We start from the raw sequence: 144,179 nt of genomic DNA on the forward strand, positions 1-144,179 counted from the left end.
ATTCATCAGGACATTTGGCTGCATCGTCTATGTCCAGAACATGATGCCTCACCTCAAGAAGCTAGAGGACAGAGGCCGCAAGATGATCTTCATCAGCTATGAGCGCGGAAGAAAGGCATATCACGCCTATGACCCGTCGTGAAAAGCGTCCATGTGACACGAGACGTCGTGTTCGACGAACAAGCCCAGTGGGACTGGGGCACGGGCGATGATAGTAGCAAAGCTGGTGGGAAGGACGATGTCTTCACAGTGGAGTATTCCATCGTGAACCAGGCACCTTTAATGGTCGAGAACACAGTGGAGACGCCTGGACTAGGTGCCTAAAGATGAGCTCACTCCACCACCATCGCCACATGTTGATGGAGGAGCGATAACAGGTGGATCGCCTAGGGCGTAGGTAGTGGAGTTTGCCTCACCGCCAGGTGAAAACAACGACCACAACAAGGATGCCCCGCTTCGGTTCCAAAGGATTGACAACATCGTTGAACCGGAATCGTCGATTGGGTTCACGCCATGAACGCTGGTTGCAGAGGAGCTGCATGTGGTGAGCTCTGATGAACCCACTTCATTTGCTTTGGCAGAAGGGCAACCTGAGCTGGAGGAAGGCGATGGTGGAAGATATGGAGTCCATCGAGGACAACCAGACCAGGTCGTTGGCGGACCTCCCACCTAGATGTGGGGGGATCGGTTTGAAGTGGGTCTTCAAGGTGAGGAAGGATGAGCATGGGGCGGTAGCCAAGCACAAGGCACGCCTCGTGGTGAAGGGATTTGCACAGCGGCATGGCATCGAATATGATGAATTGTTCACTCCGGTGGCGCGCCTGGATTCGGTGCGCCTGCTCATCGCCCTTGTGACGCATAACGGGTGGGAGGTGCACCACATGGACGTCAAGTAGGCGTTTCTAAATGGTGACCTCCAAGAGGAAGTGTACATGGAGCAGCTGGCAGGTTTTGTCATTGCCAGGAAGGAGCACAAGGTGCTAAAGCTGCACAAGGACTGTACAGACTACACCAAGCATCATGAGCCTAGAACGCGAAGCTAGACGACACGTTAGTGTCACTCGGTTTTAGGAGGAGTCCCTTGGAGCACGCCATCTATGTCAGGCAAAACGGTGGGGCACAGCTGTGGTCGGTGTGTACATCGATGATCTAGTGATTACCGGCGCGAGCTGTGACGACATCAAGCTATTCAAGAAGGAGATATGATGGCAGTCGCGTTCAAGATGAGCGATCTCAGCTTCCTTTACACTACTACCTTGGCATTGAAGTGAAGCAAGGCATGAGTGGAATCTCACTCGGCCAAGCAGCCTACGCCATCAAGCCCTAGAGAAAAGCGGCATGGCTGGGTGCAATCCTAGTCTGATGCCCATGGAGGCGCGCTTGAAACTAAGCAAGCAGAGCACCGAGATGATGGTTGATGTCACTGCTACAGAAGCATTGTCGGGAGCTTGGAGGTATCTGATAAACACTCACCTCGATCTTGCATTCGTTGTTGTGTATGTTAGCTGGTTCTTGGAGGAGCCACGGGAGGATCATCTTGCAACAGTAAGCGAATTATTTGCTATGTGGCGGGAACCAATAGCCGATGACTTTGGTTTGGGATCAGGCACAACTAACAAGATTCAGCAGTGCTGATCTAAATTGGATTTAGTGAAGCAGATTTAGTTGGGGATGTCGCTGCTAGGAAAAGCACAACTGGAGTGGTATTTTTCTTGGCCAATAGTCCAATCACCTGGCAGTCCATGGAGCAGAAGGTGGTGGCTCAGTTCACCTGCGAGGCAGAGTATATAGCTGCTGCGAATGCTGTCTGGCAAGCACTGTAGCTAGCTTGGGTGTTATCTGAAGTGCAGGGAGGGACTCCGAGTGCACCAATGCTGAAGGTAGACAACAAGTTTGCTATTGCTCCGATCAAGAATCCGGTACTCCATGGATAGAGCAAGAACATCAAAGTGAAGTATCATTTTGTTTGGGAATCTGTAGACAATGGCTTGATCAATGTGGATGTCGATAGAAGGGAAGAGCAGCTCGGTGACATCCTGATGAAGGCTCTCGGCAGAGTCAAATTTCATGAGCTTCATGCCAAGATCGGCTTGCTTAACGTAAATACTCCATCCAAAAAAAAAGTGATGTTTTAGGATTTTTAAAATAAATTAGTGGAGAAGAGAAATGCCCCTAATACCCATAGTTTGTTACACATGATTCTCTTAAAAGAAGGAATATCGTGTGGTTTAGTTCCCTAATTAAGATGCGCTGGTCGAAAAATAAAACTAGACGCATGCCTGTGGATAAGGAGATGGCCTGATCTATTGCGCATGGGACAGATTTTTCTGTGGAGCAATAACGTGTCTAAAACTTATAATATTATTATTTTTTTTGGATACATTTCAAATCACAGAACATCGTTTTTTCTTGGGACGGATGGAGTAGTAGTGAGCAAAACAAGTCTTAGGAGGAGATTGTCCGATTGCAATCCTTGTGTGCTAGATTAGTCTTAGCATATTTAGATAGTAGCTAATTAGGCACATGATCACTGCGTGATTGTGCACGGTATCAGCCTGATTGAAGGGCATGATTTATTTCCTTTTAGTCGCTTACATAAGCATAGCAACAGGATCTGTCTACCATGTAGCCGGGTGTTTCCCAAGGATCTGACACCTGAGTGTCAGATCTCTTGAGATCACTCGATTCTACCCAACCAAGAACACTCGATTTCTATAAGCACGCGATCCACATCTAAGAGACCAAATATAAAAGATCAAATAAATACAAAAATCAAAATAAAGAAATAAAAAAATGAGATTAACAAAACAAATCAACAGATTATGGGCGCGTTTAGTTCAGCAAAGTTTGCACCTGCAAACTTTGCATAGTGCACGATTCTCTACTGTAGCATTTCGTTTGTATTTGTGAATTATTGTCCAAACATTGACTAATTAGGCTCAAAAGATTCGTCTCGTAAAGTTAAAGCAAACTGTACAATTAATTTTTGATTTCGTCTACATTTAGTACTCCATGCATATACCGCAAGTTTGATGTGACAGAGAATCTTCTTTTTGCATAGTGCACTTTTGGAGAACTAAACAAGGGCTATTTCTACGAAAGCCAAATTGGAAGAGTTTCAAAGAAAAAGCAAATAAAACATACAAATTTAAAATAAATATGCCAAACAAATTAACAGATTATTTCTATGAAAGCTAAATTAGAAAATTTCAAAAAGAACCAAATAAAACATATAGAAAATTAAAAAAAGCAAAAAAATGATCAGATAACTACTCGAGTAATTCTAACCATTCTAATTTACGAGTAGTCAATTTACACTAAATGAACACATAACTTATATCTAAACAAAAATTGTAAAATATGGTATAATGAGATGTAATCCGCTCTTACTCGAGGAATCTGCTTGCATGCATGGGCGTCCACATGCACCTTCCCCTGCGCATGCATGGTCCCCGCTCGCATGCATGAGATTGAGCTCTCGGGGGGACCGGCGCCTACTGCTCCTTTGCTCTCGCGTGGGACCCGTCCTACCAAAACCAACGGAGTTGATAGATCGGACAAGGCTGTCTCCAACACAAGGCTAGTCATTAAAATAGGTCTTCAATATAATACATATAGTTTCTAATAAAGTAGGCCTATTTTTGATGTTAGGAGAGGTATAACATAAATCTGAGTATCTTCTCTCTTAGAGACTCATTTGCAGAAATAATTTTCTGTTGGATCTGGTTGTTGAAGAAGACTACCTAAACATGGAATAGATCTTATATTACGGGTAACAATTGTTGAAGACAGTCTAACAATCGCATGTCTACAAAATCGGGTGAAGGAAGCTCTTAAATCACTCGAGCGATATATAGATTTACTGTAGCCACAGATACCGAAAGCGCTGCTAAGTTGATAGCACCAATACGAGATCGTGTTCACTATATTTTGCGTGAGTTTTATCGGCCGTAACCTTACCGACGACATGATGATCGTTGCATCTCCGGCGAGTTCCAACAAGAGCTGCAGCGGCAGGTGCATGGGTTTCTGGAGCCAGCTTACCAACGAGGCCCGTAGCCGCTCGCCGCGCTCCTTGACATTGCACGACGAACAGTGTACTAGAACTGGACAGACCGTGCTGCCGTCACAGGCCTGACGACCATGGCCACTGTCGCTATCGACCAATCGGTCAACCGGGCGCATCTCTCAAATCTCAATACCGCCCCCACATGGTTTGAGGTTGAGAGTGGTCCCCCGTTTGATAAGAAATTACAGCATCAAAGTTTGAACATAAGATAAAGTTGTATTCATTTCATGGTACATATCGGAGGGAGTATTCTTTAACTTTTGTATATCAATTTCAACGATGTCTTCGTCTTCTAGACTTAGCTGATTTCTGCTCTGATTTTCTTCTTCTCTCATAATGTTAGACGAAGTCAAACTTGTGTCTTCATCTAATCTTGCTTTCTTCTTTTCACCAGCGAAGACGAGATCTTTTCAACGAAGACGAAATCTTTCTAACGAAGTCAAATTTCCACCTTCGCTTTACTTGTTTTCCCTACAAGTAAACTTTGTTATAAAAATCACAATTTCAACTCCAAAGTTTCAAGGCTGGGTTTTTCTGGCGAAATTAAATCCCCCAACAGCAGCCCCTCGCAGGCGAAGGCCTACTCCCAAGGTCTGAATCTCGCGAAGTTTGGATTTAAAACGAAGACAAAAAAAATACCGTCCCGAACTTTGGAGTTGACCGTTTCTAGCCGTTATACTGTGAACAGTTGTTTTTTTGAATTGCAACAGTTGTATTTGACCGTTGGAAGCTGAACCGTCAGGTTTGACCCGAAGCCGCCTATATATACTTCGGTCCCTCCCTCTGTTTTTGCTACTTTATCGAAGATGGGAAGGTGCTGCTCAAATTTTCGTTGAAGCGAAGTCAAAAAAATTTAGCGGAGCCAAACTCTTTTCCGAAGACTATTTCTTTCCAGGGGTGAAAGTTTTTGTTGACTAAAGGTTAGTTTTAAATTTGTTTGTTTCTGTTTTCTTTCTTTCTTCGGTTGTTGTTGTTATTAATATTTATTTTGATGAGAAGTTTCTTATTTTCTATATGTCTGATCAAGAGAAGAATGCTTCTGCAAACTCTCTAGTTGGATTTAATCAATCTGACTTGGGTGAAGATTTATCGGATGTTTCTGCGTCTGAGTCCGAGTTGGTTGGTGATGACACAAAGTCTTTGAAGTTTGGCCAAACTTTGATGGATGATAAAGAGTTGGATTGGATGGTGACTAATCGGATGGTGGAGAGATCATCTGTTCGTTTACCTGGAAACGAAGTAGTTCCTCATCCAAAACCTTATGAATGTGTGGTTTTTCGGGATCAATTTGCAGCTGGACTTCGTATGCCGTGTCAAGATTTTCTTGAAGAACTTCTGAAGGCATATAACATAGAAATGCATCATTTGACTCCTAACGAAATAGCAAAGATTGCTCTTTGGGCACTGAAGTCTCAAGATGTAAACTTGGATGTCAGGGTTTTTTGTGCTCTTCATGAGATGCATACTCAGTTTAGGAGTAAGAATATGGATGGGAAGACTATTATCAAGTACTTTGATTGTTGCAGTTTTAAACCTACTCGAGGCGCTAAGCAAATTTCTCCACCTTACAAGAATAAATGGGTTGAAAATTAGTATCGGTTCTGATTTTACCATACAGTTCCAATGGTTGAAGAAAGGGATGAGTCAAGGAAGATTGTGAAGCGCTATCCATTGGCTGCGAAGATGGGGATGAATGTTTTTTATTACATGCCTAAATTTCTCGGTACAAAGAATTCAAAGATTTGTGAGAAACCTTACAAGTTAACTGCTAATCTGCAAAGTGCTCGTGATCTTTGCGAAGAGTATATTGCAGCTCGAGTTTGGCCTCTCAAGAAGGGTTGGAGTTTTGTTCGTTTTCATAAGAAAGTTGTGAGGAGGAAGGATTATATTTATCCTGACAAAGAAGCTTTTCGCCCGAAGAAGTATATAAGAGATGAAGATTTTGCTTCTGCTGTTAAAGTTAAGGCAGTTGAGATTCTGAGCAAATTTTTGAAGGAGCAAGATTTGATGGACAAAATTTTTGGAAAAGATTATAAGTGTTTGAATAGAATATTTGAAATTGCCCAAATCAAATATGATGAAAGACCTCCACCAGCTTATACTCGTGTAGCGAAGCCGGGTGTAGAAAATGTTACAAAGAAGAAAAGTGTAACACCCTAAAATTTGTCTCTTTTGTAAATAGGATTAAAATGATTTAGTTCTGTATTTTTGTGCTCATAAAATATAGGAAAATAAAATTTTTCATTAAATTAAAATTCATCATAAGGTTTAGCAACATGTTTGTGCGTACATGCCCTTGCATTTGATGTATTTGGTTGAGTGGTTTTGATTGAAAATTTAAAATAGTTAAATAGCTTTTGCAAATGAAATTAAAAATGGCTTTGAAGTAAAAGAAAAGAAAATTAGAATATAAAAGAATTTAAAAAGGTTGTAAAATTTATTTCCGAGAACTTTCCAAAATTTCTTATTTTTTTATTATTTGAATTGAAAAGGTGTATTCGAATTCCATTTGGTTTACATTTGAATTTGGTTTTTAAACAAATTAGAAAAAGATTTGGAAAAAGAAAAGAAGAAAACTCCCTTCCCCCTCTCTTTAGGCCCGGCTTCACCCTTTCTCACTCAGGTCTTTCCCAAGCCGGCCCAGTTCCGATTTCTTCCCGCGGCCCGCCCTTCTCCTCCTGCTTGGGCCTGCGCCCCGCGTTCCTTTGCTTCGGCGTGGCCCAGCACTCCTTCTGTTTTTCCACTGGCCCATCTTCGCCGCCAGCCCAGCACCAGCTTGTTCCCTCCTGCGCCCGCTCCGTGCTGGCCCAGTTCGCTGAAGGCCCAGCCGCTCCGCTCTCCTCTCTTCCCTCCCCGCTGACAACCCCGGGCCCGCCTGTCAGCTTCGTCCTTCTTCCTCACGCCGTATCCCGCCTGGACTCGCCGCCGCCGTCGCCCGGGAGTCCGTGCTTGCCCCGCCTGGCTCGGTTGCGTGCTTCCCAAGCCATGCCAGCACCATAAATAGCGAGCCCATGCCCGCCGCCCCCCTATCCCACACCAATGCTGCAGCCGAGCGCCCACAGCCGCGCCGCCACCTAGCGCCACCGCCTACCGTCGACTCACCAAGCCGCGCGCCGCCAGGGACCCGCAATCTTCCACGGGAAGCAGCTAGGTTAGCTCACCTCAATATCCTCTTTCACCCCATGTTGTTCCCATTGAAAACCGTGAACCATAGGCCTTGAATCACGCACGCCGCCGGCCATGGCTTCCACCGCGCCAGGCACTGTAGCTGGCCAGCTCTCTCTTCCTCCCGCTTCCAATCAATTTTAGCCGTCCGTTTTTCAGATCTATGGCCCAGATTAGAAGATATCCTTTCCCTGGTATTTTTATTAAAGAGCCCCTCGGTGTCTTCCAATTAGAACCCGCCGTCCCTAGCGCCTTTCTAGGTTCTGTTTTCTTCTTTTGAAAGTGTATTTTGGTTCGGTTAGTTTGAAAATACGTTTTCAGCTATTTACAATTTTGCCACTATTTTCTTTAGGCCATAACTTCTCTGTTTTAACTCTGATTTGACCCGTTCAACTTGCGTTAGGTTCGTAATTTCATAATGTACATGTTTAAACCACTTTTAGATATGTTTTAAACTTTTGAAATACGAGGTTAGATTTAATCTATTATTTTATTAAAGGAAATCTTGTTTATTCCATATCTTGTGCATTTTAACTACGTTTTGACACATTCAAGTTGTGTTAGATTCATAGCGACGAGATCTACGCGTTAGTAACAGTGGTTACTATGTCACTATTTCTAAAATTTCATGGTTTAAATCATATCTTGATTAATAATTATGCAACTAGGTTTTATAAATAAAACATGATCTGTTTTACTTTAGTTTTATAATTCAAATCTAAATTTGACTTAATTCAATTTATAGTATTTATAAAATATCTTATCTATATTTAAAATGAATGAAGCCTATAGTTTTCTTTTTCACGTATAAAGTAAATCTATCGGTAGATGTATCTTTTTAACCGTAGTTCCGATTAGCGTGTCTCTCACGTCTATGTGTTCGTAGCAAGACGTAGATTTGTTTTACCAACTTTTCATCTTGATTTTATGATTGGTGTATTGTTCTGATTTAGATCTATTGTTTGCTTCATGTATAATTGCATGGATGCTTGTGTGGTGTTTTATAATTACGTCTAGTCGGTAAGATATACGTGGTGATCAAGAAGAAGAAGAAGAGCGTTGAAGATTAAAGCTTACCGAAGGATCGGTGTTTTAAGGCAAGTATAGCATAGGATTTTTTTTTGTTGTCCTATACACCTTTAATCATTTAATTCATACTGCATGTGTCTACCTTGACTGCCACTAAGGATTTCCTAGTACTTTGTACCTTGTGCCTTGATACCTATGGGGTATTGCATTGGGTAGTATGATGCTAGTGCTCAACTACAACCAAGATCTTGTAACTTGACTAATGTAATATGCAATAAACACTAAAAGATGTTTTTTAGCAATATGGAACCAGGGGGCTAGAGCATTGGGTTGTTTTATGGTGCTCTAGATTTCTCTCCCTAAGGACTTATCTATAAGTGATCATTCAAGACTTACAGTACAGCTGTGAGGGCTATATGACTTTGGCTTTAGCTCAGTATAAGGACCTTTTCTAGCTTGTTAGTGGTTACCTTTATGGCGTAAGAGGGGTGTGTTCTAGGTTGGAGATAGTGCGGCCTCTATCCGTCAGTGTATAGGTTGTGCGTCATTGTGCCTGATGGAAGGGGAGCTCTACATTCGTAGGCACAGAAACCTAGTGGCCCTAACTTGTTAGACGAACCTTTGAAAGGCTTCATAGTGAACCCTGCCGACCTTCCTTGGAAGTGGGTCAAGAGATTAGCTACCTCAGGCAAAAGGGTAAATCATGACTCACAGTAAAAGTGTACAACCTCTGTAGAGTGTAAAACTGGTATATCAGCCGTGCTCACGGTCACGAGTGGCCTTAGAACATTTATAGAATAGATGACGAACACTAATGATATGGATGATGAAGATGCTCACTAATGATTACTGTTTATGCTATTCATTATTCATGTTTACCTAATCATGTGTTTATGGGCTTGTGATAAACTTGTTGCCACCCAATTGCTAAAATCATGACTCATTGAAAGCTAATCGCAGATAAGCCAGTGTCAGCCTTTTGAGCCTCATGAACCCCATGTTATATTTGTTGAGTACGACATGTACTTACGCTTGCTTTACTTTTTAAATCTTTGGATGAAAATTCTGGATGGGTACCAGATTGCTAGAGTTTGGAGAAATTAGGCTTGTGATCAACCAGTCAGTTGTCCCTTTGGATTTGGAGTCTTTGCCTGAAGATCGGAGTTGTCTTTCCGCTGTCTATACTCTGAGGTTATAATCTTTATACTAATACGCTATGTATTTAAGCATTGTCTTTTGATATTACCCTTATTTGTAACTATATGTGAGATTTGACTTCCTGGGCTCACATATGGTGTGTATCTGGTTTTGTTCTTAAAACCGGATGCTACAAAAAGAGATGTTGGACAACTTGCTAAGAGGACTAGCAAGAAAAAGAAGGTTTCAGCTTCTTTTGATTCAGAAAAGGTTGCAGGAGATGAAGTTGATTTGGGTTTTGATGTTGACAGTCAAGAGGTTCTTAGTCAATAGGCTCGTGATGATGAGGTGATAATGATTAGTTTAGTTTTTAATTCTAGTGGCTTGACTCTGCCAATGTTGACTTCGCTTGGTGACTATTTCTAGAATTTGGGGGCCAATTTGCATTCTAGTGAAGATGTTGGTGAGGCTAGTTTGTCTTCGCCTCTGAAAAATGTTGGCGAAGACATTTTGCCTTCTTCCCCGGCTGTTCCTACTTCTTCTCCTGTTGTTAATACTGGCGGTGCTGCTGACGCAACTGCTACTATTGATGAGCAAATGGAAGAAGGTGAGATTGAAACTTTAGCTTTGCAAAAGACTGCTGAGCCATCTTCTCAAAGATTTATTGCTGAAACTCCTCGAGTTACTGTAGGAGATGTTGGTGCTACTCTCCATGTTGCCTCTCCCCAAGTTGTGATACAAGATACTGATTTGGGAGGTGGGCCTATGGAGACTGATGCTTCGAAACCTAAGGTTCACAAGGGTAAGGGTACTACTACCGTTACCCTTGATTTTGATGATTCTAATGATGATGTCTTTGACGAAGAGGTTGAAAATACCCATGCTTCTCGTCTTACCGAGTCCACAATGATGTGAATACTGGTGAGAAAGTTGCATGTCAACTTGAGATGGGTGTTTCTACGGGTAAGTTTACTTGTAATTTTGTGTTGTTTAATTTTGAATTTTATGTTTCTATTCTTATTTTTGACTTTGCTTCTTTTTGTTGTAGAGAAATTTTTTCCTAATCCTTCATCTCAAAAGGGAACAACCGTTGATATTGGAAAAATGAAGGATGTTGCTCAGGAACCTGCTACTCCTGTCGAAGCCCTGGAAACAATTCCTGGTGGGGTTGATCTTGAGACGTATAAGAGGTGCATGGAGTACTACCAAGCTCAAGGTGTGAACTTAGATACTTTTAAATTTGTTTGGATTGGCTTGGACAGACTTCGTATTATGCCAAAGAAGTCGGAGCTAAAGCTATCAAAGTATATTGATGATGCCTTCGCTGTTCCTGACGCTGAACCTCAACTTGCTTGGAAATCTTCCCTTGAGTTGACAGATGCAAGTGTTACCATGATTTACAAGGTACATGTGTTTTTGTTTGACTTCGTATGTTAATTTGGCTTCGTGACTTGTCACTTTATGGCGCTGTGTTTTTGTAGAGTGCTCTTTTGCAAAGGAGTTTGCGTAAGTCTCTTGAAGAAGTTAAGAATGCGGCACTTCGTGAAAAAGGTTTAAAGGAAGAAATTGAATCTTTGAAATCTCAGCTTGTTGCCAAGGAGAAAGAAAGAGTAGAAATAGTTGAAGCTCTCTATAATATGGAGTCAAGGTGTATCTCTGTTGGGGCCAAGCTTGAGACAAAGACTAAAGATCTTGACAATTTGAAGAAAGATTTTGATAAAATTGTGAAGGAGAAAAGTTATCTAGAGAAGAAACCTGTTGAAAAAGATCAAAATTTTCATGACAAGTGTAATCATCTATGGGAACTTTACAAGAATTGATATGACAAGTTTGGTGCGAAGCCATAAGATCCTTGCTGGGAGCTTGGTGAATTTGATCCATTCTTTGCTTGGTTGTGCCGCCAATATGAGGATTTGTCGATTGTTATTCAGACTAGTGCTGGTTTGAGTTGTGTGTACGCAACTCGTACACTTTTCCATTTGATGAAGAGACAAAAGATCCTTTGTATGAGAAAATGTTGGATAAGGATTACAAGTTTCCTTCTGTGGAATCGTTGAATCAAGTTTCTTCTCTGACTCAAATACTTTGCAAGAAATACTTTAATCAATATTGGAATTTGGGTGGCGGAGAGAACGATTTTATGAAAGCGAAGAAGAACATGGAAAGGTTAAATTGAAGTTTCTTCTTTTTGTTTGCTTTTCTTTCTCTTTGTTTTGTACTCTAATATTTTGTTTTCTTTTTTGCAGCAGCTTGAGAAGGAAATTGCTGCTGATGAAAAAGAGCAGAGAGAGCAGGAGAAATGTGAAGAGGAGAATGCTAGAGATGATGATGTTGGTGACCATCCATTTTAGTTGTCTTCGTGTTTAGATTTTAGATTTTTAGTTGAGGGGTGAGGTTTTGAAAGACCTTTGACAGTTGTAAATATTGAACTTAGCAGGATAAAGTTGGTGTTATGCCATTGTTAATGTGTAAGGTCAACTTTGTTGTTGAACCTTTGCTATGGTTGGAGTATGCAACCAATGAGGTGAACCCCACATTTGATATGTTTGTTGAACGTAAGCTAACGTAAGCGTTAAGTTATGATGCTATGTTTTTGGTTATTGTGATTCATTTTGCTAATGATATGTGCTATTTTTAGATTTTGACTCTAGAAATTTTGTTGAAAACAAGGGATCTTGTTTGCCGTGAATTGTTGACTTCAGCAAATTTTCTCAGGTAGTTTGTTGGCTTTTAATTTCCTCCTTATGATATTTGGATGGGATGAGAAATATTTTGACACTTGTATTTTTCCAGTCATCCTGTTCAATTGCTTCGCCGAGCTATGTTTCTGAGGATTTCCTGCGATCTAAAGTTGATCATATGTTGGATCGAGTTGTTGAAGACTTGATTAGTGAAGCTGTCACTACTGTAGCTTTTGAAAGTGACTAATTGTGGCTTTTGTTGTATGGGGTTTGTGATATGTAATAAATGATTCTGTGTAATGAATTTAGATTTTTGTTTTTTACACGGTTGTTTGAAGTTCCACGAAGGCAATTTGTAGTCTTCAATTGGAAGTTGTAATTTCACCTTAAGTGAATTTGAATAACGTTGTCTGCTTTATTTTTGCAAAGGCAACACGTAGACTTCGCTTATAAGTCATAATTCACCATAGTGAATTTGAAAAACGTTGTCCCCTCACTTTTTTGCGAAGGCAACTTGTAGACTTCGCTTAGAAGTCATAATTCACCTTAGTGAATTTGAAAAAACATCGTCACCTCACTTTTTTGTGAAGGCAACGCGTAGACTTTGCTTAGAAGTCATAATTCACCTTAGTGAATTTAAAAAACGCCATCCCCTTACTTTTTTGTGAAGGCAACACGTAGACTTCGCTTAGAAGTCATAATTCATCTTAGTGAATTTGAAAAAACGCATTCTGAAGGGTAAATGAAGTGTTACATTTGTAGATAGGTTAGCATCATTTTTTGCTTGTTCGAGAAATGATGCTACATATTTTAGTTTTGTTTTTAGCCATATTTGAGTATTTTTGGGTATACTCTTCGGCTTTTGTTTTGTTTTGTTGTACTTGAGATTTTTTAGGGGAATAGTTTCTCATTTATATTTGATGAAAATTTACAATAGAGACTACCTCGTTAAAAAACCACTCACCCTGTGAAAGGCTTCCCCTGAGTGGAAAAAGAGTGCTGCTCGTTTACATTTGAATTGAAACTTTTAGAATGTACAAAACAACTATGCTACTTGTAGAAACTTGTAATGAGAAAATGAAAGTCTAAGGGTAGTATCTTCGCAGTGCTTCAATGTTTCAGGTGTGGTCAATCTCCTTCCCATTCATATCAGCCAAATGGAATGATCCCAACTTATTTGTTCTTGTGATGAGATAAGAACCTTCCTATTTTTGCTAAAACTTTCCGACTGTATCTTCGTTTCTTTTTCTTTTCGGGACAAAGTCTTCTGGTATGAGCTGCCTTGGCTTTACTTTCTTGTTATACCAATTCTTTATTTCTTTCCGGTATTTCTAGAGATTTTGAATTGCTTTCATCCTTTCTTCTTCGAGCAGGTCTTTGCTTGTAGTTTGCTCTTCTTCTTCCATAATTTGTACATTGGTTCTTGGACCTTCAAACTTTATTTCTTCAGGTGTCATTGCTTCTTCTCCATATAATAGCTTGAATGGTGTGAAGTTTGTTGATCTTGAAATGGCTGTATTGTGTGCCCAAATGACTTTAGGTAATTCATCAACCTATTTTCCCTTGGGAAGCCCCACTAGGCATTTTGAAATGCTAGTGCAAATAATTCCATTTGCTCTTTTGACTACACCATTTAATTGTGGGTGTCTGGCTGAGGGAAAACATAATTGGATTCCCATATTCTGACAATAATTTCTAAAATCTTTACTGTCGAATTGAGTTCTATTGTCTACTGTAATGTGTCTTGGAACTCCAAAACGGCATATGATGTTCTGCCATAGAATTTTTTTTTATTGTGAATGAAGACATATTTGTTACTGGCTTAGCTTCGATCCACTTTGTGAAATATTCTACTGCCACAATTGCATATTGGAAATTTCCTTGAGCTAGAGGCAATTTGCCTATTATGTTAATTCCCCATCTTGCAAGTGGCCAAGTTGGTTCTATTGTTTGTAAGTTTGTTGTTGTAGCTCTTATCTTGCTGGCAGACATTTGACAATTGTGACAAGATTTAACTATTTCTTTGTTGTCACTTTGTGCTGAAGGCCAATAAAATCTTTGTCGGAATGCTTTCCCTGCCATGGCTCTTGTCCCTGGATGTGTGCCATAAATCCTCTCATGTATTTCTGATAGCAATTCTTTTCCTTCTTCTGCTGATATGCATTTGAGAAGTGGTTCGCAAATTCCTTGCTTCGTTAACTTCGTCTTCTGATTCATAATGTGCACGAAGGTATGCCATGATTGGTGCTCTTCAGACTTCGCTTTGTATTATATGGGCTTCTCTTGGGACTTCTTGTTTTGCCTTGATAGATGCATGAGTTAGTACTTGGAAGAAAACATCTTGAGGCAAACTTGTATTTTGAGCTGCAACTTTTGCTATTTCGTCACCATCTGAGTTATTTGTTCTTGAGATATTTTTTACTGTGAAGCCTTAAAAGTATTTCTCTTGTTCTCTTCAAAATTGCAAGTATTTTGCTAGCTCTGGATCTATTGTCTTGTAATCTTTTTCGATGTGTCCAGGCACAACTTATGAATCGCCGACCTTCTTCAACCGGCGCCAACAACCTTGACTTCCAGCCCACGGCGAGGCAACAGCTGTTCGACGTACGGCGACCGTCGTGGTGTAGGCTGTCTGTATCCGCGGCTGCTTAGCGTGCTGACGGTCGATTTATTTCCATGGAGAGATCGGCCCTGCTGCTGGCGGTGATGGACGTACTGTTCGTCAACGCCATGTTCGGCGTGGCCATGCTCCACTGCAAGTTCGATCCGCGGCTGACGCTATTTTACGTCTCCTTGCTGCCGCTCTACGCTGCCCTCTACTTGCGGCGCCGGCTCCGTGGGTCTGGGCGCGACCAGCACGCAGTGCTTCGTCGCCGGCTCGGGTACGCGGCCGCCGGACTCGCTGCGTTCCTGTCGGCGCTCTTCTTCTACAGCTTGGCCTCACCTTGCATTCCGCTGCCCCTGGCCATTGGTGGCTGGCTCCTGCTCGTGTGGCTGCAGCTTCCTGCCTGTACCGCGTCATGGACTGGTCAATGCCGGGAGGCGGCCTCAAGTTTGACTACCTTAAATCAAATCATGCTAGCGACTTGCACTCGAACATTTGCATGCCGGCGTAGTTAGAGGCCTGGTTGTCGTCGTTTCGATCTGGGTTTGGATATTTGGCGGTAATCTGTTTAGTCAAACATTATTGTGAATTTGTGATAGATTCTGAAATATGCTACCTCCATCCTGAATAAATTAATTTCCTTAAGTCAATCTTCTTTATGTTTGACCAAATATATAGAAATGAGTACAAATATTTCTAACACCAATTAAGCACATTGTGCAAATACAGTTTATTGTGTATGTAATGATACTAATTTAGTTTTATAAATCTCGGCGTATTTTTTTATAAATTCGGTCAAACTTTTAAAAAAATATGACTTCAGAGTTAAGACAACTCTGCATAGGTGGACTTGCCACAAAGAACTCTGTTGGCTTTTAATTGAGCTTGACCCACTTTTAATTTAATTAAATCAAATAAATCCTACACAATATGAACTACAAAGTAACTACCAACTAGCAGTAAAATGGTAGGTGAGTTAATACAAAGAACAATTATACTGATCCTTTTGTGTTCTCAAACTTAAGTTTTGCAAAAGATGTGCTCTAAGCATCACCAACACATGGCAACACCACAACTATATTGATCCCATATTACAAAATAGGGTTAATTGGATTCAAGCCATTACAAATTCTGTGTTTCTGAGAAATATCATTACTATTCGTCTATTTAGAAACATGTCATTATAATTCGTGGTCTACTTGAACCGTGCCATTTTATACGCACAGGACGATGTTGGGCCCACATGTAGGTCACCGTATTTTAGTATCGCCCAAAGTAACCCTTTCTTCACCCTCTCTTATCTGCTGATGGTGGGCCCAAACCATCAGATCCATCTTCTTCCTCTATGTTCTCTCCCTGCACACTCTGCCCATGCCGCCGCCAGCCGCACTCGCCCCTCCCGCGGTGTCCACCCGCAGTCTCACCGCCAACTGCGCTCGTCTCTCCCGCCGGCGGCCCACCACCATGGGGATGAGCGGGGCACCACTGCCGAGCAGGGCCTCGTCACGCACCTCGCCGGTCACACTGTCGTGTATAGCGTACTCGTCAGCGCATCTCGCCGTCTCCTTTATACTGAGTCGAGACCCTACAAGAAGCTAGCCAAAACATAACTCGATCCATCTGGGCACTATAATATATCTCTACTAATGCCTAGAAGACAAGCAATGAGCAACGAGCAAAAAGCTGCCACTCAGTGGCGGCGACCACGTCCAGCAATACCATCGCATGGAACTTGAACGCAACCACGAGCGCCTCCACGGCCTCAAGCAGGGGCACAAAAACCTCGCCCCAAGTGGCAGCGAGCTTCTTCCGCAGCGGGTAGCACATCCCCCTTGCGGTGGACCCGAGGAAGCACGGCACGCTGTCCCAGGCGGCGGCAGGCACGGGCGAGTGGAGAGGCGAGGAAGAGGGCAGCGTGAGCGGTGGACGCGCCCGCATCCACGTAGCAGAGGAAGCGTGCCAGGACCTTAGAGTCGCGGAGGCACGTGAACACGCCTGGGCAGTGGAGGTGGTGCGGGCTGGCACTGCCCACGAACTACTGGTGTGGGGCCACGGGGCCTAATGGGAACGGGGATCCCGATCTTCCATCAGGTATAGGTAACTATCGTTGTAGCGGAGAATGACACACCGATCCGACTTCAGATCGAAAGATCGAACCCTGCAATCTTAGCACCACAACTCCTCTGGTTATCAACTGAGACTCAGATCCAGTTGACCTCACCAAGAAGGCTAATCCCTGCCTACGCAACGAAGAACACAAGCAAGAACAAGAAAGAAAGCAACTAAATTGCAGATGAATGATTAATCTCATGAAGTTGGGGTCTCACAAACCGATGAACGGCGAAACTGTTCTTGACAGATTAATCTAAGCAAAACACAAACCCTAATGATGGTGGTAGCGTATGATTATAAAGGTCTTAGGGTTGTCGCCTACCCTGGATGCGCCCCCTAATGGGCCCAAACACGATACACGGTCCAACGGACCAAAATACGGTGTTGCAGCACCCTGGCAGATTCTGGACGCTGATTTGTTTTGACGATTCTCGTTGATTCTAAAGCGCTTTTGATATGAGACCACTTTGATTGGCTTCCTTATCAAATTAGCTTTCTAACCATATGTGGATCATCGAAAACGGAGTCCAGATGCGTCCTGGGTGACTAGTTTAAGGCAAACTGGTCCTGTAGGCCGAGGCAGACTCGAACTTGAGTTGCTTTGGGCCTCCACCTCGGGGACTCGAACCGAATTAGCCTCGGACCTCCGTCTTGACTTGAACACCCTTGCTGGCCTCCTACCCCTCCATACATGCGCCAAACATGGTCATATGCATGGGTGTCATGTCCTGATCATCCTCCCCTTCTTGATGAAAAGTCGGCCTCGACGTCGATTGTGCTTAAAACTGATCCTGCATGAAAGGATCAAGATGCCCAAGAGGGGGGTGAATTGGGGTAATTCTAAATTTCTTTGCAATAATTAAGCCCTACAGTTAGCCCAATTAACCCCATATGCCTAGAAAGTGTTTCTATTGATCTAATGCACAAAAGTTTAGCAACCTATGTTCCAATCCTACTCTAGCATGGCAATTCTAAGAATGTAAATGACAAGAATTGAATTGCTCAAAGTAAAGAGAGAATGAGGAATACGGCGATGTTTTGCCAAGGTATCGGAGAGTCGCCACTCCCCACTAGTCCTCGTTGGAGCACCCGTGCAAGGGTGTAGTTCCCCCTTGATCTGCGCAAGGATCAAGTGCTCTCTATGGGTTGATTCTTTGACACTCTGTCACGGTGAATCACCCGCAACTGCTCACAACTTGAGTTGGGTCATCCACAAGCTCCGTCGGATGATCACCAAGCTCCTAATCACCACTAAGCCATCTAGGTGATGGCGATCACCAAGAGTAACAAGCACGAACCCTCACTTGACCACGACAAGCCTAATGAGAAGGGTGCATGCACACTTTGCTACCCTTGCTTTCACTAATAAGGGCTCTCTTTGGGATTCTCAAATCTCAATCACCTCACTAGGACCTTGCACTTCTTGGCACTCTTAAAGGTGTTTCTCAGCTATTGGAATGAGCAAATGTACCCCCACACACGAATGGAGGAAGTATTTATAACACCAGCTAAAAAAATGAACCGTTATGTGCCTCTGCGGGGTGACCAGACGCTCCGGTCAGTTCACCCCGAACTCCAGTGTTTAAGTGGTGATCGGACGTGTCCGGTCACTTCACCTCCCAGCGTCTGGTCGCACCAGATGACTTCACCTTGATCAAATGATCTGACTGGACTCTGTGCCAGTGTCCGGTCAGCATTTGACCCTCCATTCACTTCCAACTCGTAATCATATGTAAATGAAGTTTGCTCCAATGGATCTAAGGGCTTTTTAGGAGCTACCTAGTGCTATATTTAGCAAGTGTGCACCACACCTAACTCACTAGACTCACCTAGGTCAAGCTACCCATCCATAGCCCCCTTAATAGTATGGCCAAAGGAAAAACAAAGTCCTAAACTACTCTAAGTGTCTCTCCAACTCCAATCGACACTTAGAACTAGTCCATCCTTAACCTTGTCGTCCATCCTTTGAAAACTGAAATGATTTCCATCGTAGGAGCATGACAACCATGATTGCCCAATCGATCTCCATTACCATGACCTAACTTAATTGCCTCTACAAAACTCACGTTAGTCATAGTAATCACGTATTATCATTAATCACCGAAACCCAACTAGGGGCCTAGATGCTTTCACTGCACAACGCAAAGGAAAACGGGGTTGCGAAGACAAAGGGAACTGAAATAATTATGAGAAAGAACATGACCATGTTTCCAAGTTTCTAGCATGTCATCTTGCATAAAAATTTCAGCAAGTATGTAGACTCCATGATCTGAATGCACACGATGTATGTCAACACTATCCTGCAAAAGATTAAAACTAACCAAAGACAATGCAAGAATAGATGGTCTAGCAGACATAGGTAGCAACCAACAATGCTCCCCTTCTTGGAAGTGAACTTGTTTCTTTGAGGAACATGAGAAAATGTTTGTATTATTATGGCTGCCCTCTAAATGATCATAATCTTGTACAACAAAAGGAAAATTCATATTACTACTAATGTATACTCGATGTATCATATATTGTCCCTTGTTGTTATATTTGTCAATAACATGATATGTGTGTTTAGAAAACCAAGGCAAATCAGCATATTTAAAAAGGCTCTCCTCCAAACAATCTAGGTTACACAAAACATCAAATTCAATGTAACCCAAAGTATGTAAAGAAGACAACGGTTTGAGCTCATCAGTTTTAGTAGCAATATGAATAACATGTGTATTTTTAGCACAAGTGACTGGTTCAAAAACATGTAAAACTGAAGCATCATCAACCAATTCATGTTTATCACAAGGAACATCAAGCAAAATATCATCATCAAAAATTTCAACAAAGTCACATTTTGTTGCAAGCATAACATCACCCTTCAATTTAATCCCTTTGGTCCTAGAAATAGATGTAGACTTATCCTTTTTAGGTGGGAGAATAGAATTAGTAACTTACTGATTTTTAGATTGAACATCATTCAAACTAGCAGCGCGTTCTCTATCAGCTTATACAATTTGAGCAGGGGTCAAAGGTACCAAAGTAATTTTCTTTCCTTAATGCACAAAGGTGTATTTATTACTTCTACCATGGTGTGTAGCATCATTATCATGTTCCCAAGGATGACCCAATAAGAGTGAAACAAGCTTGCATAGGTACCACATCACAATCAACAGAATCAGCATAAGAACCAATGGAAAATGATACTCTGCAGGTTTGTGTTACCTTTGCTTTACTAGAATTATTTAGCCACTGAATATGGTATGGACGTGGGTGCGGGCGTGTGGTCAAGCCAAGCTTCTTGACCAATTCAGAACTCACTAAATTATTGTAGCTACCTCCATCAATAATGACACATGCTCAACGGTTGCTAATGACGAGGAAAATCTGGAACAAGTTATAGCGTTGTAGCTTCTTGGGTTGCTGTACTTGTGAGCTAAGCACCCGCTGTACAATGATGCTCCTATAGGACATCGTGGCCTCATCACCAAGGACTTCGCCGTCCTCCTCATCTGTATCTTTATCTTCTTCATCTTCAATGTCAGAGGTGCTGATGTAACCATCTGTTGTAGCAATGTAGGCCCACTAACTTGGGCAGTCCTTCTACACATGGCCAATGCCATGGCAGTGGTGGCACTGAATGCCCGAAGTGCGTCCCGTCGATGCAATGGACGAGGTACTCTTGGCAGGCACCTGCAATGAATTTTTACCTGAATCTGAAGGTCATGTGGGAGGTGCCTTAGGTGTAGCGGTAACTCCAGAGGTTGCTGGTCGCTCGCTCGCTGGTGGAGGTGCCCAAAAAGTGGTTGGCTTGGTTAGCCCCGAAGATGGTGCCAACCGTGGCGTGTATGTGGTGTTGACCTTGCTCTTGCTCTGCTGTTCATGTCCCTGCAATTCCTTTTCTACAAGTAGACCAAACTAAAATAGCTGGTTGACAGTGTTAAATTCTTTATAATCAACAATGTCCTGAATCCCACGCCTCAAACCCGAATAAAAACAACAAATAGAATCTTCGTTCCCCTCCACAACACTACAATGCATCAATCCCTTTTGGAGCTCACCATAGTAATCCTGTACAGATTTCTCTCCATGTTCTAAACGCATCAATTTCTTACGCAAGTCTCTATGATAAGGAGGAACAAAACAACCACGCATAGCTATCTTAAGTTCTTCCCACATACCAGGTAAAGCATCCTATGCAGCTAGCCCATTCCACCAAATAATGGCAAAGTCCTTAAATTCACTAGTAGCTTGTCGAACTCTATGATGCTCAGGCATAAGGTGGGCACTAAACTTTTGTTCTACCATCATCTCCCAATCAAGATATCCCTCAGCATCATAATGACCCAAAAAAGATGGTATTGTAAACTTAATCTTAGCATAAGGATCATCGGGCACACGGTGATTATTACCTTGATGGTGGTGGACACCACCCATACCTATCATGTTGCGGCGATGACGTCGTCGTAATCTTGCTTGGCGGAAGGCTGCTCGATCCATGTTTCCAGAGGCATCATGCATCGTGTCTTCTAGCAAGAGACCATCGGTGTTGCTGCCAGAGGCATCGTTGTTGACCGCCACCAAGGTTTCCAACTCAGTAACCTTGTCGGTTAGCGTGGAAATTCGTTTGTCCAACCTCTCCATGCTGTTGTCAATGTTGAGTTCAATGAGTGCGTCAGTGACGGCCTTCCTGATGGCCTCATTCATTCTTTTTTGGGCATTATCTACAGCGGCTTGCAGTTGCTCTTGGCTGACACACTCATTGAAATCTTTGGGGCTGTTATCTCCAGTCTAATCACCTCCTGCCATTATAAACATAAAAATAGGAACAAACGGTGAAAGTTATCCCTACCAAATGACTACGTGATTGCAGTGGTGTCACTTTTCACAGCAAGTGGAAGCATCTTACCAAGCTCTTACAAAGTTCTTACCAACATAAGTAGTGGGCGGTACAAACAACGGCTGGTTCGTGATACCTGTGAGGCAGTGGTACCGAGATTGCAAGGCCCTTTTTCTGTACTGATCTAAAGAGTTTGTAGAGCTTGGAAGGCACACAAAGAATAATATATATATTTGGCACACAAGTCAGTAGCAGAAAGTAATGCTGAATTATAGTCCAAAGTACTTGTTCTCGTTGCTGGTCTAAAATGTTCCAAGTACCAGGTGTGTGACAAACAAGTATGGTGGATAGCAAGGTGACAGGTGTGTGGAAAACAAGTATGGTGGATAGCAAGGTGACAGGTGTGTGGAAAACAAGTATGGTGGATGGCAACAGCAACACAAACAAGGAACCAGACAGCACATGCTAACATATCTCACTTTGGCCTTCTCTATGTGCTCCTCTAGATATTGTTCCTCTTTTGTCCCTCTCTTTTTTCTATTTTTTTGGGGCTGTCGTTGTCTTTTTTGGGAAATTTCGGGGAAAAATATTTTTTTGATATTTTCCTTCACTTAGGAGCACAAAAGAAGTAACCATAGAAAATATGAGCTTAAACAAGTGAAAGAAAAAAATAAATTACATAATCCGTCAGTACTCCAAGAGACAAATTTTTTAAGCCTAATTAATCCGTCATTAGCACGTGTTTACTATAGCAGCACATTACCAAATCATGGGCTAATTAGGCTTAAAAGATTCGTCTCGTAAATTAGTCGCAAACTATTTAATTAGTTTCATAATTAGTCTATATTTAATACTTCATGCATGTGTCCAAATATTCGATGGGACGGTGACTAAAATTTAGGAAGGGCAACCAAACACCACCTTGGTATCTGGAACCAAACACCCCAAAGTAGTGCAGCACCGCAGGCGATGCACGTCTGCATCTGAGTTAGTAGCAGGCGATGCAAAGTACTAGCCGAGTTGCAGCAGCAGCTAGCACGATGCAAAGGTAGGCCATGTTTGGCTTACCCCATATTCGGCTTGTTCGGCTTCTTTTTCAGCCGGAACAGTGTTTTTCTTTCACAACAATTTAGCCAGAACAGTGTTTTCAGCCAGTTTCAGCCAAAATTTTGTGAGCCGAACGGGGCCATAGAGTGAACCCGCAACGAATATCTCAGAACCAAAGACGCGTGGGTTGGATTAATGGATTCACAGACCACAACCAAATTATTCTTCCAAGGTCACACGGGTTGCGGCAAGCCTACAAATAAAGTGTCGATCGATGAGACGATGCCCAATCAATCCCATCCCGATAGGCGACAGTCTGACCGTATGCCCTTTGGTTTTAGGGAATATCTTGCACTCCTCCTGTTTTTGAATTTTAAGATGATTTCAGGCAATATTCTTATACCATCAACTAGTACAAATAAATTGTTACTCGTGTGATTTGTAATTTGTCTTTGTGTCATAACATATTAGATTTTTGTCGGGGACCAATACTAGGGTATCCGAAGAGGAGGAGCTAATGATCATCAATATTGATTCATCCGAGCAGTCAAGAGCGTGACTACAGCTCCAACCGACCCCAGGCATGCAGGCTCCGACTCGCCCGACCTCTGGGGGCGGGCTCCACCTCGCCCGACCCTGAGGCCGTGGGCTCCGCCTCGCCCAACCCCGAGGCCGTGGGCTCCGTCTTGCCCGACGGGGACCCATGCCACCGCCAACCACTCTAGGTCCAAGCATATGGGTCTAGGTCAAAACTCTAACACCCAGAAAGAGACCGGCACGCCCCAATGTAACCCGTTGCCATGACGGGCCATACCTGAGGATTAACATCAAGAACAGCATCGGGGCATACCAGTGTTGTTCTGTCTAATCCCCGTATGACCGCTGACAGGCGCGTCAGCATCACCACGACGTTCGCTACGACAGAATGGAACACCATGACTAGCAGACAATGCCTACGCATGGTGCCGGTGGTGGATAGGGCCATGACGTGGAGCTATCCCTGTTGACATCTATAGTGCCAGCGGAACCCGTATGAAGGATAAGAAGGACCTAGCGATCCTGAAGGACTTTCTCTCTCGTTCTTCTCTTTTCCTCTGCCATAACCCGTGCTTTCCCTTGGCTTATAAAAGGGAAAGCAGGGCGCCCCATGAAGGGGATCTGATTCAAGACGAACACATCGAAACCTGAACCTATCAGAACATGACATAAGCACACGGCTAAGCAGCGACCGAGCTCTCAGCACATGTTCACTCCTTTCACTAGAGACTTAGGACCTATCCCTCTCTCGCCTGTTTGTAACCCCTACTACAAATTTTCGGTACTGGTAACATGAGCAGCAGCGACAAACTGGACGTTGGGACTTTCTGTCCAAACTAGTATAAACCTCGTGTCCTCTAAGCACACCATCTGATCTAGACGCGCAATACTAAAAATTTACTCGTCGATGGTAACTCAAAACACTGACAATTGGCGCACCAAATAGGGGCCTTTTACGTGTCTCGACATCCACATCAAGCCTCGGATGGCTAGTCACAACGTCAATTGGGTCCCAGGCATGCATGTGCGCTTCGGGAACCTGGAATTCATCATCACGATGGAGGGAGGGTTCATGCTGGCTCCCGCCGCTGTCCAACCTCTCCACTTCATTAGCCTTGATACGATCGCCGAGGCGCTTGAGAAGCTACAGATGCATGCACCGGAGGCTCATGTCCCCAGGAGTGACCACCTCACAAGAGAGTCAAAGTCACCCTTCAGCTCTGACTCCATCAGGGAAGCCATCACCCCTCTCGTGAATGTTTCATGGCAAGTACCCCCGAGGGACACGTCGGAAGTATCCACGAGGAAGAGGCTACCCCAACGAATGACCTCAATGATGAGGCCGAGAGGAATGCAGGGGCCCTGCCTCGCCTGTGGGTAAAGCAGCCAAAGGCCCAGCACCAAGAGCTCAAGGAAGCACAACTCCAGCTCGAGCAGGAACACGCGAAGCTCGAGCGTGAGATCAGGCGCCAGGGAGACAGTGGGCGCGCGCGTGCCCTAGCCCACAATGTGAACTAGAGGATCATAGAGGATGATGAAGCCCACCCACACTTCACCCAGGAGAGCTAGAACATCATTGTTGCTGTAGCCTTGCTCTAGGGGCTTCTGGGGCCTATGATGCCCGAGGATCGTCGGGCCCATCATGAGATTCGCACGCTACTCGAGCGTGCGGCGACGTAGTAGGCCGAGAGCTCGGTGTCTCAATGATGCAAGGTTGATGCTAGCCAGTGCACGCCCTTAGAGTGACCCGACAAGGATGCATCAGTCCACCAAGCGCCACAAGGCTGGCTACACAATGCGGTCCCGGTGCATGAGCGTCTCAGCCGCCACCGTGACACACGTGACACCCTCGATGGCCATAGGCGTGCCCATGGCGATACGAGGAAGGGGGCTAGCCATGGCTACCACCTTCATTATGGTAGATGCTATGACAATGGGCGAGGACCGAAGCCTGAGCCCCGACATGCCAGGACCTTAGGCCTTCGACCAACACATCCTCAATGTCACCTTCCCACCACGGTACTGACCGCTGACCAACATCCCAAAATACTCTAGGGAAACAAACCCTAGACTGTGGCTCAAGGATTATCAGCTTGCTTACCAAGCCGGTGGAGCGGATAATGATGATTTCATTATCCTTAACCTTCCATTGTTCATGGCCGATTCGGTGCAAACGTGGTTGGGACACCTTCCGCCCAACAGAATCCTAACTTGGGTGGACCTAAAAGAGATCTTCGTGGGAAACTTCCTAGGCACATACGCGCATCCTGGGAACCCATGGGATCTCAAAAACTACCAACAGAAGGCCGGGAAAACCCTTCGTGGGTACATCTGGCGCTTCTCCCGATAGTGCAACGAGCTGCCCAATGTCGCCGACCCTGATGTCATAGGAGCTTTCCTATCTGGGACCATCTATGAGTCCCTGGTCCATAAGCTAGGACATAAGGGCCCGTGATCCACCAAGGAGCTCCTCGACATCGCCACTAGCCACGCCTCGGGCGAGGAGGTGGTCGGAGTGATCTTCGACTGCCTCAAGGGCAAGGCGAAGCAGGATGAGGATGCCGATGAAGGCGCCTCCAACTGTCCCAACAAGAAGATGAATAAGCAGCGATGCGAGGGCTCGCTCATGGCCACTGCCAACCGCAAAGGGGGTCAGAAGCCCATAGAGGGACCCTGAACCACTTCGAGAAGCTGCTCGAGGGGCCATGCCCGAACCATGCCTTCCCCGTCAAGCATCTATATAAGGACTGTGGCCTCATGAAGCGGTTATTGTTTAGAGGTTCCAACAAGGGGGAGCATAGGAGGGACGCCAAGTTGGCCGCAGACGACGCCGAGGGGAAGGATGATGGCTTTCCGATGCTGGATGGCTGCCTCATGATTTTTAGAGGGTCGGCATCCTATGACTCCAAGCGTCACTAGAAGCTTGCGTGCTGTGAGGTCTATATGGCCGAGCCAGTCGTGCCTTCCTTCCTCCGATGGTTGGAGTCCACTATAACCTTTGATCAGACCGACCACTCGAAAAGCATCCTGTAGCCAGGATGATATTTGCTCATGGTCAACCCGATCATCAACATGAAGTGGCTCACCAAGGTACTGATGGATGGAGGTCATGACCTCAACATCATGTACGTCGAGATGCTCGACGCCATGGGCATCGACCGATTGCGCATCCAACCGGCCAGAGCGCCTTTCCATGGCATCGTGCCTAGAAAGCAGGTCATGCCACTTGGGCAGATCGATCTATCTGTCACCTTTGAAGATCCGACCAATTACAGGATAGAGACCATTACCTTCGAGGTGGTCAGGTTCCACGGAACCTACCATGCCATCTTGGGACGTCCATGCTATGCAAAGTTCATGGACGTCCCCAACTACACCTATCTGAAGCTAAAGATACCAGGACTGTGTAGGCTCATCACCATCGGCACCTCCTTCTAGCGAGCCTACGAGTGCGAGGTCGAGTGCTGTGAACACACCACGGCAATCATCGCCTCCAAGGAGCATACGACCATCAGGAAGGAGGTCACCAAAGAAGCACCTGACCCCAAGCGGTCGGCTGGGTCTTTTGAGTCTGTAGAGGGCGCCAAGGAGGTCATCATAGACCTCAGTGGCTCCAAGGGCAAAGTGGTGTGCATTGGCACCACACTTTCCTCTAAATAGGAAAGCACACTCATCGACTTCCTCTATGCCAACAGAGACATCTTTGTGTGGAAACCCTCAGACATGCCAGGCATTCCGAGAGAAGCCATTGAGCATGCCTTGAAGATTAGGCCAGGCTCCAAACCAGTGAAGCAACGCCTATGTCGCTTTGATGAGGGGAAGCGTAGGGCCATCAGCGAGGAGATTGCAATGCTTTTGGTGGCCGGGTTCATCAAGAAAGTATACCACCCCGAGTGGTTAACCAATCCCATTCTTGTATGAAAGAAAAGTGGGAAATGGAGAATGTGTGTTGACTACATGGGTCTCAACAAAGCACGTCAAAAGGATCTGTTTCCTTTGCCATGCATAGACCAAGTAGTCGACTCGACCTCAGGGTGCGAAACCCTTTGCTTCCTTGATTCGTACTCCAGGTACCATCAGATCACAATGAAAGAGTCCGACCAACTTGTGACATCTTTTATCACCCCATTTGGATCATTCTGTTATGTCACAATGTCGTTCGGTCTAAAAAACGTGGGGGCTATGTACCAACGTTGTATGCTCAAGTGTTTCGGGGACCTCATTGGGTGAACCATTGAGGCCTACATGGATGACATCGTGGTCAAGTTGAAATGGGATGACTAGGTCATAGCCGACCTAGAGCAGACCTTCATGAAACGTCGAGCAAATGGCATTAAGTTCAATCTCGAGAAGTGCATTTTTGAGATCCCAAGGGGTATGCTGCTGGGCTTTGTCATCTCCGAGTGTGGCATCGAAGCCAACCCGAAGAAGATCTCAGCCATCACGGGAATGGGCCCGATTCAGAACATTAATGGGGTACAACGAGTTACAGGGTGCCTCACCATGCTCAGCTGCTTTATCTCATGCCTCGGTGAACGAGGTCTCCCCTTCTATCGGCTTCTAAAGAAGACCGTCCTTTCGAGTGGACGCCCGAGGCCTAGGAGGCACTCGACGTAGTCAAGCAGCTTCTGACAAAGGCCCCATTCCTGGTCCCTCTGTCCGATGGAGAATCGCTTCTACTCTACATTGCGGCCACCACACAACTAGTCAGGACTGCCCTGGTGATAGAGCGAGAAGAAGGACAAGCCCTCAAAGTGCATCATCCCATGTACTTCATTACTGAGGTCTTGTCTGATTCCAAGACCTGCTACCCCCAAATCCAAAAGCTCCTATACGCCATCCTTGTTCCTAAGAGGAAGTTGTGTCACTACTTTGAGTCACATCTGGTGACGGTCGTGACGTCCTTCCCTCTTGGTGAGGTCGTCCAAAATCAGGATGCCATGGGAAGAATCGTGAAGTGGGCACTCTAGCTGATGGGTCAAGCCATTTCATATGCCCCTCGGACGGCCAATGAGCCCCAAGTGTTGGCTAATTTCATTGTTGAGTGGACCAAGGTCAAAATGCTGCCAGCAGTCATCGACCAAGAGTACTGGACGATGTACATCGATGGATCGCTGATGAAGAAAGGCGTCGGCGAAGGGCTGGTCTTCATTTCGCCCCTCGGGTACACATGAGGTACATGGTTCGCATCCATTTCCCCTCCTCCAATAATGTGGCTGAGTATGAGGCACTCATCAACGGCCTACGCATCGCCGTCGAACTGGGTATCCAACAGCTCGATGTCCGGGGTGACTCCTAGCTGGTCATCAACCAAGTCATGAAGGAATCAAGCTGCCACAACACCAAGATGGTTGCATATTGCTGAGAAGTCTGCCAGTAAGAGGACAAGTTCGACGGTCTCAAGCTCAATCACATCCCAAGGCGTCTCAATGAGGCAGCCGATGCGCTGGTGAAGACGACGTCTAACCGAGGGCTAGTGCTGATAGGCATCTTCGCCAGCGATCAGTACAAGCCCTCAGTCTGCTATGATGAGCTAGAACAAGTTAGTGATGGGCCGCCTGCCCTGGGATCGGGGGCTAACCAGCCATCAGCTCCATTCGACCCCGAAGTCACCCTCTGGCTGACTACAGGGCGCCTTACCTCGAATACCACCTCCGCGAGGCGCTGCCAATAGACAAGACGAAGGCTTGATGGCACACACGTCATGCCAAGTCTTTTGTCCTTATCAAGGGTGAGCTCTACAAGCGAAGCCACATCGGGATCCTACAGCACTACATCCCCATCGAACAAGGGAAGTAGTTGCTGAGCGACATCCATGGTGGGGTCTACGGTCACCATGCTGCACCTAGAACCCTGGTCGGAAACACATTTTGACAAGGCTTCTACTTGCTGACTATGGTAGCCGACGCTGAACATATTATGCGCGCCTGCGAAGGGTGTCAATACTATGCTCGATAGACCCACCTGCCGACTCAAGCACTCCAAACGATCCCCATCACATGGCCGTTTGTGGTCTGGGAGCTCGATCTGGTCGGACCTCTTAAGAGGGCGCCTGAGGGCTATACGCACTTGCTTGTCACTGTAGACAAGTTTACAAAGTGGGTAGAGGCTCGATCGATCTCCGCGATCAAGTCCGAGCAAGCCGTGCTATTCTTCCTTGACAGCGTCCATCGTTTTGGAGTGCCAAACTCCATCATCACGGACAACGGCACACAGTTCACCAAAAAGAAGTTCCTTTGATTCTATGATGAATACCACATCTACGTTAATTGGGCCATCGTTGCGCACCCCCGCACGAATGTGCAGGTCGAGCATGCAAATGGCATGGTCCTGCAAGGTCTCAAACATAGGATCTTCAACCAGTTGAACAAGTTTGGTGGACGATGGGTTGCAGAGCTTCCCACGGTGCTCTGGAGCTTGAGAATGACCCCTAGTCAGGCCACTAGCTACACACCATTCTTCATGGTCTATGGTTTCGAGGCTATCCTCCCAACCGACCTCGGTTATGGAGCACCAAGGGTCAGGGTGTACGACGAATAGGGAGCCAAGGCATCCCTCAAGGATGGCATGGACTAGCTAGATGAAGTGCACGATGTCGCCCTCCTCCGCTTGGCCAAGTACTAGCAAGCGTTGCGCCGGTACCACCGCCGTCGAGTGTGGGGTCGGGCCTTCAACGTCGGGGACCTAGTGCTCCGCCTTGTTTAGAGCAACAAGAACTGCCACAAGGTCTCTCCACTATGGGAGGGACCATACGTCATCGCGGAGGTGCTCCGACCAGGCATCTACAAGCTCAAGACCATTGATGGCAAAGTCTTCGTCAATGCCTGGAACATCGAATAGCTACGCTGCTTTTACCCTTAATATACGCATATTTTCTCTTATTAGTTTTGCTATCAACTCTCCAATCTTTGAGTGACGCCCGACCCCAGTAATGGTGGGGTTTGGGCCTCACTCGGGGGCTAATAAGAGCATATCCATCTGGTAGACATTCTCTATGCCCGACCCTTTCTCACGTCGAGACCTAGAAGCAAGGGTTGCGAGAACGAATGTTGAGTAAAACTAGTCAGACTATAAGAAACCTATGCCCCAGCAGCAATAATGTTTTTGCTCTCCAGTGTGATCAGAGTTTTTTCTACACCCCGAGCTTTTTAGCCTTAGCTAAGGAAAGTGTCGGTACACATCTAAGAGTATATCCACCTGGCAAACATTCTCTATGCCCGACCCTTTCTCACGTCGAGACCTAGAAGCAAGGGTTGTGGGAATGAACGCTGAGTAAAACTGGTCGGACTGCAAGAAACCTACGCCCCAGCGGCTATGGTGTTTTTTCTCACTAGTGTGATCAGAGTTTGTTCACCCGCACCCCGAGCTTTATGGCCTTAATGACAGAAAGGGTCGAAATGCACTAATCTTTTTATACAAAAAGGGGAGAAGGGCTAAAAGTCTGTTAGGCCATAACAAAATTTGAGAGCTTGTCCGCTTAAGACAAGTTCACCGCCTGGCGTATCTACCTAACTAATTTCTTAGGGGGGATGATCTCATCCTCTACCTCCGTAGGTAAGTCCTATGTCAGCGGGTCGCACAAGTCGATCGGACGGCTTGGCCACTATCAAGAGATGGGTAAGGAGCAGTAGGATGCCCCTTGCAGGTTATTCCAACTCCGTCACAAACGACAAACCCGGATTCCACTTGGACATATCCGGTAAGAGCTGCCTGAACCCACCACTCGTGCCATCGAGGTAAGTCATGTGCCAACGGGTCACCCAAGTGGATCGGACGGTTCAGGCCACTACCGAGAATCAGCTCGGCCACCCTCTGCTAGGCAGCAACAAGCTGAGCTGCCACCTCTCTGCGTAGCCATGCCTCCTCGACTAGGCGGTCCCATATTTCCTTTAGTTGATGAAGGAACCAAGATTTCCCCTAGCTACGAGCTATAAGGCACTGTAGAAAGACGATGGTCAGGATACAAAAAGTATATATAGGAAGATAAGGGCAAGAAGCAGGACCAAACAATACCCGGCCGAAGGGAACAACAACGTCGCATAATACGCCTACAGCGTGGTTTAGGGCTTCAAGCACGGATGCGATCTCTACGTCAAGGATCTCCCGCTCCATGCTCTCTGCAGCGGCGTCCAAGGTAAAAAACATCGACGACGGATATTACGAATCCATCCACTAGAGCAGGGGCTCGCCCCAAGTGGGCGAGCGGCCGCCCACTGATGTCAGGGCCAGGGATGACTCCCCACCAGCTCCAAGCGCCGCCGACCCCTCTCCCAGCACCATGACTCCTGAGGACACCTCGGCCATGTCCCCTTCCGTGCGACCTGCGCTAGGTGCCGTCGCTTGGGTCGCCAATGGCGCGGGTCACACCGGTGCCTCAGACGCCGCTATGGTTGCGCTCGGTTGTGACCCATCTGTCATGGCTGCCACCACCTCCACCTGCATCGGCGGGGTCATGACCCGCTATGTTGTCTGCCATGGTCGGCGCCACGAGTGCGGTCGATAGCCCCATCCATCCCACCATCGGCAGTGGTATCACAGCCGTCACCGGCTGCTCTGCGACCTCCGAAGGCGCCCTTGAGCGCCTGCGTCCATCGGTCCCGCCAAGGACATAGGCGCCACCGTGGGTGGTGCCTGACCGACCGGTGACGCGATCACACTAGCGCCGCTCCCGCCCAAAATGGGCGTGACACCAGCCGATGGCTGCCATCTCGATTGGAGGACGATGCTCTTCTTCGGTGCCAGCGCTAAAGGATTACGCTGCCTACCAACCCTATAAGGACAAAAAGCATAAGTCACAACGAAATCTAACTAATACAGGAAAAAACAGAGGAAGTGATAACCCACCCAAGCATCATCAGGCGGCAGATGCATTTGGGGGGCGACCCCCTGACCCTAGCTCCGCCTCGTTGGAACGAGGACATTTCAAGCCTACCCTCTACTCCTGGGCAGAGGGGCTGGCTCCCCTTGCCTCTTGGGAGCAACGGCAGAGCCGCCTACCTCTGCTGGCACCTCAGGCGTGATGGCAGAGTCACCCACCTCTGTTGGCTCCTGGGGTAGGCCGATGGTATGGCCTGCCTCTACCGGCTCCCCAAACGTACCATCCCCTCCATGGAATGGGAAGGGTCCTAACACCTGCAAGGATGAACCGATACTTGTTAGCGTATCCTCGTTCTCTAGGTTGTCCCACTCGATATCATCGGCTACCTCATCTTCGTCACCATCGTCATCATCATCATCGCTGTCGGTGTCCTCCCCTCATTCCCACGCCTGCAGCTTCCGCTGCTTCTTCCTCTTCTTGTCCTCCTTCGCCTTTCTCAGCCTCTTGCCCTCGGTGCGATTCACCACCCTCACGGCCAAATCCCTCGGCAGCGGTGCCGAGTGATCCGTGAGGATGAGGTCCCTCAGCTAGTCCCACCCCTCTTAAAGTTAGTCTCATGGGGTTAGGAAATCAATTGAGGAGAAGGCAAGAGAAAGGGAAACTTATAAAGACGATGTAGCCTGGCTCCGGCCGCATCGGAGGATGCCCTGGCACCGAGTAAACGAAGTCGAGGGCGGCACTAGCATTGTCCTGCAAAGGCTCCATCGCCTCCTTGATGCATTGCGCGATTTTAGAGTTGTGGAGCGTTCCCTTGATGAGCGCCGTTCCCTCAAATGATGCCTCGAGCACCATCACATGTAGTGGGAGCGTGCGCGTCATCAACGGCGCCACCCTCCTTGCGTGGTAAGCCCCGATGATGCCCGACCCCTTAAAACCATTCTCCTTCAAGATGTGGATGGAGGCGAGGTGACTCGGATCTTCTTCTTGTCCTTTTTTGGGACTCCCCACTTCCTCCACTGCTCCGGGGCCTCTTCAATCAGGCACCTGGTGAACTCCGGTAGAGGGACGGCGGCGTCATTCTTGAGGTAGAACCACTATGAGTGCCACCCCTTGTTGTACATCAAGAGCCACATGGACGGGTTCTTGCTGACCCGATTATTCTGAAGTTGGATGTCGGCGCACCCCATCACCATGTGCAGCTCCTGCCTACCGCCCTTCTTCCTCTTCTTCTAGAGGTTGACGGCAAAGAAATGCCTCCACAAGTCGAAGTGGGGGTTGAGCCCTAGGAATCCCTCGCACAGCGCAATGAACACCGCCATGTGCTAGATCCCGTTAGGATTGAGATGTTGTAGCTCAATCTTGTAGTAGTGCAGGAGCTCCCGGAGAAATTTGTGGGCGGGTGTCACGAGCCTGCGCTCGTGGAAGTGGGCGAAAGACACCGCGTAGCCATCGGGCGGTGAAGGCAAATCCTCATTGCCAAGTAGCAGTCACTCCTCGGCCAAGGTCCATGCACAGAGAAGACCACAACAGACAAGGCCCTCCATACGCTGGAAGGTGATGTCAGAATGGAACCACAGATCCATTGGAGGCGGGGGCGGTTAGGTGCGAGTTCAATGGCGGTGGAGATGCGGAGACAGGAAACCTAAAGCGATGGCGGTGGTGGCGTGGCTACGGAGGCAAGGATGTAGGTGTGCGTATGAAACCCGGAGGGCCGACCCTTTGGTTTTATAGGGGCAACGGGTGCGAGGAAACCAACCGCCCACCTAGATCTCCGTGTCTGCCATGACCTGTCACCACATCTCGCCGCAGGGCGTGCGCACACAACCTATGGACACCCCTTCGAAAAACCCACCGGACGTTTCTCCTCTCCAATGGACCACGACCCATCATAGGTAAAAGGGATACGGAGCTAAAAACGCTCCTACGGCCTATCCATGCCCAGGAGTTCGAAGGTTGGCCCACCAACGGGTTCGACAACCGCTCCGGGCACCTTTAGAGTGAGGAGTGGAAAGGGATCAGCCTGCTATCAGCCAGAACCTGGGCGCATGAGCACTGTAGGCATCCCAACCCACGTCCGATTCTCGGCCAGATATGATCCATGGTTTTTTTCTCGAAGAAAGGCAGAAAGCCCTTGGGACCAGTCGAACGGACCCGAGAACTATATGGATTGATCGCTGAGAATCTGGAGTCGGTCACCAAGGTGACCCAAGTTGGATCCCCGCGAATGGGATGCCGAGGCCCCACTCGGACTAGCCCATTAACAGCTCACCGAGCACCATGGTTCGTCCATAGAGGAAAATCATGGCACGGCTTAGCCCCTCCGTTTTTATCGAAAAAATGCTTGAGGAAAGACAATCGCAAACACGAGACGATCCTCGTCCGGACCCCTGCTATGGACGGGGGCTCAAGGAAAGTTGGACTCGCACGAAGACCGAACGCACGGTCGTAGAACAACAGACCCCCGTAGGGGTCGAAATCAGGAAAGACCTTTTCTGACCCACCAAATCTCATGGCTATACCCTCAAGGGGTCCGATCTCGACGAAAAAGAATCACCGCCTCCAGGTCACGCCGTGGGCGACAAAAGAAGGCCAAGGCCCTCAGATTCCTCCTGTTCAGAAAAGCCCCCGAAGGAGTATTCTACTCCTCTGCAAGCTCGGGGGCTACTATCGGAGACCAATACTAGGGTACCCGAAGAGGATGAGCTAATGACCATCAACATTGATTCATCCGAGTAGTCAACAGCGCGAATACAGCTCCAACCGACCCCAGGCGTGTAGGCTCTGACTCGCCTGACCTCTAGGAGCGGGCTCCGCCTTGCCCGACCCCAAGGCCGCGAGCTCCGCATCGCCCAACTATGAGGCCACGAGCTCTACCTCCCCCGACCTCAAGGTCGTGGACCCTGCCTCGCCCGACCCTGAGGCCGCAGGGTCCGCCTCGCCCGACCCCGAGGCTGCGGGCTCCGCCTCTACCTACAGGGACCCATGCCACCGCCAACCACTCCAAGTCCAAGCGTATGGGCCTGGGTCAAAACTCTGACACCCAGGAAGAGACCGACATGCCTCGATATAACCCGTGGCCATGACGGGCCATACCCGAGGATTCATATCAAGAACAGTGTCGGGCGTACCGGTGCAGTTCTGCCCAACCCCGTACGAACGCTGATAGGCGCGTCGGCATCACCACGATGTCCGTTGCGACAGAATAGAACATCATGACCAGCAGACGACGCCTGGCATGGCGTCATTGGCGGACAGGGCCGTGACGTGGAGCTGTCTCTGTTGACATCTACAGGGTCGGTGGGACCCGCATGAAGGATAGGAAGGACCCAGCGATCCCGTAGGACTTTCTCTCTCTCATTCTTTTCTTTTTCTTCGCTGTAACCCGTGCTTTCTCTTGGCCTATAAAAGGAAAAGCAGAGCGCCCTATGAAGGGAATTCGATTTAAGATAAATCCATCAAACCCCAAACCGATCAGAACACGACACAAGCACACGGCTGAGCAGCGACTGAGCTTTCGGCACCTGTTCACTCTTTTCACTAGAGACTTGGGACCTGTCACTCTCTCGCCCGTTTGTAACCCGTACTAGAAACTTTCGGTGCTGGTAACACGAGCAGCAGCGACGAACTGAACGTAGGGACTTTCTGCTCGAACTAGTATAAACCTCGTGTCCTCTAAACACACCATCCGAGCGAGACGCGCAATACTAGAATTTTACTCATCGGTGGTAACTCGAAACACCGACAATTTTTGTCCTTGTCTTTCTATTGAAATAATTGCTAATTGTTAATTGTCTTTGTGCCAATACAAATCAGATTTTGTCAGGTTTGTGGTTTTTTATTCTCAGTATCGAAAATTACAGATTGCGCCTACAGATATTGCAACGAACGAAATATGCAATTTTAGTATAAAATATAGAGTAAAATACATGGATAGTCTATTAACTTGTGAAGCTGTGTCGATTTGGTCTATCAAATTTGAAAGTGCATTTTTAGGTCAAAAATCTTGATGAGTGGTGCATAAAGAATTCATACCCCCTCATTTTTACGTTTATATTTATGAAAAACCCCTATACTTTCACGAGCTTACCCTTCACGTGCACGCTGGCCGTATCCCGTGCCCGCGACGTCCGCTCGCTAGCCACGCCCTGTGTCCACGCCGGCCGGCCGCTCGCCACACCACCCTCAGCGTTGGCCGCGAGCTCGCCGCCGCACCGCCCTCCGCGATGGAGGCGCGCGCTCGCCGCATCCCACGCGTTGGCCGCGAGCTCGCCACGCCAGTCGCGCACGCTTGCAGTGTTGGGGTTTAGTCCCACATCGTGTAGCGATGGTGGGGGAGCACAACATATAAGGCGGGAGAACCCCCACCTATCAGGCTAGTCTTTTGGGTTGAGAAGGCCCAAAGGCCTTATATGTTGTAGCTCCGGTGGACCTGGGACCTGTGGGAGCGCAGGCTCATGGTAACGAGCCGGGCCGGCTGCAAGCCAGCTCCAAGATCGTGAACTCGGTGGTCACCACCGGTTCCAACAATTGGTATCAGAGCCGGTACCTATGGTCAGAAAAGCTAAACCCAATAAAAAAAATTATCTCGAGCGCGTCACATATGGCGGGGGCACCCCGATGTGTGACTAAGGGGGAGATTGTTGGGGTTTAGTCCCACATCGTGTAGCGAAATTATCTCGAGCGCGTCACATATGGCGGGGGCACCCCGATGTGTGACTAAGGGGGAGATTGTTGGGGTTTAGTCCCACATCGTGTAGCGATGGTGGGGGAGCACAACATATAAGGCGGGAGAACCCCCACCTATCAGGCTAGTCTTTTGGGTTGAGAAGGCCCAAAGGCCTTATATGTTATAGCTCCGGTGGACCTGGGACCTGTGGGAGCACAGGCTCATGGTAACGAGCCGGCTGCAAACCAGCTCCAAGATCGTGAACTCGGTGGTCACCACCGGTTCCAACATGCAGCCCCGGTCGGGCAGAGGAGTGGAGGGAATTGCCTGAGCGGTACAGTGGGAGCGTCCGGCGGTGCCGAGGGACCGAGGAGAGGAAAGCTATGCGGGCATGGAGCATGGAGCACACGCTGTCTCCTTCACCGTTTCTTTCACATTCTTTTTCCCCATTAACGAAACCGAGTGGAGGTCGTGCTAGTGCGCGTCGGTGGTGGGGCGAGGCGGCGAGCCTAATCCGACGGAGCTACCCTCCCTCGTCCGGCAGTAGCGCGACGTCCGGCGATGGATCGAGCGGCGGTACGGTACGGTGGGCGAGCTGCAGAGCCACGTGTGTCGGTGTGGGCGGCGCCGCGGCGGTGGGCGAGCAGCTGCGACGCATGCGGGCAGTAGTGGGCGAGCGATGGAGCGCGCTGTGGCGGCAAGAGCGTGGGGCGGCGGTGGGCGAGCTCAGCAACGCGTGCGGGCATGCTTGGCATCGCCTCTGGACGGCGGCGGGCCAGCGGTGCGCGGTGCGCGCCTTGGAAAGCGTCGCGCCTCGCTGAGTGAAAGGGCCCGGGCATGTTTGCTGCCGCTGCTATCGTTGCCGCCTCCGCCGTGGCATGTTTGCTGGCCCGAACGCACCGCGCGGCTCGCTTTCGTGCCCGTCGTCGTTTATACGGCTCGCCGTTCTTTCTTTCCTTTTGTTTCTCCATGAAATTGCCGTGCTTGAGCATGTGTTATAGTAGAATGGTTGGATCAGGACTCGTCGTTAGAGGCAATCGGTATGGTCGATCAGCACACGTGAAGCGAACAAGCAGCCAAGCAGGAAGCTGACCATTCCTGCTGTTCTCAAAATGCATGGATAGTCCATTAACTCGTGAGAATGCGTCGATTTGGTCTATCAGGCTCTATTTTTTATTAGCAAGAAATCATAAATATATGATGATAATATTTTGAGATCTAATTAACAAAGCTGTTGGAGGGGGCAGTTTTCACCAAATTCTCGATGTCTATCAATAAAGAAGGATATGAAGAGTCGCACAGAGTTGCTCTTTATATGGCATAATCTTCTAATCATTTGAGCAAGTCTATCCATTTTGATTGAATGATTATGTCATATAATGCTAGTAGTTTAATTTTAGGCACTATGTTTTTATAAAACAAAAAAACACCACATATAATTCTTTGTTATTGCAAATTTAAGCCCCCTTTGGAATGAATAATTTTTTCCCTGTATTATCCTTTTTTTCCTGTGAAAATGAAATTATTCTTGTGTTCCAAAAGGGGCGTTAATATCTTAGTGTGGTGAAAGCTGAAATGGTCACTTGTGCAATTGTAGTAATTACCAACGTACTTAGGACCTAGAATAATATTTTTGCAATAAAATGTAAAAGAATAAATTTAAATAAAAGATATAATAAACAATAGGGTTTCAACTTAACATGTGGATAAAAAAATGCAGCAACTATTTTAGATCAAAATTTAAATGCCAAAGTTGAGATCCATGTTTACTTATAACAACAAAGCATTTAAGTCCCAAATAAGTTGGGGTAGGCTAGAGTTGAAACCCAACAGAAGCAATCAAGGTTCAGGCACGTGAATAGCTATCTTCCAAACACTCCTATCTAAGGCTAAGTCTTTGGGTATATTCCATCCTTTCAAGTCTCCTTTTATTGCCTCTACCCAAGTCAACTTCGGTCTTCCTCTGCCTCTCTTCACGTTACTATCCTGACTTAGGATTCCACTACGCACCGGTGCATCTGGAGGTCTCCGTTGCACATGTACAAACCATCTCAACCGGTGTTGGACAAGCTTTTCTTCAATTGGCGCTACCCCTAATCTCTCACGTATATCATCGTTCCGAACTCGATCCCTTCTTGTATGACCGCAAATCCAATGCAACATACGCATTTCCGCGACACTTAGCTGTTGAATATGTCGTCTTTTCGTAGGCCAACATTCTGCACCATACAACATAGCAGGTCTAATCGCCGTCCTATAAAACTTGCCTTTTAGCTTCTGTGGTACCCTTTTGTCACATAGGACACCAGACGCTTGCCGCCACTTCATCCACCCTGCTTTGATTCTATGGCTAACATCTTCATCAATATCCCCGTCCCTCTGTAGCATTGATCCTAAATATCGAAAGGTATCCTTCCTAGGCACTACTTGACCTTCCAAACTAACATCTTCCTCCTCCCGAGTAGTAGTGCCGAAGTCACATCTCATATACTCAGTTTTAGTTCTACTAAGTCTAAAACCTTTGGACTCTAAAGTCTCCCGCCATAACTCCAGTTTCTGATTCACTCCTGTCCGGCTTTCATCAACTAGCACTACATCGTCCGCGAAAAGCATACACCAAGGGATGTCCCCTTGTATGTCCCTTGTGACCTCATCCATCACTAAAGCAAACAAATAAGGACTCAAAGCTGACCCTTGATGTAGTCCTATCCTAATCGGAAAGTCATCCGTGTCTCCATCACTTGTTCGAACTCTAGTCACAACATTGCTGTACATGTCCTTAATGAGCCCGACGTACTTCGTTGGGACTTTATGTTTGTCCAACGCCCACCACATAACATTCCTTGGTATTTTATCATAAGCCTTCTCCAAGTCAATAAAAACCATGTGTAGGTCCTTCTTCTTCTCCCTATACCGCTCCATAACTTGTCTTATTAAGAAAATGGCTTCCATGGTTGACCTTCCGGGTATGAAACCAAATTGGTTCATAGAGACCCGCGTTATTGCTCTCAAGCGATGCTCGATAACTCTCTCCCATAGCTTCATAGTATGGCTCATCAACTTAATTCCTCGATAATTTGTACAACTTTGAATATCCCCTTTATTCTTGTAGATCGGTACCAATATACTTCTCCTCCACTCATCAGGCATCTTGTTCGATCGAAAAATATGGTTGAGCAGCTTGGTTAACCATACTACAGCTATGTCCCCGAGGCATCTCCACACCTCGATTGGGATACCATCCGGTCCCATCGCCTTACCTCCTTTCATCCTTTTCAACGCCTTTCTGACCTTAGATTCTTGGATTCTCCGCACAAAGCGCCTATTGGTGTCATCAAAAGAGTCATCCAACTGAAAGGTTGTGTTCATATTCTCACCATTGAACAATTTGTCAAAATACTCTTGCCATCGATGTCGGATCTCATCCTCCTTTACCAAGAGATGCTCCATTTCATCCTTAATGCATCCATGTTTACTTGATTCACCAAAAATGATCAAATAGGATGTTTCCCTGATTCTGGGCTACCAAGTGCAGAGAGTAGAGTAATGGGCTATTCCTTCCCTGAATAAATTTCTACTTTTTTTTTAGCAACTGAATAAATTTCTACTTTTTTTAGGAAAGAATAAATTTCTACTACATTTGACTAATCTGTAACTTCGACAAAAGGTCTGTTGGGCTAAAACTCTAGGCCCATATAAAGTGATCAGCAGAAGCCTTTCTAGGCCTGCCTCAGGCCCTACATTCACTAGTACAGGTCCTTCACTCAATCGGGCCCACCCGCCAGAAAAATAGCAGTTTCGCCCACGCCTCCCTCCCGAAAGTTTCGAAAAGAAATCCCCAAATCCGCCCCCCCCCCCTCACCGTCTCCGGCGAGCCCCACCCCTCACCGCCGCCGCCGCCGAAGACGTAGTGGGAGGGGGGATGGATCAGTCCATCATAGCCCTCTACGAGTCCCTCTCGTCGTTGCTAAACCACGCTGAGTCCTCATCCCACGAGCTCGCCGACGCTGTCTCCCAACGCCCCATCCACCTCGGTAACCACCTCACGTGCACGCCTCTCCCTCCTTCCCTCCCCGTAAGGCTCCTGCTCACAACGTCGGGATTCTCGCAGATATGGCGAGGACCTCGTTCCTGCAGAAGCTGGAGTATAGGGCGGAGGCGGCGGCCGCTGTCAGACCTGGTACACCTATGAGCCGAAGAAGACGTAAACTAAGAGAAGTCGCTAAGGAAGTCAGAAGACGTATTCTACCAACTATGTAATAGGTAGAGTATGACATGTGGGCCATAGGCCAGGAGTGGGGTGTTAAGCGTGCGTTGTATCAAACTAAGACTCATTGCATTTTTTCTGAATCTGAACTCGGTGAAAGAGGAAGGTTCCTCTTCCCGTCCCTCGTCCCTCGCGTGCTCTCTGAACTCCTCACATCGACGGTGCTGGCCGGCGACAACGAGGTGTGACAGTTGGTATCAAAGACGGTGTATCCTCGGCGTGGGGGGCGACGGCGACCGCAGCTCTTCTCCGCGCTAGTTATCCGGCGACGACTGTCTCGCAGCGGCGCCGCCACCCGTACAATCCGGTAACCTACCACCTTCCATCCACTCCACCCACCTCGCCGCAGTTGCTCAGTCCATCCTGGTACGTTCCACGAACGGACGCCTTGATCTGCAGTTTGTAATTCCGGTGGGCAGGGGATCTCCGTTAACGCCCTCGAGGTGTTCGACGGAAGGAACCAGAGGTCCCTCCTTTGGGTTGAACTGGGTTGGCTCCGGCAGTGGCACTACTTCACCTGAGCTCTGCAATTTCCACTTCCACCCATCCACAACCCAACCAATTCCCACCCACCACTCCACCAAATTCTGCGGCACCTTTTCTTGGCTGGGGTTCGACATCGACTCGGGATCGGCGGCGGATACATGTTCTTTTGGCACTCAATCGAGAACTGCGAGGGTTGCGGGACAAGTTCCTGTGTAAAATTCCGTAGCATTCTTCCTCGATTGGGTTGTGGTGGCGTTGGCGGGGACGCGCTCACACATTCGGGTTGCGGGATAGGTTCTCGCATAAAATCCCTTGGTGGTGTCGTGCATCCAGACATAGTCTGCAATTTGGTTAGTAGATTGTTGGGGAGGCAGAGGCCAAACCTGTTACTACACCAGTTAGTCATATGTATCTCAACTTCTTCACGATGGCTCCTCCTAAGCCTTTGGTTCAGACCAAGTTCATCCTAGACACCATGTCAACCAACACGGATGATGAAAAGAGTCGCTGGGAACAGGTCATGGAAAATTTTGACCTCGTGCTCAAACAAATGAATGATATCAGTCTGATCCAACAACAATTGAAGCAAAGTGTGGATGAAACAAAGGCGGAACAAAAACTCATATCCAAGCAGGTACAGGCCAATGGACAAGCAGTGGCTTCTCTAACACTATGTCAGATGGAGAATGAGGCTACAATGCATCAATTAGAGAATGTTTCTCTGACCTCTGCGGAAGAGGCACATTTTCACAACATATTTGCTGGTAAAGACTATGTAGTGAAAATTGAGCCCTCCAATAGGCAGCAGCATCATCACAAGGATTCCATGCCTCACCATGCACTTCCCAAGATGCAATTCCCAACTTTTGATGGCAACCATCCCAAGATATGGCTGGGCAACTGTGATAACTACTTCAAAATCTACAAGACCGGAGATGAGATGAAGGTCACATATGCTACAATGCACTTATAGGAAAATGCCGCCAAATGGTGGCAAGCTTACAAATAGGGTCGCACTTGACCCTCTTGGACTGCATTTTGCTCAGTAGTTCTGTCCAAGTTTGGTATAGATGATTTTCGTACAGCCATCAGTGATCTGCTAGCCCTTAAGCAAAGTGGTATAGTGGAAGACTACACTTTGGCTTTTTAGGCACTGCAGTATAACATTACCATGCACAACAGCCATTATGATGAGGTTTTCTTTGCTTCAGCTTATGTAGCTGGCCTCAAGGATGACATCCGAGCAGCTGTAGAGCCCCATGTTCCACTCACAGTTGACAGGGCAACTCTAATTGCCAAGATCCAACAAAGAACCCAAGAGAGAACCAAGGCCAAGTATAACAGGAACACTGCTGCTCCCAAGCCATAGTTTTAGAAGCAGGAAACTCCTAGCCCTCAGACAAACAATGCCAATCTGCAAAGAATCAGGCAATTGAGGGATTACAGGCGTGCTAACAACCTGTGTTTTGCTTGTGGTGATAAATTTGAACCTGGCCACCAAGAGAATTGCCCTAAACGTCATAAGGCTCAAGTTCACGCATTGGTTATCAATGATCTAGACACAAACAAAGAGGAGATTATAGAAGATATGATGAATCAGCTAGCTATTGAAGATACTCTTGCTCAAGATTTCTGTCACTTATCTCTGAATGCACTCTCTAGTATGGATACTAACAATTCTATGAAGCTCAAAGCCCTCGTGCAAGATAAAGTTATGCTTACCTTACTGGATTCAGGCAGTTCACATAGTTTCATTAGTTCCAACTTTGTGAAACTGGTCAGGTTAGCTACTGTACCAATCCCAACAAGGATAGTAAGATTGGCTAATAGAGACATGTTAACTACTACAGCCAAAGTACAGAACTTACAGTGGTATATTCAGGGGCATACTCTATGCAGTGACATGATAGTCTTGGACATAACTACCTATGATGCCACCTTGGGTTATGACTGGCTTAAGCAATAGGGCCCTATGGAAGTGGATTGGTCCAAGAAAACCTTACAGTTCCACATCAACAACAAACCAGTTAAGCTCTAGGGCATTATATCCCCTCCTTTGCAAGCCAAACCCATTTCTACCACTAAATTATACAAAGACACCAAAGGCAATAATAGTTGGGCTTTTGTTATTATCAAACCCACCCATGCCACCTTATCTCCACCCAACCTTCCACCAGTCGAACCACCTCTAGCTATACAACACATTCTTGATCAACATAGCCAAGTTTTCCATGATCCCTAGACACTACCACCATCTAGGAGCTATGATCATTCCATTCCACTCATTCCTGGAGCTATACCTGTCAATGCCAGACCCTACCACTATTCTCCTCAACATAAAACTGAGATAGAGGAGTAGGCCCAGAAATTGTTACATGCTGGGTTAATCACCCACAGCCATAGCCCTTTTGCTTCCCCTGTACTCCTAGTCAAAAAAAGATGGGTCTTGGCGATTTTGTGTGGACTACAGAAAGTTGAATAACATGACTGTCAAGAACAGATTTCCAATGCCGGTTATCGAAGAGATTCTGGATGAGTTGTCTGGAGTAGAAATATTCACCAAGTTGGACATGAGGTCAGGGTATCACTAGGTGAGAATGTTACCTGAAGATGAGTACAAGACTGCCTTTAAAACACATCAGGGCCACTACCAGTTCAAGGTAATGCACCAGCTACTTTCCAATGCATTATGAACCAAGTCCTTCAACCTTTTTTGAGGAAATTTGTCCTAGTGTTCCTAGATGATATGCTCATATATAGCAAATCATTACAAGAACACTAGGAACATTTACAACTGGTTCTCCAGACATTGTTGGCCAATCAACTTTATTTGAAGTAGTCCAAATGTTCCTTTGCTCAAAGCCAGTTGGAATACTTGGGGCACATTATATCAGCTGATGGGGTGGCCACTGATCCCCAGAAGACAACATCTATGGTTCACTGGCCCACACCAACAACTTTTACAGAGCTGAGAGCCTTTCTAGGGTTAACAAGATATTATAGGAAGTTTGTGAAGGGTTATGGCATCATCGCAAAACCACTGACCAATCTGTTAAGGAACAAGCAGTTCCAGTGGAATCCAAAAGCACAGACAGCATTTGATGAACTCAAGATTGCTATGTCCCACACCCCGGTCCTCACCCTACCCAATTTCTAGGAGCCATTCACTATGGAAACAGATGCTTGTGCAGATGGTATTGGGGCAGTCTTGATGCAAAAGGGCCACCCAATTGCTTTTCTTAGCAAAGCCTTAGGTGAAAAACACAAACACCTATCTATTTATGAGAAAGAGTTTTTGGCATTGATTATGGCAGTGGAAAGGTGGAGACACTATCTACAAAGACAAGAATTTATTATTTTGATAGACCACAAGTCCTTAGCTTATCTCCAGGAACAGAACCTGCATTCTGATATGCAAAGGAAGGCAATGACCAGATTGATGGGGCTGCAGCTCAAAATTGTTTATAAGAAAGGAAAAGACAACTTGGCAACAGATGCGCTATCCAGGGTGGCTCACCTCCACACCTTACAAGTTGTTTCCATGGTTAGGCCTAATTGGTTGCAGGAAGTACTTCATTCTTATGCAACTGATCCTAGGGCCCAGAAGCTGCTGACCCAACTGGCTATCCAAAGCCCTAATATGGCAGGTTACAGCTTGGACAATGGTATCATCAGGTACAAGAACAAGCTATGGATTGCCCAAAACTCAGCCCTACAGACAAAGATTATAGTAGCTTTCCATTCCAGCGCTATTGGGGGTCACTCAGGTACTAAAGCAACATACCAGAGACTCAAGACTCACTTTGCTTGGAAAGGAATGAAGATGGCTGTGGAGGATTTTGTTAAGCAGTGTTCTGTCTACCAACAAGCCAAGCATACTAATCACTCCCCACCTGGACTACTACAGCCTCTACCAATTCCTGAGGGGGTGTGGATGGACATATCTATGGATTTCATAGAAGGACTACCTAAATCCAATGTCTACAGTGTGATCATGGTAGTAGTGGACAGACTTACCAAATTTGCTTATTTTGTGGCAATTAAACATCCATATACAGCATCTACCATAGCTCAGCTTTTCATGGACAACATTGTCAAGCTTCATGGTCTTCCAAACTCCATTGTCTCTGATCGAGACACAATATTTGTTAGTGCCTTTTGGAAGGAGCTCTTCAAGCTTTACAGAGTCAACCTACAGCTTAGCACTGCCTACCATCCACAAAGTGATGGACAGACTGAGAGAGTCAATCAATGTCTTGAACTATACCTGCAGTGTGCTGTCCAAGACTCACCCAAAACCTGGCACTCTTGGCTCTCTTTGGCACAATTGTGGTATAATTCTACGTACCATACTTCTCTAGGGTGTTCTCCATTCAAGGCTCTATATGGCTATGATCCAAAGGTGGGTGCTGCTCCTACTATACACCAAACAACACCAGTCACTGTAGCTGAACTGGTAGAGAACAGAGAACTCAATTTGAAGGCCCTCAAGGAGAATTTGGCCAGGGCGCAGAACAGAATCAAGGTGATGGCAGACAAACATCGTACTGACATGGAGTTCCAAGTGGGTGACCAAGTTCTGTTGAAGTGGCAACCGTACACACAGAGTTCTGTGGCAAATCGACCATTTCCTAAACTGTCATACAAGTATTTCGGGCCCTATCTCGTTACTGAACGCATTGGACGGGTGGCCTATCGCCTAAAGCTTCCAGACGACAGTAAGATTCATGATGTGTTTCATGTTTCATAACTTAAACCTTTTGTTGCAGCTTATACAGTAGTTTTTTTCTGAGCTTCCATTCACCACTGATATTGAGGCCACGGCAGCACTGCCTGGGAAGGTCCTTGAGCGCCGATTGATCAAGCGCGGTAATGCCGCTATTCCACAGGTGCTCATTCAGTGGACAGGTCTGCCACCGACTTCAACAACCTAGGAAGACTACAATGTCATTCGTTAGCGGTTCCCACAGGCACCTGCTTGGGGTCAAGCATCATCTTCGGCGGGAGGAGATGTCAGACCTGGTACACCTGTGAGCTGAAGAAGACGTAAACCAAGAGAAGTCGCTAAGGAAGTCAGAAGACGTATTCTAACAACTATGTAATACGTAGAGTATGACATGTGGGCCATAGGCCAGAAGTGGGGTGTTAAGCGTGCGTTGTATCGAACTGAGACTCATTGCATTTTTTCTGAATCTGAACTCGGTGAAAGAGGAAGGTTCCTCTTCCCGTTCCTCGTCTCTCGCGTGCTCTCTGAACTCCTCACGTCGACGGCGCTGGCCGGCGGCAACGGGGCGTGACAGCCGCCGACCTACAGCACATCGAGTCCATCGCCCTCGGCACCGTCTCCTTCGAGGAGCTCCTCGGCCACTGCGGCGAGGCGCTCAACGTCTACGCGCGCCACGCCAGCGCCCTCCAGTCCCACCTCGCTTCCTTCGGCTACGAGCCCGCCGGTAACCCAATCGGTTTCCCAACCTCTGGCTGCAGCGCTTGTTTCGATCCGCTGGGATGAGGTGAGACCGCTGTTTGTTTGGTGTGCAGACGCAGAGGAGCCTGAGTTTGATGTGGATGTGGAAGATGGAAGATGGAAATGTCGGTAAGGTTGAGGACCTTGGAGATGGATGCCTCAGCGTGTCGCGTTCAGTGCTCAGGTCTGGTAAGCGGCGGTTTGATGACGACAACGACGCAATGTATCCTCTTTGGTTTGGTTTGGTTTTGTTCGGAACTATAGATTGTCATTTGCTTGAGTGCAGCATATTGTGCTTTTCTTGACTGCTAATTAGATTTGAAGAGTCACTGAAGGATCTTGGGTTTTCAGATGCTTGTCTAGCCACTCTTTCTTCTGAAGGTATGCGAGGAAAATATTTTGCCTATCGTAGCCGGTTAATCGCATTGTGCTTGTTGTATTAGCATTTTCTCACCGGCTACTAACTTTTGTCTTGAATATTTACTGGGATTTTGCAGGCGCAAATTATGGTGTGAGCCCAAAGAAGCTTTACAAGAATCCTGAAAGGTAACAGAAGGAATTACCATCAGGTTTTCTCACTGTTATTGTTTATTTCTAATGTTACTTTATTACTTATTTTAATCTTATCTTAAATATGACCTAATTTATTTGTTTAATGCTCTACTGTTTAGTACTGATTATGGAGAAAAGATCATGAATGAAGCTGAAATTATGACTCCACAAAATGAAAGAAATAGTCAAGGTGATCAGAATGAATGTCTTAGATGTTTTAAAGACATGTCAAGCCTTTGCTAGTTCTGATTTTTTTCCCCGCTGTTGACTCCATGAAGGTAATTCTTTCAAAGAAGTGATAAGGGCATCTAAGGAGGGGTATGAGCAACTTCCTTCTTACATGAAGAGTCTAGCATCATGGGAGGTCTGAATTTCTTTAGTTACATTGTTATTTGTAATTCTGCCCATAGTACTTTCTGCATGATCGGTAGTGGTTACAAAATTACACATAGTTCTTGAAACCTAGTAGATGACCTTACTCTTTAAGAAATTCAACTGAAGACATATTCTGCAACATCTTCACTTCCTATTTCCTCAATTTTTGCTTTTCGTTTTTGTCAATGCATTCTCGATCAGAAATGGACCAGTCATCTACCTCAAAGCAATTAATTGTATTGTTTTTTTTTTTGCACTTTTTTATTGCATCAGGAGTTGCAGGAGGGAATATCCAAACTAAATTCATACTTCGGTGGTGACAAAGCTCAGGGAAGTGTTGCATTGAACCAGGACCATGTTGGAGAAATAGGATTGGGTGCGTGCACTTACCGCTCTTAGCACGTGGATTTGAAAATAGCAAATGTTATAGCATGTTGAACAAAATCTTTTTGTTAGATTGCTGTTTCATTGACACATTGCTCTTGAACAATTCTGCTGTGGTAGCTAACCTTTTTTCTGTTTTTCTTTTTTGCTTTTGTCCCTTTTAGGGCGCAAAGGAAGAGCCTGCCTGCTGATGCTGTTGCGGCTCAATCAGTTAAGTATGGAGACAGTTGATGGATCTACCTTTTACACCCTGTGCAAGAACAACTTGTAGGCGATTTGGATTTCTGCGGAAACAGATCGGTATGACTCCCAAGCAAGTTGTCCAAAAACCTGGTGCTGGTGGAAATATGGTGCATTGAATCTGAAATGTTGATAGCCTGATACTACTATACTGTATTCTGCTGAAGTTTTTCTTTATTGTGTGTTGTGATGTAGCTCATCTTGTTAAAATAGTGTATCATGATGTACTACTCAACCTCAGTTGAAAAATATTATTTTTCCATGAGCAGTTTTTCTCATGTAATGTTCCTACCACCATGAAATAAAATGTGTTTTGAGGCTTTGACTTTGACCACATAATACGCCTCACACAGGCCTGCTTGAATTGGGGTCTATAATTTCAATCCTGGGAATTTACAACAAATTTGTACTAAAACGTAGAAATTCCTAGACTGAACCCCCCTTTTTAAACACCTGTATGCAGGCACCATCTATATATATAGTTCTATACTATGTAATATTTACATTTCTCCAACAGAGGCACATAAGTTTAGTCGCTGCATTACAATTTACACATTTTAAAAATTGACGTACAAATTGAATTCTTCGAACCCATCCCTGCAATGCATATAATAGCTCAAGCAGGGATCTGCTAAAGTCAGGATCCTTGAGGTTCTGTGAAAAGTACCCTGACTAGCTCGAGATAGGCTTCAACAAACATCTCCTTCCATCTCTCTTTACGCCACAAACCCTGATGAAGAGGATTGACCCATATATCTCATTCGCCTCAGCCACAGGGACATACACAACATCTGTCAATGAGCTGTGGGTGCGGCCATAGAAAATGTAGACGAAACACCCCCATCACCAGCCACACCCCCACTCGCATCCATGTGCCACCACTGAAGAACACAAGCAACAAGTTCATGCATGTTAAAGCATATATCAGTTTTGAATATGCTAGTAAAAAAGCTGAAAGGATCAAGTACTCACCCAAGATTTATTAACAAGTATGTATTTATGAGGATACACATTACCTGGCAGCAAGGGAACGAATGGACAGATGAATCCTACAGCAGACACAGAAGCAAGATATTTAATGCCAAGTAGTTACCAATATGATCCTAGTACAATGAGTTGCTGAAGCGTGCTGTGATAAGAGTACCTCCGGAATGGCCAAAGGAGTGCCTCCCATCATCTTGGTCAATCCAGCAGAGCAAGCCCAGACCAGCTAGGAGGAGCAGGCCACCAAAAGCACAAACGAAGCATCTCACCAGGCTGACATGGCACAGATTAGATTGTTAGAGTGCTTTGCTTATATGCAGGAAAGTTCACTGGGGAAGGAAGCATGCATTCTTGCATAATAGACTGAACAGTTGGCACTTACAAGGGCAAGAATGTCGCCTGAAGCTGAAGTTGTGAGGATCAGAACCCCTATGCAGACAGATGCAATGCTGCATGCAGCAGTCCTACGCCGTTTTGTCTCGTTCAAATTGCCTAAAGAGTCAGCAGACAAGTTTATTAGCTACCTTAACTGAAATGCACATACTTAGAAATTTTAAGTATATAAAATCAGTAATGTGATTGCCCAGACATACTTGCAGTACAGCTGCTTCTCAATGAGGGGGTCATTAATTGATTCTACTACAACATCACTTATTTCAGCTGACCCTTGTTCATGATCATCATCTCCAAGGGTACCCCTCAGCTTTTCCTCGTCATTTTCTTGGCTCAAGCGGGAGTGATGCTTGGAGAGAAGATGGGAGGGGTACCTCATCTGGAGGAACATACCTAAGAATCAAGATGGACACAGCAACTATAGTGAACGCGAGTAGTGTGCCTACACTAACCTGCAACCAAAAACAAAACCTTTTTAGTTCCAAACATTTTTCAATAATGCTCATATAGTCACATGCATACACTACAATAATCTCTGGGGATAAGGTTCATTAATATAATTGAGCTCAAGATGAAGTCCATATACGTTCTCAAATAACATGTTTGGTAAATCCTTACCATTCCAGCCAGTTGAGAGACATCCATGAAGAAAGCAAGAGCAGCTGCGCAGATGCCAGTCACTATTGTGCTTTTGACTGGAACTTGTGTCGTCTTGTGGACATCAGAGAAGAACGATGGTAACAGGCCATCTCGTGCCATGGCCATCAATATTCTTGGCTGAAGGAAATATCAAAGTAGAAGTATGAATATCCATGGCAGCATAAATTGAAGTTGTACGATGCATATGCTTGTTGAGAGAACAGATAAAGCAGAAGACTGACTTATATATATCCAGATTATATGCCAGTATTCTTCAGATTTTACTCATTTAAAGCCATGCCCACTTGGCTGAAGGCTCGTATTCTATCGACTCTAATCACAGAAGAAATTTATGATACATTGATTAAGATATGCTTATACCTGTGGCAATATAGATCCCATCAAGGTTGAACAGAGAGCAAGAACAGCACCAGTTGTTACAAGATACCTAAAACAAGATAAGCACATGAACAATCTCAGTCGGACGCACACCAGATCATCCAGGATAAAAATGAGAAGCAGTCCTTACATTGCCCAGTGCATCCCATGTTTGGCAAAGGCGGATGAAATAGGGGTGTCCTGGGTCCATAGCAAAGTATGGTACCAGACCAACAATAACAACTGAAACCAACATGTACAAGGTACAGCAAATCGACAATGCTGTTCCAATTCCCAATGGCAGATCTCGTTGTGGATTCTTCACCTGTCAGAAGTTAACAACAACAACAACAAAGCCTTTAAGTCTCAAACAAGTTGGGGTAGACTAGAGTTAAAACCCAGCAGAAGCAATCAAGGTTTAGGCACGTGAATAACTGTTTTCCAAGCACTCCTATCTAAGACTAAGTCTTTGGGTATATTCCATTCTTTCAAGTCTCCTTTTATTGCCTCTACCCAAGTCAACTTCGGTCTTCCTCTGCCTCTCTTCACGTTACTATCCTGGCTTACGATTCCACTACTCACCGGTGCCTCTGGAGTTCTCCGTTGGACATGTCCAAACCATCTCAACTGGTGTTGGACAAGGTTTTCTTCAATTTGTGCTACCCCTAATCTATCACGTATATCATCGTTCTCAACTCGATCCCTTCTTATATGACTGCAAATCTAACGCAACATACGCATTTCCGCGACACTTATCTGTTGAACATGTCGTCTTTTCGTAGACCAACATTCTGCACCATACAACATAACAGGTTTAATTGCCATTCTATAAAACTTGCCTTTTAGCTTCTGTGGTACCCTTTTGTCACATAGGACACCAGATGCTTGGCGCCACTTCATCCACCCTGCTTTGATTCTATGACTAACATCTTCATCAATATCCCCGTCTCTCTGTAGCATTGATCCTAAATATCGAAAGGTATCCTTCCTAGGCACTACTTGACCTTTCAAACTAATATCTTCCTCCTCCCGAGCAGTAGTGCCGAAGTCACATCTCATATACTCAGTTTTAGTTCTACCGAGTCTAAAACCATTAGACTCCAAAATCTCCCGCCATAACTCTAGTTTCAGATTCACTCATGTCCGACTTTCATCAACTAGTATTACATCGTCCGCGAAAAACATACACCAAGGGATGTCCCCTTGTATGTCCCTTATGACCTCATCCATCACTATAAGACAAACATATAAGGGCTCAAAGCGGACCCTTGATGTAGTCCTATCCTAATCAGGAAGTCATCCGTGTCTCCATCACTTGTTCGAACACTAGTCACAACCTTGTTGTACATGTCCTTAATGAGCCCGACTGTACTTCGTTAGGACTTTATATTTGTCCAAAGCCCACCACATAACATTCATTGATATTTTATCATAAGCCTTGTCCAAGTCAATAAAAATCATGTGTAGGTCCTTCTTCTTCTCCCTATACCGCTCCATAATTTGTCTTATTAAGAAAATGACTTCCATGGTTGACCTTCCGGGCATGAAACCAAATTGGTTCATAGAGACCCGCGTTATTGCTCTCAAGCGATGCTCGATAACTCTCTCCCATAGCTTCATAGTATGGCTCATCAACTTAATTCCCCGGTAATTAGTACAACTTTGAATATCTCCTTTATTCTTGTAGATCGGTACCAATATACTTCTCCTCCACTCGTCAGGCATCTTGTTCGATCGAAAGATATGGTTGAACAGCTTGGTTAGCCATACTATAGCTATATCCCTGAGGCATCTCCACACCTCGATTGGGATACCATCCGGTCCCTATCGCCTTACCTCTTTTCATCATTTTCAACGCCTCTCTGACCTCAGATTCTTGGATTCTCCGAACAAAGCGCCTATTGATATCATCAAAAGAGTCATACAACTGAAAGGTTGTGTCCTTATTCTCACCATTGAACAATTTATCAAAATACTCTTGCCATCGATGTCAGATATCATCCTCCTTCACTAAGAGATGCTCCATTTCATCCTTAATGCACTTAACTTGGTTGAAGTCCCTTCTCTTTATCTCATGAACCCTAGCCATCCTATAAATGTTCTTCTCTCCTTCGTTCGTACTCAAATGTTGGTAAAGATCCTCGTACGCTCTACCCTTTGCCATACTTACAGCTCGCTTTGCAGTCTTCTTTGCCACCTTGTACTTCTCTATGCTGTCCACACTCCTGTCATGGTACAAGCATTTATAGCATTCTTTCTTCTCCTTAATAGCCCTTTGGACTTCCTCGTTTCACCACCAAGTATCTTTAGCCTCGCCTCCACTTTCTTTGGTTACCCCACACACCTCTGAGGCCACCTTCCGAATGTTGGTTGTCATCTTCTCCCACATATTGTTTATGTTCTCTTCTTCCTTCTAAGAGCCCTCTTTGATAACTCTTTCCCTGAATACCTCTGACGTCTCCCCTTTCAGTTTCACCACTTTGTTCTTTCAATCTGAGCTTATTTATCCTTACGGGCACACACCTGAAAACGAAAGTCTGCCACCAAAAGCTTATGTTGAGAAACAACACACTCCCCTGGTATCACCTTGCAACCCAAGCATGCTCGTTTATCCTTTCTTCTTGCGAGGACAAAGTCAATCTGGCTAGAGTGTTGTCCGCTACTGAAGGTCACTAGATGAGATTCTCTCTTTCTAAAAAAAGTGTTGGCTATCATCAGGTCAAAAGCTACCGCGAAGTCCAGAACTTCCACCCCCTCCTGATTCCTACTACCATACCCAAAACCTCCATGAACTGCCTCGAAACCTGCGCTTGTAGTACCTACATGCCCATTAAGATCTATAAAAAGCTTCTCACTACTAGGTACAACTCTAATCAGGCTATCTAAGTCTTCCCAGAACTGTCTCTTAGCACTCTCGTTGAGGCCTACTTGGAGGGCATACGCACTAATTACGTTCAAGACCATATCACCAACGATAAGCTTGACTAAGATAATCCTATCTCCTTGCCTTCTCACTCCCACCACACCATTCTTGAGGCTCTTATCAATCAAAACTCCTACTCAATTTCTATTCACGACTGTCCCTGTGTACCAAAGCTTGAAATCCGTATTATCCACCTCATTCGCCTTCTGACCCTTCAATTTAGTCTCTTGAACACATAATATATTTACACGCCTCCTAGTCGCGGTATCAACTAATTCTCTTAACTTACCTGTAAGCGACCCAACATTCCAACTACCTAAACGGATCCTAGTTGGTTCGACTAGCTTCCTTACCCTTCGCACCCGTTGACTCAGATGTGAAGACCCTTGCTTATTTTTCACTACACCCGGGCGCCGATGTAGCACGCCACTAAGGAAGCGACGACCCGATCCTTGCTCACTTGACACCATGCAATAAGATAATTATATATTACATTTTCTCAGATGAGGGAATTATATTTTCTAATCGATGCTAACAATCCAGCAAATAAGAAGGTCCAAAGCAATTAGGGAAATAAGACATTTCCTAACCTCCTCAGCAGTGCTGGCAACTGAATCAAAGCCTATGTAGGCAAAGAAGACAGTTGCTGACCCGGCAAGCATTCCATTCGCTCCATAGGGGAAAAATCTGAAATCAATGAAGTGTATGTGCGCTAACTACTGGCTTGAGAAAAGAAACAAAGCATCAGGGTCATTAGCATTACCCTCCAGCAACCTTGTAGCCAACCCATCCTGTTTGGAAGCCGATGTAACTACCGGCTACGATAACAAATAACATCACAAAGCAATTTAGGACTGTCACAACTCCTTGCACAAATGAACTCTGAAAAAAGAAAAAAAAACAGAAAGGAAAGATCAGGTGTCACATTATCAGAACATATGTAAGGTAGCTTTACTGAATTTGAAGAAGGTAGCAACCTCTTTTATCCCGACACATAGCAGACCTGTGACAACGAAAACCAGGAAAGCAGCACAAGGATCAACAACGACATCAAGCCATGGGATCTCATGCCGTGCTAAAATCCATGGCAGACTATCCTGTCCTCCAAAAAATATGGCCTGAAAACATAAAGTTTTTGTTTTCAAGTTTGTATAAGGAGATTGGAGATTAACTACTGATCAATATCTGCATGAACACATCAGATGCAGGGGAATTCGACTCACTAGATTGGGAGATATGCCACGGGCAACAGCTGATCCACCAATTGTATATTCAAGTATCAAAGCCCAACCAATCAACCATGCAACTCTGCATAATGAAGCAACGAACAATGTGAGAACATAAACTCAACAGCACAGGAATTCCATATATGAACAATGTTCACTCCATCATATATCAGTAAATTACCCTTCGCCAACGCATATGTATGAATAATGGTAGGCGCTTCCAGCAGAAGGGCAACGGCTAGCAAGCTCTGCATAGCAGAAGGCTGAAAGGGCAGCTGCTATTCCGGCTATCAGAAATGAAAGTGTCAATGCCGGCCCAGAATGCTCCCGGGCAACTGTCCCAACAAGAACGTACACCCCGGCTCCAATCGTCGACCCAACACCTGAGGAATGACACAGCAGTTCCATCATCAATACTTTTGTTGGTGAGATACTATAATTAACATAACAAAAACAGGGCTCTTTGGTCCAAAATACTATATAAGCCATCTGCAGAAGCTCTTAAGAATCCGTGGAAAATACTTTCGAGAACATCAGAAGCGTATAAACATTGCTATGACAAAAATGACATGTCTTGAGCTATTTTATGAGTTAGATTGTTCACAAGTTATTGAACTATTTTGTTTTGAAATGCTATGATTTAGTAATATATATATATGCACAATGGGCATGAACATGAACAGAGTAGCAATGCCCGGAACAGTACGGAGCCAACCACCCACCTTACCAACACCGACCCAACACCAACCGAGCAGAGGAAGCACGGAAGGAAAGAAACTAGAGAGACAAGCAACTGAGATTCCTCCCAACATTTGGAAACTAGAGAAAGAAGCAACTGAGGTTCAGGACTAAGAATCCGATCGATGAGACACGAATTGGAAACTTTGTAAGTGAAATCTTAGAGTAGTATAGCTCTAGCTCGAGTTTCAGACTGAACTGAATCCGGCAAATTCAAATCAAATCATGTAAAGGCATTTGTTTCGCCGCCACGGCTGACAAGAAGCACGAAAAGCACCTTCGCCCAAGGGAAAAAGAACACAGCGAAGCTTGCACCTTTCGAGGGTCCGACAAAATTCGCCGCAAAGATCCAACGAAATTAGCCAGCCAACGAGAGGCTCAGGCATCAGGGAATTATATATAGTAAGCAGAAGGAGAAGGAAGAGGTGATGTAAAGTGAGAGAGAAAGAGAGAAGAGGTCCCTGACCGATGGCGACGAGCTGAGTGACGGAGAGCTCCTTGCGGAGCTGGTGGGCGCTGCCGGCGGCGCGCGTCCGCTCGGAGTCCACCTGCTTCCGGCGCATCAGCGCCCGGACCCCGCCGCCCATCCCCGCCGGCCCCTTCAACCGAGCACCACGGAAGGACAAGGGGAAGCAAAGCAAAGCAAAGGCGCGCCTTTTCCCGCGGCCGGCTCCGGAGAGCTCGATGAGGGGGCTGCTGCTGCCGGCCCCCGGCCGCCGGCCGCCTCTGCCCCTTGCTTGCTGATGCTGAGGGCCGGTTGAGGCTGAGCAGGGGGGATTGATAATTGACTACCCCTGTAGGGGGGAAAGGAGGGGAGTAAGCAATCAAGAAAGGCGGCGTCTCCTTGGGGATATCTAACGGACGGCGACTCCGCACTTTTATAATAGGCGCTTCGCACTGTTATAATTTACGCTACGATTTTGGCACCAGGAAGAAAACAGCTATATAAAAATATTATTTTTGCTTGCATGGCACATCAACTCCTCATGTCAGCATGGATCCGAGTCAGTGGGACGTGTGAAATGTCCTCCTGTCCCTGCCCTCTCCATCTCCACCCTCTTTCTCTCCACCCACGTGACGCGCATTTCGTCGAACGCTCTCAGGGCGAGCACCGCGCACTCTCACTTGGAGTAGGCCCTGATCAGCACGCTATAGCCGTGGGGCTGCAGGTCGGGCAGGCTCTCCTACACGTTGCCAAGCTTCGGCGTATGCTCCGCGGACAGCAGCGGGACGGCGCGCGCCCCTTCTAGCTTACACAGGTGGAGCGACCGGGCGCGCACGCCCTGTCTGGTGCAGTCCACGGACACGGAGCAACCGACGACGTGGCCCTCGTCATGCGCACAACTCAACTCGGCGTTCGACACGCTGCACGACCTCCCCTCCTCCGAGCTCCATCTGCACGGCACCGGCTTCGCTCTGCAGGGGTCGACGGTGGCGGCGGCGGCGCCCGTGGGTGCGCGTGGCGGATGGCGGCCAGCGATGATCTCCTCCACCTGCATGGCACCAGCGTGCTGGCCGTGATGCTGCTCCTGAGGGCGCTGACACGGCTGCCCGCACGCACTCGCGGCGGCGGCCTTCCCCCCGCGCGCGTGTGCGGTGTGTGCGCAGCGACGGCGTGGGGCGTCTGCACGGCCAGGGAGGCGGCAGCGAAGGCCAGGCAAGGCTGCCTACGCGTGTTCCCACGACGGCTGCGACAGCGTCCAGCTCTCCGTCGAACTCCTCGTCGTCCACGACAGCAACTACGCAGCGACGAGCTCCTGCCCAGCGTGTGCATCCTGCGCGCGTGTGGTGCCGCTTGTGGTTGTCGAGCAGGAGCTCAATGCGAACAACGGCGCTGTCTCCTTGCGCTCAGCGTTGAGCACCTTGCGGTTGCCATTGCAGTCGTGCCACATGACGAACCGCATAGCACACCCGTGCCCGGGGCAGGTCCTGCGCCTGGAGGGGAGACATGCTCACGATGTTGCGACACCACCAAGCAGCCCGCCACACCGTCGTCGAGGAGCGCCGCGCAGGTCTCCTGCAAGCACGGCTTCACCATGTCGGGCTGCCATCGTCCGGTCCTCACTGCCTTTTCTGCTTCCCCCACGAGCTGTGGCGAAGGGATGAATTGTGCTTGATTCAGTTAACAATTGTGTGATCTTCAAATGCTTTTATTTTTTGTGGATATAATGCATGGCCTTGTGCGGAAGTGCTCTACTGCAGCACGGCGCGAGAGGCCTGCGGCAACGCAGAGCCCTGCGGTGACGTCCTGAGGCAGCAGTGCTACAGCGTGGGGTGAGTGACCTGCGGCTGGGTGGACCGTGGAGGTCTGCGGTGACTCGGCCAGCAGCGGCGTGGAGGCGTGTGGCAACTCGTCCCTGGCGGCACGGCGGGAGGAACGAGTCGTCCCTGGCGGTGCAGCGGGAGGAACGAGTGGGCCGAGCGGGAGGGGCGGTCATTTGACATGGGGCTGCTCACTCAGATCCGCGCTGACGTGAGGTGCTGGTGTGCGTGGAACAGTATTTTTCAGCTTGGTTTTTCAGCTGGAACAGTATTTTTTTCTCACAACAAATCATCCGGAATAGTGTTTCGGCTTGTCTTTTCAGCGAAACGAACGTGGCCTGAATAATATTATGAAAACCTTTAGGGCTTGTCGGTTCCTTGGGAACTATCACATGGAACGATTTCCGGCTAGAATGATTAGCTAATTTGCATAACAATTGATCAGCCGGATTGGTTCCTAGCTTCATTCCAAGATAACCGAGCCCTTATTGTGGTCACAAATCAGAAGGAGACATTTTATGCGTACGTGTGAAGCTAGAGTATGCAAAACCTTTCTGTTGAAACCAAATTGAAACGCGCAATATAGGATCAAAGAACGTAATTAAGTATCTAGAAGTAGAGCCGTACAAGCTTTTATCAAATTTACATAATATACTACCAATAGCTAGCGCGCTTAGCAGCTTGATTGCGTGCAGCTGTGCATCTCACATGGCATTTGCCGACCAGATCTCCAATGAATTGGTACGGAAGGTTCATCTATTTAATCAATTATTAACCTGTGTTGGGGATCGAGCCATAGCTCCGGGTGGTAGAGCGGCCGGTCCTGGGTTCGAGCTATGCTCGACTCACGTTTCTCACCGGGGGTTTTCTCCAATATTTATAGCCTCTCACGCGTGATGCCACAATAGGATCGTGACGTGCCTCTGTCGCCTACGAAATCAGAGGATTTCGGTGATCTCAAGAAGGACGCGGTCTTCAGATCTGGGTATAGTTATATGTTTGTTTGTACCGGGGTCGTGTGAGTTGTGTGGGTGTGCATGTGTATGAACCGATGCTACAGCTGTACCTAGATGAGAGACAATAAAAAAAAATTATTAACCTGTGTCTTATCTCGCAGGTTAGATCTCCATTATTTACTATAAGAATCTCCTAGCCTGTTGTTTTGTACGTAGAAAAACTAAACCTCCTGGCATCCAGAGAACTTCTTGCTCGGAATTGAAACAAAAGATGCAGCTGATTAATTCTTTTCTAAAAAGTTTAATAAAAAATACTCTAAACATTTGAATTACTCTGAACATTTGTAGAACTCCAACTGTTCTGACACACATGGATGGATGGTTGTCTGCACATTGGCTTCAAGAATGTCAACAGCCATTGACTAATTCTGGCTCAGAGCTTTGCTGTACGTCTTCAAAACGGAAGCAACATGTTTGTTGCAGGTAGCTTGGTGAATCAGCTGTTGCCTGTTGGCAAACTAAAATTGGCCTCTGGCAGTTGCGTTCCGGAAGCAAAAGGAAATGCAGGCATGCAAGCAATTGGAAGGAATAAATAATGATGATAATGCAATAGAATATATTTCCCTAGATTACTGTGTAGGCATCCGATGAGGAGAAGAAAATGACGCCTCTCCGAGTTGGAAAGCGAGGGATGTAGACATATCGTCAAGACGTCAAATGTAGCCAAATGAGCATGAAACGTGAGACGTGGACGTAGATCTACCTAGCCGTCCAGAAGATGTGATGTGAGTGAAAGGAAGTGCCTAGCTTGTTCTTTCTATTGGGGGAAAAAAATCAGTTCCGAAACAGAAAGGATAAACATATACTTTTTCTACAACTCAATCAGCAACTGTTATCCATATGAAATTATTGTGTGCAATCATTTTGTCCAGATTGCTTGCTATCGGTTTGATTTGGCTCATCAGTTATCTTTATTTCTAAAGCAATTGATTTGAGTGAACTAATGAGATCACACGGTAATACAGAATGGTTGTGTACCCTGATCAGAACAAATTCAAAGACGACCAACCATATAGTAACTTAGCTTATACGGAGTATTATATATGATAGAAAAAGTTCGACCCTAGGGAGCCTTTGTTTTTTTTCCAAATAATGGGTGAGTGGTTTTGTATCTGTAATAATTTTGCACCTATGCGTGCTCTCTTTTTCATTATCTAAAAAAAGGTAAGCCTGTTTGGGCCAGACAATTTCGAAACATGGATGGAACGTATCGAAGTTAGCCCAAATGCATCCTATGCACGGGATCAGGACAGAAAAGATATCGAGAAGCCAGATATGGGCCAGCCCATTAATGGACTTGGGACTTTGTGCAATCCACAGCAACAAACAACAAATCCGTGAGCGAAGATGATTTACAGCTAGTGCAGGGCGCGCGCCACTGGCGGGGTAGGGGAAAGATTATAAAGATGGAGGCGCAGTAGGTATATAGACTCTAAATAAGCAATTGCAGGATTCATAAGCAGCATTCCCTAATTTGCATTCAGAATCACAGCCTGCAATAAGCATACAGAAAGAAGGTACTGGATTTTATTTGGAATTGTGACCGAATGTAAACATGCTGAAATAAGGTAGGCCTATTTGGTTTGAGATCATGGTATCTGGATTAAGTGATAGATAGTAACACAGGGCACGATGGATCAAAGCAATATTTGAGTAAAAAGATCTGCACTTAGTTCTATAATACAGAGAGAAAATAGACGGGGTCTGGGCAGTAGTATTTTGAAGCGTGGAGATAAGCATGTAATGTACAAAGTATTGAGAAGGTCTAAAAGTCCATAAATAAACATGTTGTCATGTTCTATCCTCGAGGTGGCGCTATGTATGTATACATACAAAGGGTATTTGGTTCTGTTGATCCATACCTGTATAAAACCATAATGGTAAGACCGAAGCATATATCTGGATAAGTAGATGACAGAAATTCAACAAAGATCTGATAGCCCTGAGTGAGCAGCCAAACAAAGGGTTTATGTGTGAGGACACGAATATTAGTAAAGACTGGAGGCCAAATGCTTGGAGCTCAATATTCCCAGGAGAAGAACCCAACACAGATGTAGGCGACTCCAATCTGATTCAAAGGTCAAATGAGAACAACAAATAGTATAATGGGTTAGATCCAGGGAAAAACACCAATGTCAATTTCAGTTTCAGATTAAAGCACTAAAACCAAACATATATGCAATTTTAGATCCCCAAAAGAAGAATCAATAGAGCAAACTGTATTCTTCACGTGCTAGGTATTGCACAATGCTGAATTAAGTCATCGCAAAGCATAGTACAATCGGTTATATGGCATATGAAAATCAGGGGCACAGACAAAATAGCCAGTTAGCTCCCCTTGGCATAACAGATTGCAAACACCAAAGCCAGGTGAAACCAGAATAAAGGGCGTACCCAGTGCAAAGAGCTCCCGCTCTATGCGGGGTTTGGGGAAGGGTGTTAGTGGCAAGCCTTACCCTCGCCTGTGCAATACGAGGAGACCACGACTCAACCAGAATAATCTGATTAAAATAGTTGAAAAAGGGAAACACCGTTTCTATCTATGCAGTAGAAATAGGTACATAAAAAGAGAATTTGGTAATTAGGCCGATAGATACAAGCCAAATTTTAATTTGCAAACTCTTTATGGCATTGGCAGATTAATAGCCAAGATTTAACTGGAATTCATTTAAAAAAAGATTTAACTGGAATAAGGGTAGTTTGTTGGTCATGTCCCTGGCAATCTCAAGAACTCCATGTGGCCTACACTGTATTCATATAAAATGCTCAAACCATCTATATAAAACGATGATATGTCGTCTTACTAACATATGGGCAGCTGTTTCTATCTGAACCACATAAAATTTTAGTATTCTAGAAACCGGGGTGCAACCAAACGAGTCTTCACAAGGAGACACATGTATGGTTTTCAGAACTGTACATGAATGGTAAGGAAAAAGAACAGAAGGTAAATATATATTTTTGGCCTCGCACCATGTCATGCATTTTCAACATGGAGGACAGATCTTTAGCTTTATAAAGAGGTGTTAGTAGTATAGGAGGAAGGGAGTGAAGTAACTTAATATGAAAAGCAACTGTAACAATAGCAACTAACATCCTTACAGTCTCAAAGCTCTACACAGGCATATTTGCATGACTAACATTACAAATATACATGAATTTGTTAACAACACATGGAACAGACATAAAGTATACCAAAGCAAGGCATGACAATCTGTTCTTTACATGGAGATGAAAAAAATAGGCCAAACTGCATATGTATTGACTTTTGAGCAGACAATGTTTAAGTTTGATGCCATTTAATTAAGAGGTGTGTGTGTGTGTAAGGGCCAAATAGTGTAGTGCAACAAAAATAAACCTATATGCAAGAAAGAGCCAAAGACTCAGACAGTATTAACTTGTAGGCAGCTGATTGTAAGAGTGCTAACACACACGATAGAGAAATCCACAAGCTCAATTGAATTAATCTACTTTATGTGGTGTAGGTCTGTATTAAAGGCAAGGCATACAAAACCTCACCTTGTTGTTGAAGAGGCAGCTATGATGCCAAATCTTCTGCGCAGCCCTTCCGAAGCAGGCAGCAATAACACCACATATCTGTTCAAGGCTAACCAAGAACTGAAAATCAAAAGGACAACAAAAGAAACAAAGTCAGCTCAAACTGTCGAAGACCGATATTCATAATTGAAAGTAAATTGATAGGAAGCAGCATTACCACCTCGTATCCCTGTCAAGCAGGCAAACCATATAGTATTTAATTTCGTTAGGAGCAACAAGATTACAAAGAAAGAACTCTAAGGACGCCAAGAAGAAAAGGAATGATGCATACCCGATTTGGGCGATGCCGCTGAAGATATCCAAGCAGGGCACTGACGAGCCATAGCGCCATATGGTCCATTTAAAACTGTCAATTTTATAAACAGAGTAGGTGCTAAAATCAACAAAATTGGGGCATATGTTCTTGACAGATCCTAGTATTTCCTATAATTTATACAGATTTTTGGACTATACCTGGATCACTCAAAAACTGGAGAGGAAACTTTAAAAAGATGAAGACGTATGTACCATACTGGCCTCAGCATCCTCGGGCAGCAGTCTTTGTCTGCATGGGCAAAACCTGGAAGATAAAAAAAATTGCTAGAGCAATGGAAGACAGGGCCTGAAGCAAAGTGGATGAAGCAACAACGAATCTGTCCAGAAGAGGAAAAAAATATGAGACCTGCAAGTGATTTTACCTGCAAGCTAGTAGCCTATCCAGAAGCTGAGATTTGCCATATTGCTCTTAAAGATTATCAACGTCCGGCAAAAACAGAATGTATTGCATCGATTTACCGCACAAAGATAGTTCTAAGGACCAAAAACCAATCTGGCCCAAATTGGTGTGATGAAAATATATGAAGCAAAATGAAGTTCAATAGTGACCGTAGCTTTGCCAGATTGTTCAGAAAGGGGTGTCCCAGTCAAAAGGAGCTTGTTATCCATTGGTATGCGCTTCATCTCCCTCAATAGTCTACACTTAGAATTTCTCAACCGATGCCCCTTTAGAAATCATAGAACTGACATGTAAATACAAAACGGGAAAAAAGCCATAAAAGAGCAATAAATCTATAACATTGGTTTTTTCTGTCACCTCATCCACAACGATGTACGTCCACATACAGTGAGCAAGAAACCTTGCACCTACCATGGCAATCTCATATGAAGTCACTACTATAGGAAAATCAGGACCAGCAATTTTAGGAATGAATTTTTTTTTCCTATGTCAGCCCGGGCCACTTTATCTCCATGATAAGCGTTTGAGTAATAGCCTGAAACAACCAAAGAAAACAAAGATATGTGTCATGCCTTCTAACTACATGAACAAATTTTCCAATTCCAATATACTGTGTTTATGCTACCCATCTGATTGACCTCACCAGTTCAGAAACAAGAAAACAGTTTGCTTCCAAGTCAACTTTAAGTGGGTAAACATACATTGCCCATCTCTGATCAGTTTAGAAACAGGAAACCAGCATCATTTGGTTTAGAACTGAAGTGTCCCATCTCCTGAAAGCTATTTTTTCTGTAAGAATTTTTGCAAACAAATAGCATATGACCCAGCACTAATTAGCACTAATTAGAATGTATTGAACTGAACTATTTACCTAACCACCAATTCATGTATCTCTGAATTCAGTTCAATTTTGCAACAAGGGTGCACTGATATAGTTCAATCTCAAGGATAGATTATTCCAAAGATTTGACAAATAAAAATAAGACCTTCGCTAGACAATAAAAGCATAATAGTTTGGAAAGTTATTAGACCGTAAAACTTGTAGTACTGCAAAACTAAAGGTAATCCCCAACTGAAATTATTGGCAAGCTGCTAGCATGGAAAAGCTAACTCTTTCATGAACCCCACAGTATTAGCAAGGCAAAATTGATATCCAAAGCAAGTTGAATGGTTGAAGTTGCAGCACAAAATTGAGGACAAAATCAACATCCTAGAATTTCCAACATTTGAGTGATCTGCTACCTGACTAAATCGGATTGAACAATTCAACACAATATTCAATCAACCCGAACGCATTGGGACAGGGAAGATTTCCAAGGAAATCAACTTCAGACTGGAATAGATCTAATTGAAACAGAGTGTCGGACGCAGTCATCATGAATTGAAACTAAACATACATAAATAAGATGATATATGAACTTGATAGGTAAAATATAGCACATTTAAAAAATCAGGAGAGAGGACACCAAGGATGCCGACGCATCATGCACGAGATACGATGAGATGAGGGGAAAAGAGGACTTGCGGAGCACTGACCGAGCGCACAGGAAGCACGGCCTGTGTGAGGGTGCCCAGGCTGGAGACCGCACGTGCCTAGGGCGCTGCCGCCGGCCGAACGCGCGGATTGCACCGCCGCCGTTCCATCGCCATTCTCAGGAACCATAGTGAAGAGCAAGGACAGGCAGCTAGGGTTTCGCATATGAGCATATCAGATAAAAATACAATTTCTACATATGGGCATATCAGATCTCCTACGACTAAAAAGAATAAAGTGTGGACATTTTTTTGTGCGACATTTGTTTTGGTTCGTCCGTCTGTCCACGCCTGCGATCCCACGACATCTCCTTGATTGAATGTTGTCTGTCATATGATAGAGGAATCACGGCAAAATAGGAAGTAGAAAATTATTGTGCTATCCATATACACATTGCATGTTTGCATGCACCAGCATACATGACAACGAGCAAAAGAAAAGAGAATTAAGACAAAACGAACATCTTTGCATTTCTGAGAACATTGCCAAATCTGCCTACATTTAATTACTTCCCCTCTTTGCATTTGCAAAAGAGACAGCTTTTTCCTCCTTTCATTTGGTTTGAAGCTCATGTGTTCCATCGCCCTTGATTGCTGTTTCTTGCTTAAATTGCCCTTGCTGAGAAGGCCAAGGTTGAGTTTTCCTTCACTATACATACTAAAATCTATGTTCCTGTTTATCATTGCCGATGCTTTTGATGCAAAGCAATTCAACATTACCATGATCAGATATAAGTTTGAGTCTCTTGTGAGCAATCTCATAGAGGGACTCTCATCCTTTATGTGATCTGCCTCAAGGATATTGGCAGGATGATGGACCTATGTTGGAATGTCGCACCAAAAAGTGTCCACGTTTTGTCCACGATTTATTTCCCATGAATACATGCGAGTACTATGATAACACTAACTACACCAAATGAAAGATTAGAGAGAATTTGCATTGCCTCCAGAATGATTTATTTATTAAGTTCTTTGGACTCTACAGGTAATTTTGAAATATCTATTTGCATGTCTTACCTCGTATCATAATTCAAAATTTTGTAGTTTAATTAGAATATTTAGGTGATTGTATATATATAATATTCAATATAAGAATAATCTATGCATGATCTTCTTGAAAGATTTCTACAGTGTAAAGACATCTTCGTTTTTCATGCATGCTCATGCCAACGCTACGGTAAAAATAAAAGGACAATATATCAATTAAAAAATAAAAACAAAACTCATGCTCAAAGTCAAAGAGATAAATTATGGATGCTTGAATTTTGTCATCCATTATCTACCGGTGTGCCTATAAAATAGACTGAATAAACAATTAAACATAGATAGAAAACTAAATTAATGAAAGGATCATCGCAAGACATCAATCATCTCATAGCTTCGGATAATATCGCAAAGCTACTAAAAACTGTAACCGTGCCCTCACCTCAAACATTGTCCAGATAAATGAATTACAATGAAAGAAATGGATATCGGAGATTTCTTCCTGCCAATATAAAACATTATCTTAGCCGCATCACGGAAAGGTCTATAAAGTAGAGTTTGTGAGCCTGCGACGCCGCGCACTCCGTGAATGTGTTAAATTCATAAACTTTGCTTTTTAGATTAAATGTTACTTTAACGTTGGTATTTAATTTTTACAGTATTGTTATCTTATCGTGCGATCCGTGCGTTTTTAATATAAATTATTAGTTATCCCGTAGCAACGTACGAACACGCTACCTAGTAGAAATATAATTTCGACATATGAACACTGAAATATTCAGCTGCAAAGCATCCAAGGCAGGGCCAACCAACTTACCCAAGAAAGAACATGCCAACATTTTTGTATAGCTCATGCACTTATGACCCTTGTCATCGGGTGACATTGGTCCCCTCAATAACTGCTTCTTTCCTGTTTGGCAATGCTCGATGTGGTGGTCCACATACCCACTCTCAATCTCCCTCTCCGACATCACGGTAAATCGCTGGGATCCCTAGAATCGTACTGCGATGTCTATAGAAATAATTTAGATGGAATTGAAGTGAAGGAACTAATCTATTTTTATAATCCTGACATAGAATACCTCCCTCTCGCTCTCGCTAGCTCTAATTTTGGAGATGTGTGCAATAACAGAAAGCAAAATGAGATTTGCATCTCCAAACCGTAGCAGGCAACCTATGATTAACTCAGTTTCGTTAGATATATTCATCATTATGAATAAAGCTTTTTAGTCAGCTGTTTAACCGAGGCAAGATGAGCATTAAATGGTCCTCCAAAGGCCTGGAAATTAAATGCAAGTGTGCTCACCAGAGGCACGAATCAGGATGCAGGTGGTGCTGAACGTAAGTTGAGCCGGAACTTGGATGGCAGGGGCGTTCTGGGCTTGGCCGTACAATGTTGTAGGTCGAAGATCTGGTGCTCCGAATACAATGGATTAAGTTAGGGTTTGGGACCTCAGTTTCGCACAGCAGGCAGGGAAGAGAAGGGATGGGCGTACCAGCGAAGGGCGGCCGTCGAGGCGAGGTGCGCCGCCGCACCCGGGGCCGGAGCCGGAACCGCGCCACCCACGCCGGTGCGCCGCCCGAGCGGGGGCTGCATCTGCCAATGCGCCGCCGCAGCCAAGGCCGTGGCCGGGTCTGGGGGCGCCGCCGCGTGGGGGCACGCCCGTGAGGGCGGCCGGCGACGGAGGCGAAACCCCAGGCCATCGTTGGCGTCGGGAGAGGGAGGAGTACGGAGAAGAAACGTCGGGAAGGGAAGAGAAGTGTGGGGAAGGAGAAGCAGAAGCTGAGTATATATTTGTCTTCGGGTGATTCTGAAGAGAAGCAGGACGGTGTAAAGGAGACCAGCGGAGAAGCTGGAGAAGCCGGACGGAATAAGAAGAATCCGCTTTGACCAGAATCTGGCGGTATCAATCCCAGCCATTGGGAAGGGAAATCGGACGGACAGGAATTTTAGGGGTGACGTGGCGGCTGCTTCCTTTTGAGGAGCTAACGCTAACGCTAGATATATAGGAGTAAAATTTACAGAGCCCTGGATCGTTGGTGCACATAACTTTTGATTTTGGACGCCTGAAGTTAACCTTGCCTAACCAGCGTTCTCCTGACATATGTCGATTCAAACTATCTATCTGTATGTGCAAGATCTCGAGAGACGGCAACTAGGATTCAGTCTGCCTCTAGAAATCGATTTCTTTTTAGAGGCGGCTGGATATTCTGCCACTTGAAATCAACAGTTTTTAGAAATAGCTGATTTCTATATTAGCAGCCACCTCTAGGAACTATCTATAACCGATTGGCAGTAGTAGCATAAGAAAATCAACCATATCCACCAAAACAAGATAAACCGAATGGTCTTAAAATTTAGAACGCTCCAGTTTCGTTATAAATCACACCGTATACAAATCTCCTTACTAAAATACCATACTAATAAACTCAGGAAGTTTTCGAAAACCATAACTATTTATAGCTGAGTTTTTGAAACTATAACTACCTAATCAAACACTTTGATCAACAATGGCAACACAATCAAGCTACATAATTACAACCACAGTTTGATGTCCTCTGTCATGTCAAAAAGAGTGACACTCTTGTTCCTAGCTGTCATCTCTAGCTCGGCATGACATTTTGGTTTCCTCTAATATTTTCAGATCGAGTTCATTGCTTACATCTCTATTATAAGGGACCAATCAAAACTATACTAGGTCTCTAAAAAAAGTCCACCGCTGAGAGACTACAACCATTGTGCACCAACGAAATTATACCCAGGATTACCGTATCATTAAAATCTATGGCTCATAATCCTTTCTCACAGGCTTCAACTTGATCCGATGGCCAACGTTATTTGGATCTCCCCCGCCCAAGCTTCAACACATGTCTCACACATCTCGCAGGCTACGATAAAATGAAAACCAATGGAAGTCAATCAAGGCAAATATGAAAGTCAATCAAGACAAATAGAAAGGAGGGATCCGTGACTCCAATTAAGGCAATTTCCAGAATTGTCATTATAATAGAAAAACCCACGCCGAGCCCGGCCCCATCTGACGCGCCCCTTCCAAAACTCTCCGTGCCGTTCTGGTATTGCGTTAATAAGGAATGGCGACAGACCTGCCGACATACCCACTTGTATGTTTCCGTCAAGAACACGTGGGACCTGGTTTGGTGACCCCACGCGTTAGTAGGAGCAGTGGAGCGTCTGCAGCGTGGCTAAACCTATAAAGGTCTATCCCTTTCTTCTCATAAAATACCAATGACGGCACCCTAGACAAGGAAGCAAAACGGGTCACTTACAGTCTGAGCCCACAGAGAGGAGATCGATGAAGAGGTTTAGCACATTTGGTATCAAAGAGAGGAGTTAGACCACTGTGTTACAAAGAGAGGAGTTAGAGCGTTGTGTTATAAAAGTAACACACTACACGTCCCGACCGAGTTTACAAAATAAACGAACCAACTTGACACGTAATAATGAAAATAAAAGACCATTATGAAATAGAACACGCAAGCTAGAGACAATTAGTTTTGTTCTAATTTTTAGATATATAGCTTTTGCTATACACCTAAATATACATTATGTCTATATATATATATATATATATATATATATATATATATATATATATAATATATATATATTAAAACTACTTCCTCCATTCCAAATTATAAGTCGCTTTGATTTTTTTGGTACATCCATTTTATTATGCATCTAGATATAATAATATGTCTAGATATATAGCAAAATGGATGAACAAAAAAAGTTAAAGCGACTTATAATTTGGAATGGAGGGAGTATGTATCTAGAAAAGCTGGAACAACTTATAATTTAAAACAGATGGAGCACTTAAAACTTACTTGATAAATCAGTTGATTATGCCAAGAAGAAATGCTTTTTTATTTTGTCCAATAATTTTCATTAGTTAGCTTTCTAATACCCGAAAATCATCTGAAGAAAGAAAAATAGGATGGGAGAGAGGGAGAAACCGAGAAACAACCAAATAAATATCCATTGCGGTTGCGCACATATATTTACGACTATATTTACTATTTAATTTTAAAAAAGATCAAATACAATTTTTTCTTTCATTTATCAAAAGTGAATTATAGAGTTACTTTAAGAAGCTATATCTACTTTAAGAAGCTTGGTACGACATCTTTGATTATCTGGGATGAAGTTTACATGAAGTAGCCATGAAGATCTCCAAGACATGTTTAAGAACTTAGGCCTATTGTAAATTATCTCTACTATAAGGGACCAATCAAAACTATATTAGGTCTTCCAAAAAAAAGTCCCCTGCTGAGAGACTACAACCATTGTGCACCAACAAAATTGTACCCAAGATTACCGTATCATTAAAATCTATGGCTCCTAATCCTTTCTCACAGGCTTCAACTTGATCCGATGGCCAATATTATTTGGATCTCCCCCGCCCAGGCTTCAACGCACACCTCACACATCCCGCAGGCTATGGTAAAATGGAAACCAATGAAAGTCAATCAAGGCAAATATGGAAGTCAATCAAGACAAATAGAAAGGAGGGATCCGTGACTCCGATCAAGGCAATCTCTAATATAAGGGACCAATCAAAACTATTCTAGGTCTCCAAAAAAAGTCCACCACTAAGAGATTACAACCATTGTGCACCAACGATTATGTACCCAGGATTAACGTATCATTAAAATCTATGGCTCCTAATCCTTTCTCACAGGCTTCAACTTGATCTGATGACCAACGTTATTTGGATCTCCCCCGCCTAGGCTTCAACGCACGCCTCACACAGAGAGGAGATCGATGAAGAGGTTTAACACATTTGGTATCAAAGAGAGGAGTTAGACCAATGTGTTACAAGGTGAGAAGTTAGACCACTGTGTTATAAAAGTAACACACTACACGTCTCGACCGAGTTTACAAAATAAACAAACCGACTTGATACGTGATTATGAAAATAAAAGGCCATTATGAAATAGAACACGCAAGCTAAAGACAATTAGTTTTGTTCTAATTTTTAGTTATATAGCTTTTGCTATACACCTAAATATACATTATGTCTATATATATTTATATTAAAACTACTTCCTCCATTCCAAATTATAAGTCGCTTTGATTTTTTTGGTACATCCATTTTGCTATGCATCTAGATATAATAATATGTCTAGATACATAGCAAAATGGATAAACAAAAAAAAGTCAAAGCGACTTATAATTTGGAATGGAGAGAGTACGTATCTAGAAAAGCTAGTACGACTTATAATTTAAAACAAATGGAGTACTTAAAACTTAATAAATCAGTTGATTATGCCAAGAAAAAATGCTTTTTTTATTTTGTCCAATAATTTTCATTAGTTAGCTTTCTAATACCCGAAAATCATCTAAAGAAAGAAAAATAGGATGAGAGAGAGGGAGAAACCGAGGAACAACCAAATAAATATCCATTGCGGTTGCGCACATATATTTACGACTATATCTACTATTTAATTTAAAAAAGATCAAATACATTTTTTTCTTTCATTTATCAAAAGTGAATAATAGAGTTACTTTAAGAAGCTATATCTACTTTAAGAAGCTTGGTACGACATCTTTGATTATTTGGGATGAAGTTTGCATGAAGTGGCCATGAAGATCTTCAAAACATGTTTAAGGACTTAGGCATATTGTAAATTATCTCTACTATAAGGGACCAATCAAAACTATATTAGGTCTTCCAAAAAAAGTCCCCCGCTAAAAGACTACAAACATTGTGCACCAACGAAATTATACCCTGGATTACTGTATCATTAAAATCTATGGCTCCTAATCCTTTCTCACAGGCTTCAACTTAATCCGATGGCCAACATTATTTGGATCTCCCCCGCCCAGGCTTCAACGCACACCTCACACATCCTGCAGGCTACGGTAAAATAGAAACCAATGAAAGACAATCAAGGTAAATATGGAAGCCAATCAAGACAAATAGAAAGGAGGGATCCATGACTCCGATCAAGGCAATCTCTACTATAAGAGACCAATCAAAACTATACTAGGTCTCGCAAAAAAAGTCCCCCACTGAGAGACAACAACCATTGTGCACCAACGATTATGTACCTAGGATTACCATATCATTAAAATCTATGGCTCCTAATCCTTTCTCACAGGCTTCAACTTGATCCGATGACCAATATTATTTAGATATCCCCCGCCCAGGCTTCAACGCACGACTCACACATCCCGCAGGCTATGGTAAAATAGAAACTAATGGAAGTCAATCAAGACAAATACGAAAGTTAATCAAGGCAAATAGAAAGGAGGGACCCGTGACTCCGATCAAGGCAATTTTCAGAATTGTCATTATAATGGAAAAACTCACGCCGAGCCTGGCCCCATCCGACGTGCCCCTTCCAAAACTCTTCGTGTCGTTCTGGTATTGCGTCAATAAGGAATGGCGACAGACCTGCCAACGTACCCACCCGCATGTTTCCGTCAAGAACACGTGGGACCTGGTTTGGTGACCCCACACGTCAGTAGGAGCAGTGGAGTGTCTGCAACGTGGCTAAACCTGGAAAGGTCTACCCTTTTCTTCTCATAAAATACCAACGGCGGCACCCTGGATAAGGAAGCAAAATGGGTCACTTACAGTCCGAGCCCACAGAGAGGAGATCAATGAAGAGGTTTAGCACATTTGGTATCGAAGAGAGGAGTTAGATCACTGTGTTACAAAGAGAGGAGTTAGACCACTGTGTTATAAAAGTAACACACTACACGCCCTGACCGAGTTTATAAAATAAACGAATCGACTTGACACGTGATTATGAAAATAAAAGGCCATTATGAAATAGAACACGCAAGCTAGAGACAATTATTTCTGTTCTATTTTTTAGATATATAGCTTTTGCTATGCACCTAACTATACATTATGTCTATATATATATTAAAACTACTTTCTCCATTCCAAATTATAAGTCGCTTTGACTTTTTTGGTACATCCATTTTGTTATACATCTAGATATAATAATATGTCTAGATACATAGCAAAATGGATGAACAAAAAAAGTCAAAGCGACTTATAATTTGGAATGGAGGGAGTATGTACCTGAAAAGCTGGAACGACTTGTAATTTAAAACAGATGGTGTACTTAAAACTTACTTGATAAATCAGTTGATTATGCCAAGAAGAAATGCTTTTTTTTTCTTTTGTCCAATAATTTTCATTAGTTAGCTTTCTAATACCCGAAAATCATCTAAAGAAAGAAAAATAGGATGGGAGAGAGGGAGAAACCGAGGAACAACCAAATAAATATCCATTGCGGTTGCGCACATATATTTACGACTATATCTACTATTTAATTTTAAAAAAGATCAAATACAATTTTTTCTTTCATTTATCAAAAGTGAATTATAGAGTTACTTTAAGAACCTTGGTACGACATCTTTGATTTTTTGGGATGAAGTTTGCATGAAGTGGCCATGAAGATCTCCAAGACATGTTTAAGGACTCAGGCATATTGTAAATTATGTGGTTAATGCGAGAAATAACTTTATTATGCCTTGTTATGTGTAAGTGTTTCTCGGATTATATATACATGGTCATATACAATTGTGTGAAAGTTGAACTCTGGAAAAATCGTTGTTTGGTTGTTTCCATGTACATCCCTGAATGAAGCCGTAGCGTTAGCACGGGCACTATACTAGTATGGTTAATATGAGAAATAACTTTATTATGTCTTGTTACGTGTAAGTGTTTCCCGGATTGTATATACATGGTCATATACAATTGTGTGAAAGTTGAACTCTGGAAAAAAATCATTGTTTGGTTGTTTCCATGTACATCTCTGAATGAAACCGTAGCGTTAGCACCGGCACTATACTAGTATATAAGATAGCACGATCTCTTCCAACATTGGGAATGAATCCCAGGGGTGGTGGTAGTAGTATATATAATAGTCATCAGAGTGCTGATATTTGCTAATTGTTCTCTAATAGCACCCGCTCTTGTTGCAATTTCCTAATTTCGAAATGTTGCAAAGCCTGAGGTAGAAAAAAAGGGAGAAATACTGTGGTTACAGGATGAAATTTCATCTTCGAATAAACCCCGTAATCGTAACAAAGTAGGTTTTTTAGCGCTGGGCCTAGCAAAAGAGAAAATGCTCATTGAATGAGCATTCCCCGTAGAAGTATTCCGGAACGCCTGGCGCTCTCCTCTATCTTCTGAGGTCCTTAACCATCTCCCTGAGAAAAGTAGACAGTAAAAGCCAAAATAGACTAAATATAGCCTGGTCCCGTTCGCTTCGCTGAAAAAACAAGCCGAAACACTGTTTTGGTTGATTTGTTGTGAGAGAATAATACTATTCCGGCTAAAAAAACAAGACTAAAAAAGACGGATTACAAAAGAAGCGAACACGGCCGCCATAGCTTATAAGCATGCAAACCATTTTGCACAATTCATACAAAACTATTGATGTATCATTTATTTATCGTGAGTGCACCTTATAATCAGCAGATTTTGGACGGCATGATGCATGAGTGCAATCTTGTGGTGGTGATAAACTAAAGTCTCGGCTTAGTAGATGGGCCATATGAGCCTATTTCTTTTTAGATGTTTATAACAAAATAAGCTAAAACTAAAAGCCATACTATACTTTTTTTACAGTTTTTCTAACTACGCTTTCTCCCCTAGCATCCATTTATATCAGACTAACTTATTTTTATCATGCTTTTGCTTCTTTTGTACAACTTTTCATAGAAGCCTTTTTTTACCAATGTACTAAATTCGTTTCAAATTATAGTTCGTTTGACTTTTTTGACCTCAAGTTTGATCACTCATCTTATTCAAAAATTTATGCAAAATATCACTTTTTTTGTTGTGGCTTGTTTTATTAACAAAAGTTCTTCAAGAATAACTTAAATTTGACTATGTTAGCATAATTTTTTTAAATAAGTCGAGTGGTTAAACTTGGGGTCAAAAAATCAAACGAACTATAATTTGGAACGGAGAGAGTATAATACTAATCTAACATTAAAACCTAGCCTAATAAACTTACAATAAAGTTTTTAAAAAACCATAAATTAACTAAAACTATATCTAATGTAACTTCTGGTCAACAACGGCGACGTAGTCGAGCTCTACTGACCCCAACACAGTTTGCCGTCTTTCTCTGAGACATCGGACAGTGTATAACACTCTTGTCCTCTGCTGTCATCTCCTCACGCTGCACGCCTTTAGCATGTAGGCGTACGCCGACAATGTGCTTGCCTGCCGCGGCGTCCGCGCCGTCGATCTTTTCCCGGTTTAGCGCGACCCAGTAGCCTCCTCTGGTGTCACGCCTGATGTCCGGATATCCAAGCAAGTCAGCAAAGAGCTCGTAGGTGCCAGCCTTAGGCCCTTTCAGCCAGTACCTGAACACACTACAGCAGCCACACGCTTTGCCGAGTGCCTCGTGCACTTGGCAAAAGTACCTATACACTCGGTAAATCCTTTGCCGAGTGCAACACTTGGCAAAGAGGCTCCGTCAAATCTTTTCACGGTAAAGCCTGCTTTACCGAGTGTCAAATCTCGAACACTCGGCAAAGGCTTTGCCGAGTGTCAAGTTGGCACTCGGCAAAGGATTGACGATCGTTGGCCGAAGGCTCACGCCATTTTAATTTTTTTTAATTTTTTTGTCGAGTGTAACACTTGGCAAAGAATTTTTTTTTCAAAATTCTTTGCCGAGTGCCATAGCGCCGAGGCACTCGGCAAAGCCTGTTTTTATTTTATTTTTTAAATTTTCTTTGCCGAGTGTCATTGCCAAGGCACTCGGCAAAGCATTTTTTATTTTTTTAAAATTTTCTTTGCCGAGTGCAATGGCCATTGCACTCGGCAAATCTGGGAAATTGTTGCTGCTTAGCAATTTTTTTTTTTGCTTTTCCATGTAAACAACAGTGCATATATATTTGGTACCCGGGTACTAATAGTTATTCGGTACCCGAGCCCCCCGCGCACTACCGAGCGTCCGCAGCCTGCCGCCGTGCCCCCACGCCTACGGGCGATTCCCTACGAGCCGTGCCCCCCTTTTTTTTTTCTCTCTCGTAGTCGATTGCTCACGTAAGTGGTCGTTTTTTAGGCTGATGATTTTTTTACGGTTTTCTTTTAGGCGGGTGGTTTTTGTTGGTCATTTTTTAGGCTGCTGATTTTTTTGGATGGTTTCTTTTTATGCTTGTGTTTTTTTCCTTTTGAATGTGTCGTAGTTTTCGAAGGAAGATTTTATATTTTGAGGTAGGTGAAGCAACTAAAAAGTTTTCAACTAGAACGTAAAGACAAGTACCGATCATAAAACTTGGATTTTAATAGTACAATGAATCATTCGAAGCTTATACTAATTCATAAACCTTATTCGCTGAAAACTTAATTTTTCAGGTAAATGAATCATGAAAGAAGATTGCAAAACACTCTGTAGTTTGAATACACATAGTTTTGTGGCTCCATCTTAGTTATTCCATAAAGTTACATACAATTTATGGCAGCTGAATAACCTTCATTGAGATCATAAATATTGGACCAATAACTCATAGGTCATATTACATTTACTTTTTTATCAGAACAATACCATCTTTGAGGAAAAAAAAACAAATATATCCCTCTCCCTTATGTCGCCCTCTCTAATTGCCGCCAATTGCTTCACCTGTCAAAAGAAGCAGAACAAAAGAAAACATTAAAAAACAACGTTGATGATTAATAACAGAGTAAGCCATTGTAGTTTTGAAATGAAAGTTTCAAGGAAAACTACTGAATCAAATATTTTTTTTGCAAGGTACCGAATCAAATACTAAATGCTGCAGAACTGAAGCAAACACTTAGGCGCACTCAGCCATGACCGGCTAGAACACCATCAAAAAGCAGCGCCTGAGTGCGTGGTCATTATGCAATCCTGCTGAACACTACTGAAAAGTCTGAAACACAGACAAAAAATGAAAGAAGATAATGCATGGTGCCAAGCAGCTACCGTGCAGCCCGTGCTCCAACTTTACTGTTCGCTTGTTGGTTTCAGCCAGCCCAAACCAGCCAGCCAATAGTGTTTTTTTCTCACAATAAACCAGCACCAGCCAGCCCAAACCAGCCCAGAAACCAACCAGCGAACAGGCCGACTGAATGCTCATCCCGTTGTCTTGTACTCTTCTGCGATATGATGCTCTGGTCGAGTGCTACTCTAATGTTGGTGTCAATACGCCTGACTGCACCATCAAAGCAGCGCAAAATTAATGATGCATGGTCATTTTAGAATTGGGATGTTCAGTAGAAAATTGGATAGAAGTTATTTTAAAGATGCTCAACATGGAATGCTACTGAAAGCCTGAAACAAAGACAAAAAATAAACAAGTACTGCATGGAGCAAACTGAAAAGGAACAAATTGAAGCAATAAAAAAAATACCGACAAAGTACTGATCGAAGAAGAGGGATTATACTGACTAAGTACTGAAAGAAGTACTAACAAGTACATTCAACGTATCAACATATACTGAAGGAATATACTGACCCATGAGATACTGAATACCGTCATGTACTGAAAGAAAAACATTCATAAATGATCAGGTCAGCATATACTGAATGCTCAACACTGAAAGCTACTTAAAAATACTGTTAGACACGGAAAAAAATACTGATTATTACTGAAAGGTACTTAAAGATTCTAGAAAATACTGATAAAAGATACCTACGAAAAAACAAAGATACTGACAAAAACTGAAAAGATACTGACACACAAGAAAGAGCAGGAAACTTGGGAGGCATCCATGCTATATGTAATACATGATGCTGAAAATGGCATGCGTGATATCATGTTGTCTTAGGTGGACTCTCGAATCTGATCGTCTTGGTTCTTACTCTGTTTTCTATATCATTTGTGACATTGTTGCCTCACTAAACAGCTCACCACCAATTATTATTATCATTTCATTGGCTACCCAAGTAAGTGAGTACTAGTTCAACTAACCTGACTAGATTTATTAGCAAAAAAAATCTAGACATGCACTGTATGGTATGCATCAGAACAAACCTAAATGGTGCGTGCACAAAGTTCGTATGTAAGAACTTTACCTTATAATGGTTCAAAGTAAGAACAACTAGATTATGACCATAGCGAAGGAAATAAGTAAACAGACTATAGAAGCAACTGACCCCCAACAATTCTCAAACATATAGGCTCTTCAATCAATTTGACTTAACTCTAGATGCAATGATGATAAAGTTCAAGTCTTAATTTGATTGATAGATTAAAAACAAAGAAGCTGAATAAATAAAGTTTCTGACACATTGGATGATTGGATAGTTGGATCTTCAATCAATTTGACTTAACTCTAGATGCAGTGATGATAAAGTTTAAGTCTTAATTTGCGATGCTTATGCATCAAGCAAAAGATGAGCTACTTCCCAGCAAGTAAATGAAATGAGTACTTAATAGTTAGGTTTTGCTTCTAACTTCGCTATCATCATCCAAATGAAGTGAGTGAAGCATAAGAACATACAAACACACTAGCTTGATCATAAATATTGACGTATAACCCTCTTGGATTTAATATCAGGTTTCCTCGATGCATTTCATTGACACGCTCCTGTCCCTGCCACCTTATCATACAACAGCATGTACTTCTACCAAATGCAGGTTCCACAAAGCCCATGTGCATTATGGAAGTGCATAAATTAAGCAAAAATTAATTGGTTATGTACATAACTAAAGACTAGAAGTATTAACTAATTCCTCCAATCACTAAATCTAGGACTACTAATTGACTGAGAACACCAGCAGGTTTTCCCACTATGTGCAAGCATCAAAGGAGCTGGTCTAGCACGGCTGACTAATTGTCAAGCTAGCTTCATTTGTGACCATCTTCTCTACAGAATTTCATCAGAAAATACCATAGAACATTCAAATATGAAAACATGTTCTAAGACGTCCATGTGGATTTTCCAAGAACAAAACAATATTCTATATTAGTTTATTGGTTGGGATGGGATCAAAAAGAAGATAGGGCAAAGGACACTACCCGTCATACCTTCACAAAGGCATTATCTCGTAATCAACATTTATCTAATTTGATTTCTCCCTTACAAAATTGAAACCAGCATAGCACATTCAAAACAAGAAAAAATCAAAGGTTGCTGCAAGACAGAGGAAGGAAGTTCAATTGAGGACAACACAACAGGAAGACAAAATTATCGGGAGAACACACACAAGGATAAGTGATGTCTCAACTGACCATCACCCCTTCTCATTTAGAATTTGAATGTTCATGGCCATCAGGTCTATCACTAAAAAAACGACCAAACAATCACAAGAGTCACTTTGGTTAAAAGGGGCGTACCCAGTGCAGAGAGCTCTCGCTCTGTGCGGGGTCTGGGGAAGGGTGTTAGTGACAAGCCTTACCCTCGCTTGTGCAATGCGAGGAGACCGCGACTCGAACCCGGGACCTTCCGGTCACATGCGGTAAGACTCTACCGCTTGCACCAGGCCGACAGATTAAAAAAACATAAGCTCATTAAATGAAGTCTCTAACACATAACTGATTGGATAGCTGGATTTCAATCAATTTCACCCAACTCTAACTGCAGTGATGATCAAGTTCAAGTCTTAATTTGCAATGCTTCTGCATCGAGCAAAAGAAGAGAGACTTCCCAGCAGTAGTAACCGGTTAAAGTCTTTACATTAATTAGTTTGTGCTCCTGATTTTTCTTTTCTTTATTTCTTTCTTGTAAATAGCATTTCCTCTTTTATTTAATATATAACTACCAGGAGACTACCCCTACTATTATTTGAAAAAATATGCTTCAATAGCCATGCTGAAATACTTGATAACTAGTCAAGAAATGGCAATTAATAATACTAAAATGTCAAAACTATCACAACCGAGTATGTTGCACAGCAGAAGCATATAGAACCTTCAAGTTGAGCAGTCACATGCTGCTGCTCGTTTAAGGAAGAACTATGACAAAGGGTCTCTATCTCTCTGATCAGCATACATAAATTAGTAGTGAAAATAAACAAAGCAAAGAACAAAAATTAGGATAGGAAGATAAGAAAAAAAAGCCGAATGACACCTATTAGACACGCTAGAAACTACCAATTGCAAACATCAATGATTCCTTATGTACTAAACCACGTATGCTGATGAAAATAATGTTTTTCTCACTGAAATTAAACTGAAGCCTGCACAAGTCATCATTACCAAATTGAATCCAATCCACATTCAGTTAATTTCATATAAAATATCCTAAAACATGATCTGTCTAGAATATGGGCAATTTTCCAAATATGTCAGCAACATTTAGGAGCTTGCATTTACCAGTGAATATAAGTCAGTAATCATTGCATTTACCAACACTCAAGAGCTTGACAGGTTAATTTCAGGGCTGCATTAGACACAGACCTCTATAATGAAAATTCAGATATATTGCTGACTTCGATATGAATAGACATAGTATAAGGGAAATTTAAAAACCAGGAAAGTAAGCAAATATGTAGACATAGCATTTTTGCTCTGGTCCCCCATCATCAAACATGTACTCCATCAATACAATTATGACTATACGATTAGATAAATATGGACCATCATGCTTGTAAATGATTACATAAGCTACTCCATTTGCCATTTCTGATAAGCAAAATTAAAGAATATGTCAGATAGGAAAAATGTTAATGAATTTCTAGTATGATATATATCTATATATATAGGGTGGCAACCATCTACTAGAAAATAAGAAAAAGCAGACAGATTGCACAAACTTGAAGCTGAAACTACATTCAAGTAAAAGGACCAGTTTTAATTTATTTACCAATGAAAACACCTTAAGTCACATATCATGAGCGGATTCACAATTATGAAATACCACTAGCTAGAAGAAAAGCCCAAAGCAATATTCTCCTTCCGGTCATTCAGAAAAAAGGTAACTTAAGGATAGAAACTACCAGTACATTAGTCTTCCTGACAGTTCCTATTACTATCCATGTGTAACTCGAAGAATACCACTAGGATCCCTATTACTACCTTACAATAGAATTTTGAGTTGAACATACAATTTAGATCACAGGGAAAATAAGAAAGAATCAATAATATCTTCTATACCTCTAATCTCAATTAGGTGACCAATGAATAAGACCTACAGTGAACATAACCTTAATGTAAACGTTTAAGGCAATCTAGGATATTAATCTTTGGTTGAATCCAAGATAAATCACATTTTCAGCTATTCATTGGGAACATATAAAACTGATGGCACTATAGAAGTAATTGACCCCAGCGATTCTCAAACATATAGGCTCTTCAAATTGCAGAACACTAGACCTTAACAAGCTGAATTTTGTATCATATTCTTTACATTTCAACAAGCAATATAAAGTTAACTATTGATTAAGTTGCAGTTTATCGCTCAAGTGAAGGGAAGACATATTTTTACCTCAATAAACATATTAAATCTGAACAACTCATGATCCTAATCATTACAACATGCTATAATGAGATGGTATGCACCCTGAAGGTGTTAAATTCTATCATCGTAAAGGAACGTCCACGCAATCACCAGTAATGCCTGCCCTAAAGCTAAAACTTCCTTAAAATAGTCAGCCACAAGGGGGAACCAAGATTAGGAACTAAATTATTTTATTACATAATCACTGTTGGTAATTAACTTAAGGATAGAAACTGTTGCATTAGTCTTCCATGTGTGTTTTCCAGGAAGTAACAATGTTATGTATTAGTTCATTGGTTGGGAACAAAAGGAAAAATAGGGTGTCCTATGTGTCCCCCCCCACCCCACCCCACCCGTCATACCGACTCACAGACACTATGTCATAATCAATCTATCTAATTTTGATTCCTCCTTAGATAATCGAAACCAGCATAGCACATTCAGAATAGAAAAAAATCAAAGCCTGCTACAGCACAGAGGAAGGTAGAGTCAATTGAGGGCAGCACAGTAGGAAGACAAAATTACCGGGAGCATACAGACATGGACAAGTAATGTCTCAACTGACCACCCCTTCTCATTCAACACCTGAGTGATCATAGCCATCAGCTCCATCACTACAAAAAAAAACCAAACTATCACAAGAGTCAATTTGATTGATGGATTAGAAACACATAAGCTGAATAAATGAAGTTTCTGACATGTTGGATGATTGGATAGCTGGATCTTCAATCAATTTGACTTAACTCTAGATGCAGTGATGATAAAGTTCAAGTCTTAATTCGCGATGCTTATGCAATTAGTGCACCCAGTGGTCATTAAGTAGAGGAAAAAGAACTAGGACTTGTTCTTGCAAACCCTGCATTTTCCGGTGCGATGCATTGCTACCACGTGATTCCTAACTAGCATATTCTGATTCAAAAGAAAAAAAATATCTCTACACAAAGTAGTGAGTGATGGCATTATTAATATAAAGCATCAGCTAAAGATGATATTATTAATATGCGATAACAGATAAAAACAGAATATACGTCCTACAAGAAAGAAAGTGCATGTATCAAAGACTGAAAATAACAAGCGTGCCCAATGGATGGTGGAGGCACTTCTCTCCGCCTCGTCAATTAATAGTTAAAGATACACAACCTATTAATTTATTAAACTACTGCATAATCCATCTAGTTCTATACGGGAATAGTTGCAAAATATTCACTAAGTTTAGAACTGGAATATATACAAATGCAAGTCCTGACTGCAATAAAGGGGCCAATTTGGATCTTTCTAGATTGTGGACAGCAAGCGACTTTGCCCTCCACAGCACCCGGAACCCCCTAGGACGGTTGTTGACAGCATGGTCGCAGGGGCACCTGGTTGCTGGGTTGCTCGTATGACACGAGATGGCACCTGCTCCGGCCGTAGTTGTGGATCCACGAGGTCGCCGGTTGCGCCGACGATACCTGGAAAGGGGAAAGTGGATCGGACAATGCAAAAAATAAATTTGTACAACTATCTGTAAACCACAATACAAGATCTGTGTATCAAGGCGGACAAGATGGGCCTAAGTACAACAAGTGCTACTTCGGAAGCAAATAGATAAAGAGCTGAAAATATTTTTAATCTTGTGAGCCAGAGACTTCAGAGTTATATAAGGAAATCTGGAGCTGAAATTACTGCGGGCCTCGTGGGTCTCGCAGAGGATAGGGAGGAGCAGGGCTCGCACCACACCTCGATCCGGATACCTGATGAACATGCTGCTGTCCTACAGCCGGAGTGCGTTGCTACTGAGCTAAATCGGCATCTTCCCTCCCGGATCGAGGTGCGGCAAGGCAGGCAATGGCGTCGGAAGGGCGGCGGGGCCCATGCACCACTGTAGGGAGGGGGCGAGGCCCGCGCGCCACCGCCCGTAGATAGAGGGCCGCGTGCGCGCACCGCCGGCTTGGAGGAAGAGCCGCACACACCGCCACCGCCACTGCCGGTTGACGAGCGGTGCCGGCGGCGGGTGGTACGGAGCAGGCGAGCGGATGAGTCTGAGGAAACCGAAAAGATCATGCCATCGTGGGTGGGTGGGGGAGCTACCGAGATGTGATGGTGCTCTGGCCTCGGCGAGAAAAAAAAACTGGGCAGGGCTAGGAATCTGAGTGGATGGGCCTCGGCAAGAAAAAAACTGGGCTGGGTCTGGCAGTCTGAGGACGGACGATTTGGGAGCCTTGCGGACGGGAAACTGTTGGGCGGTGGGTACTGAATAGTTATTTGGTACCTGGGTACCATATAGTAATACTATATATATATATATATATATATATATATATATATATATAGTATTAGAAACCATAATTCAACACAATATATCAGAAACCACATATATATATCACAAACGACCAATTATGTCCGAAATCCACAATATATTACAAACCACAAGTTCAAAGTCCACAAGTTCAATACATAAAGGCATGCCTACATAAAACCGACTCCGAAAGTGGCTCACGACGAATGTGAGGGTTGCGACGCCCCAACTTGCGATGCCAACGACCCTCCAAGATGGTTCGACGCCGCCCCCGATTGATGCTGTACAAAAGAGAAGAGATTGTACGTGAGTGACAAGATAAAAATGTAAGCAGTTTAAAGAAAAGTTGAAAATTTTGGCAGCACCTCCCTTGCACGGGGAGGTTTCCAAAACCTGCAAGAAAAACGTCGGCACGAAGGCCGACAACCACATTTCCGGCACGAAGGCCGACACATCAACAAACCCAGCACGAAGGCCCACACATCAACAAATCCGGCACGAAGGCCATCACTAGGTTTGACATTAAGCATGAGCATAGAAAGTAAAGCATCCGTACTCATACTCACCGGAGTAGAATCTGAACGATGTGGTGGTGGTGGTGCAAGCAGGTTGGCTGGGATCTCCCAACCTTGTTGCAGTCCAAGTTGTTGCACGAACTGGAGCAAACCTGCTTGCTGGGCCTCCAAAGCTTGTAGCCTCTGACGCTCGGCCTCCCGCTCAGCCAGCTGGGCCTCTTGCTGGGACCGAAGTTGTTGCAGCTCAGCCTGCAACATTTGACACCAATGTTTCAATAATGCATAGCTAAGGAATGTAAATGACAAAAAACGACGAATGAAACTGGAATACTTACCTGGAGTGCCGCCACCGATGACGGCCGTTGCCTTATGGGCACGCTAGAGCTCGTGCTCGCTGCTCGGAGGCGCGGGAGAGGAGGAGTAGAGCCCGTGTCGAGGATGCTGTCGCCAATCCAGAAACGCCCATGCTTCTTGCCTTCCCCCACCCTCATCACGAGCTCAGGATCAAGGCGCTCCTCGGTCCTCGGATCGTAGTCGGGCCCGTGGACTGACCTTGCCGCCTCCGTGTAAGAAGTGAGGCGGGTGTGGACGCTGGAGTTGGTGTACGCCTCTGGGCCCGCAACCGGGTTGTACACGATGTTGGACTTTGCCGGGCCCATGTGGGCCAGAGCATACGTCGTGAGTTGGCCAATTGGCTGGCCACCGTGCGCCGCCAACTGTGAGAAAGACAATAACATGTGGTAAGAAATGATGCAAAACTGAGCGCGGCTAGATAAGACAAATGGTGGAGACTTACATATGTCTTCGCATACTTGCTGAGGCTGGCGCTGCCCTGATGGTGAGGTACACCTGGCATCATCATACGGTGCTCGCTTTTCTCTTGGTGCGCCCTCTGCCAGTCCGCGTCCAACCATTTGTCCACTATAGCAGCCCAGCAATCAGGGTGGGTGGCGCACCAGTTTGGAATCACCTACAAGCCATCATAAGACCAAATTAGGCATAATTAATCTTAGAAGAAATCAATAAGAGATGTTTTCTATTTACCTATAAGTACTGCTCCCTGGTAAAAACCTCTGTCTCCCTTCTTACCTGTGTCTTGTTGATTCTTCTGTTACGGCCGTGTGCGCCACCACGACGTGTGTCCGGTCGGCACTCACCGCGACGGCGTTGGGATAGGGCAGAGCATCCTTGAGCACTATCACACGCTTGGCCCGTGCGTCATACTTCATCAGCCGGCCGGAGGAGTCACGGTTTATCAAGATCTGGGTGTTATGCCGACGCGTGTACGACATGCTGCTATCTGTGAAGTACACATCGCCGGTGGGCTGGTCGACGTCGACGCCGTTGACGAAGGTGAACGCGCCACCGTCGGCCTTGGCTGCCAACACCTTGGCCTCACCGCCCCTCAGGAGGCCGTGGTAGGCGTCAGCGATGTACAGGTCGCCGGTCCTGACGTTGAACTGGAGCTCTAGGGGGCGGCCGCAGACGTCCTCGGCGTCGCCGGGACGCGCCGGAGAGGCTATGCAGGATGGGTTGTGGGCATAGCTGGTGCTGTAGGCGAAGGTCGTCCAGCCACGGGAGCTGCCGCCCCACTTGAGCACGCGGCCGTCCGAGACGCCGGCGTAGGGACCCTTGGTTCCTAGGTAGGCCGTGGTCCATAATTTGTGACCGTACAACTTTATCATAGGTGCTCACCAAATTTCAGTGACAAGTTTGGTGTCCTGATCCACTACTATATAAATGGTTTTTACAAACACTACTTAGGATTTTTTTTAGTTAGAAGTGATCATCATTGTCAACCGTTCTTGAAAATAATCAGCTGGGCCCAAGGCCCAGAAATGGCTCTAAAAATCAATTTTAGGGATTGTCGTCCTGTTAAGTCAACCCCTCTTAAAATGTTTATTTTTAGGAGCAGTTCTCTTAGAGGCACTGCAACTTTGATGTTTAGAAGTGGCTGTTTAAGAGTACCGTCCTTAAAAATTGAGGTGATTCTCAAAGATGAACCGCTCAATATTCCTTTTAGTTAGTTTTATTCGTTTAAGGGTAGTATGGTGCACCGCCCCACCGTCGCCCTGCCCTTGGCTCCTCCATCGGCGTCGCCCGCAGGCTCCTCATCCTCCTCCGCCATCACCCGTAGGCTCCTCCTACACCACATTCATCTTCATTAGGATGCTGTGTGCAGGAGTAGGGGAGGCCGGACGAGGGCTGAATGGCGGCCGAGGACGAGGCGACGGCGTTGTAATTTTTTTTGAAGGAACAGGAGGGGCTAGAACCCCAACTGAAATTTATTAGAAAGAAAATGGGAGGGGACTGACTCCAGACCTGGTTCTGAAGAGCTGTGTCTTCGTACAACCGTTTCCGAACATTGTCATGAGGTAAAGTCGAGTGTCCATGTGTTGGAGCAGATCTGTGGAAACAAGGGGAAAGGGAGAGCAAAAATTAAAAGCGAAGTAGGAGAGAATATACCTGAAACAAGGGAAATTAAAATGTATCTGAATGGTAATTTGATGTCAACAACAGCAACACAGAAGAGAGTTAAGGAAGTAGGAGAGGTTGCCATGCAAGGAGCACTACAGCTTTTGAGCACACCATTTTATTCAATAAACTAATTAATTCAAAATTTGGAAAATTAGAGAGGGCAAAGGATAAGCATATTTTCTCAACCTGAGGCAAAAGTTTTGCCGCCATGAATCTTCGCTAACAGATGACACCAGTTAATCGCAAGCAAGCTCAGCAAGTGTTAGCCTTTTAGGCCCAAAGATGACACCAAAAGAAGTGTTGTCTCCAGATAAATTTTGTAATTGCATCTGCTGTACCCTGGAACCAACCAGCAGCCTCCCTAGGCATCCGCATTGCAGGCAGCACCTAATTGTTGACAAAAATTGTATCAGTAAATGTGTGCTTTAATCAGATAAGAAATTCAAGAAGAATATTCAAAAGCTCTTTGACTAAGTCAATCAAATTTGAGGTTGGGGTGTCCCGTAAGTTTTGCATCCAGCAATTGAGAGTTATAGCAGCTAACATCAAATCAAAAAAATTACAAAGCGCTGTGCTGAAACACCAACACTATCGTGGGTGTGTGAAAAATTACAGAAGTGTCTGGTCCAGCAACTGAATTGTTGGTCAAGATTCCAATAAAAGAAAATTGTATGCACCTAGGAAGCGATGAAGCTAAAGAAAGAAGTATTCGTGGACAGTTTTTCCAAACATTGGAAGCAGATGTGGTAATATTGATGGATATGGACAGGAAACAGTCAGTAGCTTCTATTACCTGGGAGGTAGATCCGGGCTGCAAACTGCCCTGGTGTAGAGGTATACCATTTTTTCTGCCTGTACGCCGCAATCATCGCCTTGTCCTCCTGCGTGCCAACAAAATCACAGAAAGAAATCCTAATGTTCTTTTATATCTCAGGTGAAGAGCCCTTTAAGAAAAAAATGTCAATAGTTGATTACGTCACTGTGAAATAAACTTTGAGGCGATCAACTCCATCTGCGTTGGATAATGTCATAGATGGATACACGTTGTACACAATATGATCCAACAAAAAGGATAGTTAATAACGTACATGTATGAATTTATGCTGCCAGTTCTGTTCATCCTTGTTGCTGCAAGCTTATCGACCATTTCTTCAATATCAGGTACGAACTTTAATGCATGATAGTTAACTGTGCATTCTAGCCAGTTAATCTGTATTGGCAGATTATCATATCTGAGCAGTGAAGTTTCACATTAGCTTTAGACTGTTCCATTGAGAGCATACCTATGTGAAGAGATATGACCATTGCACAGAACAACGAACAAAAGCGAATAATAATGCTCCCTTTACCACAACATCTAAGCTTACCAGATGTTCTGAAGCCACAAAACTAAAATGGACGGGAAAAAACAAAATGTTGCACTCAGAAGTTTACTTACCCCAACCCGTTGAGGAATGGATTGATAGACATTATCTTTCTCTCTTTGATCCTTGGAGGTACATTATCAATCTAAAACTGTGCTGAACCATACTTTGGGATGTTCTTCACAGTACGCCTGTTACATACCACTAATTCAATGCATATCATGAGAATATGAATATTTAGTCAAGCATAAAGAAATTTCCAGTAATATAAGGATGAGTGCAGAGAGCATTTTTTTTAGAACTGGGAACCTAGGATAAGACAAGGCAGCCGAGCAGCTAATGGAAAGAAAACAACTGTCTTCACTTTGGTTTCACAAGAAGTTCACAAATAATTGTCTTAATGTAGCAGAAATGTTGGATAAGCTGTACATGACCCAAATTTTTTTATAGGTACAGATATAGTTCACTTCATCTAGTTATACCTGATGACGTTGTTCAATTACCTAGCAAAGGGAAAAATATTCAGAGAAAAACCTAAGCAGCATGAGTACAAATTAACTGTACATCAGAATCAGATATAGTGGAGGAAAACAGTGCCAGTTCAATGCAAGGTAGGTGAACATATGCCCACGAAAAGATGACTGAAACAGGCAAGCAATCAGATAACCCCTAAATTTAATTTTTTTTGAAGTGTTTCTCTAAAACACGAAGAACAGAGCATCACGAAGAACAAAAGGCTTATATTATACTCACAAAGCAGCCATAAATAATTAGTGCTCCTAGAAACAACCCCTAGCATGCATTTGTATTGGCTGAAGAACTGTTTTTTTTCTTTTTCTCTTAATTGGAACTCTTTGAAGTGAGTGTAAAGTAATCTGTTGCTCTCCCTCTATACGCGCGGCAGGGGCAGGCGCCGAAAGGGCTCCCCTGCTGCTGCATTGTAGCCGTGACAGAGGCAGACGCCGAAAGGCTCCCCTGCCGCACTGTAGCCACAACAGGGGCGGACGCCAAAGTTAGCCCTGCTGTCACATCTAGTCAATGTAGCAGCATGACAGCCTGACATGTATGTGTACTAGGATTAGATGGGTAGAGTTGTATATATAACTTTCCACTGCAACTTAGTGAAGTGAGAGAGTTCAGTTGTCCCATCTCCTCTGCAGAGCTCCGGCCAACGCTGATGCTTGTACTGTGTGTGTGCGCGCTTTGTTCTCCTTCCCTCTTCTACCTCCAGCCGTAGTGTGTGTGAGAACGCCAGTGAGCGGTCGGCTCACCCGTGCGGGAGATCTCGGGACCAACAAGTGGTATCAAAGCCGTACAAGCGCCGTCGCCGTACTCACCACTGGCGATGACGGACGGTTTGGAGATGGGCGACAGCAGCGGTGCTGCTGTGGCTGCCCAGCCACGACAGGAGGTCGTCGTGCATACGGTGCGGGAGGTCAGCGGCACCAGTTGGCCGATGCTGACTTGCACCAACTATGGCGAGTGAACGATGACCATGAAGGTCAAGCGTTGGAGGATATCCTCGCTGCTGTACCAGCGAAGTATAGGGAGCCGTTGGAGGCGAAGAACTCTGCTAAGGAGGCATGGGAGGCCATTGCAGCGATGCGCGTCAGCTTCGACCGCGCAAAGAAGGCGACGGCCCTGCTGCTGAAGCAGACGTACGCCAACCTCAAGTTTAAGGATGATCAGTCGATGGAGGACTTCTCTCTCTGCCTGCAGCCTCTCATCAGCAAGCTGAGGAGCCATGACGTCACAATTGACGAAGAAGAGGTGGTCTCCAAGTACCTCCACTTCGTGTTGGTGAAGTACATCCAGATCGCTCTCTCCATAGAGACGATGCTAGACTTGTCCACCCTCATCATTGAGGATGTGATAGACCGTCTACGGGCGGTGGACAAACGCATGGAGTAGGCCACATCAATGACAGACAGTGGCAAGCTGCTGCTGATAGAGGAGAAGTGGGCTACCCGGATGAAGGAGAAGAAGTCCGGGAAAGCCTCCTCCAGCCGTGGTGGCGATGGCCAGCGTCACGGCAAGGTTTCTTCGGACAAGAAGAAGAAGGTTGACCCCAATGCCTGCCGGCGCTACGGGAAGACGGGCCATTGGGTAAAGGAGTGTCCAAATTGCAAGTAGGAGAAGAAGGCTGATGCTCATTTAGCGTAGGCTGATGAGGATGATGATGCCACTCTCCTGATGGTGATGTTCTGTGCACTGCACGATGTTGAGGCCGAGGAGAAGGGAGAGGTGATGGCAGTGGAAGGGCACGACAAGGCTCTGAAGTCTGTAAACCTCGACGAACCGTGCGCCCAAGTCCACCTCGGACGTGTGGACGGCGAGCAGGAGCAGCGGTGGTACCTTGACTCCGTCGCCAGCAACCACATGATTGGCTCCAAGGAAGCCTTCTCTGAGCTCGACGACAACGTGACCGACACGGTAAAGTTCGGTGATGGCTCAAGGGTGGCGATCCGAGGGCGTGGCACCATCATCTTCAGGTGCTAGAACAGCGAGCATCGCGCGTTGACGGATGTATATTACATCCTGCAGCTGCGTTCAAGCATCATTAGCATTGGCCAGCTGGATAAGCGCGGCAACGAGGTATTGATCAAGGACGACATCCTCAGGATCAAGGACCGAGAGCAGCGGCTTCTTGCCAAGGTGAAGAGGTCCCGGAACCAGATGTACATGCTTGACTTGAAGGTGGAGCGGCCCATCTGCTTGGTTGCATGGCACACGGAGGAGCCGTGGCTGTGGCATGACTGGTATGACCATCTCAGCTTCGACGCGCTCAGTCGACTAGAGAAGATGGTCTGAGGATGGCCCCATATCAAGCACGTAGGCAAGCTGTGTGATAGCTGCCTGGCCAGGAAGCAGAGGAGGCTGCCGTTCCCAAAGGCGGCCAAGTATCACGCGGTGGACGCTCTCGAGCTCATCCACGGCGATCTCTATAGGCCAATTACACTAGCCACAAACGGTGGTTGGTGGTACTTCCTCCTGCTCGTGGATGATTGCAGTCGCTATATGTGGCTACAACTCCTAATGAGCAAGGACGAGGCGACGGAGGCGATCAAGAAGTTCAAGGCATGAGTGGAGGCCGAGAGTGGCAAGAAGCTGCGCGTGCTGCGGACTGATCGCGGCGACGAATTCACTTCGGTGGAGTTCACTACATACTACATGGATCAGGGTGTGGTGCGACACCACACCGCACCGTACTCGCCACAGCAGAATGGTGTAGTGGAGCGGCGGAACCAGATGGTGGTCGGCATGGCTCGATCCAGGATGAAGGCCAAAAGCATGCTGACAAAGTTTTGGGGAGAGGCAAGTAACTACGATGGTGTTCATCCTCAACCGCACGCCCACAAAAGCCATGAAGGGCGTGATGTCGTTCGAGGCTTGGTATGGGTGCAAGCTAAGCATGTCCTTCCTCCAGACGTTTGGCTACATCGGCCACGTCAGGAAGATGAAGCCGGTCCTCACCAAGCTGGAGGATAGGAGCACACCAATGGTGCTCCTAGGCTACGAGGAAGGTACCAAGGCATACCGACTCTACAACCCATGTGGAGGCAAGGTGGTTGTCTCGTGCGATGTTGTGTTCGTTGAGAAGGCGGCCTGGGACTGGGACAGTCTAGGCACGGGGAAGCTGGCGTCTTCACCAGCACCTTCATCATCAAGCACTTGGTCATCCACGGTGGTGGTGACGCTGGAGAGAAGGTGCCGATCACTGCAGCAACAGAGCCGAGCACTCTTGGGGTGGTGTTGAGCACTCCGAGAGGGGTGCCAAGCACTCTAGGAGTGGTGCCGAGAGGTACTGCAGTGGTGCCGATCACTCCAAGACGGATGTTGAATGCTCCCGTAGCAGTGTTGAGCAGTCCTGCAATGGTGCCGACCACTCTAGGACGGGTGCCGAACGCTCCCGTAGCGGAGCCGAGAGGTCTTGCAGTGGTGTCGACCACTCCAAGACTGGTGCCGAGCACTTCTGCAGTGGTGCCAACCACACCAGGAGTGGTGACGAGCGGTCTAGGAGTAGTGCCAAGCACTACAGCCAGGGTCCCGAGCACTCCAGGTGCTGTGCCGACCACTCCGGTGGAACAGGGGACTCCATCGACGCTGATCGAGTTCGTCTCACCTCCAAGCGACATCACTGAGTTGGTGGATGCCTTCCACGACGGTGAGGAGGTGTGGTTTCATAGGCTAGACAACATTATCGGCGGCATAGGGTCCTCAGGCCGGGTGGGTCGGCTGCTCAATGACCCAGAGCTGCTTCACGTCAGTGTAGAGGAATCATCCATGTTCACGCTAGCCGAGCGCGATGCAAATTGGTGATGGGTGATGCTAGAAGAGATGAAGGTGATCGAGGATAACGAGACTTGGGAGCTCATCGATCCACCTCTAGGATGCCGTCTGTTCGGCCTAAAGTGGGTGTACAAGGTCAAGCGAGACGAGCATAGTGCCATTGTCAAGCACAAGGCGCGCCTCGTCGCCCAAGGCTTTATCTAGCATGAGGGCATCGACAACAAGAAAGTCTTTGTGCCGGTAGCACACATGGAGTCTATCCAACTGCTGCTGGTTTTGGTAGCAGCGAAGGACTGGCGCATCCATCACCTAGACGTAAAATTGGCCTTCCTCAACAGTGAGCTGGCGGAGACGATCTTCATCAGGCAACCTCCGGGTTTTGCCATCAAGGGAGCGGAGCGCAGGTTGCTCTGACTGCGCAAGGCGCTCTACGGGCTACAGGCCCTACGAGCGTGGAACGTCAAGCTTTTTGCCACGCTGGGCGAGCTTGGGTTCACGCAGTGCACAACTAAGCACGCGTTCTACACGCGGTGACGGGGGAAGGAGGAGCTCATCATCGGCGTATATGTGGATGACTTGATCTCCGTGGAGGACATCGACAACTTCAAGCGCGAGATGGTGGCTCATTTTTGAATGAGCGATCTCGGCATGCTCTCCTACTACCTTGGCATCGAGGTGACATAGGGGAAGGAGGTGCTCATGCTCGGTCAGAGTGCGTACGCCTCGAAGCTATTGGAGCGGAGCGGCATGGCTGAGTGCAAGCCGTGCGTGACTCCGATGAAGGAGCGGCTGAAGTTGACGAAGGGCAGTACTATGATGAAGGTAGATGCAACACTCTATCGAAGTATCATCAGCGGTCTACGCTACCTAGTCCACATGAGGCCAGACATTGCGTTCATCGTGGGCTTCATGGAGGCCAATCACACCAGCCGCTTCATGGAGGATCCCTGAGAGGATCACTAGGCTGTGGTGAAGCGGCGGCTACGCTACGTTAAGGGGACAGTGGATCAGGTGATCGTCCTCCCCAAGACCAGCGGAATTGGTCTATAGCTCACTGTGTTCAACGATGCAGACATGGTGGGGGATATCGATGGACAACGGAGCTCCTTTGGCGTGCTTGTCTTCCTCCAATCGGCTCTAATCTCATGGCTATCGCTGAAACAGAAGGTGGTGGCGCTGTCCATGTGTGAGGCAGAGTACATGGCAGCGACCACAGTGGCGTGCCAAGCTGTGTGGCTATGTCGGTTACTGGGTGAGCTAAATGGTGTGGAAGCTCACTCACCAGCACTGATGGTGGACAACTAGCCTGCCATCGCCCTCGCAAAGAATCCGGTTCCCCACGATCGGAGCAAGCACATCGACGTCAAGTTCCACTCCCTCAGAGACTATGTCAATGCAGGGCAGATCATCATCGAGTTCATCGAAACTGGTTAGCAACTTGTGGACGTCCTCACCAAGCCGCTCGGCTATCTTTGGTTCACAGAGCTAAAGAAGATGATCGTCATGGTGGAGGTTCTAGGGTTAGCAGCAGGATTAGGGGAAGAATTATAAAGTAATCTGCTGCTCTCCCTCTGTACGCACGGTAGGGACAGGTGCCGAAAGGGCTCCCCTGCTGCTGCACTGTAGAATCAAGCTTATATCCACAATATGAATAGAATAGTGATTTGATTCTGCAGAGGATGCGAGCATAACAGTAGAATCAAGCTAATATCCACAATATGAACAGAACTGTCATGTCTCAGATAATCAAGTCCAAACAACTATGAGCATGACAAAATTATGTATTAGTTTATGCTAAGCAAGATTAAGCCATCCAACTATAGAATCATTAGAAGTTAGGAGTTCGAGTCTACCTTGTTTTTCAACCTTAGCGAGACTGTTGTCTGTGTGTGATTCCTGAAGCCTTCTTGGTGTTTGTGTACAGGACCCTTTGCATGCTTTGATTTTCGAATCAAATCAAATAAACCATCTTCAGTCAAAAATGGGACATGACAAATAAGTGTAAATTAAATGACAAACTAAAATCCCTCAAAATAATTGAGTCCCTGTGAAAGTAAACATAAATGGGGGAGACGATGCAATTGTTGGTGTTTGATGACCAGCAAACCGTCATAGGGGTACCCAAGACGGTATTCGGAGGGCTTCGGCATACGCAAGATTCGACGATAATTGCAAAGAGATGAACGATTTATACTGGTTCGGGCCCTCTTGTCGAGTAATAGCCTTTACGTCTAGTTGGCGTGTAACCTTTTGCGTTGGATTGATTATATGATTGTTAGGGTTACAAGGGGGTGCACCATACCTCTCTTTATATAGGGGAGAGGGTAAGGGCACGTATCTAGTCTGAGTTGGTTACAAGAGAAGAGTCCTAGTCCTATTACATCATCTAGCTTTCATAGTAAGCCAACTAAGTCGATCTGGATTAGCTTGAAGTCCATGCCACCTAGTCTCGCATCCTTCAACAGATCATGGGCCATCCCAAGGCCCATACAGGTAGTACCCCCATGGGGAACCCCTAGGACCCTAGTCCGTCAAGCCCCCGAGCATGTCATGGTTGAACTTGGAAGCCTTCTTGTTCCTCCTAGTCTTGCCGAGTAGAAACAAGCGTAGTCCGAGTACTTTTGTGAGTGAAGCCATGAGGTGCTCTATAAAGTCTCCGGGTGACGTGCACTTTTCAAAAAAGTGTACTCACTGAGTGTAGCCCCCGAACCTCTTGCTGTTTGCAAAACAAAGAGTTAGAGGGTCTAAGCATCTCCCGAGCCTATGTCTGAGTACTTGTACTCGAGATAAGGATCTAAAAAGAATATGCTCGAGGATGACAGTGTCAGCGAAGGTTATTATCCTGTCTGCTTGTACAGAAGTAGGTAAGACGTATCAAAGTCACATGCAAAGCTTTAGTATAGTTGATCCAAAGATGCTCAGGATATTCATGGAAATATGCCATCAAAGGTGCTATCGGGCATACTGTGATTTCACATGCGCTAGGAAAAGGCCGTCTATATACTGAAAAGGTGTAGTGGGATGCATTGTACCCTTGTAGTGTATCATGTGAACCTATGTAGGAGTCAGAAGCTTGCCTGTGTATTCTGCATGAACCTGGTCCATAGACAACACCAAAACACCTATAAAAACCCTCCTAGCGAGCACTTGAACCTCAGTTGTAGAAGAAGCAAAGTGGCTCAGAGGTTGAAGTTTGCAAATATGGTGGTGAGTGAAGTAGACCAGCCCCCGGGAGTACTCGGTTGGTATAACCAAGAGTTGTAGTGACTAGAAGAATTCTTGTGAGAGGGTTTAGAGGTAGGCTAAACCTATAGTTATACACAGTAGAGGAGTCTGGAACTACAACTAGAAGAAGTCTTATGATGGCTGGTAGGGTGGCACATCTAGCAGTCCCATGTCAATTCTTCTAGGGTGCCTGTCGACGTCTGTCCATGAAGGGTCGCACCCAGACCCGAATGTGTATAGATGGCGTCGGCTAGGTGACAAGATGTGCGAATAGCTCATCTTGCCTACAAGCCTACAGGCTTCCTCTTGCAGTAGCTGTGCTACCAAGGGTAGTTGGCCAATAAATGTTTGTAGTCGAACAGTCTACCCAAGGTTCTAGGCTAGGACACATTGCACTTCTATTATCTACCCAGATGCATTACTCTTCTACTCTTGGATCTAGGTGCATCGGGTACGAAAGTACCTACTGAGAAGCACTTGGAGTATGAGTACTCTGTTGTATCCGAGTAGGTGTTGTCTTTGTTATTGACTGAAAAAATCTTGTATCCAATACTTGTAACTCTCTAGATAAATAGTCGATCATTATTCTGAGTGGTCTTAAATCTTGTAAAGTGTGCAACTCTGTATCCATTGAATTGTTGTTGAATAAAAAATCTTCATCCAGGTACTACGCCGTTTAATACATATTGTCAAGCAATTGTTCGAGTACTGCATCAATCATCCGTGTACTTCATGATGTGGCCATGTAGATAATAATCGTAGCATGGCCAATACCTAGAAAGAAAAAAATCCAAAGGATAAGTCTGAACATAGTGTGATGCGTTGGAAATCCTGAACAGGCGTGTAGCCATCGTATCAACCGCACAGCCGCATTAAAATGGAAGGGAAACTAAAACTCCACGCCCGTTGGTGCGATTATCGGGCCACACCGCGGTGAAAACCTTATAAAGAGGGAACCATTCCTGTGCATCATTTTCCTCTAATCCATTTACTTTCTGCCTAAGCCCCCGAGCCACTGTGAGCGCGGCCAATCTCGCATCTTGAAACCCTAGATCTGTATAAAGCTCTGCTTGATGGGTAAGGGCAAGAACCCAAGCGCCGCCGCCAAGAAAGTCACCGAGAAGAGGGCGTTGGAGGTGCTGGAGATGGCTGCCGCCGCTCAGATCTGGCCGGCGCCAGTAACGAAGTCGAAGCATCTCTCGAAGCTTCATGAACAGGGCAGAGCAAAGACTTGGGGAATGGAAGGCGCCTAGGGAGCACCTTATTCCCAACCTTGAGCGGGTTGAGATTGTTCTTTTTGTGTTGTTCATCTAGCATGGGTTAGGGTTGCCTGCTTGGTGATGAAGCACACTAGCCATCGGGGTCGGAGCCTATGGAGGCTACTGCTGATGAAGAAGTGCAGAGCATGAGGGCTGACCCAAGCACTGCTGTACCGAGTGCTCCTGCCCTAGAGGTGCCGACGATAAGAGCCCACCAAGCGGAGGAGGTTGACGTCGTCCTGGGTACTAGACCGGGTACCCAACTCTAGGCATATAGCCTGAAGTTCGCTGGGTTGATGAGGTCATAGTCCGGGCTGCTGAACCAGGCTTTCATCTTTGATGGCCAGTTGAGGGTAAGTAAGTGCATTTTGTCATTTCCTGCTGTAAATAAATTCCAAATTCTTATTTTAGAAACAGTCATATGCTCAGGGCGCGGAGCTGAAGGCCTCTATCGAGGTCCAAAAGATCCAAGCAGAGCTCGCCAAGTTGAGGGAGGAGTAGGCCATGAGGGAGGCCAAGTGGGAATCTGCGTAGAAGCACCATGAAGAGACCCTCTATATCCTCTGTTCTTAGATTGGTGAAGTCTAGCGGGAAAAAGCAGCCGCCAAAACTAGGAAAAATGATGCCTTTGACTCTTTGTTGAAGATGACAGAGAAGGTCGAGCTCTTTGATACCAAGCTGAAAGGTAAAAGAACTGTATGACTTCTCTATAGTTCATGACATGTAGTAGTCGGTCATCATGATGATGATCATTTATGGCCCTTTTTGCAGAAGAGCAGATCAGAACCTAGCAGTTGGAAGGCAAGGTGAAGGAGCTGAATGAAGCCCTGAGAACCAAGCACAACCAAACTGAAGAGGTTACTGAACGAGCGAGTGAAGAACTCGCTTGAGCTCAACAGATAAAATGAGGAGCCGATCGTGATCTGATGCAGGCTCTAAAGTCAATGACTGATATGATGGCCTAGCTGGAGAGAGCACAGTTGGAGCGGAACACGTTCTGGGAAGCCATGAAGCCACTCGCCCTCCTCTTCCACTGGCTAGAAGACGGTGAAAAGAGGTGGGTGGATATAGTAAAAGACATCCCCAATCTCTTTGAGAGCTATGTGCATGGAGCTGCCATGGTCTGCTTCTAGAATGTACTCGGTACGCTCTGAGTGCAATACTCGACTATGGATCTCCATCAGGTGACCACAAAATATGATGATGAAGGCCATCTTGCTACTGTGGAGAGAGCTGAGTAGGAAATGGACGGACTTGCCACCACCATAACCGATGAATTAGACCTTGGGATGGAGAAGCCTGACGAGTAGGCTATGTAAGTTTTAAAAAACTTGTTAAGCATATGTGCTGGGTAGGCATGGTGTAAGAAACAATGTTCTTTTGCTTATGTAGGCTGTTAGTTTATGACAAAACTTAGCCTGTGAGTTATGAATATGATGCATCTTGTCAGGGTACTTAAACGCCTAAGACAGGTTTTTTAACTTGTTTAGACTTGGTAATCTTTTAAGTAAGACTATAGTCTACTTAGGCTATAAATTTGTCTTGTGGAGTCCTTTAGAAAGGCGCCTAAGACTAAGTAGCCGAGTAAAAAGTCGTTATGATTAGAATCATGTTAGACCCTTCCATCGATGTTAAGTGCTCGAAGTCACTTGTTCAAGGAACCCTTATAACGATTGCTTGCTGTTAGGATCCTGTCCCGTAGGCAACAAATCATGTTACTTGCTTCTAGCAATCACCCTACCCAGGACGACATGCAATAGTTAAACTAAATGTCGATAATTGGCTCCCAACCAAGGAGATGTAAGCCAACCGAATAGGAGGTGTATCTCGTATAATATAGCCCAGTACTCAGTATACAGAATAAAAACTGTGTGTTGAGTAAATTTATCATATTGAGAGATGTGTAGCCACGCAATTAGTTAGTTGTATATCTCGAATATGATGTAACAAAGGCTGCAACAAAAAGAGATGACTGGAATAGTTGTGTATCTTGCACAAAAGTAAAAAGACAGATTCATCTAGCGAAGAACATTGACTCTGTATTATTATCAAAGAATCTTAAGTACAGACGCTAGAAACCCTGGATTTGCTTAAACAAGAAAGCTACTTAATAATATTAAGCGTAAAATCTCTATAGCTGATATGTTCTAGGAGTTAGGCATGGGATCACCATCCTCTGTGATTAACTCGAAGGAGCCTAGTCGAGTAACTTTGGAGACGACAAAGGGGCCTTCCCAGGGGCTGAGTAGCTTGTGTTGTCCTGATGTATTCTGGATACGCTTGAGGACTAAATCTCCGACTTGAAAGCTACGGGGGTGCACATTCTTGTCATAGTGACGTCGTAGGCCTTGGAGGCACCTAGTAGACTAGAAGAGTGCGTTAAGCTTAATTTCTTTGGCACTATCAATTTCTAGCAGCCAGGTTTCGTCTGCTTCGCCTTCATTGTACTGTTCAACCCAGGGAGAGTTCCATATCAAATCCGTTGGCAGGATGGCTTCTGAGCCATAAACCAAAAAAAAGGGAGAGTACCCTATCGCTCTACTTTGTTGAGTGCGCAGTCCCCAAACTACCTTGGGTAACTCGTATATCAACTTCCCGCCGTAGTCTTCAAGCTCGTCGAATAGCCTGGGTTTTATTCTAGCCAGAAGTAGCCCGTTAGCCCGCTCTACTTGGCTGTTTGCTTGAGGATGAGCTATGAAAGCATAGTCGATGTTGATGCCACAATCTTGAGCCCAACTTCTAAACTCGATAGCTGTAAAGGGTGAGTCAAGATATGTAATGATCCGATTGGGCATACCGAACCGATACATAATGTCTCACATGAACTTGACTGCCTTTGTAGTGTTGAACTTGACAAGTGGCTTGTACTCTATCCACTTAGTGAACTTGTCAATAGCCACGTAGATGTACTCGAAATCACCCGATGCTCATTTGAAAGGTCCAACCATGTCGAGCCCCCAGCATGAAAAAGGACATGATGGAGGGATGCAGATAAGGTTGTGAGCTAGGACGTGGGCTTGTTTGGTGAAGAACTGACAGCCCTTGTAGTGTCGCACTAACTCTTCTACATCTTTTGGTGCTGTAGGCCAATAATACCCAGACCTGAAAGCCTTGCCAACTAAAGTCCTGGAGATTGTGTGGTTACCACAACACCCGGAGTGAATTTCCTCCAAGATCTTCTGTCCTTTCTTCAGGTGTAATGCATTTGTGGAGAACACCAGATGATGCGCCCCGTCGGTAGAGTATGTCTCCAACTGAGACATAATTCTTGCTTCTACGCATGATCTGCTCTACTTCTACCTTCTCATCAGCCAACTTATGGTCTCGGATGTAATCAATAAATACTTGCGTCCATGCTGGGTTGACCACTAGTACCTGGACATCAGGAGTCAGAGTACCGGTGGATGTGGAGGTTTCTTGTTTGATTGAAGGGACTTGGAGTTCCTAAACCAACACATCAGGGGGTACCTGGGCTCTATCTGATCCTAATTTGTCCAAAATATCAGCCACAACATTGAGATCTCACATAACATGGAGGATTTCTAGACCTTGGAAGTGTTTCTCAAGTTTGCGGACTTCTGCGCAATAAGTGTCCATGGTTTCTGTACCACCTGATTTTAAGGACAAAACCAGATACACACCATATGTGAGCCCAGAAAATCAAATCTCACATATAGCTACAAATAAAGGTAATATCAATAGACAGTGCTTAATATATAACATACTTAGTATAAAGGACATAACCTTAGATAGCAAACAGTGGAAAGACAACTCCAATCTTCGGGTGAAGACTCCAATTCCACAGGGACAACTGACTGGTTGATTACAAGCCTATTTCCTCCAAACTCTAGCAATCTGATACCCATCCAGGATTTTTCCAAAGTATTGAAAAATAAAGCAAGCACAAGTATGTCATACTCAACAAATATAACATGGGGTTCATGAGGCTCAAAAGGCTGACACTAGTTTAACTATGATTAGCTTTTAATGAGTCATGATTTTAGCAATTCGGTGGCAACAAGTTTATCCACAAGCCCACATATACACATGATCAGGTAAACATGAACAATGAATAGCATAAACAATAATCTTTATCATCAGTGTTCATCATCTATTCCATAAGGGTCCAAGGCCGCTCGTGACTGTGAGCACGACTGCTATAACAGTTTTACACTCTATAGAGGTTGTACACTTTCACTATGAGTAGTGATTTACCCTTTCGCCTGAGGTGATCAGCCTCTTGACCCACTACCTAGGAAGGTCGGTAGGGCGCACTATGAAGCCTTTTAAAGGTTTGTCTAATAAGTTAGGACCGCTAAGGATTCCCCATCAACCGGTAAGATCCCTCCCTAAGGGGTGACTAAGGAAACCAAAGTGCACTCCCTTGACAGGCCGAAATCAAACCAATCGGAGCCCCTCTTGCGCCATAAAGGTAACCACTAACAAGATAGAAAAGGTCCTCATACTTGACTAAAGCCAGAGCCATGTAGCCCTCATAGTTATACTATAAGTCCTGGATGTTCGCTTACAGATAAGTCATTAGAGAGAGGAATCTAGAGCACCATAAAATAGCCCAATACTCTAGCCCCCTTGTTCCATGTTGCTAAAAAGCATCTTTTAGTGTTTATTGCATATACCATTAGTCAAGTTACAAGATCATGGTTTTAGTTGAGCACTAACATCATACTACCCAATGCATAAACTCATAGGAATCAAGGCAAAGGTAACAAAGTACTACAAATCCTTAGTGGTAGTCAAGGTAGACACATGCAATATGATTTAAATGTATTAAAGTTGATAGAAAACAAGGATGATCCCATGCTATACTTGCCTTAAACTTAGATCCTTCTTCTAGTCCAAACCTTCAATGGAACTCCTTCTTGATCAACACGTAAAGCTCACCGACTGGACATAATCATAAAGCACCACACAAGCATCCATGCAATCATACACAAAGCAAACAATAGAACTAAATTAGAACAGTATACCAACATATGAAACAACAAGTAAAAAGGTTTTAAAGATGTTCTACATGTTACTACGAACACATAGATGCGAATCGCACTCTAATCAGAGCAATAACAAAAAAGTTATGAACTAAACAAGATTTCCTTTAATAAAATAATAGATTAAATCTAACCTCGAATTTCAAAAGTTGAAAATATATTTAATAGTAGGATGAACATGTAAATTACGCAATTATGAATCTAACGCAACTTGAACGGGTCAAATCAGAGTTAAAACAGAGAAGTTATGGCCTAAAGAAAATAGTGGATAAACTATAAATAGATGAAAGCGTATTTTAGATCTAACCGAAGAAACTATGTTTTCAAAAGAAGAAAACGTATTTTGAATCTAGAAAAGGGAATCTACGCTTTCCAGAAAGAGAAAACGTATTTTGTAACTAATTTGAAGGAAACTACATTTTCAAAAATAGAAAACGTATTCTAGGGAATACGCTTTGGACCGCGGGTTTAAACATAGAAAATTTTAGGGGCTCTTTAGCAAAGTTACCAGTCGAAAGGTTACCAACCAATCTCGGTTGTTGGACCAAGAATGGGTGGAAGAGATTAGATGGGAGGAGATGAGTAAGGAAACAACCGCCGGAACAGTAGGGACGGCGCGGGGGCGACCGCAGAGCTCGTCGGTGTTCTTGGAGAAGAGCCTACGGGCCATGACAGCATGAAGCGAGGGCATCAGAAGAAAGAGGAAGTGAAGGCGAGCTCACCTAGGGGGTTATCATCGGTGGTGGAGGCACGGAAGAGGCGCAATGTCAGACGGGCGGTCGGCGAGCATGGCGGCTAGGGTTCCATGGTGGCGCTGCGAGCTCTGGTGGGGCTATGGCTGCGCTGAGGGTTATGCAGGGGAAATGGCATGGTGCAGACTTGGTATTTAAGGCCGGGGAGACGTGGGGCGCACGGCATGACGCAGAGGCGGCATAGACGTAGACTCCAGCGCGGCAGACAATCCAGGAAGGGGACGACTGAAGGAGGAAGACGACGTCACGCTGACACGCGGGGCCCGTCTGTCAGTGACACCAAGTGAAAGAGAGGAGAGCGCGGGCAACGCGTGCTAGGCTAGCCCACAAGCGGAGCGCGAGGAAGTAGATGGGCCACATGGAGAGGAGAGCTAAAGAGACCATGGGGGAGAGGGGAATACCGCATAGGCCTCAGCTTGGGGTGGGCCACGGGGAAATGGAAAAGGCCGACGGGCGCACTAGGCTGCGAAGGAGAGAGGAAGCAGGCCACGAGGGGAAAAAGGGCTGGGCCGCTTGGGCCAGAAGCCGAGAAAGGAAAAGCTTCCTCCTTTTTTTCTTTTTTTTTCTTTTTTTCCCAAGCATTTTCCAAACTCATTTTCAAAAGCAATTCAAATCATTTTAGATTTGAGACAAAGTCACACATTCCAATAAATCCAATGCACCAACATGTATGCACAAACAAGTTGTTAAACCTTATAGTCAATTTTAATTTAATGAAAAGATTTGTTTTTCCTATATTTTCATGAACACATAAATACAAAATTAAATCACTTTAACTCTATTTTGAAAAGAGCAAATTTTAGGGTGTTACAATGCAATCCCAATTCTTGTTGACTTGGTTGCTGACCACCGAGGAGTCGCCATAGACGAGCAAACGCTTGATGCTGAGTGAGACTACTACCTGAAGGCCGTGAAGGAGGGCCTCATACTCGGCTTCATTGTTGGTAGCAGGACAAAGTATTTGTAGGACATATTTAAGCTGTTTTCCATCTAGAGATATGAAGAGAACACCATTACCTATGCCTCCTAGCTTGAGGGAACCATCGAAACACATCTTCCAATGATCAAGGATAACTGTCGGTGTAGGCTGCTGGGCTTTGGTCCACTCGGCTATGAAATCAGCCAATACTTGAGATTTGATAGCCTTGCGGGAGACAAATGCAATGTTCTGAGCTCCTAGTTCGAATGACCACTTGGATATGCGTCCTGTTGCATCCTGATTGCATAGGACGTCGCCAAGTGGGAAGTCGAATACCACTGTTACCTTGTGTTCATCAAAGTAGTGGCGTAGTTTGCGTGAAGTAATCAAGAGGGCATAGAGGAGCTTTTGCATATGTTGGTACTTGGCCTTGGATTCTGATAGCACCTTACTAATATAATAGACATGTCATTATAGCTTATATACATGCCCTTCTTTAGCCCATTCCACGACTATTGCCATGCTGACTACCATAGTAGTAGCTGCAATGTAGAGTAGGAGTGCTTCATGTCTATTGTGTGGAGTAAGTATTAGAGAGGTGGACAGGTACTCTTTGATCTTCTGGAAGGCTTCATCCGCTTCAGTTGTCCACTCAAACTTGCCCAACTTTTTCAATAACTTGAAGAAAGGTAAACCTTTTCCCTAAGTCGCGAGACAAAATGATTGAGGGCAACCATGCACCCTATCAGTTTCTGAACATCTTTGATGTAGTGAGGTCGAGTCATCTGAGTGATTGCTTGAATCTGCTTTGTGCTAGCTTCGATACCCCGATGACTCACGAGAAAACACAATAGCTATCTAGAAGGAACTCCAAGCACAGACTTTGTTGGGTTAAACTTCCACTTGTACTCACGAAGACTGTCAAAGGTTTGCTTCAAGCCTGCGATCAGAGTAGAAGGGTCCTTGGCCTTGATGATGACATCATCCACGTAGGCTTCTACATTATGACCAATCTGTTCACTTAGGCACGCCTAGATAGCCCGTTGATAGGTTGCACCGGTGTTTTTTAACCCGAAGGACATGGTCATATAATAGTAGGCACCAAACAGAGCGATGAAGGTGTCTTGCTCTGATCTTCTTTATGGAGGGCAATCTGATGGTAACCCAAGTAGCATTCAAGGAAGGATAAAAGAGCCGACCCGACCATAGAGTCTATGATCTGATCAATACAAGGTAAGCCAAAGGGATTCTTTGGGTAGTGTTTGTTGAGATATGTGTAGTCGATGCACATGTGCCACTCTTTTGAGTTCTTCTTCTGGACAAGTATAGGATTGGCTAGCCAGTCAGGGAGAAGAATTTCCCTAATGAACCCGGCTACCAATAGTTTAGTGATTTCCTTCTTGATTGTTGCTTTCTTATCTGGTGAAAACCGTCGTAGACGTTGCTTGACCAGCTTTGAGCCAGGATTTAAATCCAATTTGTGCTCAGCCAACTCTCTTGGAACACCTAGCATATCGGCCAGCTTCCATGTGAAGATATCCTTGTTTTCTCTGAGAAAGTTGGTGAGCACGAGTTTCTATTCTTTGGAGAGGTGGGCACTGATGAGAGCATCGTAGAGGGATCATCAGTACCCAGATCAATCTCGATGGTATCCATCTTAGAGGGTGGTGCAATGACTCCCACCTTCTTAGTCGGAATCTCCATGTCTTCTGGCTTAGTCTGTTGTGCAATGTTGGCAATCTCCTGTGCTTCATAGGCTTGTTGCATTCTAGCTGCGATCTGGACGGCTTCCGTGTCGCATTCATATGAGCGCTTGAGGTCGCCTTAAAAGGAGAGTACGCCATTGGGACTCGGCATCTTGAGCAAGAGGTATGGGTAATGTGGTATGGCCATAAACTTGGCCAAAGTAGGTCGATCGAAGATAGCATGGTATGATGATTGAAAGTCAGCCACCTCGAACTTGATGAACTCCGTTCGGAAATTATTTGGGGTGCCAAACGTTATCGGGAGCGTGATCTGTCTAAGTGGCATGGCAGCCTTGTCGGGTATCATCCCATAGAAAGGGATGTCAGTAGGAGTGAGTTGGCTGGTAAAGTCCAGGTCTATCTTTTTCAGCATCTCTATAAATATTATATTCAATCCTATGCCGGCATCGATGAGGACCTTGGGGACTGTCACATTGGCTATTGTTGGTCCCTAGACGAGTGGATAGTGGCCGGCGTTAGTCACACTAGTCCATTAATCTTTTCTAGAAAACTAGATCGGGTACTTGAACCAATTAAGGTACTTTGGTGTTGAGGGCTCTCCTGCCATGATGTCCCGAAGAGCCAGCTTCCCTGAACGCTTGTTTGATGAAGTCGGTAGCCCCACAAAGATTACTGCAATTTGGCCCTTAGACTGTTGAAATCTAGGGTTGGCGTTGTCGTCTGCATCTTTGTTGTTGTCAGCTTTACCCTTGCCCTTGTTGCTTTTGCCGTAGAAACCCAGTTCTTGGAGTTGTCTGCACTCGACCATCATGTGCTTGGCGTTCTTGTGGAAAGGGTAGGGTAAATTCTTGAGGTATTTGAACTTCTTGTTATTCTTGTTAGACTTCTTGGACCTATCCATGGAAGTATGGGTGTTATCAGGTCATCTCTTTTTGGTAGATGGTCCACCCTGATTGCTTCTGGGGTCGTAACCTTTGTCTTGTTGGCCACATGGGAATCGTTTGCCGAGTACGTTCTTCAGATGCAATCATCTTCTGTACTGTACGCTTAAATTCCTCGGCAGTCTCTGGATTATCGTCGTAGAACTTTTCAAACTATCACTTGTATTTGATCCTGTTGACGAAGTGATCTATTACCTCCCTATCTGTGATATAAAAAACTTGGGCTCGAATTTTAGCAAAGCGGTGATAATATTGCTAGAAGCTTTCATCTGGTTTCTGTTTACAAGTTCTAAGCTCGTTTCAGGTGCTTAGGTGGGTGAGGACGCCCCAAAAATTTTCATAGAATTTGCACTGAAACTGTCCCCAAGTATCAATGGAGCGGGCTCGTAGTTTATCAAACCAGGCGAGAGGCACAATGTCGAGTGCCATGGGAAAATATAACACTTTGATGTCGTCATCACCGCCTGCCAACACGATGGACTGAGAGTAGATGCACAACCATTCATTGGGTTCTGTCTTCCCGTCGTACTTGGTATGGTTGGATGGCTTAAATTTGTAGGGAAGCCGGACAGAGAGTAGTCTGTCAGAGAAACATAGGAACCTATCTAGTGGGATGCCGGCCTCTTTGTACTTGGACTCACCTCTGTCTTCCCTGTTGCTGTACTGGTGCCCATGATAGGCCGACTGTGTGGCACCCTGATTCCTGTTCTAGTTACCCTACGGCCCTAGACGGGAATGGGCTGGTACTCGCTGTTCTCCTCCTTGGTTACCCTATGGTCCTAGGCGAGAGTGGACTGGTGCCCGTGCCTCTGGTCCTCGGGAAGGGTTAGCTTGGGATGTCGCTTGTGCAGCCTACATCTGAAGGGTTGTGGATTCCAAAATGACTTTGAGTCATTGCTGATCTAGAGTAGGGTTTTCTATGGTCTCCATGTCTTCTACCAGGGCGTAGACGTTAGCGTAGGGCATAGTAAAGACCCTATGGCCAGCTACTTCCATGAACTTAGGCTCAAGGTTGCGTGATGCAGAGGCTCTGATGACATCATGGTCTTGGCGATGTCGTTCTGCTTCTTCATCCCATAGACGCTGTTCATATGCTGCCTCTGCAGCCAAGCACCGTCGTTCAATATCTCGACAAGCCGATTGATACCGCTGCCACTCCTCCCTACGGTGTTGGGTGTGGTTGCACCGAGCCTGTCGAGCTCTATTCTTCCTTTCCCTAGTCGTCTTTTGCTCATCGGTCTCTCTGTTGGGTGGCGCAGTGTCCCGGGAGATGCCGGACAAGGTTTCCTTTCCATCTTGGATATCTGGTGGGTTAGGCATAGGGATCTGAGGTGGTTGCCCAGCCATAAAGACTTCTCTAGAGTCCCTTGTGGCCGAGTGAGTTCTAAATTCTGCAGTCGTCGTAATGTCCAATATCTCTGTAGAACCGTGATCGTTATTGTCTGCTGGAAGAGTTCTGTCGTCCTGATAAGGCAAGAGTTCCACCACGCCAACTAGACGAGATGGATCTATTAAAAAAGTGTCGGGTCGAGCACCCGACCAATGGACGATGCCTCCTTTGGGTGTGAGGGATAAAACCAAACCTCTTTGGGCACCCGTAGAGGGATCTCATGCTCAGACTGCATGAGGTAGCAGATTGTATCTTGATAGATTGAAGCTGAATTCTTGAGTCTGAGTGGAAAACGAACTGGGTCTTCGTAGTAGACTTCAGATGGGATCTCCAGTCCAGACAAAGGTGACGTGTCCGAGCGGGAGTTGTGATTGATGGTGACCTCGTGAGTTTGAGTTGAATCAGAAATTGAGAGGTGCAAAAACTTCTCGATGGGTTGATCCAGCGTGGTCGTCGAGACGTCTAGTTAAACTTGAGGCGCCGGGACCTCCATGAGACAACTTTAGAGCTTGTCGTTGTCATCTGCCTTATAGATCCAGGAGCCGAAGATGAAGGTGGTACCCGCCAAGAAAATCATATTGTCGAGGTCCGCCGAGCTCTCGATCGCAAAGTCGTTGAAAGCCCCTACCTAGCGCGCCAGCTGTCGGTGTTTGATGACCAGCAACCCATCACGGGGGTACCCGGGATGGTGTTCGGAGGGCTTCGGCGTATGCAGAACTCGACGGTAAACGCAAAGAGATGAACGATTTATACTGATTCGGACCCTCTTGTCGAGTAATAGCCCTTACGTCCAGTCGACGTGTAGCCTTTTATGTTGGATTGATTGTATGATTGTTGAAGTTATAAGGAGATGCACCATACCTCTCTTTATATAGGGGAGAAGATAAAGACACGTATCTAGTTCTAGTCGATTACAACACAAGAGTCCTAGTCCTGTTACAGAATTTAGCTTTCATAGTAAACAAACTAAGTCGATCCAGATTAGGTTGAAGTCCACGCCACCTTATGTCGCGTCCTTCAACGGATCGTAGGCCATCCCAGGACCCATCCAGGTAGTATCCCATGGGGAACCCCAATGATCCTAGTCCATCAGTAATTATACCTCTCCTTAATTAACAACAGAAATCCAAGAAAAAATTCTCCCTTCTCGAATCCATTGTGTCCTAACCCTTCCAAAAACATGAGGTTCAGCGCTGACGAAATAATACAGCAAAAATCAAATCTTCGCTACAAATCAATAACCAAGGTCGTCCTTGAGTTCATTGTTACACTTCTGAAGTTCCTGGGCATCCTCCACTGCCTCAATCTGAGAGAAAAAAGACCAAGATCGAACGGTAGATCAAGATCGAGATGGAGATGGAGGAGGAACGGACCTCGGTGTGAAGACGGCGGCGAGGTAGTGGAGGACGACTGTGAACCCTATGTTTGACGGAGGCGAAGAGGATCGGGGAGAAGGCCGTGCTCGGCCCTCCCGCTGCGCAGCCACGTACAGAGAGAGAGGAAGGCGAGACGGGTGCAAGGGCTGGAGCGGGAGCGGGAGCGGCGGAGGCGCCGGTGCCGGCACGCGGCCTCGTCCTGGTCGCGCCCGGGCCTCCTCCTGCGCCGCCACATCGGGAGCGATGGAGAGAGCTAGAGTTTACCATGAGGACGGAGAGAGAGACGGTTCCAGAACCAGATATTTTCGCATTGGCCACCGAGATGCAAACACGTGGAGGTAACAGTAGACATGGGAGAAAGGAGATCTGAGCTGTAAAATCGGAATCAAACGGTGAAAATCAATTTTACTAACGTGGGAACGCGCTCCAATTTGAAGGGGTTAATATGGTCTATTTTATGCTCGATCTCCTGCTGTCATCCATGAGGCTGATCTGAGTGACCGGCCTCTGTCATGTCATGTCCTGCAGACACTCAAGAAGAAGCACAAGCCGCTCTTCGAGGCGCTGCTCAAGGTCAAAGAAGGTGCCCCCATTTCTCCTCGTTTTTCGATTCGACACTTACCGCAGCGAAGGAGGATTGCACACACAAATGGCCTTCCGGCTTTATGGTTTGATTACTAAGAACACAGGGGATTGATTGTCCATCGGAGAAGAGGAGGGGAAATAAATTTTTATTTTTTATTAAAAAAACTCTTGCTATTTTTCTTTCATGGGTTTCCTCGAAACCGAGTGTTTGGTTTAGGGTTTAGTTTGTATACTTTTAGGTAACTAGGTAGCGTGCCCGTACGTTGTTACGGGATAACTAATAATTTGTAGTAAAAACACATGGATCGTACGATAAAATAATAATACCGTAAAAATTAAATACCAACGTTAAAGTGACAGTTAATCCAAAAAGCATAGTTTGTGAAATTAACAGTCACGGAGAGCGCGGCGTCGCAGGCTCATAACTCTACTGTATAGACTTTTTCCGTGATGCGGCTAGGATCATGCCCGTGCATTGCAACGGGAATAAGATAATGCACGATAATTTAAATTCGATCGTGTGTTGTATTGTTAAAAAAATGATTTCGACCGTGACATTCGCAACAATCCGTTTGTAGCCCATAGTTGTAATTTTGGATGGAGACATTTATTTAAATACCCATGCATCTCCTACTCACAACAATCACAAACCGTATTTGTAGTTACATATATAGTTTTTTAGTTTAGTGCACATACTTTGCCTAAATACTGGAGAGTGAAAGCCTGCAGTGTCATGAAAATTAATCACTCAATTTATGCTCATTGATGCCTCCTTATGTACTGTCGTCATTCTACAAAACTATGGAAAGCCTCATGAAGGAGGCCTCATGTTAACGACAAGAATAAGCCTTTTGCAGATAATGGCATTCCGAAGGAAGAAAAAGATTGGTATCAAACAATCCCTACTAAACCTCAGGCCCAACACAAGGCCTTAACCTAAGCCTAAAAGCATTGATTACTTAACTATCAGTCAACAAGCTCGTAGTATATACTTGATAGGACAATTACTTAACAGGTTCTTCTGAGGACACTTGCATAAACATTGCAGTTACAAAAGCTAATAAGAAAAATACAGTTTAACAATTTAAACTTTAAAAACTCTACAGGGGAACAAAGAAGGCAATGGTCAATCTGTTAGACACCCGTCGCTGATGATCGCCTGGTCAGCGAACTTCATGTCCTAAGCAGTTGTGGTGAGTTATGCAATGGGTCGCATGTCGGTTGGCTTTGGCTATCAAACATACAAGTAATAACTTAATGAAATATAAGTGAAATCCATGAAGCATTAAATTGATGAATAGTGTAAGAACCTGCATGTCGGTTGGCTTTGGCTATCAATCAGATTTGAGCATGAGCAAATTCCTTGAACACAGTAGATCGCGCATCATTCAGACTGCATTCAAAGTAATTTGTATCAGATCACCCTATTCATGATCGTAGAATCAATCAGATATGTTGGCTAAGGCTAAATTAATGTGGTTTATGATTATATGATGCCTGAACTTATGTGGAAGGTAAATGAAGTTGAGATGAATAGCGAGTTCATTTTTGTTAAAAAATGTGCAGCTATTCACTTCGCTATTGTCAGTTGGTGAAAAGAGCAACTACTGCAACCAAGCTGTGAATATATGGAACGTCGGCAAACTGATGCTAACTATATATAAAGATGAGCAATTGGGAAATCATTCAGAAATTTTAAAGAAGCTAATAAATGATGGTGTGAGATCGAAAACAATTGATTGAAATAGAAACACACCAGGGATCTACAGTTGGACTTGGAAACTCAAACCGCTAACAAAAATAATCTACAAGCCTTTCCATGCTCTATTAAACTAAAACTAAAATTTAGATGTCAACAATGACGTTCACGTACTTAGATCTTAGATGATGACAAGATTGTGACAATATTAGAAAGAAAAACACAAAGTGTTTGGGTCTTAGCTGATGGCAACATCTTACCTAGAAAGTCATGGTTACACAAATTGAAAGTTGATCCATCGAGAACCAGTGAAAGACAGTGTCGATGCGGGACCCATAGGATACCCCGCAAGGAAGAGAGAAGATCTAGTCTAACAAGGATTCTTTTCATGTAATCCTAGTAGTAATACTACCCTGTAATCCTACTAGGACCCTACATTGTAAACCGACTAGGACTCTGGCCTCCTGACTATATAAAGGAGGGCAGGGCTCCTTGGATCGGGAGTTCAGAGAACAATGGTATGACACGACATTTTACAATCAATCCAACGCAAAGGCTAAACGCCGACTGGACGTAGGGCTATTACTCGATCAAAGATCGAGGGCTCGAACAAGGATAAATCAACTATCTCTTGTGTTTACCATCGAGTTCTGCATACGCTGAAGCTCGAACATACTGCCCCAGGTACCCCCGTGGCAAGCTATCGGTGGTCAAACATCGACAGCTACACGGATAAAGGAGACGAAAAGAATAATCTCACCAGGACCTAGAGTAGGGACCCGATGCTCGCCAGGAGCTCTCTAATCAGCAAACTCCTTGCTTTGAAGCAGACCATCACTCACGAGCTCGCGCAACTGGTCCTCAGTCGTGGTCGGAGCCGGCCAGATCTTCTGGGTGGCCCTCATGGCCATGAATTCTTGATTTTCAATAACGGAGAGCGATGCTTCCTCGTCGACAAAGGTCGCCTAGGACTTACTCGCCGACTTCTTCCTACCCATATACTAGCAAAAGCAATGGGGCACTAAGGATCGAGAAGGCTCAGACGGTAGCGCTCAGATGACGACGGCAATGGCGACGGCGGAGTTTCGAAGGCTAGGGTTTCAAGGCAAAGGCAGGGTACCAAAGAAAAGGAGGAGAAATGCCTTTAAATAGATTTTACACCAGTAAAAACGCGGCCCACCAGGCCCATTTTAACTCGGCATAAGGACGCAACGGTCCATTTATCGACACAGCTAAAATGACGAACGGCACAAATCCACACAACGGTACAGTTTAATGGGTAGATTTCAGACTTATCCATGCAGCACCACGGCGGAGTTATCATATTGCTACAAAAAGAACTGATCAACCATGAAGAAACGAAGGGTTACCTCACAAGGAACACAACTCGGTCCTTATAGAAAGAACTCGGGAATCTCATAAAACAACCGGGACATCAGTAGAATAAAGAATAACAGCTCAGAAGACAAGATTTAGCTCAGAAGACAAGATTCTTTCCATTATAAATGGTTTCAAAAATAGAAGATTACACATCTTACAAGACCCAACGAACTTGGTACTACAACAAGCAAGGTAGCAAAGAGGAACCCGGACAAAACTATGCTCTAGAACGACTACGTGTTCCAAATTGCCATTCGGTAGAACAAACCGCACTCGGCTACACTGCTTTCTTCAAAGGACGGACGCAGTGCATCCAAGGCGAAGATCAGTAGCACAACGGGACAACATGGAGTAGAGAAGGCCGGACAGTCTCAGGGCAGGTGGCGAGGATCAACCCAGAACTACCAGATGAAGGAACGAAGCCCACATCACAAGACTTCCTCCAACTACCGCCACGTACATCCTGGTACATTGCTGCTGTGGGATTAGTCTACCTCTAATCTCTATCACAAGACTTCCTCCAGCTACGACAAGATATACAAGAACTACAAAATACGCCCGGGGGCTGCTCTACTTCACAAACTACCATATTCATGACTATAGAGACCTCAGAACAAGCCACAAAATGCTCAATGAATCAAAACAGCACTCCAGGAGGGTATTTATAGACCGAAGGAGCGGTGCACATGAACCAGGAGCACCAACAAAATAAGCCTAACAAAGGACACAGTGAAAAGACAGAACTCAATAATGGAGGACTCAGAAGTGAAGCAACAGTACTCGAAAACGAGCATATTTGAAAGAATATACCAACACTGTGCAACTCATGAACAAATAGCATTTATACTCAACTACCACCATGCAACTACACCTGACAAACAGCAAACTACCAGAGAATATGCCAAGACCCTGTATCCGAGTTCTTTTTGAATAAAAGAACCTGGAAATGTGCTCAGGGACTGCAACAGGAAAGGTTTTCAATTCTCCAAACAACCTAGAATCAAGCTCGGGGGCTACACTCAGTGAGTACCCTTTTTCTTCGAAAAAGCGCACATCATTCAGAAGACTTCTTCAGAATAGGAATTTTCAAACAACATAAAGATTCAGGACCCTCCAACTTTTTGTTCCAAATAGCAAGAGGCTCGGGGGCTACACTCAGTGAGTGCACTTTTTCTTCAAAAAAGCGCACGTCACAGAAAAGACTTCTTCAAGGCAGGCCACTTCAAGACCTTACGACAAAAAGAACCCGGACCAAGCCATATCCAAGTTCTTTTTTCGATGAAGAAACAGATCAAGACAAGATCCTCCAGCTCCTTGTTCCAAATAGCAAGAGGCTTGGGGGCTACACCCAGATGGATGAACTTTTTTCAAAAAAAAAAGCACACACCACTTAAAGATCCAAAGAAGCGCTACATGGTTTCACTCAAGAAAGCACTTGGACGACCCTTGTTCCTACTCGACAAGAGGAACAAGACGAGGCTTCCAGATTTCAACCATGAAGTGCTCGGGGGCTTGTTGATGCGGGACCCATAGGATTCCTCGCAAGGAAGAGAGAAGATCTAGTCTAACTAGGATTCTTCCCATGTAATCCTAGTAGTAATACTACCCTGTAATCCTACTAGGACCCTACATTGTAAACCAACTAGGACTCTGGCCTCCTGACTATATAAAGGAGGGCATGGCTCCTTGGATCGGGAGTTCAGAGAACAATGGTACGACACAACATTTTACAATCAATCCAACATAAAGGCTAAACGTCGACTGGATGTAGGGCTATTACTCGATCAAAGATCGAGGGCTCGAACCAGGATAAATCGACTGTCTCTTGTGTTTACCGTCGAGTTCTGCATACGCTGAAGCCCGAACATACTACCTCGGGTACCCCCATGGCAGGCTATTAGTGGTCAAACATCGACAGACAATAAAATTGAGATTCACAACCTTTCGTCAAGACTCAATACAAGTTAGCGATGGCAGGTTCAAAAAGCATAGGGTTAAATTTGCTGATCAGCTTGCTTAGGAACGTCCCCCTGAAAACAGTGTGCCTAAACTTCTATAGAGTGCAGTGCGCCACTCAAACTGAATTTAGGAACACACCATTTTTGACGCGGCGTGTTTGGCCAACGCCCACTTCATCAGAAAGCTACAATTCCATCACGGAAGCAATAGAAAAATCAAGGCACACAAAACTACAGATCAAGGGAAAAATCCAAGAGACAAAAAAGGTAATCAATGCTTAATCATTCGCACGACACGGCAGTGGTGAGCACACCTTGCACTGGGCGTGCGCCGCGGCACGTCTAGTTCGAGGTCGGCAGGGAGGCCAAGGAAGCTACCGAAACGGTTGTAAGTGATGTGCAAGGCGTGTGGCACATCCGTGGGCCGCCCAATCTCGATCCGCTCCTCGTAGCTGTCCTCCTCCTCGTGATCGTCGTCGTCGACACCCACGGCGTCGGTGCTGCACCATCACCAGCGACTCCGCAGCACCCCCACGACGGCACCCACCAGTCCTCCCCCTCCTCATCCCCTCCCCGACCAGAGCATCATCTAACCATTATTCTGCTGCAGAACCTAACCATTTTGAAAAAAAATGTTATATTGATTTCTGAGTAAACTCAAGTAATCACAATCTCAACAAATATTTAATTCAAACATCAAGAAGGACAATGTTACTTTGCAACATAGTTAAATTGTATGTATCTCGATGGCAACCAAACAATTGACAAGATAACTGCAACAACCGAGCATTTCCAAGAAGCAACAAATATGGCACTAAGTCGACAGGACTTACCAGAGGACATAGATGTCATGAGGATACAGTGACAAACATGGCATACATTAGCAAGTAGAATCACATGCCCCGTGACAGGCAGCAAAGAACCAGATCTGTTTCATTTCAAAATACTCTGCTCAAGGTCACATAGCACCATCCCCAGCCTATAAGCACTACTTACAGAGAAGCTATCTGATTTTTCATCGATCCATGCCACAAAATCCTAGCGAGCAAGCTATGGAAATGGTCCACATCTGCCTCAGGACACCTTGCCTATAAGCCCATAATTCTGTTTCATGGGTTACTCTTCAGTTTTGCTAGAATGGGAGTTGTATTTTCTATTAACAGACATTTATGGTTTTAAATGAAGGAGTTATATCAGGACATCCGAGAATATAAGCAAGGTGTATGGCGTGTTATCAATTACAAAGTAAGAGGCATGTATCCTCCATCACTATAAATGGTGAGTTTGTTGTGTCAGTGCTCCCGCAGCAAACTCTTAACAAACATTGTAACACCATTTATTAATATTATAAAGTATGTTAATGCACATGCCACTAAAATCAAATTGGACTCATGTCTATATCTTTAAACACAGAGTGTCATACAATAGTATTCTGTTTGAGCTTTGAATCAATATCTCTTCTTAGTCGCTTTGGAGATTGAGGTCACATACTAGGCTGACAAATGGCTAATTTATTTACCATCTTAGCCGATAAGTTCAGCTAGGCTCATGACTTATCTTCATTTTATAACCTAAGATCATTTTCCATACATTCAATCAGGGATAAAGTGCCAAAAATATGAAATTAACATTTCACTCGCCAACCGGACCTTTGAGGTGAAACCATGAAACACACTGGTCAGTTATAGGCTATAAACATTGCCATGGTCGTGGTGAAATACTGAATTGGAAGCCCCAACCTCCCAAACCAAGTGTTAATCCAATGATATTTTGTAAGTTGAGAACTTGAGTATTTTGTAAACTTCAAGTTTCGTCACTTGTTTTGGTTGCTCATCCATTGTTGCATATACTACATCCATTCTACGCTAATTGTTACTGTTCAATACTACTTGTAATTATTAGTTGTAACTGCAATTGGGTTCTTTAATATACTAATATTCTTTTGGTGGCTACAGTAGTATGGATGTGATGCAAAAGAAGGCAGGTGCTCTTGAAACTGGTAACTTGTGAATTGTGACACCCAATGATGATCATTTCTCATTTAGATATAGCTATAAATGCAGTATATTTATTCTGTCGACAATTGAGGTGAAATGGAGAATTTTCAAGATTTTTGAGTTGAATGTTTTTTAGAGGATGCTGGAGCATTCATGATTCAACCCTTACTGAGTGATAGATGGAGCAGTAGTGGTAGTGCCTAAGCGATGGGATTAGGGGAGGATTTTGAGTGATGGGCAGAGCAACCATGGTAGTACCACAGCGGTAGGATTAGGGGAGGACAGGTTTGATGCAGCGGCATTGAGAGCCATTGGTCATCGGTTAAGGAGGAAAATGTGATCTGGCCATTGAGCTACTAATGGTAGTTAGGAATGACACAAAAAGGGTGGAGGAGGTTGAAGAAGTGGTTTTGTGTGCGACTATCTTAGGTTATCATGCCCATAATATAAAAAATATGCACCATTTTTGCCATGCATGGTCTGGACACTATACCATGAGTACAATCATTTTCAATTTATGTGGAGGACCAGATATTCAGATTATCAGATGAGTAGAAAAGCACTGAAGCACCCAAAAAGAAACAAGCCTTGTCCTTTGCCTACAATGTGAGACAACATTGCATCCATATATTCTCTACCAGTAAAGCAGATAATCAGTACTCATCACAGGAAATCTCCAACCAAAAGTTTATCTCCACTCTCCCAATTTCCAAAAAGAAAAACCTCACTCAATAGCCTTAAAGAAAATTATACCACAAACCTTGATTGCTGGTTCAACTTCTCTTAGCCTATGCTTGTCCAGATGTTTCAATCACGTTATGCAACATCAAGTCAATTCCATATGAGTTCAGTAAGATCTCTTTCAGCAACCTTCTCAATTTTCTGCAATGAGTACTGTAGCAGTTCACAAATTGCTAATCCATCATCAAACATAGGAAACATATGTAGTCTAAAAGTGAAAAGGAGTACAATTTTTCTACCTTGTTCTTTACAAACAAGAGAAGGTATAAACAGGTACTCCATCTCAAATAAATTGGCAACGCATACACTGAAGGTAGCTGTAAACCAAGAAAAATAATATAATTCTTGTTGCATTGGTCCTGTCGTTATGACTATTTCTTTTGCCCTATGAGATGAAATCCAAACTGATTTTTTTCCACTACATTTGTAAAGGAACAAAAGTCAATATATACATCACAACCTGATTTGACTTCAATGGTAGTAGTAAAAATAGAGAAACCCGATCTCAATGGTAGTAGTCAATATATACATTAGAGTCCTTCAACTGCAGTTACCAGTAAATAGTACCGATCAAGTACCTGCAAACGCACAATTGAATCAAATAAAGAACCTTTCTGAATATGCATTTATTGTACCAAGAACAAATCAGTCCAGGGATGAGAGCAGATCGGAACCCCCTGTGCCGTTCATCTCCTCCGGCTACTCCAGCGAGGCGAGGAACATATCGGAACCCCGAGGCAGACCGAGCCCGCGCACGGATCGATCCAGGGATTAGCGGACTTGGAGAGCAGATCGATCCATGCACCCTGAGCGGCGCAAACCCTAGCGATGGACAGAGAAACAGGAGGCAAGGGGTGGGAGCTTTACTAGTGCAGGAGTTGGCAACGTCGACGGAGCCATGATGAAGGCTCGCCGCGCCTTAGTGGATCCGTGCCGCCATGCGATGGTCCGCCGTGGCCGCTGCCGCCATGGCTGAAGAGCACTCCACACGCCGCCTTTAGCAAGCCGCTCGACAGGGCCTGTGGTCGGTGGCCCGGCATCCTGGGTGTGCGGCCTCGCCTGGTGCCCTGCCTGGGGTTCATCCATGTGGGAGATGAGAGGAGGAGTCCGCGAGTCGCACGTGTGGGAGAGGGGGAGGGGAAGACCATGTGCGCAAGGGAGTGTAGAGCCGGATCCACCACATGGACTGGCGAAAGAGGGAGGTGATGGGCACGTGGGATCGCACGGGGGGAGAGGCAGACCCAAAACAAATGTTGCACTAAAAGTGTCCACGCTTTGTTCTGTTTAGTTGTAGGAGAAAAGCGGAATAACACATACATGGTTTCTTTTTTCTCGATCACCCAAAAGGTTTGTGCGTCTTTGTACTAAGGTAGAACAAAAGTATAATACAACACGCCTTAGCGACGCCCTTGGACCCAAATATTGGACACGCTTAAGAAAATCAACATTCTTTCCCATAAATCGTTCAATCAAATGAGCTTAAAATTTAAAACAAACACTACTACAGAAACAATTTTGCTTGGCACTGCCCAAATATTAATCGAGGCGGTCACAAAATCCAACCGTCTTGGTTAATACCTAGCGATTAACAGATGCAGTTGTTTTTATTTATAGAGGCAGTCAGTGAATACCCGCCTCCAAAAATGTATTTACGGAGGCGGTCGTCCTAAGGTGCGTGCCACTATAAACTGATTTTTGGAGACGGGCATACTATAAGGCCCGTCTATGAAAATCTTGCCCTAGCTCTGAGCCCAGCCGAGCCCGTATCCAATAGTTTTATATCGGGCTTATATATACCTAGATAGGGTTTCACCTCTCCCCCACTTATCCCTCCCTCAGCCGCACTTCTCCTCGCACCCCTCCCTCGCTAGCGACAGCGCACGTCCGCATCTGTGCCCCTCTCCTTCCCCCGCACCACTCACTCTCCCAGCGACGGCGCGTGTCCGCGACCTCTCCCTCCCCCGCGCCCCTCACGCTCCCCAACGACGACGCGCGTCCGCGCCCTCTCCCTCCCCTACACCCTCCCTCTCCCCCAACGCCGCCTCCTACGACCATGCCCCTCTCTCTCCCCCACGGCTGCGGCGGCGGCATGGATTTTGGTGGTGGCGCGAGCTCGGCGGCCTCATGGGCACAACCTAGATCCAGCTCCCTCTCCTCTCCGACGCTCAGATCCGGGCGGCTCCTGGGCGGCACGATGGATCCGGATCGTGGCGAGGCTTCGACGGTAGCGGCGCTCTCTCTCCTGCCTTGGATGCCGGCGACGCCCTCTCCTCCTCCCTTCGGCATTGGATCGGGCACAGGCGCGACGGATCCGGCTTAGTGGCAACAGATCAGGCACTGGTGAGGCGGATCCGGCTTAGGCACTGGTGTGGCAGCGGCGCACGAGCGAATTCGGCGTGCAGCGACAGCGCACGCACGGATGGGCTTGGCGGGCTCGTCGATGGGCTCAACGTGTCTCATCGACGGGCTGCTGAATTTTTTTGTTTTTTATTGATTAACCGAGGCGGACATACCACTTCTTTACTTGTATGGGAAAGCCGAAGCTATGAAGGCTTGCTGTGGAGGGAGGAAAAAGCACATCATAAGATTCCAATGGGTTAGGTTTTGTACTGCTACAAAAGACAAGCTCGCTCGGAGACGAGCACAGTACCTAGCCCACAAGATGTTAGTCTCCTGGGCCTATAAGGATTCATAGTTGTGAACTTGTGATACTATTGTTTAACTTGCTGCAAAGACTATACTTTTACTTGCAATTGGTTCATAAAAAGGTCGACCAGTCCACCGGTGATGTGTACCTCACAGATAGAAGCACGTCATATACGCATCGGCATACCGTGGCCTTTGATCGGAGGCGGTTGCCCGCCTCCATTAATCGTTTTTGTCCGTCTCCATTAAGATTTTTATAGCAATGAAATCCACACATATAAATCTCCTTACCAAAATGTAATACTAATATATATATAACATTAAATCCTAGACTAATAACTTATAAGGTTTTACAAACCATAAATAAACTAAAACTATCTAATCTAATAACATTTGGTCAACAAAGGTGACGTAGTCGAGTTCTGCCGACCCTAACCGTCCTTTTCCGCGACATCGCTGAGGGTGACACTCTCGTCTGCAGCTATTATCTCTTGACGCTCCACGCCTTTAGCATCTAGGCATACGCCGACAATGTGCTTGCCTGCCGCTGCATCCGTTAGCCTCCTCTAGTGTCACGCCTAATGTTGTCCAGGTACCCAAAGTCAGCAAAGAGCTCGTAGAGCTCGTAGGTGCCAGCCTTAGGCCCTTTTAGCCAGTACCTGAACAGATGACAGTGTCATACTTCATCAACTGTCCGGGGGAGTCATGGTTTAAGGAGTCACGGTTTAGCATGATCTGGGTGTTATGCCGATGCGTATATGACGTGCTTCTATCTGTGAGGTACACATCACCGGTGGACTGGTCGACCTTTTTATGAACCAATTGCAAGTAAAAGTATAGTCTTTGTAGCAAGTTAAACAATAGTATCACAAGTTCATAACTATGAATCCTTATGGGCCCAGGAGACTAACATCTTGTGGGCTGGGTACTGTGCTCGTCTCCGAGCGAGCTTGTCTTTTGTAGCAGTACAAAACCTAACCCATTGGAATCTTGTGATGTGCTTTTTCCTCCCTCCACAGCAAGCCTTCATAGCTTCGGCTTTCCCATACAAGTACTTGGGCAGATCATACAAGTAAAGAAGACTTGGGCGGGAGGCGGCTCTGGAGTCAGACTTCGGGACGTGGATGGTACCGGCTGCCCTAGCAACGATATGCTGGCCAGCGAAAACAGGCAGAGGAGCAAGAAGAGGAGGCGCGACACGACACTGTTGTGGTTTCGATGGACGGGTAGGTGTCTCGGCATGGTATTTTGGTTTCCTCTAATATTTCAGAGTTCATTGCCTCAGTCCATAACTTCATATATAGCTTCTCACAAGATATAAGCATGGCAGGTAGCTCTGTCTCTTGCAACATTTTGGAAGGATGGAAAATCCTAGGCATAGTGGTAGGAGTATATATAGTAGTCATGAGTGCTGATATAGCTTATAAGCATGCAAATTGTTAGCGCAAGTCATCCAAAACTGTTGATGTATCATTTATTTGTCATGAGTTTAGTGCACTAAGAATCATCCGGCATCAGTATTTTGGATGGCATGATGCATGAATGCAATTGTGATGATGACAAATTAGACTCTTGGCTTAGATGGGCTCTTATATGGGCCTGTTTAGTGCAGCTTATAAGCTGCTTATGATAAAAAAAAAGTTGAATTTGAGAGCCGAACGACACGCTTTTTCTAGGACGCTTCTCCCTAAGTTGAGTCAACGTTTTTTGACCATGCTTTTGCTGTATTTATATAGCTTCTCATGCAAGCGTTTTCTACCACTGTAGTAAACGGGGCCTATATATCAAGTAGTCTTATCATTTTGACCTGCTGCCTTGCTGATGAACAAGTTTGTTGGTCTGGACCTCTAAAAAAGTCAGCCCTGGGGACTTGCTCAAAACTACTCCCTCTCTTCCAAATTATAAATCGCTTTGACTTTTTTGATTTATCTATTTTGCTACGTATCTAAATACATGTAACAAAATAGATATACCAAAAAAGTCAAAGAGACTTTTAATTTGGAACGGAGGCACTAGTAGAGAAACGACTTTTGATCCACTTCGAAATTTGGCTTTAGTCCCGGTATTTTTCGCGTCTGGGACTAAAAAAACCTTTAGTCCCGGTTGGTAGCTCCAACCGGGACTAAAGGTCCCTGCCCAACGGCTACTGCGGCAGGCTTTTGCTACAGGGGACCTTTAGTCCCGGTTGGAGCTACCAACCGGGACTAAAGGTTAACTTTTACTCCCGGTTGGTCCTTCTAACCGGGAGTAAAAGTCTACTCCCGGCTGGAGGCTTCGTCCAGGACTAGAAAGGGACCTTTAGTCTCGGTTGGTGTCTCTAACCGGGACTAAAGGTTCCCTCATATATACCCATTTTTCCTCCCCGAGCCTGAGCCACTTCGACCTCAATGTTCTTGCTTCATCGCCGGCCTCTCTTCTTCCTCATCGTCGGTAATCACAAGATTTCTTCGATTCCTCCATCGAATCTTCGGTTCTAAAGGTTATCAACTTTATACTCTCATGTTTAATCAGTAGCATATCTCATTTTGTGGACTAGATATGTGTGCTTTTTATGGTGGATTTTTTTTATTTGTCAGCCATTTAAGCTCAAAATCACTTTAAAGTTTGCATATTTGGATGAAGGAAGGTTAAAGTAGTTATTCAAAACTAGTATTCAGCTTTCATTTCTAGCATGCATAACACACTTCATGGTTTAGAGATATAGAGAATTTTAGATTTTTTTAATTTTATTTGTTTATGAAATGAGAAATTTATATTATATTAAAAAATGAGTATAGAGAGTAGATGGCAACTGCTTCCGGGTCCTCGGCCTCTCATCAGGTTCCAAAGCGACTGAGGCTGGACCTCCCTCTCATTGTATGCGGCAAGTGTGAGGAGAAGATTGTGATGGAGTATCGGGTGAAGAAGCAGTGTCCCAACAAGGGCCATATCTTCTACAAGAGTCCGAATCGCAATGTGAGTTATTTTGTCGCATTTGATGATTATGGTTAATTTATACTTATTTTCATGATGACTATGATTAAAGTTCTAAATTTTTATTTTAAATTCAGTGGGATGGCACTGGATGTTCAGGCTAGTACTAGGAGGAAGAGTATATTGAACAAGTGCAAAACTCTCTTGCACAGGCGGCTACGGCGGCTGATGAGGCAGTGATCCTGTGGAAGAAGCCCATAGATGTTGAACAAACGCATGATCTGTCTATTTTAGTTGGAATTGGTCATCAAATCCTTATGCTGCTGAAGTGCATTTTAGCTTTAGTTTTTTAGTGGTAGTTGGGATTGTCTACATTGTAGCGAGACTTTCATAAATTAATACCTTGTGTGGTGGCATGCATGTCGTATAATTAACTAATTATGTTCTAGGTTTTAATATGATATGTATGTCATGTAATGCAGATGAGCCGGCATTGGATGTACAATGCTGATCGCCGCTCCCAAGAGTTCATTGAGGGCGTGCATTCTTTCTTACGTGTGGCCGAGGCAAACAAACGTGATGGTTTCATGTGCTGCCCATGTGCCATATGTAAGAATGTGAAGGAATATGCTAGCTCAAGGAGTCTTCATTCACACTTGTTGAAGTCAGGTTTCATGCCAAACTATATTTGTTGGACGAAGCACAGAGAAACCGGGGTTATAATAGAAGAAGGTGAAGAAGAACAATGGGACGATGATGACATTATTGCTGAATATGGTGCCTTCAATGATACTGCAATGGGGGAAGCTGAAGAAGAGGTAGGGGCAGAAGATGAGCCCGCTGATGATCTTGGTCAGGCCATTTGTGATGCACAAAGAGAATGCGAAAGTGAAAAGGAGAAGATCAAGTTCGAGCACATGCTAGAAGATCACAAGAAATTGCTATACCCATCTTGTGATGCAGGGCAGACAAAGTTGGGTACCACACTGGAATTGCTGCAATGGAAGGCAAAGAATGGTGTATCTGACAAGGGATTGAGGGAGTTACTAAAAATCCAAAAGAAGATGCTTCCGAAGGATAACGAATTGCCCGCCACAACGTACGAAGCAAAACAGGTAGTCTACCCTTTGGGATTAGAAATCCAGAAGATACATGCATGTCCTAATGACTGCATCCTCTACCATGGCGAGGAGTATGAGAAGTTAGATGCATACCTGGTATGTCATGCATCGTGGTATAAGATCAGGTGAGATGACCCTAGTGATGTTGAGGGCGAACGTCCCACGAAGAAAATCCCTGCCAAGATTATGTGGTATGCTCCTATAATACCACACTTGAAATGTCTGTTCAGAAATAAAGACCATACAAAGTTGTTGCGATGGCACAAAGAAGACCGTAAGGTGGATAATATGTTGAGACACCCTGCTGATGGGTCCTAGTGGAGAGCAATCGATAGAGAATTCCCGAAGTTTGCAAATGACGCAAGAAACTTAAGGTTTGCTTTAAGTACGGAGGGTATGAATCCTTTCGGGGAGTAAAGCAGTAGTCATAGCACTTGGCCTGTTACTCTATGTATCTACAACCTTCCTCCCTGGTTATGCATGAAGCGTAAGTTTATTATGATGCCGATGCTCATCCAAGGCCCAAGACAACCTGGCAACGACATCGATGTGTACCAAAGGCCACTAGTTGAAGAACTTCTACTTTTGTGGAACAGACCAGGTGTACGTGTGCAGGATGAGCACAAATAGGAGCACTTTGACCTACGAGCATTATTGTTCATAACAATCAATGATTGGCCTGCTCTCGGTAATCTTTCAGGACAATCAAACAAGGGATATAATGCATGCATGCACTGTTTCAATGACATTAAAGGTATATTCTTCAAAAAATGTTGAAAGGTCATGTACCTTGGCCATCCTCAATTTCTTCCTGCGAATCACCCCCTAAGAAAGAATGGCAAGCATTTTAAAGGTAAGGCAGACCACCAGACCAAGTCGGGCAACCGAACTGGTGAGGATGTACTCAATATGGTCAAGGATGTGAAAGTAGTATTTGGAAAGGCACATGGCAGCGAACCTGTTCTGAACGACGCTGACGGTCACGCACCCATGTGGAAGAAGTTCATATTTTGGGAGCTACCCTATTGGCAAGTCCTAGAGGTCCGTGGCATGATCGACGTGATGCACCTGATGAAGAATCTTTGTGTGAACCTGCTAGGCTTCATGGGTGTGTATGGGAAGCCTAAGGACACACTTGAAGCATGACAGGACCTGCAGTGTTTGAAAGAACGAGACAACCTGCATCTAGAGAAGACAGATGATGGACGCCATTACTTAAGTCCTACCAGCTACACTCTTAGCAAAGAAGAGAAGGAAAGCATGTTTGAATGCCTAGCAAGCATCAAGGTACCATCTGGATTCTCCTCGAATATAAAGGGTATAATAAATGTGCCAGAGAAGAAATTCCAAAACTTAAAGTCCCATGACTGCCACGTGCTCATGACGCAATTGCTTCCAGTTGCATTAAGAGGAATTCTACCTCCAAATGTACGTCTAGCCACCATGAAGCTATGTGTATTCCTCAATGCAATTTCTCAGAAGGCAATCGATCCAATGAATCTAGCTAAACTATAGAATGATGTGGTTCAATGTCTTGTCAGCTTTGAGTTGGTGTTCCCTCCTTTCTTCTTTAATATCATGACACACCTCCTAGTTCACCTGGTCAAGGAGCTTAGCATTCTCGGTCCTATGTTCCTGCACAATATGTTCCCCTTTGAGAGGTTCATGGGAGTCCTAAAGAAATATGTTCACAACCATGCTTGGCCAGAAGGAAGCATCGCTAAGGGCTATGGAACAGAGGAGGTCATTGAGTTTTGTGTTGACTTTAATCCTGACCTTGACCTGATTGGTGTTCCTAAATCGCGACACGAGGGGAGACTAAGTGGAAAGGGGACACTCGGGAAGAAACCATATATTGGTACGCAGGACAATTATTTTAATAAAGCACACTATACAGTTCTACAAAACTCCTCCTTGGTGGATTCGTATATCGAGACACATAAAGAGTTGCTCCAATCCGAGTTTTTATGGAAGTCTGAAGCTTGGATTACGCGTCAGCACATGGAAACTTTCAGCGACTAGTTGCGAAAAGAATGTTAGGGTGATGAGAGTATTGATGAGCAATTGTATTTGTTGGCTAGGCAGCCATCGTGGCATATCCTCACATATAAAGGGTACGAGATAAATGGGAATATATTTTACACAGTAACCCAAGATAAAAGGAGCACCAACCAAAATAGTGGTGTCCACATAGATGCCACCAACCCTAATAGAAATAAGCAAATATATTATGGCCGCATAGAGGAGATATGAGAACTAAACTATGCACCTACTTTTAAGGTACCTTTGTTCAAGTGCCAATGGGTAAAGGCTGGAGGCAGGGTAGCAGTCGACAACTAGTATGGAATGACAACCGTGGACCTCAACAATATTGGGTACAAAGACGAACCGTTCGTCCTTGCCAAGGATGTGAATCAGGTGTTCTATGTCAAGGACATGTCTATAAAACCGAAGAGAGGGAAAAACAACAACGACCCAATCAATGAGCCAAAGCACCATATAGTTCTTTTAGGGAAAAGAAACATCGTCGGAATTGAAGTCAAGTCAGACATATCAGAAGATTATGAAAAGGATGACCGAATTCCACCCTTCACAGTGAACAAAGACCCAAGCATCCAGCTAAATGATAAGGACACTCCATGGTTACGGCACGATCATAACCTAGGGATATACATTAAGAAGAAGTTCACTGCTGTGCCTGCTTGATATATATAGTGACGTTTAATAGTATGTATTAGAGGTATTATGTAATAATTGTGAATTCAGAGATGTTTATTAGGTGTTTCCTTTTTTTCTATGTTCAGATTAAATTTGTGTTTGATGGTGGAATTTCCATGTCGCACAAAGCAAAAAGCAAAAGCAATGCATCTGATATGAAAAAATTAGTGAAAATTTTGTTTTAGTCCCGGCTTGATATGGTGATGTATTAAACCTATTATGTAATAATTATGACTTCAAATTTTTTTTGTCGTGTTTTCATATTTTCTACGGTTTAAATGAACGGTGGATACGGTTTAAATGAACGGTGGATTTTCCATGGAGAATGTGTGATGAAAAACCAAATGATCAACGTTAATAAGATGTGAAAACTAATTTCCTATCGAAAAGCAAGAGTTTTAATAATTTTAATCAAGTAGTATATTTTTGCATGGTGCAAATTATAATTATTATTTACACTGTGTTAAATATTTATACAGTAAAACAAAAGAGTTTAGGTTACAAATTTTTGTTGTGTATAATAATGCAAAACCAAGTCCAGAATTTTTTTTATAATTTTTTGAATAATATTTTATTTATTAGGCAATTAATAACTCTCTGCATATTTATATAAAAGAAATATATAAAAAAATAAAAACTTCTAGAAACTACCAGAAAGCCAACTGCAGCCCACCTTACTCCCGGGTGGATCAACAACCCAGGACTAAAGGTGGGCTATGTTTTCGTGGCCCACCAAAAAATAACTTAGTCCCGGGTCATGGCTGCACCTGAGACTAAAGGTCATACCTTTAGTCCTGGTTCTTACCATCACCCGGGACTAAAGGTCCTTTAGTCCCGGGCCATGGCTTCACCCGGGACTAAAGATCCCACCTGAGACTAAAGATTCCCTAAATATATATCGCCTCGTCTTCTTCTCTGCCTCCATCATCTTCATCCATCGCCCGAGAGCCACCACGCCGCCGTCGCTCCTCATCGGCTCCAACTGCCTCCACATGCCTCTCCCATCTCTTGCCGTCTACGCTGGCGGCCTGGCTTGCGCCTCTCTCGTTTGTGCGCGGCGCCCCAACCCGGATCCATCGCCATCATCCTCGCCCTCACCCAGATCTAATTTGGATCTGCCACGCCCTCATCACCATCGTCGATCCTCATCCTCGTCATCGCCAGCTCTATCCCTGGCTCCACGTGCTCACACACCTCGCCGTGCGCTCGTCGTCGTCCCCTTTGTCAGAGCGCTCGTCGTTGTCCCCATCGCCGCGCGCTCATCCTCGCCGTCGAGAGATCACCTCCGGCCAGCACCACGCCTCGATCTCGTCCTTCGTCCCCGACGACTGGCTCTACGCGCACGCGCACCTCGTCCTGGCCGGCTCCACACGCTCATCATCCTCCACGCTCGTCGTCCTCGATCTCCTCACCGTGTGCGCTTGTGCTCGTGCTCGTCCTCGCCATCGTGCTTGTGCTTGCCATGCTATATGTGAGCAATAGTGTGTGTATGAGTGTGTTCAGGGGTGGCCCTAAGGCACCTCCATTTTGCTTGTTCTGCGTTGCGGTCCTCAGCTCCATCAAAATCTATCTGATGACAGATTGTTTTTTTCATCGTAGCCTCGCTCGATCCTAAGGGAGCGAAACAAGTAGCTCGTCGTCCAGATAGACAAGAGGTCAAGAGCCATTTTAATTAGCTCTCTCACGGAAGCAAGCAAAATCATCTCGTCTCAACGAATCTGAAGACGCTCCGATTTGGTAAAGGAACCAAACACCGAGATTTGCTTGGAATCCTCGTTCAGCAACACAAATATATATGGTGTCGAGCAATAATGAAACTGAATACATATACCTACACTACACCCTTAGGGTCTGCTTGGTGTACGTGTAAGCACGATGAATGTTTTAATTAGAGCCGGCAACCTCTTTTTTCGGCGTGAATTAATCCTTTTTTTACCTAGACCTATCAAGTGACACATCAAAATCGTGTTACTCGATTCAACGTTAGTTCTTGTTATTTGTTAACTAAACTGAAGTAAACACGCTACTATACACCGCTTCATCCCACCTTACATAAAACATCAAATCATGCGGGAGCACGTATGCGAATCTTACCCCACGGCTTCGCCACCACGCCACCGCAGCATGTAGATGCAGGCAATGGTAATTGACAATGATTTACATCGAGCACAAGCACTAATAAAATTCATGTCACCCTAATTATTATGTGCATGGTACAATATATAGTTGTAGAAATATATTAGAATCTTCGTCACAATTGAAAAGATTGTTTTTATTAGTGCTATGAATTTTTTGGTATATATATCTGAATTTTGATATATTGACATTAATGTTGATATATATCCTAATATCCTAAGCTCCGCTCCAAACCCTAATATTTTTAGAAAATAAGAAATCAAAGTTATGCTTTGGAGACTTGAATTTCGAGTGTAGTTATTTAATTAATTTTAAGCACATGACTCGATCCATTTTATAGATATATGGTTTTTATTTTTTATAGCTATATCTAGTGGTGTAAAAGCTAGATGGCTACCCCGAGAGACAACATGGATGAAGAAATGATGGATATTATCAACACCGACACTCAATTTGCCGATGGTGACCAGCAGGATGTAGATGACGGGAGTCAATACCTAGCTCTTGAAAATAATCAAGAAAATATTGTGCAAGAAAATACTGGCGAGGTATATATATTTATATATATATATTTCAATATTATATATATATATTTGAATATCTATCATCTATTATGTGTACACATGATATTTATTTATTCTTTTTTTATACGTAGCCCTCTGGATCGACGACCACAACGGCTAAAAGCAAAAATATTCGAGGCCCAAAAAAGCCATTTGAGGGGCGCTACATAATATCAGAATTCAATACCGAGACAGTCGAACCACTTGGTCCACATGCAAGGAAATTCGTGCAACACTATGGGTATCTTGTAAGGGATAGACTTCTAATCAGTGCCCGTGAATGGAAGCCAAAGATCAACGAGCCTCATGTAAGTTTTGTCTCTGATCTTGATAAGAATTTAATTTAGGATGACATCCTTCAACATTTCACATTGCAAGTGGATGATTATGATGATATCAACGATGATGAATTGAAGGAGCTAGTTCGAAAGTGGGCTATGAAGAAGATGGCCACACAATTCCAGACTTGGAAGAACTCCCTATACACGAAATACGTCAAGAAGAACCTAACGCCCAATTTCAATACTAGGGAGCCGCTCACGAAGTTGAGGCCATACTAGAATAATTTTGTAGAGTATAAGACATCGGAAGAGGGTGAGGAACGGGTGAGAAGGAACCAAGAGAATGCCCGATAGAAGGTATACCACCATGGCATGGGATCAGGTGGCTACGCGACTGCCATTCCCAAGTGGGAAAAAATGGAAGCGGACATTCTTGCCAAGGGTATCACACCAGAATCACTCAATTGGCCCAAACACGCGAAGAATTGGTTTTTTGCTCATAAGGGAAGACTGGACCTAGAGACCCGGAAGCTGGTTCATGGCCCAAAACTCGAAAGAGCAACACAAAGATTTTCTTATGCTCTACAAGCTAAAGCTATTGGTGCGTTCAGGCCCAATAGAGAGAAGGATGAACTGACGTATACCATCGGGACTGCTGAACACAATGGTCGAACGAGAGGTTTAGGACGGAACATTTCTTGGAAGCATGGTTTCCCTAACGATAGAGATACCTATAGAAGCCAGCAGAGAAGGAAGGATGAGGAAGCAGCGCGGATCAGTAGGTTGGAGGAATATGTTCGTGAGTCATGGGAGGCGTTGCTTCAAGCACAGGAGCGCGAAAAAGACATGCAAGCTAGAATGCAGAATGAAATCATAAAGCAAGTGCAAATAGCAATGAGTGCCCAAAGACAGGCATCAGATCCAGGAATCAACATTAATATTGGCCCCCTGATCAGTTGAAAAGCAGCTGCACTTCCATAGAGTTGCCAAATCAAGATGACATAATGCTACGTTTCCCCGTGGATAACATCACTGCATCGTTTACATCATGTGAGCTACATATTCCAAAAGGGAATGCCACAATCATGGTGGCTCACGGTGTTTTTTCTCCTCCAGATCCTACCAAGACACCAAGAATCCATGGGACAATAATACCATCTGGATATGTTAGCATCTCAGTGGATAGAGTTAATAAAGGTTTTAGTGATCTGGCTCTTGACATTCTAGGAGGTGATGGGGAGAAGATTCTAGGACAAGCAGAGAAGACATTCATACTATGGCGTAAGCGCTACATCATTATTCTCGGGGTCTCTAGTCCACCGCTGCTTCCTCAACTGCCAGACAATAGGTGCGGACAAAAGTGAACGAAACAAAATTTTCACTAATTTTCTATTGACATGCATGATTAATAATAACAATTTCTTATACATAATTATTCTTTTTTGTACTCACACAGCAGGGCTTCCACCAACCTAAGTCCAATTATTCAATCTCCAGATCATCATAGTCCTCTGGGCAATGATTATGCAACGCCGCCACCGCCGCCACCTCCAAGGAGGTCTCCAATGCCTCCAAGGAGGTCTCCAACGGCTGCCCTGCCTCCCTTGATGACCAAGAAGCAACCAGCTCCTAAGAGGTCCACCCTGCAAATGAAGCCGTTGGCCCACCAGCCAGCAAAGAAGAAAGCCTCCTCTAATCCAGTTATTCCCAAAAAACTGTCTTACGAGAAAAGTGAAAAGGAATTAAATGCTGCAGTACAAAAAGATGTGAACAGTTCTTCGAAAAAGTAAGAAAGCAACAAGAAGAGAGGGAGAACCCGGAGAAACCGTACTTTTACCTACCTCCAGATCTTCTAAGAAAGAAGGTGGACCAGAAAAAGCGGGAATCTCAAAAGACCCTGCCAAAATCGGACTACGACCGCTCTCTCACCAAGTCATTTGAGGCGGCGCAGAAAAAGACTAGAGCAGGGAAATGTGTTGCACAACTCGAACAACAATCGCAACAATCAGTCGCCCCCTCTTGTTATTCGTAATGAATATGGTTCAAACTTAGACTTACTGGACGTCGATTTTGAGGACTTGGTTCAGTTTTACAATGATACTGGTTTAGACCTTACCCAAGTGCTTGCTGAAGGACCATCTGCTCTAAAAGTGGATCATTGGAAGAAATTTGAACATGGAAAGAGTCTATATAACCCTGAGGCCTTAGGTGAACTGGGTACGTAAATGTACCTGCTAAACAAGTGGTACATGGTGGCGTGTGAACAGGGAGAGAACTTTGTTTCTGTCAGAGTTAGAAACCAACATTACTTTCGTGGCGATGACGTTATATATGTCGAGTTTTTAGAATTGCACCAACTATGCCTCCTGGACTCTCTTGATAAAAGTCTCATTAGCTGCTATTGTCTGTAAGTGTGATTATTTTCTACTATTAAAGTATATATATAAAGCTACATGTATATATATAAATTATATATCCTCACACTATATTTTTATATATGCAGATATGAGATGACAGAACTCAGAAAGAGAAAGGATAATGATGTTGATTTCGTTGATCCAAATGTCGTATTCAAACACCCTAATCCCCCGCCTTAATGGAAAGCTGAACTCGAGAAAAATCTCATGAGGTTCTTAGTGAACCAACCAAACAAGGACATACTCTTCCCCTACAACTTCAAGTGAGTGTTAAATAATTAATGTCGATCATATGGACATTTGTTCAATTATTTGCTTACTAGCTAAGCTATCTCCCATATATATATGTTGACTCTAGTTAATGTCGATCATATTTGTGTATAAAAACATATGCAGCAATCACTGGATATTGATGGTCATTGATATGGCCAATAGTCGGTTGAGCATCTTAGACTCGTTAAGAAAAGAGCAAATAGAGTACCAAGACATGATAGATATTATCCAAGGGTAATTTGGTCTCTCTAGCAACTATATATACCCCAATCTCTTAACTGCAACAATTATTAAAGGTCAAATTAATTTTTTATTTTATTAGGCGCAGTGTTTGGAAAAGTTTCATTGAGGAACACCACAAGAAACATAGCAAAACGCCACTGGATGTAATCGCACACAAAGTAAGTACTAGCTACATTTATATATATAATACAATTAACACTATGTATGCTTTCAATTCACTGGATTTTTTTTTCTCGTAAAAGTGGGTTATGAGGCAAGAACAGGGGGACCAACTACTACGGATACTATATTTGCGAGTTCATCATGGCGTACGCAAAAAGAACTCCTGAAGAGATCCTCTAAGTACGTTATATAAATATATTCATATATTCACAATTTCTTTTATTGCTCATATATATAAGTAATCATGTGACCAACACACACACACACACACACACACACACACACATATATATATATATATATATATATTAATACTTTTCCTTTAACTTTTATTGAAGACTCTATGGTTGAAGGAAAAAGTCGTACGACGTGACCAACTGAAAGCAATTCAAGAGACCATATCAGGATTTCTTAGTGACTAGGTCTTAAACCCCGCCGACGAGTTCTACAATGACGTGAACGAAACATGGAAGCCAAACCAGATGGAGTGAATTTGTTATCCCAAGGATATAATAGAATATACAATGCAAGCTTTATTTGTAATATATATATATACATATTATATGTACATAAAATAACATACAATATATGTATATGCATGTAATATATACGTTAGTTTCATACTTTAGTTTGTACAAAATGTTCGAACATTATAAGTGTGTAGAATACGTATATTATTAGCAGCGTAGAATGCGTATCCGAAAACCTATTCAAAAACCAAAACGAATCATCAATTGAAAATAGAAACAAAAAAAAGATAACCTTTAGTCCCGGTTGGTAATACCAACCGGGACTAAAGGGCCGACCTACGTGGCCAGGCCAAGAGGCCTCTTTAGTCCTGGTGTAGTCCCGGGCGAGAAACCATGACTAAAGAAGGAGCCCTTTAGTCCCGGATTCGTACTTCCGGTTGGAAAACCGGGACTGAAAGGGTTTTCCTACCGAAAGTAAAACCCGTTTCTGTAGTAGTGAGGACGGGGCTAGCTCTGTAGGTTCACTTTCTCCTCCATCCGGTAGTTAGGCAGCGTTGCTCGTGTTATATTATATTTTGTGTTTTGAAGAAATCCAAAATATTAATTCTCATCTGGCGCGTCTGCATACAGAAGATGGCCGTGCGCATGCAGGTTGCAGGAGTTACGCAATTGGGAAAGAGCCCAACACACGTACATTCGGAGTCCTACGCCAAGTACAGGGCCATGTTCGCTTGTCTTATTTTAGCGAACGAGCATTATTTCTCTCTCATAACAAATCAGTGAACAATATTTTTAATTATGCCTTTTTAGCAAAGCGCCTTTACCGTTTACCGACGCACGTGTTAACTGCTTGATCACCTGAAGAGAGAAGGCATATGCATACGCACGAGGGAGATATATAAATAAATATAAATAATGCGTCTGTCCAGAATTAATTAATATATAAACTGAATCCGTGTTCGATCATCATCAGGCCATGCATGCACAGCATGAACGTCTCTCAGTCCCGGGGACGATTGAGTCGTGAAACGTGTGGTATGCTCGTTAAGAAAGAGTTTTTCACTGTGGGGATAAGATTGATCCACGTTCCCGGGACATGCATGTTCCTGGTGACAGTGTGGGTATAGTATAATATTGCTTCACCGATGGTAAAAACCTAGGACGGCCGGTTAAAAAAAGAGTAACTCATTGCCAGTTTGCCACCAAATAATTACAGAACTAACATGTGCTTATGAGGTTTTAGCTAGGTCTCAAAGATCTCACCAGCGTGTATGGTGCTCCCAACGTGACGTACTCCTCATGTGACGTGTTCATGTGCGAACATCTTTTCATGAGGCAACGTGGTCTCGAGCCCTACGTTATCATCTAGTACCAACTTCTGTTCTGGTGCCAATTAATGATATAGGGTGCCAATGATATAGAGTCAACTGATGAAACTGTTTTTAATTAGTTAGTATACTTTTAGGTGAAAAGCTAGTCAACTTGTTTTTAGTTAGTATACTTTTAGGTGAAAAGCTAGGACTAACGCATAAAAGGTTTCAGTTGCAAATATTGGACACGCTATAATAAGAAAATCAACCTTCCCCATAAACAAGTTCAAACCAAACGAGCTTACAATTTAAAACCAATTCACACGTATATAAATCTCCTCACTAAAAAATAGTACTAATATTTATATAACATTAAAATCTAGCCTAATAACTTACAATAAAGTTTTTGAAAACCATAACTAACCTAAAACTATCTAATCTAATGACCTCTGGTCAACCAATCCGACGTAGTCGAGCTCGACTGAGCCCAACCAGAGCTTTCCATCTTTCTCTGAGACATCGGAGAGTGTGACACTCTTGTCCTCCGCCATCATCTCGTCACGCTGCACGCCCTTTGAATCTAGGCGTACACCGACGATGTGTTTGCCGGCCGCTGCAGCCTCACCGTCAATCTTCTCCCGGTTCAGCGCGACCCAGTAACCTCCTCTGGTATCACGCCTAATGTTGTCCGGGTACCCAGGCAAGTCAGCAAAGAGCTCGTAGGTGCCAGCCTTAGGCCCTTTCAGCCAGTACCTGAACAGCTGGCACGGCCCTGTGTGCGCCACCACGACGTGTGTCCGGTCGGCACTCACCGCGACGCCGTTGGGATAGGGCAGAGCATCCTTGAGCACTATAACACGCTTGGCCCGTGCGTCATACTTCATCAGCCGGCCGGAGGAGTCACGGTTTAGCAAGATCTGGGTGTTATGCCGACGCGTGTACGACATGCTGCTATCTGTGAAGTACACATCGCCGGTGGACTGGTCGACGTCGACGCCGTTGACGAAGGTGAACGCGCCACCGTCGGCCTTGGCTGCCAGCACCTTGGCCTCGCCACCCGCGGGACCAACCTTCAGGAGCCCGTGGTAGGCGTCGGCGATGTACAGGTCGCCGGTCCTGACGTTGAACTGGAGCCCTAGGGGGCGGCCGCAGACGTCCTCGGCGTCGCCGGGACGCGCCGGGGAAGCTTTGCAGGATGGGTTGTGGGCATAGTTGGTGCTGTACGCGAAGGTCGTCCAGCCACGCGCGCTGCCGCCCCACTTGAGCACGCGGCCGTCTGAGACGCCGGCGTAGGGACCCTGGCCTCTGCGGTCAAAGGCCAGGCTCTCGGCGCCGGTGACGCCGTCCGGCAAAGGGACGAAGTCGAAGGCGACCGCGCTAGAGTCAGACTGCTTCGGGACGTGGATGGTCGCGGCCGCCGTAGCAACGGCGCAAAGCAGGCAGAGGACGAGGCAGAAGACGAGGCGCGACATCGCATGCAACACGCGTGTACGGTTGTGGTTTGATCGATGGACAGGTGGGTAGGCAGGCACCTATCTACGTAGGTATATATATGAGCTCAGTTGTATGCGGACGATCTTTCTTTGAGCTCAGTTGTATCGAGTGCGAACACTCTTGGTTGCCCGAGTAGTAGTACAGATTACGACAGGAGCTAGTTGTTGACGTCCACGGCCACACCTGTCCATGGCCAGTAAGAACTCTGTTAAATTACTAACACTCTTTTTTTTTGGTAGCAATTAGCAATTAGCAATGAGGTATACACGTTCAACCAATACGCAATTACACAGCATGTGCCCTGCATTGGCTATAATAAATTAATCTTTGAACACGTAATCACTAGATTTTTCACCTTTAGTATATATACAACTAATAATGTCAATGGCAAAACGACACACCTAGCGCCCGGACGCCCGATTTCAGCGGCGCGTCCGGACGCACCTCGGGTCAGTCCGACTCCACCGTTTTGATCCCGACCAATCCACCTTCCATTCAGATACAACAAATCCACTGACATAGCACGGCCCGTGTCCCACGCTCGCGCGTGGCCCGTCTTTCTGCCACGCTGCCATCCCGTCCTCCCGCCACGTCGCCCGTCCCCAGTGCCAGCCCTAAGGGTAGGCCACGAGGTGCGACGGCCGAGGGCCCAAGCGGAGGAGGGGCCTAAACCCAGATATACAAACCCTCAAGTCCTATAGTCCATTAAACATTAGCAAACTAATAAGAAGAGAGACATAGAACTAGGTGGTCCAAAGAGACAACATTAACATTTCTTTTCTAGTTTCCTTTCCCCACGGCCCTCGGATAGAGAGAAGGCGAGGAGTCACGCTGCACACAACACACTCTGATCATGAGTTCGGGACGTGCGCCTTACACGCGCGGAGCTAGCGAGCCGCGCCGCCGCGAAGAGCTAGACTACCGGAGACACGGACACGGCGCACGAGGACAGCGACCAGGAAGGGCTCCATGACGACGACATCTTGATTATTTTCTTCTTATGAATTGCGATCACCGATTAGTTGTTTAGGCCCAATGTATTTTTTTTCTTTTTATTTTTAATTCAAATTAATTATTTGTATAGTAGTCCAGACTTCTAGTACTTTGTACCCATATAGTCATATTTTTCTTCTAATTTATATGTTAGAATTTTATAATGTTACCTAAGAAACATTTGTCATGAGTGAGAAAAGAAAACGAATATATTATTTTTTTAATCTACATTATTTCTCGATAATTATCATACATCTACAAATATATTCCTTAATCTATATTGTTCCTCGATAATTCTCAGACATGTTAAATTAAAAATATGTTATTGAATTTGTTTTCGTTTTGCAAGTAAAATTAGCGCATATATATTATAAGATTTTATGCATGATCAAGAGGAGCCGTTACGACGATATCGCCGGAGGGCCCTTGTAATCCTAGGACCGGCACTGCCCGTCCCCTACCATCCCGCCGCGCCACCCATCCCCCCGCCGCGCCCCACGGGACCACCTATCCGCGTCGCCATCCCCCATCGTGCCGCCATCCCCTGCACACCTGTTGCCCTCCATGCTCCATCCCCACCGTGCTCCATCACCCGAATGAGAAATTTTCCATCGAAAGATCTGTTGCAACACGGAGCAATGCGAGATGCAGTATCATAAGTATTACTTGTTTGCAACATCAGAACAAGTCTACTGCAACATCAGAATAAGGCGACTGCAACAACAGAACAAAGCTACTGCAATGCGAGATTCAAGATTAGAAAAAAAAAGACTAATGCAACAAAGAAATATTACTTGTTGTAACATCAGAACAAAGACTACTGCAACAACAGAAACAGAAGCGCAATGTGAGATGCAACATCAGAAAAAAAGAGACTAATGCAACAAAGAAATATTATTTGTTACAACAGCAAAACAAGGCTACTACAACAACAGAACAAAGTGCAACGCGAGATGCAACATCAGAAAAAAGAGATTAATGCAACAAAGAAGTACTCCCTCCATATCATATTTAGATGACGTTTAGGACATGAGTACGCTTACCAAGGAGAGATTAATTAGGGAGTAATTTTCCATGTCTACCCTTATTAAATGGGGCTGCAGTTGTCCCCTGTACAGAAAAGATGCGTTGCTCTAGTGGCTAGCTCTTGGGTGCCCAGCGAAGTAGGTCGCCGGTTCGAGTCCCCGCAACTCGCTTATTTTTTATATGTGATGCATTTTGCATGGCACTGTACACGAATGCATTTCGTTTGCCGTGGTGGCTGCTCGTGCGCGCGCGTTTTGGCCGTCGGCGGCAACATTTTGGCCGCCGGTCTCCATGCCGAGCGTGATGTGAGGAAGATGAGATGAAGGAAGGCGCGCGATTAATGCAGTGTCGAGCGGATAACCGGGCCGAGCGTGCGAACCCAAGCGGCAGGGGCAAACGAGTCAAAAGTCCATCCCACGAGCCGCAACGTCTTCCTTTCGCGCAAACGACTACGACACCAGAACGTCATCTAAAACGGATACGGAGGGAGTATTACTTGTTGCAACAGCAAAACAAGGCTACTACAACAGAGCTCGTCGGAACCCTAGCAACCGCCGCGTCCCTCAGATCCAGAGGAGGGGGAGGAAGAGGAGGAGGGGGCGCTCAGATCCAGAGGAGGAGGAGGGGGCGCTCAGATTCAGAGGAGGAGGAGGAGGGCTCGATCTAGAAGAGGAACGACCTATCTCGTCGGAGCCACTGTCGTCGCCACCATCGTCCTCGTCTCCGGTGGGGGGAGCGGGGTCGCTGGGGAGCGCGGGGTGGCATGGAGGTCGCGGGGGAGGGAGGGACAGAGGGAGGGATGGAGCACAGCCAGGTGGAGGCGGCAGCAAGCTGGCACGCTGGTGTGGCATCCCATCCTGGGGTGCGGACGGAGAGCGGTGTCGGTGAGCGGGAGCGAATGCCTGCGGGGGAGCAGGGGGAGAGCGAGTGGGTGCGTCCGTTCCCGTCCAGACGACCGCCATATATCATTATCGATGGCAAAACGGATGGAAATTGGAAATCACATGTCTACACAGCTGCAATTAATAATGTTCGAGAGAAATCTGGAGTCAACATCACAAAGAGCAACATTGAGTAAGTCAAAAAAAAAAAGAGAGCAACATTGAGTCCCGGAGCAAGACATTCGACAAGCACTACAATATTGTCAATGGTATGCTATCTACATGTGGTTTTGGCTGGGATTGGGACAAGAACAAGCTTTCAATAGATATTGAAGATGCATGAGAAATTGAGAATCCTATATTGAGGTATGTCAAATTCTTCTCTTAGAATCTATCTTTTTTATCTTTATTCCTCTTTTATCATTGTGAACTGTTCCAATTCTATTTAGCCTGCATCATGTGAATTTTGTGGTTTCACCGTATTTTTTAGTATTTAGCCTGAAAGAACTGTAAACCTGAAGGGTGATATATGTCTAGTTTTAGTGCTATGATCGATAGATTGTGGAGATGAAATCCAGATATTACCTTTTTTGTTCATTACCATGATTTTTTCTCTTAGTCGTGCAGTTCGGTATAGGGGTACCACAACTGGATTCAGGTTCTTTGAGGCACTCCGCAAAGGCCAAATTGCACTCTGACAAAGCCTTTGCCGAGTGCGGCACTCGGCAAAGAACACACGGCAAATAATTGATCGACAAAACCCTCTTTGCCGAGTGTCTTTTATCGGGGACTCGGCAAAGGCTTTGTCGAGAGCTCCGGGGGAACTCGGCAAAGAAAAGCGACCGTCACGGCGCCGGCCCCGTTGACGGTCGCTTTGCCGAGTGCCAACCCTGCAGGCACTCAGCAAAGTTTTTTTATTTTTTTAAAAAAAAATTCTTTGCCGAGTGCCCTCTATCCGGCCCTTGACAAAGAGGTTTTATTTTTTTTTCTAAAAATTCTTTGCCGAGTGCCCCCTGGCCGGCGCTCGGCAAAGTTTGAATTTTTTTTTAAAAAAAATTCTTTGCCGAGAGCCCTCCGGCCGGCACTCGGCAAAGTTTCAATTTTTTTTAAAAAAAAATCTGTGCCGAGTGCCATGGTCATGACACTCGGCAAAGCTGGAAAAATGATTTTTAGAGCGCCCATATTTCCAGCTTTGCCAAGTGCTGTGACCATGGCACTCGGCAACAGGGTCCTTTGCCGAGTGTAACACTCGGCAAAGTGTCCCAAAACGACAATTTTTAATTTTTTTTTACATTCCATCATAACAAATAAATTCATACAAACATATATTACATATATATCTCATCCATCACATATATATCTCATTCATCACATATATATATCTCATCCATCCACACATCCATCCGCACATACCACATCCATCACAATATATATCACATATATAATAATAAGTGCTCAAATCCATCCAAATAAATCCACAAGTCCATCACAAGTCCATCAAAGTCCACAAGTGCATCAAAAGTATATCACAAGTCCTTCACCAAGTGAACAACAAATGAAAAAAATACAACGTGCACTCATCTCGGCCACTGCGACTGTGGTGAAGGCCCAGCTCCATCATTCGGAGGTGCATGAGGTGGATTATTCGAACCACCGTCAGATAGAGACTACACAAAGGAGAAAACATTGCATGTGAGACAAGATTATTTAGATAGCTAATCTAGGAAGGTAGATGCCATACAAGCAAAGCACAAGCGAAAGTAAAAAACTTTCATACTCATAGGAGTAGCTGCAGCTGCAGGACGTGGAGACGGAGGTGGAACCAACAGCCCAGCTGGCAGAGAGAAGCCCACACGTTGCCCAAACCCTTGTAGGAACTCCGTAATATTCGTTAGCCTCTGCGCCTGGGCCTGCCGCTCGGCCTCCAGCTCCTGACGTTGGGCCTGCAATATTTCACTACAATGTTTCAGTAATGCAAAGCTAATTAAGGTGTGTAAAGATCAATGTATGACGAGTAAAATAGGAATAACCTCGAGTGCGTCGACCCGGTGCTGTGCAGTGATCGGTCGTGTGCAAATGGTCGGGCTCTCGCTCGTGCTCCGTGCTCAGATCTGGGAGAGAGGGGGGGTAGAGGCCGTGTCGATGATGCCGTCGCCAAGCCAGAACTGCCCATGCTTCTTGCCTTGCCCCACCCTCTTGATGGCCTCTCCATCGATGTCCTGGGTGCTCAAATCGTTGTCTGACCCATGGAGCGACCTCGCCACCTCAGTGTACTCACTGATGCGGGAGTGGACGCTCAGGTTCGTGTATGCCTCGGGCGGGTCCTCCAGGTTGAAGGAGACGTCGGACATCGCCTTGCCCTTGTGGGCCATACACCATGCCTGGAAGTTCGAGCATGCCTGGCCACATTGTGACACCGACTGCGAGAAAGATAGCACGATGATTAGAAATTAGGTAAAACTGAGCATCACAATAGATAAATGAATTCGTGTACCATGCTTGTTTGTATCCGATGAGGCTGCGGCTGCCTTAATGGTGTGCTGGACCTTACATCTGCAAACGACGGTCTTGGGCATCCCTGTGCATCTTGAGGTACTCCTCCGTGAACCACCTCTCCACCATCATCACTCAGCATTCGGGGTACGCTTGGCACCACCAGGGAATCATCTGCACGTCATCAAGTATTGGACATATAAGAAGATCAAATTCAACCAACTTAATCTCAAAACAAATCAATATTGATGTTCTTCATTTACCTCAAGGTACTGCTCCCGGGTTAGCTGCATCTCTCTTGCGTCTTTCTTGGTTTTCCTCTCTCCAAGCTTCGACCCATAGTAGGTTACGATGGCCTAGATGCGCACCTCATGATGCATGTCGGTGACGAGTTTTTTACAGGCTTTGGTAGTCACCTGCTCTGCCCTGGCCTCAAATCCCTCCTCGCATCTGTAATAAGTCTGCATACAAAAGCGATGTATCCATTCATTATTTCAAGAAAAGTCTAATGAATGCGACGTATTGAGCAATGTTGTGCGAGGGAGACTTACCCAAAACTCTGCCTTCACCCACGCCGCCTTGTTGGGGTACTCCGCATCGAGGGCGATGGTGTAGTGGTCAAACGAGTAGGCCAGCTCCATCTTCGATACGTACGTGACAATGTCGGGGAAGTGTTGCCTGCACAGAAGACCCAGGATGCCGTTGACTAGCCATGCGCTACCACCTGACACAACCACCCAGTTCCTGCACAAGTGATTAAGAAAAATTATTAGTTTTTTTTCATCATATCATATGAAGTAGTGGTGATAACATATAAAGTTACTTACTTTTGCCCTTCGGGGCGAATCACTGGGCGTTGGTGAGGAAGCAGAACCTGTGGGAGGCTCATGGGACCTCGCAAGTAGACACTCGAAGAGGAGTCATAGGAAGCGGAACCCGTGCCTGCTGCCTCCCCCTCCTCCTCCTCCTCGTCCGTCTATCGAACCAGCTCCTTGTCCAACTCGTCCACGGGCGCCACCTCCTCCTCCAGCTCCTCCTCACGCGGTGTGGGAGGGACAGCCCCCTCCTGCGGCTGGCGGTCCTCCTCCTCCTCCTTCTCCTCCTCCTCCTCCTCCTCCTCCTGTCCAAGCCCTCCGCCACCCCCTCCGCCTCCTCTTGCAGCCAGCGTGGTCTTTGGTAAATCGAGTTCAAGGACCTATGACGGTCGCCCGCCATCTTTGTTCAATCACCTGCAATAAAAAAGAAAAACAAGACGTAATTAGAAATAGGTGCAAAAATGAACAAAACAAAATTACAAAAAACATAGTAATACATGTATTAGAAATATATGCAAAAATGAACAAAACATAATTACAAAAAACATAGTATTACATGTATTAGAAATAATCTTCATGATTAAGATTAGCTGGATCATAGGTCTTGTCATCACTATCAACATTGTCCAACTCATCAACACTATTTGAATGAGGAATGTTGTCTTCATTGTCATTGCCTAAATGTAATCGCTCAAGCATTTGTATGTCCTTCAGATTTTGCACCTCGTCTCCAGCGTCCTCGTCATCATCCCTTTCATTGTCTACTTCCATTCCTATCTCTTCGGTTAAGTCTATGTCAAACCTCCCTTGTAGCCCCTCTTCTTGATAGAACTCTCCATCATATGTGTTTGGGTTGAAGTTGTAATCTTTATCGTTTGGGACAGGTAGTTTACCGTGTGGCGATAACTTGTGCACAATAGACCAACCCTTAAGATGTTCGGCGTCTTTGCACACGTATGACGTATAATAAACCTGGACGGCCTGTTGAGCCACAATGTAGACATCTTTTCCTGGATAGATGAAATCCTATCGAATCTCGACTAGCCCAAGCTTAGGGGTCCGTCTTGTTACTCCAGGATGAAACCAGTGGCATTTGAATATGACAGGAGTAAGAGGTTTGGAACCATAGAATGATAGTTCATAGATTTCTTCAATTCTTCCATAATAGTCGAGTCCATCAGCGTCGGGCGTAACAACTCTACTGTTTGTGGTTTTTTGATTGGGCCGACTCTGCTCGTAGCTTGCTGTGTGAAAACGATATCCATTCACATCATAACCGGTAAATGAGTTGACCCTAACGGCACAACCGTTTGCAACCTGTCTCAGCTCGTCACTTGTAGGCGCATCAGTTTGGGCTTTCTGTTTGAACCAACAAATTAAATTGGGGCTCTCTGGTCCTGCACCCTGTGAAAGAAGGGTATCATTTTCTTGCGGGGTAGGTTGCCTTGATCCATGCTAGGATTGACAAAGAAATTCCCTGTACCAACAAGAAACAAGGGGGTTGGACGAAGAAACAAGGATATACGGCGAAATGAGACAAGTTCGTTCAGAACTTACCCAATGAACGGCTGCACCTTGACAAGGTTGGTCAACACATATAGCATGATACTGTGCCACTCTTCATTTTTCAATTGCTTAGTGGTCGATGCACTTGCACTTCCGAGTTGCCCTTGGAAAAGGCTGAGGTTCGATTTATTTTCGCCAGCATTGTAATGAGGGGGTGGATTATAAACGCTAGGAAGGTTCTCAGTGTAGTATTTCTCTGTGAAGTTTGACACCTCCTCTAGAATGTATGCCTCTGCAATGGAAGCCTCAATTTTGGCTTTATTTCTACATTTTTTGCGAAGAGTCTTCAGACATCTCTCGATTGGATAGCACCAACGGTTCTACACGGCGCCCCCATCCATACCTCATACAGGAGGTGCACAATCAAATACTGCATCGGCAAGAAGCAGCTGGGTGGAAAGATCTTCTCCAACTTATAGAGCAACACGGGTGTCACTTTTTTCAAGTCATCAATGATGGTCCGAGAGAGCTCCTTGGCACAAAGCTGGCAGAATAAGTAGCTCAACTCTGCCAGCACATGCCAGATATGCTCTAGGACATAGCCTCAAACCATCGCTGGAAGAAGCCGCTCAAACCATATGTGGTAGTCATGACT

At 44.9% G+C, this 144,179-nt stretch overlaps 5 protein-coding genes, 1 long non-coding RNA gene and 3 pseudogenes across 23 annotated transcripts; 3 read left to right on the forward strand and 6 right to left on the reverse strand.

Moving 5' to 3' along the window:
* The first annotated feature begins 26,252 nt into the window (after window positions 1-26,252).
* On the forward strand, window positions 26,253-26,639 carry LOC136503978 (uncharacterized). The gene has a single exon (XM_066498881.1). It carries the CDS (start codon window positions 26,253-26,255, stop codon window positions 26,637-26,639), a length of 387 nt encoding a protein of 128 aa, XP_066354978.1.
* A 13,968-nt stretch (window positions 26,640-40,607) lies between these two features.
* Window positions 40,608-48,655, forward strand: LOC136504516 (uncharacterized; annotated as a pseudogene).
* A 124-nt stretch (window positions 48,656-48,779) lies between these two features.
* On the reverse strand, window positions 48,780-56,567 carry LOC136504517 (cationic amino acid transporter 2, vacuolar-like; annotated as a pseudogene).
* A 2,762-nt stretch (window positions 56,568-59,329) lies between these two features.
* On the reverse strand, window positions 59,330-67,554 carry LOC136504393 (uncharacterized). 10 transcript variants are annotated; one of them, XR_010770874.1, is made up of 10 exons: window positions 67,299-67,554; window positions 64,822-67,213; window positions 63,929-64,065; window positions 63,643-63,820; window positions 63,248-63,551; window positions 63,024-63,129; window positions 62,842-62,916; window positions 62,532-62,630; window positions 60,875-61,080; window positions 59,330-59,459 (listed from the first exon to the last, which is right to left on the reverse strand). It is a non-coding gene; the product is annotated as an uncharacterized lncRNA (long non-coding RNA). The 10 variants fall into 10 exon arrangements; XR_010770875.1 differs by having other exon boundaries at window positions 59,401-59,483; XR_010770877.1 differs by lacking the exon at window positions 59,330-59,459 and having other exon boundaries at window positions 60,628-61,080; window positions 64,822-66,976; window positions 67,109-67,213.
* A 7,295-nt stretch (window positions 67,555-74,849) lies between these two features.
* Window positions 74,850-109,003, reverse strand: LOC136503979 (protein STRICTOSIDINE SYNTHASE-LIKE 10-like; annotated as a pseudogene).
* On the reverse strand, window positions 76,193-83,309 carry LOC136506168 (uncharacterized). 8 transcript variants are annotated; one of them, XR_010771416.1, is made up of 6 exons: window positions 82,938-83,309; window positions 82,566-82,655; window positions 81,730-81,818; window positions 76,747-77,305; window positions 76,559-76,671; window positions 76,193-76,425 (listed from the first exon to the last, which is right to left on the reverse strand). XR_010771416.1 is itself a non-coding variant. In XM_066501283.1 (5 exons), the coding sequence occupies exons 1-5, from the start codon at window positions 83,245-83,247 to the stop codon at window positions 76,946-76,948; spliced, it is 546 nt and encodes a 181-aa protein (XP_066357380.1). In that variant the 5' UTR covers window positions 83,248-83,309; the 3' UTR covers window positions 76,193-76,945. The 8 variants fall into 8 exon arrangements, 4 of the variants coding, with proteins under 4 accessions (XP_066357380.1, XP_066357381.1, XP_066357379.1 ...); XR_010771413.1 differs by lacking the exon at window positions 76,559-76,671; XR_010771415.1 differs by having other exon boundaries at window positions 76,193-76,671.
* Window positions 83,545-85,179, reverse strand: LOC136506167 (uncharacterized). 2 transcript variants are annotated; one of them, XM_066501280.1, is made up of 5 exons: window positions 85,042-85,179; window positions 84,794-84,967; window positions 84,333-84,713; window positions 84,049-84,246; window positions 83,545-83,763 (listed from the first exon to the last, which is right to left on the reverse strand). In XM_066501280.1, the coding sequence occupies exons 2-5, from the start codon at window positions 84,857-84,859 to the stop codon at window positions 83,680-83,682; spliced, it is 729 nt and encodes a 242-aa protein (XP_066357377.1). In that variant the 5' UTR covers window positions 84,860-84,967; window positions 85,042-85,179; the 3' UTR covers window positions 83,545-83,679. The 2 variants fall into 2 exon arrangements, with proteins under 2 accessions (XP_066357377.1, XP_066357378.1); XM_066501281.1 differs by lacking the exon at window positions 85,042-85,179 and having other exon boundaries at window positions 84,794-85,030.
* On the forward strand, window positions 89,760-90,650 carry LOC136503980 (uncharacterized). The gene is made up of 3 exons (XM_066498882.1): window positions 89,760-89,945; window positions 90,003-90,272; window positions 90,384-90,650. Exons 1-3 carry the CDS (start codon window positions 89,760-89,762, stop codon window positions 90,648-90,650), a joined length of 723 nt encoding a protein of 240 aa, XP_066354979.1.
* Window positions 109,004-134,750: 25,747 nt separating the features above from the next.
* Window positions 134,751-135,788, reverse strand: LOC136503981 (protein STRICTOSIDINE SYNTHASE-LIKE 10-like). Its single transcript, XM_066498883.1, has one exon. The coding sequence runs from the start codon at window positions 135,786-135,788 to the stop codon at window positions 134,751-134,753; it is 1,038 nt and encodes a 345-aa protein (XP_066354980.1).
* Window positions 135,789-144,179: the final 8,391 nt, after the last annotated feature.

Source organism: Miscanthus floridulus, chromosome 14, assembly GCF_019320115.1.
Source record: "Miscanthus floridulus cultivar M001 chromosome 14, ASM1932011v1, whole genome shotgun sequence".
NCBI lineage: Eukaryota > Viridiplantae > Streptophyta > Magnoliopsida > Poales > Poaceae > Miscanthus > Miscanthus floridulus.

Coding starts and splice junctions, on each gene's coding strand:
- LOC136506167 (XM_066501280.1), bottom strand. CDS start 84,859: ATGATGATGCCAGGTGTACCTCACCATCAGGGCAGCGCCAGCCTCAGC. Junction 84,714..84,793: donor GCAAGTATGCGAAGACATAT/GTAAGTCTCCAC, acceptor TCTTTCTCACAG/TTGGCGGCGCACGGTGGCCA. Junction 84,247..84,332: donor CATCGGTGGCGGCACTCCAG/GTAAGTATTCCA, acceptor CAAATGTTGCAG/GCTGAGCTGCAACAACTTCG.
- LOC136503978 (XM_066498881.1), top strand. CDS start 26,253: ATGGTCAACCCGATCATCAACATGAAGTGGCTCACCAAGGTACTGATG.
- LOC136506168 (XM_066501282.1), bottom strand. CDS start 83,247: ATGATCTTTTCGGTTTCCTCAGACTCATCCGCTCGCCTGCTCCGTACC. Junction 81,819..82,565: donor ACGAGCAACCCAGCAACCAG/GTGCCCCTGCGA, acceptor TTTTTTTTGTAG/TGATGGAGCTGATGGCTATG. Junction 77,306..81,729: donor TCCATGTCTGTATGCTCCCG/GTAATTTTGTCT, acceptor TTTTTCTTTCAG/TACATGACGGTATTCAGTAT.
- LOC136503981 (XM_066498883.1), bottom strand. CDS start 135,788: ATGTCGCGCCTCGTCTTCTGCCTCGTCCTCTGCCTGCTTTGCGCCGTT.
- LOC136503980 (XM_066498882.1), top strand. CDS start 89,760: ATGACAGACAGTGGCAAGCTGCTGCTGATAGAGGAGAAGTGGGCTACC. Junction 89,946..90,002: donor ACGGGAAGACGGGCCATTGG/GTAAAGGAGTGT, acceptor CATTTAGCGTAG/GCTGATGAGGATGATGATGC. Junction 90,273..90,383: donor ACGACAACGTGACCGACACG/GTAAAGTTCGGT, acceptor TACATCCTGCAG/CTGCGTTCAAGCATCATTAG.